A 144,179-nucleotide genomic window follows, 5' to 3' on the forward strand; every position below is an offset into this window, starting at 1 on the left:
CTATGGGGGGGAGCAAAGAGACCCAGGGACCCGCCATGGGAGGAAGAGGCCCATGGGCTGCGGGGTGGTTCCTTCTGTCCCCAGGCGGTGCTCTGGGCGCCATCTGCCTGGAGTCCGGGTTACTGCGTCTTTGTCTGATCAATATCTCGCTCGCCTCCCTGGAGCGCTGAGCCCACTGTCACCTGCATTGAGAGCAACTATTCCCCAGGCCTGGCTGGTGTGTCTCAGAGCGTCGGCCTGCGGACTAAAAGGTCCCAGGTTCGATTCTGGTGAAGGCCATGTACCTGGTGGCAGGTTCCCCGGCCCTAGTCCGGGTGTGTGCCGGAGGCAACCAATCAATACGATTCTCTAACATCCATGTTTCTCTCTGTTCCCTTCCACTCTCTCTAAAAATCAATGGAAAAATATACACGTTTGAGGATTAACTAAAGAGAGAGAGAGCGAGAGAGAGAGAGAGAGCAACTATCTCCAAGGAGGCATTAACAGCCCAACTCAGTCCCCCGGATAAGTCACCAGACTGGAGACCCAGCTCCCTCAGTGTGTCGCTGACAGTGTCATTTCGCACAGGGACCAGAAGTCTCGGAGTCCATGGCCCAGACCAGCCGCGGAGGGGCCTGGAGCAACCTGGTTGAGCCCGTGTCCAAGCCCAGTAGGTCAGCATCTTGGAGGCATCTGACCTCAAAAGGCCCTGAGGGCTCCCAAGACCTACCACCCACTCCACAAAGAAACACCTCCCCCTCCAGCATCCACCTCAAAGAACTCCTCTTTCTGGGCCCTCAGCATATCCATAGGGATGGCCAAGGGCCCCCCTGTTCCCTGGCGCCCACCCCTGGCGTCCTGTTTTCTCCAGGACAGAAGTCACCCAGCCTCTCCTTTGCCTTAGCTCCCAGCTCCTTTATCCCTAACTTCATCCAAGTGAGGATTGCGCTGGGAACCACCCCTCCCTGTGCCTCAGTGTCCCCACGTTTCCTTAGAGGGGTAGACAGGAGCATTCTTCCTCTGAGATGGGAGAAAATGGGTCAGTTTAGCTGAGGGGATGAAGGCAGCTACCCTGTGGGTAAATCAATATGGCTTGGCTGAGTGCTGTGGGCCTGACTGGGTGAGTAGCCACCCTCAAGGGCAGCTGGGTCAGGACTGGGGCACAGCTCCCCTTGTCCTGGGCAGGGCTGCTTGGAACCAGCCCATCTGTCTTTTTTCTCCGTGTCCAAGAGTTGTTTAAATAGCACAGGTTTGAAGAAACTTCCCCCTAAACCAATCCCACTCTCTACCCTTTGAGAAGGGGCAATTATTTATATATTTACTTCAGTGTAGAGACCCAGTTCAAACACTCGGGGGGGGGGGGGGGGGGGCGGGTCCGGGGTCTGTGAGCCCGATTTCGAGAGGGCAGAGGCCAGGCCAGGCCGAGGGACCCCACAAGTGCATGATCATGGCTGGGGAGGGATGCAGGAGGTTGGTCAGCTGGGAAGGGACTGCAGGAGGCTCCAGAGTGTGTCCGGCCTCTCCCGCTCAGTCCCAATTGGCCAAACCCCAGCAGCAAGCTAACCTACCAGTTGTTGCATCTGCCCAGTGGTGGTCAGTGCACGTCATAGTTAGCAGTTGAGAGGCCTTAGCATATTATTAGCATACTAGAGGCCTGTTGCACAAAGAGATTCGTGTAATAGGCCTTCCCTTCCCTTGGCTGCTGACACCAGTTTTTCTCTGGCACCCAGGACCAAGGCCTTCGCTCTGGCTGGGCTCCGGCCACAGCCCCCCTCCCAGCCATCAGGCTTCGCTGCTCTGCTGATCCCAGGGCTGGGAGGCCTCGCGGCTCTGCTGATCATGGGGCCATGAGGCCTTGCTGCTCGGCCAGCTTGGGGGCTGTTTGGTTTCGCTCCACCGCTTGGAGCCTACATATGCAAATTAATTCGCATATCACCCTGATTAGCCAATGGGAAGCATAATGAAGGTACGGTCAATTAACCTCTTTGTCTTTTATTAGATAGGATTACACTTTGGTTGAATGGCTGACTGGATAACCGGGCAAAATGAGCATATTAGGCTTTTATTATATAGGATTTTACTTTATTTTTGTAATTGTTTTATTGCTTAAAGCAGGGGTCCTCAAGCTACGGCCCGCAGGCCACATGCGGCACACCGAAAACATTTATCTGGCCCGCCGGGTATTTTTGCCGCCACTGCCTGTTGCTTAGCAGCCGACTCGTTTTTTAAAAAAACTATAGTCTGGCCCTCCAACGGTCTGAGGGTCAGTGAACTGGCCCCCTGTTTAAAAAGTTTAAGGACCCCTGGCTTAAAGTATTACAAAGAGTATTACATATGTCTCCTTTTTTTTCCCCACCCTTGACAAAACCTTGGCATCCCCTACCCCCCAGTATCTTATTTCCATTGCTTATGCTTATATGCATGCATACAAGTCCTTCCGTTGATCTCTAACCCGCCCTCCCCCAGCCCCCAAGCCCTCCCCCACCTTCCCAACATAGTTTGATAGTCTCTTTGAGGCTGCTCTGCCTCTGTATCTATTTTTGTTCATAAGTTTATAATGGTCTTTATTATCCAGAAATGAGTGAGATCATGTGGTATTTTTCCTTCATTGACTGGCTTATTTCACTCAGCATAATGCTCTCCAGTTCCATCCATGCTGTTGCAAATGGTAAGAATTCCTTCTTTTTTACAGCAGCATAGTATTCCATCATGTAGATGTACCACAGTTTTCTAATCCATTCATCTCCTGATGGGCACTTAGGCTGTTTCCAGATCTTAGCTATCGTGAATTGTACTGCTATGAACAATTAATCAGAAAACTTCTAATCAGAAAAAAACTTCTAAGCAGCAGCCCAGGTCCAAGGAGGAGCAGCCACACGAACAGGGACATTTAAAAAATAGACCACATATTGGGCCACAAACAAAGTCTCCCCAAATTCAAGATTGGTGTTTCTGTTTTCCTGGGATATATTCATAGAAGTGGGATCACAGGGTCAAATGGGAGTTCCATTTTCAGTTTTTTAAGGAAACTCCATACTGTCTTCCATAGTGGCTACACCAGTCTGCATTCCCACCAGCAGTGCACAAGTGTTCCTTTTTCTCCACATCCTCTCCAGCACTTGTCGTTTCTTGATTTCTTGATGATAGCCATTCTGACAGGTGTGAGATGGTACCTCATTGTTGTTTTGATTTGCATTTCACAGATGATTAATGACTTTGAGCATGTTTTCATATGTCTCTTGGCTTTCTGAATGTCCTCTTTTGAAAAGTGTCTATTTAGATCCTTTGCCCATTTTTTGATTGGATTGTTATCTTCCTTTTGTTAAGTTGTATGAGTTCCCTATAAATGTTGGAGATAAACCCTTATAGGTGATAACATTAGCAAATATGTTCTCCCATGCAGTGGGCTTTCTTGTTGTTTTGTTGATTGTTTCTTTTGCTGTGCAGAAGCTTTTTATTTTGATGTAGTCCCATTTGTTTCTCTTTAGTTTCAATGCCCTAGGAGCTGTATCGGTGAAGAAATTGCTTCGGTGTATGTCTGAGATTTTGTTGCCTTTGGATTCTTCTAGTATTTTTATGGATTCCTGTCGTACATTTAAGTCCTTTATCCATTTTGAGTTTATTTTTTTTTGTATGGTGTAAGTTGGTGATCTAGTTTCATTTTTTTTGAATGTATCTGTCCAATTTTCCCAACACCATTTATTGAAGAGACTACCTTGACTCTATTGTATGTTCTTGCCTCCTTTGTCAAATATTAATTGAGCATATTGGTTCGGGCTGATTTCTGGGCTCTCTATTCTATTCCATTGATCTATATGTCTGTTCTTGTGCCAGTACCCGGCAGTTTTGAGAACAGTGGCTTTGTAATACAGCTTGATATCTGATATTGAGATCCGATCTACTTTGTTCTTTCTCAGGATCGCTGCAGCTATTTGGGGTCTTTTTTTTATTCCAGATGAATTTTTGGAGAGTTCATTCTAGGTCTGTGAAATATGCCATTGGTATTTTAATGGGAAGTGCGTTGAATTTATAGATTGCTTTGGGTAGTATGGACATTTTAATGATGTTGATTTTACCAATCCGTGAACATGGTATGTTCTTCCATCTATTTATGTCTTCCTCTATCTCTTTTTTCTACATCCTGTAGTTTTCTGAGTAAAGGTCTTTTACCTCTTTAGTTAAGTTTATTCCTAGGTAGCTTAATTTTTTTGGTGTGATGGTGAATGGGATTGTTTTTTTTTAGTCTCTCTTTCTGTAAGTTTACTATTGTTGTATAGAAATGCCATAGATTTCTTGGCATTAATTTTGTACCATGCTACATTGCCAAATTCATTTATTAAGTCTAATACGTTTTTGATGGAGTCTTTAGGGTTTTTTATGTATAATATCATGTCATGGACAAATAAGAACAATTTTACTTCTTCTTTTCCAATTTGGATGCTTTTTATTTCTTCTTCTTGTCTAATTGCAATGGCTAATACTTCCTGTACTGTGTTGAACAGGAGTGGTGAGAGTGGGCATCCCTGTCTTGTTCGTGTTTTTAGGGGAAATGGTATTAGTTTTTGTCCATTGAGTATGATGTTGGCTGTGGGCCTGTCATATATGGCTTTTATTATGTTGAGGTATGATCCTTCTATTCCCACCTTGCTGAGAGTTTCTATCAAAAATGGGTGTTGGATTTTGTCAAATGCTTTTTCTGCATTAATTGATATGACTATGTGGTTTTTTCTTTCAATTTGTTTATGTCATGTATCACGTTTATTGATTTGCGGATATGGTACCAGCCTTGCATCCCTGGGATAAATACTACTTGGTCATGGTGTATGATCTTTCTGATGTACTTACTGCTAGATCCGATTTGCTAAGATTTTGTTGAGGATTTTGGCATTTATGTTCATGAGGGATATTGGCTTGTAATACTCTTTCATTGTATTGTCTTTACCTGGTTTTGGTATTAGGGTGATGCTGGCTTCATAGAATGAGCTTGGAAGTGTTCTTTCCTCTTGAATTTTCTGTAATAGTCTGAGGAGGATATGTGTTAGTTCTTCCTTGAATGTTTGGTAAAACTCCCCTGTGAAGCCGTCTAGACCTGGGCTTTTGTTTGCTGGAAGCTTTTTGATGACTGCTTCAATTTCTTCCATAGCTATTGGCCTATTGAGATTTTTAGATTCTTCCTGATTGAGTTTTGGAATGTTGTATTTTTCTAGGAATATGTCCATTTCCTCCAGGTTGTCTAGTTTATTGGAGTAGAGTTGTCCATAGTATTTTTTAACAATCATTTGTATTTCTGTGAGGTCTGTTGTTACTTTGCCTCTATCGTTTCTGATTTTGTTTATTTGGGTCCTGTCTCTTTGCTTCTTGGTGAGCCTGGCTAGATGTTCATCAATCATGTTTATCCTTTCAAAGAACCAGCTCTTGGTTTCATTGATTTTATGTATTTTTTTTTTTGTTATCTATGTCATTTATTTCTGCTCTGATCTTTATTATCACCTTCCTTCTGCTCACACTGGGCTTTTCTTGTTGCTCTCTTTCTAATTCTTTGAGTTGTAGTGTTAGATGATTTACTACTATTTTTTTCTTGTTTTTTTGAGGTAGACCTGTAGAGCTATAAAATTCCCTCTCAGGAAGAAATTGAAGCAGTCATCAAAAAGCTTCCAGCAAACAAAAGCCCAGGACCAGACGGCTTCACAGGGGAGTTTTACCAAACATTCAAGGAAGAAGGAAAACCTATACTTCTCACAATACTACAAAAAATTCAAGAGGAAAGAACATGTCCAAGCTCATTCTATGAAGCCAGCATCACCCTAATACCAAAACCAGGTAAAGACAATACAATGAAAGAGAATTACAGGCCAATATCCCTCATGAACATAGATGCCAAAATCCTCAACAAAATCTTAGCAAATCGGATCTAGCAGTAAGTACATTAGAAAGATCATACACCATGATCAAGTAGGATTTATCCCAGGGATGCAAGGATGGTATAATATCCGCAAATCAATAACCGTGATACATCACATAAACAAATTGAAAGAAAAAAAACACATAGTCATATCAATTGATGCAGAAAAAGCATTTGACAAAATCCAACACCCATTTTTGATAGAAACTCTCAGCAAGGTGGGAATAGAAGGATCATACCTCAACATAATAAAAGCCATATATGACAGGCCCACAGCCAACATCATACTCAATGGACAAAACTAACACCATTTCCCCTAAGAACAGGAACAAGACGGGGATGCCCACTCTCACCACTCATGTTCAACATAGTACTGGAAGTATTAGCCATTGCAATTAGGCAAGAAGAAGAAATAAAAGGCATCCAAATTGGAAAAGAGGAAGCAAAACTATCCTTATTGCAGACAACATGATATACATACAAAACCCTAGAGACTCCATCAAAAAGCTACTAGACTTAATACATGAATTTGGCAATGTAGCAGGATACGAAATTAACCCCAAGAAATATGAGGCATTTCTATACACGAATAGTGAACTTTCAGAAAGAGAGAATATAAAAACAATCCCATTTACCATCCCACCAAAAAAATTAAGCTACCTAGGAATAAACTTAACTAAAGAGGTAAAAGACCTCTACTCAGAAAAGTACAGGATGTAGAAAAAGAGATAGAGGAAGACATAAACAGATGGAAGAACATACCGTGTTCATGGATTGGTAGAATCAACATCATTAAAATGTCCATACTACCCAAAGCAATCTATAAATTCAATGCACTTCCCATTAAAATACCAATGGCATACTTCACAGATCTAGAACAAACTCTCCAAAAATTCATCTGGAATAAAAAAAGACCCCGAATACCTGCAGCATTCCTGAGAAAGAACAAAGTAGGTGGGATCTCAATACCAGATATCAAGATGTATTACAAAGCCACTGTTCTCAAAACTGCCGGGTACTGGCAGAAGAACAGGCATATAGATCAATGGAATAGAATAGAGAGCCCAGAAATCAGCCCGAACCAATATGCTCAATTAATATTTGACAAAGGAGGCAAGAACATAAATGGAGCCAAGATAGTCTCTTCAATAAATGGTGTTGGGAAAATTGGACAGATATATGCAAGAAAATGAAACTAGATCACCAACTTACACCATACAAAAAAATAAACTCAAAATGGATAAAGGAGTTAAATGTACGACAGGAAACCATAAAAATTCTGGAAGAATCCATAGGCAACAAAATCTCAGACATATGCCGAAGCAATTTCTTCACTGATACAGCTCCTAGGGCACTTGAAACTAAAGAGAAAATGAACAAATGGGACTACATCAAAATATAAAGCTTCTTCACAGCAAAAGAAACCATCAACAAAACAACGAGAAAACCCACTGCGTGGGAAAACATATTTGCCATGTCATATCTGATAAGGGCCTAATCTCCAAAATTTATAGGGAACTCATACAACTTAACAAAAGGAAGATAAACAATCCAATCAAAAAATGGGCAAAGGATCTAAATAGACACCTTTCAAAAGAAGACATTCAGAAAGCCAAGAGACATATGAAAACATGCTCAAAGTCACTAATCATCCGAGAGATGCAAATCAAAACAACAATGAGGTACCATCTCACACCTGTCAGACTGGCTATCATCAACAAATCAACAAACGACAAGTGCTGGAGAGGATGTGGAGAAAAAGGAACACTCGTGCACTGCTGGTGGGAATGCAGACTGGTGTAGCCACTATGGAAGACAGTGTGGAATTTCCTCAAGAAACTAAAAATGGAACTCCCATTTGACCCTGTGATCCCACTTCTAGGAATATATCCCAAGAAACCAGAAACACCAATCAGAAAAGATATATGTGCCCCTATGTTCATAGCAGCACAATTCACCATAGCTAAGATCTGGAAACAGCCTAAAAGCCCATCAGTAGATGAATGGATTAGAAAACTGTGGTACATCTACAGGATGGAATACTATGCTGCTGTAAAAAAGAAGGAACTCTTACCATTTGCAACGGCATGGATGGAGCTGGAGAGCATTATGCTAAGTGAAATAAGCCAGTCAATGAAGGAAAAATACCACATGATCTCACTCACTCATGGATAATAGAGACCATTATAAACTTTTGAACAATAGATACAGAGGCAGAGCCTCCTCAAACAGATTGTCAAATTGCTGCGGGAAGGCTGGGGACAGTTGCGGGGCAGGAGGGAGGTGGGTAAGAGATCAACCAAAGGAGTTGTATGCATGCATATAAGCATAACCAATGGGCACAAGACACTGGGTGGTAGGGGCAGCCAGGGGATTGTTAATGGTGGGGGGGAGGGGAGGGACACATATGTAATACCCTTTGTAATACTTTTAGCAATAATATATATATATGATTTTTCACAGAACCGAAGGGAGAGGGATAGAGAGTTAGAAACATCAGTGAGAGAGGAACATTGATCAGCTGTCTCCTGCACACCTCCTACTGGGGATGTGCCCACAATCAAGGTACATACCCTTGGCCCGAATTGAACCTGGGACTTTTCAGTCTGCAGGCGGATGCTCTACCCACTGAGCCAAACCAGTTAGGGCTCTCATTATTTCTTCAAACAGTTTTTTTTATTCCTTGCTCAGCTTCCTCTACTTCTGGATCCCCTATTATGTGCATTTTGTTTCATTTCATGTTATCCCAGAAGGGTCTTAGACTCTCCTCCTGCTTCTTAATTTTTCTCCTGTTGTTGCACTGCTTGGGTGGGTTTTTTTCTACCTTCTATCTTGCTGATTTGGTCCTTAGCTTCTTCTAGTCTCCCATTAAAAACTTCCATTGTGTTATTTGTTGAATCTATGTCATTCCTCATTTCCCCTCGATTCTTACACATGTTGGTGAATTTCTCATCAGGACGTTTCAGCATCCTCATTACCATTACTTTGAACTATTTCTCTGACAAACTGCTTGCATCCATTTCATTTAGTTCCTTTTCCAGTGATTCCTCCTTGACTTTCATTTGGGGGTTGTTTCTTTGACTCCATATTTTTTCTGTTCTCTTGTAATTAATTCTATGCATTAATCAAACTGCTATGCCACCCAGACTTTTTGATGTACTAGATGTTTTGTAGTACCCAGTGAGGCAGTCTTTCAGGTCATCAGGGCTGGGTATTCGAGAGAGGCATCCTACTTGAAACATTTGGGTTATTCTCATGCAATTAGGTCTTGAATGTTATTGTCCATTTCATAAATGGAGTCTCCTCTTAGGGTGTCTTATTATGTGGCTTGCTCATTACAACGTTGTGCTAATGGATGTGGAGGCACTGAGCCAAATGCACAAAACACAACAGGATAAGACACAACACAGAAGGAACAGAACACGAATGTACTCAAGACACCTATAACCCTGACAAAAGTGACAACCATAGAAAAGATAATAAGCAAAGAGAAAAGACAGCAAGAATGACAGGAAGGATGAAAGAAAGAAGAAAGAAAGAAAGAAAGAAAGAAAGAAAGAAAGAAAGAAAGAAAGAAGAAAGAAAGAAAGAAAGAAAAAAAGAAAGAAAGAAAGAAAAAATACCGGGGAAGAAAACACAACAAAACAAACAAACCAAAAGGCATAAACAAGAAACACCCAGAAAAAAATATGGGTGGCAGAATCTGTAGATGCTTAGCTTAAATAAAGAAAATAAGATTAAGGAGTTGGATAAATAGGTGAAGGACCACAGTTTGGAATAGAGGATGGAGAAAAGAAATGAGAAGGTAAAAAGAAAATTAAATTATTTTGCAAAGGAGATTAGAGGCGACATCAGGAAGCCCTAAATTTAAGAAGTGAAACAAGTTAAAAAAAAAATTAGGAGAAGAAACGAGCAAGACAAGAGAGAAAAAATAAAAAGCATTGTAAAGAAAAGAGCCGAAACCGGTTTGGCTCAGTGGATAGAGCATCAGCCTGTGGACTGAGAGGTCCCAGGTTCGATTCCGGCCAAGGGCATGTACCTGGGTTGCGGTCACATCTCCAGTGGGAGATGTACAGGAGGCAGCTGATCGATGTTTCTCTCTCATCGATGTTTCTAACTCTCTATCTCTCTCCCTTCCTCTCTGTAAAAAATCAATAAAATGTATTTTAAAAAAAAAGAAAAGAACTACAAATAAAAAGAAAAGAAAAAGAAAAGAGAAGGGGAAATGGAGTAGGATCAGGGAAGAGGAAATTAGATATGTGAATAAACTAACAGAGACTAAAATAATAACACATCAATAAAGCAGGTAAAGTAGATCCATTTTTAAAAAAAGAAAAAAGAAAGGAAATAGAAAAACTAAAATGGCTAAAAGACATGAAAGACAGGAATAAGAGAAGTGAGAAAGAAAAAGGTTCCAAAAATAAGATGAAAGTAAAAACAATAATAAACATTTTAAAATAATAAAAATAGAGGAGAACCAAGATGGCAGCATAGGTTAACGCCAGAGTTTGCTGCTTTGAACAACTACTTCAAAAGTGAAACCAAAAAACGGAAGGGACATCACCCAGAACCACAGGAACGCTGGCTGAGTGGAAGTCCTACAACTAGGAGGAAAGAGAAACGCATACGGACACTCAGAGGAGGAGCAGTGCTGAAGTCAAATTCTGAGGTGCGGAGTGCACGGAACAGGCTGGCGGCGGAGGGCGCGGTTGGCGTTTTCAATCGGGAGGGAGTTGCAGACTCTGAGCTCCAGATCTGGGCGAGTCTTTAGGGACCCAGACTCAAACGGGAGAAGCGCGACTGTCTGGTTTCAGTCAGAGCGAGTGCAGCTTTCTCTTCGAGGTTTGCAGCCATTGCTGGGACTCAGAGAGGCAGAGCCCCTGGGGACAGGACTGAGAGCCGCCATCACTGCTCTCTCGGGCCCACCCTGTTGATCCTGTGTGGAACCGCCCCGCCCAAGCCCTGCACAGAGGCATTTGCCGGATAGCCTCAGGCAAAGGCTAGATTAGCACCTCCCTAGAGGACAGAAGTTCTCTCACTGCAGACACAGCTGATTCTCATAGACACTTGGCCTGGAGGTCAAACCCTCCCTGGAATTAGCTACAACAATCAAGGTTTAACTATAAGACTGTGCACAAAGACCACTAGGGGGTGCACCAAGGAAGCATAACAAAATGCAGAGACAAAGAAACAGGACAAAATTGTCAATGGAAGATCTAGAGTTCAGAACCACACTTTTAAGGTCTCTCAAGAACTGTTTAGAAGCCGCCGATAAACTTAATGAGATCTACAAGAAAACTAATGAGACCCTCGATCGTATATTGGGGAACCACCTAGAAATTAAGCATACACGGACTGAAATAACGAATATTATACAGACTCCCGGCAGCAGACCAGAGGAGCGCAAGAATCAAGTCAATGATTTGAAATGCGAGGAAGCAAAAAACACCCAACCGGAAAAGCAAAATGAAAAAAGAATCCAAAAATGCGAGGATAGTGTAAGGAGCCTCTGGGACAGCTTCAAGCGTACCAACATCGGAATTATAGGGGTGCCAGAAGATGAGAGAGAGCAAGATATTGAAAACCTATTTGAAGAAATAATGACAGAAAACTTCCCCCACCTGGTGAAAGAAATGGACTTACAGGTCCAAGAAGCGCGGAGAACCCCAAACAAAAGGAATCCAAAGAGGACCACACCAAGACACATCATCATTAAAATGCCAAGAGCAAAAGATAAAGAGAGAATCTTAAAAACAGCAAGAGAAAGAAACTCAGTTACCTACAAGGGAATACCCATGCGACTGTCAGCTGATTTCTCAACAGAAACTTTGCAGGCCAGAAGCGAGTGGCAAGAAATATTCAAAGTGATGAATACCAAGAACCTACAACCAAGATTACTTTATCCAGCAAAGCTATCATTCAGAATTGAAGGTCAGATAAAGTGCTTCACAGATAAGGAAAAGCTAAAGGAGTTCATCACCACCAAACCAGGATTATATGAAATGCTGAAAGGTATCCTTTAAGAAGAGGAAGAGGAAGAAAAAGGTAAAGATACAAATTATGAACAACAAATATGCATCTATCAACAAGTGAATCTAAGAATCAAGTGAATAAATAATCTGATGAACAGAATGAACTGTTGATTATAATAGAATCAGGGACATAGAAAGGGAATGGACTGACTATTCTTGGGGGGGGAAGGGGTGTGGGAGATGCGGGAAGAGACTGGACAAAAATCGTGCACCTATGGATGAGGACAGTGGGTGGGGAGTGAGGGCAGGGGGGGCGGGAACTGGGAGGAGGGGAGTTATGGGGGGGGGGGGAAAGAGGAACAAATGTAATAATCTGAACAATAAAGATTTAATTAAAAGAAAAATAAAATAAAATAAAATAAAATAAAATAATAAAAATAAAAAAGCGCCGAAACCGGTTTGGCTCAGTGGATAGAGCGTCAGCCTGCGGACTGAAAGGTCCCAGGTTTGATTCCGGTCAAGGGCATGTACCTGGGTTGCGGGCACATCCCCAGTAGGAGATGTGCAGGAGGCAGCTGATCGATGTTTCTCTCTCATCGATGTTTCTAACTCTCTGTCTCTCTCCCTTCCTCTCTGTAAGAAATTCAATAAAATATATTTTAAAAAAATAAAATAAAAAAGCGAAGTGTCATTCACTTCAGCTGAGTAGTAATGCCTCATGGCTGGTGGTGTAGGACCCCACTCTTCTGTCAGCTAATTCTGGGCTTCCTGTTAGGTACTGAGGTGCTGGACACTGTCAGTCACTGCCTTTTGGCTTTGAACTCCCTGCTTGAAGCTCCAAGTGATCCACAGGTTCTCTGCTTGTGTCCGTCTCCAAAGGTTTTGGGTTGAAACAAGCAGGGTCAATCTGCCCTCTTTTCCTGTCTTCTGGCTGTCAGTCTTAAATCATTCAAGCATCCGTTTGTGGCAGGGCTTTAGGTGGGAAGGGGGCTGTTTCTGTTTCAGGCAATAAGATCAGTGTTTTTTCCCTGACCCAGAGTTGCTCCTCCATGTGTGTCCCAAAATATTACTCTGGTCTTGGTTGATCATAAGTCCTTATATGGAGACCAATCGGGTTAGCTGGCAACTTGGAGTTTTTATCAGTCTGATTCCCCGAATAGCAGGGTGGACCAGCCCCTCTCCCAATCCAGTCACTGAGGGCTCTTTGGGACTATTCAAACCCATAAGCTTGGTCTCTGCCTTTGTTTCCTCTATAAAGCTCAAAATGCAGTATGGCATGCAGTATCTCCTTCCCTGAACCTACTGGGAGGGGCTAGCTCTCCTGGGGATAAATGGCTGCTTAGGTTTGGAAGCTAAGAATGTCACACTTCTAGCAATATATCCCAAGAAATCAGAAACACCAAGATATATGCACCCCTATGTTCACAGCAGCACAATCGTAGTTATAATAGCTACAATTTGGAAACAGCCTAAATGCCCATCAGCACATGAATGGATTTTAAAAAAAAACACCTGTGGTACATCTACACAATGGAATACTACACTATGGTAAAAAAGAAGGAACTCTTACCATTTGCAACAGTAGGAATGGACCTACAGAGCATTACGCTAAGGGAAATAAGGCCATCAGAGAAAGATAAATATCATATGATCTCACTCATTTGTGGTTTATAATGTAAAACATAAACTGATGAATAAAAATAGAGCCAGCATCATAGAAGCATTGAACAGACCATCCAAACTAAGAGGGAAGGCAGGGAAGGGGAAAGGAGTAAAAGATCAACCGAAGGACTTGCATGCTTGCATATGAGCATAACCATTGGACATAGTAAGGGGGTGAGGGCATGTGCTGGGGGGTAGGGGCAGCCAGGGAGAGGTCAGTGGGGGAAAAGGGAGACTTATGTGATAATTTTAAAAAATAGAGAATTTTTTACAAAAGGATTTCCCAATGCAGGACTCTTGTCCACGTCTCTCCCCCCAGCTTTCCTCCTAGCCTCTCCTCACGCACCTCAAGTCTGTGCCTCTCTCTCTGCTCCAAAGCCCCGAGTGAGTGTTTGCAATAGAAAAGTCCTGTGTTCTGGGTTTAGAGAATAAAAATAAAGACAAAACCAAACCAGAACAAAAAGAAAGATGAAACTGCTCTTTCGTCTCTCCCCAGCACCGCGCTGCTTGGGCCTCCTTTACGGGGCAGCCTTTTGGGGCTTTTGTCTTTGGTCCAGTTTCCCTGGCAGCCAGCTGCCCTGTGGCTTTTCCTTACACAGTTGGGTGTTACCCACGTCGTGAAGGGACGCAGCTTTGGAGCAACACAGGTTTCTCCTCACCCTCTGGGCCCACTGGCTGGCAGTCCTTCTCAAGCCCACTTCCCAGTTCTTGCCGTTCTCTAGGCGTCCTCTGCCCTTCCTTGTTGTACACTGTCTGCTCAGCTGCATGTAATTTGTTAATACCAGGCGGATGTTCTTCAATTTAATTGTATTTCCAGTCTGGCTCAGGACGAGATGCACAAACCTGTGCCTATTCGACCACCTTTTATTTTATTTTAATTTTTTTTTTACCACTTTCTGATCTTTGCTGTTAAAAACAGCCAGAGTGACCTCCTTACAATTCTCAAATGCACAGGGCATGCTCCCTGCAGGCACCCACCTGGAGCCTGCCACCCCTTCCCAGACTTCCTCAGTGAAGACCCCACTGACAAATGCTGGTTTCACCTTTCCCCATACCTGCTGTCACCTGTCTCAGGTATCCTGGTCCACTTTTTTTTGTGGACTGTCCTCCACTAGATGCCAGTTCCCAAGGACAGGGGACTCTGTATTTGGGGCGTCTGAAACAACTGGGCTCAACAGTATCCACAGCCTCAGTCTTTATATGTGTCCACCATGCCCACCCATGGCTACTGACCCTCCATCCAGCCTGATTCAAATTCTTATCCCTACAGCCTTCCCTCAGCCCACACACTCAAGGAACCTGGCCCATGAGCTGGCAGAAACACGGGTCACAGGCACACAACCTCTCTGCCCCCTCAAACACACCCCAGCAACACACTATTCCCCAGAATCCAAGAACTATCCCCTCATTTCAGGTCTTCCATGCACAGGCAAAACTTAGGGAGGGGCACGCCAACCACAACTCATCCTCTGAATGTGGAATTATTATGGAGACCAAGCCTCTCCTGGAAATGCTGGTATTGCAGAATGTTCTCACCATTGAAAATATACACCATATCCTGGAGAGCCCATGCTACTTCCAGGACTGGCTGTGCAATGGGGTGGGAGAGTGGCATGCTTTCTTTTTAAAAAATTAAAGTGTAAAATAATCCCTAAAATGAAAAAAAGAGACTCAAACACTAGTGGGCCTCAGAGGTGTGAGTGGGTTGGCTGGAGGCAGGATTTTCTAAAGGTGAACTGATTTGGAGGCCCAAAGCATCAGGGGGATTCTCCCACAGTAGGTTCATTTGCAGCAGGCCAGGTGCCTGGGGGTGGGGAAGAGCAGGCTGGAGGGACCACTGGATGGAGACAGAAGAGCCCTGGCCAGCACATCTCCGGCAGACACAGAACCCAAATCCCTCCCAGGGCCTTGCCTGGGCCTCCTCTCTGCCACACCCTGGGAATGGCACAGTGAGCCCAGCTGCAGTGGGAACATCCCAGGAAAGGGCAGGAAAGAGTGAGCAAAGGAGGGCGGTGCAGGCAGAGGCGCCATCTCAGGGCACCAGAGTGAATGCTTGGGGTTTTTTTTGGTAATCCTCATCTGAGGATATTTTTCCATTGATTTTTAGACAGAGTGCAAGGGAAGGGGGACAGAAAGAGAGAGATTGAGAGAAAAAAAAATTAGACGTCTCCTACATAGCCCCATAGGGGCAAGGATCAAATCTGCAGATTAAAACCACAGAGTCACAGTCTTTATTTCAAGGCCTTGAGCAGCAATGCAATATGACCAATATTGGTCAAGGAATTATTTTCTTGCATTATGCTATCCCTCCTAAAGCACAGAAAGTTTTGGATCCACACAATATCTGTTAACTCTACATGATGATAGATCACAATTGTGCTTGAAAATCATCCCTGGAAATGAATATAACAAATTAAAGGTACAAAAGAAAAAAAACATCTTTACTAAAAGATCATAAACCAGAACAGAGGACAGCAAGTGGTTTGCAGGTTGGCGAATTAGAATCTGGAACAATTCATCACAGCATAATGTGAGAACCACATGTCCCTGACAGAGGCAGCACTTCTTAGCTGAGGATGGGTGCCCTTGATGACCCTGGGCCAGGTGTATTACCTCCACAGAGATAAAGGAATGAAGATCCTGTCAGGAGCTGGAGTTATCATAATGTTCTCAAGCACAAGTGAGAACACAGAATACATTTTCCCTGATGCCACAGAGGTTGGGACTGATACACAGTCTTCAGGTGAGCCAGGTGGTAGAGGTGAAATCTCTTCAGCCACAAATCAATCAGGTATTAGTTCTGGGCATCTTACCAAGTGCAATGCACCTCCTTCAAGCCTCACTTGTACCAGAAACTTAGGAGGAATCTAGCAGAGTGTATGTTCCATTAAAAAGGGGTTTAAATTCAGGAAAATAGGTCCCAAAGAGTCGCCATCAGTGTTGTTATTCTAAGTGAATAAAATAAAACGCTCCCCGCACATTTAAAACTTCTCTCCAGTGTGAACTCTCAGATGTTTAATAAGACTATTTTTGGGGGGTAAAAGACTTTCCACATTTAGTACATTCATACGGCTTCCCTCCATTGTGAATTCTGAGGTGATCAGTGAGATGAGCCCTTCGACGAAAGGACATCCCACATTCTCTACGCTCATATGGCTTCTCTCCAGTGTGAACAGTCTGGTGTTCAATGAGGTGATCCCTTTCACAAAAGGACATCCCACATTCTCTACACGCATACGGATTCTCTCCAGTGTGAACTCTGAGGTGTACAGTGAGGTGATACCTTCGAGGAAAGGATATCCCACATTCTCTACACTCATACAACTTTTCTCCAGTGTGAACTCTGAGGTGTCTAGCAAGGTTAGCCCTTAGACAAAAGGACTTTCCACATTCTGTACACTCATATGGCTTCCCTCCAGTGTGAACTCTAAGGTGTACATTAAGGTGAGGCCTTTGACTAAAGGATACCCCACATTCTCTACACTTATATGGCCTTTCTCCTATGTGAACTTTGTTGTGTTGTTTGAGGGTAGACTTATAACTGAAAAACTTCCCACAATGTCTGCACTCATATGGCTTCTCGCCAGTGTGAAATCTCTGGTGTTTAATGAGTGCACGTCTTTTTCTGAAGAACTTCCCACATTCATTACACTCATACTGCTTTTTTCCAGTGTGAACTCTCTTATGTCGAATGACGTTCAAGTTTCGTATAAACACTTTCCTACATTTGTTACACTCACAAATCAGTTCTGCAGAACATATACCCTGACACTGAACAACTTTCAGGTTGTGGATGGCAGCATTTTCACATTTACCTGACTGGTGATGACTTTTTCCACTGAGAAATTCCTGGGAAATCTCACTGCCACAGTGTAGCTCCTCAGTGTTGAGAGTGGCCTGGTGCTGGGGAAGCTCTGAGTTGTATTGCAAGTCTTCCCCAACCTCCCTGCTGGTTGAAGGCACCAAAGATAAGGAGAAGCTGCACCTGCTCACAAAGGAGGCCCTGTTCATAGCTTCTTTCCAGGGCTCCTCTCCACATTCATTCCTCTGTTGTTGGTGAGGGTTTGCACTGAAACAGAAGTCTCCAACACATGCGTCACTACAGAAGGCTTTCTGCTCAAAGTATGCTGCATGTGAACCAGTCAGATGTAAAATATCTTTTAACACAGAGAAACACTGCTTACACAGAGGAATCTTCTGGGTGGCTGGAGTTGTCTTAGAAGCCCTGACCTGTGACTCTTCTTGTATAGATACACTCTGAATAGAACAGGCCTCCTCATCTTCCATTTTATGCCAACAACCTGAAAAGTGAGAAATGGTGAGGAAATGAATGTTGAATGTGTGACAGGGGAAGTCCCATTGCAAAAGTGTGTTACACATCACACGCTGCTCCCATGAAAATGTCTGAAAATAAGAGATGTGCAGGAAGGATTAATAAGAGGCTCTCGTGACTTTCTGGGCTAATAAAGATCACAACACAGGGAGGCCTCACCAGAAATATGACACAAACATGGCAAGCACCACATGGAATAGAATATGGATCTCCAGCTAATACTTCAACTAACAGCATTCAGCATGGCTTATCTGCTGGGGACCAGGGCGAGCTGTGCAAGAGGTTGGTTCTCTCTTACTCCAAGTAAACTCAATAACGGAGTAGCTGGTTTTGAGCATGTATGTGCACTTCATAACACATGTGCAAGTCAATGTTGTAGAATACTGCAGAGGCACCGATGCAGAGGAACAGGTGATACAGAAATGAGCAGTCACCACTGGGCCAGAGCAATACAGCTTGCTATAGTATTCAGGGAAGAAAATATTACGAACATTCGAATGGGGCCTTACAAGAACAGCCAATGGTTCATGTAGGTAAAGACCATAACATGGCACAGGTTGCCACAAAGAACCTTTACCTAGAGAAAGAGTGCAGAAGTTGAATCCATGCATATGGACACTGTCAGCCTTCCATGAAGAGAAAATACAAGCTGGGACCCATTAAGCTCACTGCAAGACTCTGGACTCCCTAACACTTCCTGTACTTTTTGAGGTTACGGGTGTTAGGGATGTTTGTGGAGTCCTTTGCTCAGGGATCCCCTTCCAGCTCATCCCTGGCAGCCACTGCACATTTGACATGAAAGTGGAGGAAATTAGCAGAGGCCATGTTCTGGCTGTGGGAGAGAGAAAGCTATGGCTGAGGAATAAAGGAAGAGAGGTCATCATCTGAGGACACTGGGAGAACATCAAGGTCTTACCTACAGATGACACAAGTGCAAACACTTCCAGCATCGCATCGCAGTACAGAAGTCTCTGAGCCTCATCAAGGAGCCCCCACTCCTCCTGAGAGAAGGCAATGGCCACGTCCTCAAAGTTCATATCCTGGCATAATGAGGACAGTACAGCCCATGATCAGATTCACTCCTAAGATTATAAGTCTGTCATAATCCCCACCCTCCACACCCATCTGCTCTTCACATCAGATTAAATACCAGGCCTTCATCCCATGAAAGCCAGTCTTATTTTCCTGCTGATATTTTTCTTCCCACAACAATTAAGGCAGTTGAGCAGATAGACAATACCTGAGCTCTGGACCTCCCATGTATACCACACTGCCTCTTATCAATAGAGTGGGTGTCAAAAGCATAGGTTAGAGAGGGATGTTAGCAATAAAGAGAGTGTGAGTGATTTTATACTGATCTGCTCAGGAATTAGCCTTATAGTCCCTCTGATTTTTCCTCTAAGACACCAAAAACATGGCATCACACTTCACCCTCTTGACCCCAATCCCAAAGTGCTGAGGCCATCACTTTTCACAATCTGCTGCACATAGTTCTTTGAACAACACTTCTCTCACACAGCTTCTTTCCCAGAGGCACAACTTCAAACGTAATGCAAACATGCGGAGGCACGGATGAATTTTATCCCAATCACCTTCTTTTCCAATATTATAGTTCACCTCCAAAATCTCATTCTCTCTTACCCTTCTTCCTTACCCATGCCAGTGGAGATTTACAAACCTGGGTAACACTGATGAATGCTACCTCATTCCCATCAACTGTAACTCAATCTCAACAACAAAAGGCAGGTGGTTATTTAAATGGCACCTAAGCTCTTAACCTAGAATGTAGCACCCATACCCCTCTCTTTACAGGCAATTACCCTAAAATTCACCTTATTGTTACATCCAGGCATCACCAGAAATAGACTCTTCCTTCATTCACTCTTATGTCAATGTCAGGGTGCTGTGGCCATGAATTCACTTCCCTCTCCAAGTGCTCATCACTCTTTCTACCACACCTCTCTTAAGCCTGAACTTCCACAGCCACAGCCCCCATATTCATCTCCTGGCCTTTTACTTATTACTCAGCTTGTGTGGTCCAGAGGATGGTTGCCAGATTGAATCAGGATCAAATACTGCCCAGACTCTGATGGTGCATACTCATAGAGGCAGCCTTGAGTCCTGCTATGTAGGCCTCTCTCCATGACTGTTTTTCTGTTTGTTTGTTTTGGCTTCAACCACAACTATTAAAACAACAATCATATCTCAGATATTCATAGCCCATCTCCTGTTATGCTGCACTTGATGTCCCTTCACAAGCCACAACCCTTATCTCTCACTTAACCTTCACTCAAGTCCCAGCCCTGATGGTCCTCTGCACCATGCCCAGTGAGTCTCACAGATGACCACTCAAGCCTCTTAGCTAATCCACAAGACTGACTGCAAATACCCACAGCCAGGACACAACAAGGGTCACAACAAAATCCTAGTAAGAGTTTAGAAAAGTTATGTACCAGCCCTAGGCTCATGTTGTTTGAATTACTCTTTGGCCTCCAATTAACCTCAGGTCCACTCATCTTTTAAAGGCCTTGGCCACTGCAAAAACGATTCTCTCTCCCCCACACTCTACATGACAACTTCTGTCCCTACGCTGTGTTGTGACAGCCACCTCCCACAAACAGTGGCCCCATCAAGAAAGCCAGTCTTTATGCTCACACTGTCCCTTCTGAGCTACCAACCTGACCATGATTCCCTGTATTAAAGTGATATACAGTCCTGGCTGATGTGTCTCAGTTGATTGATCATAGACCCTTGCACTGGTAACTTCACATGCCTAAGTTGTGGGCTAGATCCACAGTAGAGATTGTGGAGGTGGCAACCAATCCTTGTTTTTTGCTCCTTCCTGTTTCCCTCTCTCCCTTTCCCTTCCTTTCTACATCTAATATCAATAAAAATAAATATGTATTTTAAAAAATCTATCTATGGGTTTCTGAATCAGCTCACTCTTCACTCCAAGTCTGCACATTCTGGAACCTATGTCTGGAGGACCTCGCACACATTACAATGGTAGCCAAAACAAGGTCCACGTCATGAAGCCCTACTCCTGGCCTTAGGAGTCTGGGCTTAGTGTCTGTTCAAAGTCCCCAGGTCTAAGGGCTACAAGAGCAGCTGACAGTCCCAGGACTGTACTATCTCAGAGGCCACAAGGGGGTGAGACCCTGAAATAAGCTCCACAAACCGGTACACCTAATTGATTCTGCATTTGCAGAATTTGTGTAAAGAAAATGGTCTGTTGAGAGCCTGGCAACCACCAGGCTCTAAGGCAGTGGTTCTCAACCTTGGCTGCATGTTAGAATCACCTGGGAATCTTTTTAAAATCCTGATTCCTGGGCCTCATCCTCCGGAAATTCTGTTTCTTTGTTATGGGGTGGGGCCACAACATTAGTAACAAAGAAACAGAATTTCTGGAGGATGAGGCCCAGGAATCAGGATTTTAAAAAGATTCCCAGGTGATTCTAATGTGCAGCCAAGGTTGAGAACCATGGCTCTAAGGGTCAGGCTGCTCAGTGCCCTTGCCCAGCCAGAGGCCAGGTGCCCTCCAGATGCCGGTGTTATCTCGGGGCTCAGTCCTCAGGGCTCACTCTGCCAGCTGCCTTATCATTTACGGGACTTCCCCTTCCTGTCCACAGCTGCTGTCCTCTGTCTTACAGTCTGTCCTTCCTCTGAGCAAAGTTAGGAAAAGTTAGAACCCAACCCCAGAAAATGTCCCTGTTTTTTTCACAACCATCTATGGCCCCAGCGTTCTGAGAGTGAAAGGAAAACTTCTCATGCAAATCCACACCGCATCTCTTTGTTGCCTTTCCAGTGGTTCTCAACCTGTGGGTCACTACCCCTTTGGGGGTCGAACGACACTTTCACAGGGGTCGCCTAAGACCATCGGAAAACACACATATAATTCCATATTGTTTTGTGATTAATCACGATGCTTTAATTATGTTCAATTTGTAAGAATGAAATTGGGGGTCACCACAACGTGAGGAACTGTATTAAAGGGTTGCGGCATTAGGAAGGTTGAGAACCACTGCTTTAGACCCAAAACAGGCCCGGGTTTCCGAATCCTCCCAGTTCAGTCGCACCGTCACGTCCTTACAAGGCGGCCCTGCAGCCTTTCACCCTCTCCCCCCGTCAGCCCTGTGTCACCCTCGAGGGACTCACCATTCTGCGCGCTGGGACCTGGGCGGCGGGGCCTGAGAGGCCGGTCCCCAAGGCTGGAGGGTGAAATGGGGTCCGGCTGCGGGGACGCTGTGAGCAGAGAGGAGTCCGGGAGGCACGGGGACCCCAATCTCGGGCTGTTGGGCTCAAGGAGCCTCAGACACACCCCTGCGCCCTGAAGCCTGGGAGTCTGTGAACAAAGACCTAAAAAGTAAAAATGACCACAGGGAGGAGAAAGGCGGAAATCCCCCCTAACTGGATTCGCAGACAGCAAAATGCCCTTTAGCTCTGCCCACACGTGTGCAGTTCCTTCTGGGTAATGTAGTTTTCTCAACCGCCCAGGGGAGTACTGGCATCCCAGCCAATGACTTCGCCTAATTTAAGTGAATAAAGGTGTTGTGGCCCAGCAGGTGACACCTGGGGAGGGAGTAGATGGGACCAGAGGCCTGGCTAACTGGAGCAGACTAACAGATCTCTGAGGGGAAGGAGGTGGGAGAAATGCAAGAGATCCACCAAAGAGTATACACCGAGGGGGGAAATGGGAGACATCAATAATACTATCACCAATAAAAAATATATGTATTGCCCTAGCCGGCTTGGCTCAGTGGATAGAGCATCAGCCTGCGGACTGAAGGGTCCCAGGTTCGATTCCGGCCCAGGGCACATGCCTGGGTTGCGGGCTCGTTCCCCAGTAGTGGGTGTGCAGGAGGCAGCCAATCAATGATTCTCTCTCATCATTGATGTTTCTATCTCTCTCTCCTTCTCCCTTCCTCCCTGAAATCAATAAAGAAATATATATTTAAAAATATATATATATATGTATTTTCGTAAATTTTAAAATAATGTAGCCCAGTTGGTGTAGCTCAGTGGTTGAGCCTCGACCTGTGAACCAGGAGGTTATGGTTCTTTGGTTGATCCTTTAACCCCTCCCTCCCCTGACTTCCCTCTGAAATTTGACAGTCTGTTTGACGCTTATGTTTCTGAATCTATTTTTTGTTCATCAATTTATGCTATTATATTCTACAAATGATGAGGTCATGTGATACTGTTTCTTTTTCTGTTCAGGGCGCATACATGGTTTGCAGGCTCAATTCCCAGTGTGGGGGTGGAGTCATGCATGAGGCAACTAATCAGCAATTCTCTCTCATCATTGATGTTTTTATCTCTCCCTCTCCCTTCCACTCTCTAAAATCAACAAAAATATTTTAAACAAAGTATATATATATATAGGCCATGGGCATAGACAATAATGTAGTGAGGGACTAGAAGCAGTGGGGGCAGGGTAGAGGGAGAAAAGCTGGGAGGAGTATGGCAGAAATTGGGAACATCTGTAATAGAGTCAGCAATCCTATATAATAAAGAGCTAATATGCAAATGGTCATCATGCCCTTGAGCCCTTGTGCCCTCACGCCGGGCCCAGGGTACCTGAGGCCGTGCCCATTGCCCCAGCACCAGGTCCGGGGGACCTGAGGACAGGCTGGGGGACCTTACACCGTGCCTCCTGCCTCTGGCGCCAGGGCTGGGAGATCTGAGGCCAGGGCCAAGGGACCTGAGGTTGCGCTGCCCCCCCTGGCGCGGGGGCCAGAGGACCTGAGGCTGGACTGGGGGACTAAGGGCGCACCCCCTCTGGCACTGGGTTTGGGGGACCTGAGGCCGGGTCAGGGTACCTGAGGCCAAGCCCCAGCCCTGGCACAGCTTGACAGGGGACCTGAGGCCGCACCCCCGACTCTGGCACCAGGGCTGGGGGACCTGAGGAAGGGGCAGGGGACCTGAGGCCATGCCCCCAGCCCCGGCGGGGGTTGACGGGGACCTGAGGCTGCGTCCCCTATCCCAGCACTGGTGCCTGGAGACCTGAGGCCATGCCCCATGCACTGATGCCAGGGCCGGGGGACCTAAGGCCAGGCTGGGGGACCTAAGGCCACAACCCCTGCCCTACTGGGCTTGACGGGAGTGGGGCAAGCTGGGTCTGGGTCTCATGTGATTTCGAGGTGTGCACGGGTGAGCGCAGACTTGACTCTGGGTCCCACAGCGCACCCCAGACTCTGACAGGAGGGAGATTTTCATAATCATTTTACTATTTTTCTTTCATCTCTGATACTTCTATGATAGAGAAAGGGCAAATAGCAATATTAAAATATTTCCTCCAATTAATTCCCTTTTAATGTGCATGAATTTTGTGCACCTGGGCCACTAGTCTATTCATATAAAAAGGCAGCTACCATAACAGCCATAACGATGTAACAACTGGTCACTATGATGCCCGCTGTGGCCAGCAAACCGGCCTGATCAGGGGGTGGGGCTGGTGGCCAAACTTGTGGCCCCTCCCCCTGCCAGCCTGACCCTTATCATGAGCAGGGCGTGCCAGCCAAATGACCCCGTCCTTCCCCCCCCAGCCAGCTGCACCCCTGATCAGCTTGCCCCACCATGATAGGCCCACAGCCCCTCCCCCCAGCTGGCCTGCCCCTGATAGCACCCCCTACCCCAATAGGGGATGGGGCTTGGCGGGCAACCTTCTGCAGCTCCTCCTCCTATCCAGCCCCACCCATGATTGCCCCTCCACCTCAATAGGGGGTGGGGCTGCCTGGCCAATGTCCTGTAACCCCTCCCCCCTGCCAGCAATGCCCCCGATGGGCCCCCACCACCCTCATTGGCCCCCACCTGGCCAGCCCCCCAGCCTGATTGCCACCCTACCTCAATAGGGGGTGGGGCTGTATGGCCAACCACCTAAAGCCCTACCCCAGTCCCAACCCTGATTGCCCTTCCCAATAGGGCATGGGGCTGGCCAGCCAATCTCCTGCAACCCCTCCTGCCACTCGGCCCCATCCCAAATCGGCCCCCTCCCCCCCAATCAGAGGCAGGGCCAGCCAGCCAACCACCTATGGCTCCTCCCCCGGCCACTGTCCGTGATTGGCACCCTCCACCCCTCCCCATGCCTTCCCAGCCTCCAATAGGCCCCCCAATGAGAATCAGGGGCAGGGCCCACTGGCCAATTGCCCAAGGCCCCTTCACCCAGTTGGCCCAGCCCTGATCGGGGGCCCTGATGGGGCCCTGAAGCAGGTGGGCCAGCCAGCAACCTCCTGCCATCTCCTCCTCCTGATAGGCCCAGCCCTGATCTGCCCTGATTGGGGCCAGGCCAGCTGGACCCCGCCTGTGCACTAATTCGTGCACTGGGCCTCTAGTAAAAAATAATAGTGTGCAGAGCTAGTGGGATTCAGTGGTTGGGCATGTACCCATCAACCAACATATTGCTGGTTCAATTCCAGGTCAAGGCACATACCCAGGTTGGGGGCTCCATCCCAGTAGGGGAAATGCTGGAGGCAGCTAGTCAATGATTCTCTCTCATCACTGATGTTTCTGCCTTCCCTTTCTCTCTAAAAAATCAATAAAAACATTTAAAAAATGAACAGTGTTGCCAAAACCGGTTTGGCTCGGTGGATAGAGCGTCGGCCTGCGGACTGAAGGGTCCCAAGTTCGATTCCGGTCAAGGGCATGTACCTGGGTTGCGGGCACATCCCCAGTGGGAGATGTGCAGGAGGCAGCTGATCGATGTTTCTCTCTCATCAATGTTTCTAACTCTCTATCTCTCTCCCTTCCTCTCTGTAAAAAATCAATAAAATATATTTAAAAAAAAAAAAAATAAAAAAAATAAAAAATAAAAAATGAACAGTGTTAAGATTGAATTGACTCAACAACAACAAAGTGATTGTGGGCTATCATGTTATCTTCCAAGTCTTGTAAGCACAATCATGCCTTGTTCTGTCTTTTATTTTTAAAATATATTTTTTATTGATTTCAGAGAGGAAGGGAGAGGGAGAGAGAGAGAAAGAGATAGAAACATCAATGATGAGAGAGAATCATTGATCAGCTGCCTCTTGCACGTCCCCTACTAGGGATTGAGCCCACAACCTGGGCATGTGCCCTTGAACAGAATTGAACCTGGGACCCTTCAGTCCACAGGCTGATGCTCTATCCACTGAGCCAAACTGGCTAGGGCTGCCATGTTCTGTCTTTATACAGGATGTCCCAGGCATAACTTTGAGGGAACAGGAACCTGCCTGGAGCTGGTCTGCCTCAGCTTGACCTGTAGTGTTTGAGTTCTTGACTTTATGCAGAAAAGATTTCACAACAGGAGTTCAGAGATTTTGAGGAACATTTATTAAAGATGGGGATAATGAAAAAAATCTAGGGCTTAGGATAGGACAAGGAACAGCAGAGAGACTAGGTGGGGCTCCTATGGCTCTCTAGAAACACCACTGTGAGCTCACTGGAGAATCAGAGAAAAGGAGGCCTTAAGCACAGGTTCAGGGGGTTAGCCAGGATGAGCTGTCCCAGCTGATTGCTGCCTCAGTTGCAGGTCGAGCGGGATCCCTTTGTTGGGGTCCAACCCCAGAAGGTCCAGGGGTCCCCAAAGGTGTGGACGGAGTCGGCGAAGACTATCCACCCTCTTCCTACGGTGGAGTCCTATCCATCCCGAGAGTGGGGCTTACCTAGGGGTCCCTGTTTGGGCGCCAGATGTTGGGGTCCAACCCCAGAAGGTCCAGGGGTCCCCAAAGGTGTGGACGGAGTCGGCGAAGAAGGAATGACACAGAGGCAGCGTTCAGTTGATCAGCATGGTTGGGTTCTCTTGTCAGGTTCTGTTGCCAGGTTTGTAGGTTCTCCAGCCAAGTTCTGTCACCAGGTTCTAGTCAGGTTCTCTTGCCAGAACCTATCCAGGTTCTGTAGCCAGGTTCTCTCTCTAGGTTCTTCAGCCAGGTTCAGTCACCCGGTTCTAGTCAGGTTCTCTTGCCATGTTCTATCCAGGTTCTGTAGCCAGGTTCTGTCTCTAGGTTCTCCAGCCAGGTTCTCTCGCTAGGTTCTGTCTCTAGGTTCTGTTGCTAGGTTCTGTCCATGATCTTTTGCCATGTTCAGTCTCTAGGTTCTGTGTAGGTTCTGTGTCTAGATTCTGTGTCTAGGTTCTGTGTCTAGGTTCTGTGTCTAGGTTCTGTGTCCTGTTGTCTTGTTACATCTGTATTTATACCAGTTAATTCCAATCCTATCAATCTCTATTCCAAAGGTTCGGGCATTTCTTATCTCCATTCCAGGGAGTAAAGATTATGTAGCTTAAGCATGATTGTTCGTAGTTAAAGTGATTAATTACCCGCCTGGCACTTGGTTAAGGGGTTTTATTCCCTCCCTAACTTCAGGGGAAAATCCCTACCTGGGGAAACAACCTTTCTTGAAGAGGTGACCTTGGTTAAAACACATAGTGCCAAGAAGGTGAGCAAACATATTAAGAACAGTGTGCCATATATGCCAGGTCCCTTGAAACAGCAAGGATGGACCGGCTCCCGGCATCCCTTAGTAGCTTCGGAGAGCCTGGTGTGTTTCAGTGGTTGAGCATTGACCTATGAACCTGGAGGTCACGGTTGCATTCCCAGTCAGGACACATGCTCAGGTGATGGGCTGGATCCCCATTGTGAGGCATGCAGGAGGCAGCCTATCAGTGATTCTCTCTCATTGATGTTTCTATCCCTCACTCCTCCCTTCCTCTCTGAAATCAATAAAAACATATTTTTGAATGTATGTTTTAAATCAATTATACTTACATCAAAGTTTAAAAAATGATTAAAACTTGCCACTTCCCAATTATTTTACTACTAGATGCCTGTTGCATGAAGAGATTCGTGCAATAGGCCTTCCCTTCCCTTGGCTGCTGGCACCGGTTTGCCTCTGGCACCCAGGACCCAGGCCTTTGCTCTGGCCAGGCTCTGGCTGGAAACAGCCCCGGAACCATCAGGCCTCGCTGCTCTGGCCCCGGGGCCGTCAAGCCATTGTACTTCAGTTGGTTGGGCACCATCCCTTGCCCTCAAAGGTCACTGGTTCCAGTCCAGGTCAGGGCACATGCCTACCTGGATGCCCTGTAGGTGGCAGACAGGAGGCAGCAGTTCAATGTTTCTTTTGACCTAACCTGTATATGGGTGACAGATACGTTTATTTCACATGTGATGTTTTTAGAGCTTTATCCATATGTCCAAGCTCACCAAATAGTACACATTAGAAAAACTGCATTTTGTTGCATTTCAGTTACAAATATACTTTTTTTTTTTTTTTAGAATGAAGAATTCCACCTCCCTTTTCTTTTCTTTTTTTTAAAATATATATTTTATTGAGTTTTTACAGAGAGGAAGGGAGATAGTTAGAAACATCGATGAGAGAGAAACATCGATCAGCTGCCTCCTGCACATCTCCTACTGGAGATGTGCCCGCAACCCAGGTACATGCCCTTGACCGGAATCGAACCTGGGACCTTTCAGTCCGCAGGCTGACTCTCTATCCACTGAGCCAAACCGGTTTCGGCTAAATATACTTAATAAAGCCTTAAGATGCACTTTCAAATAAAGGCCTGGATATCTGTCTTGTTGGGAAATTAAAATGGGAACTTTACATGGGTTCTACCATCTCTCTTCTAATCTCCTGGGAGGACCAGTCTTACCTCAGGGGCAGCAAATATTGGCAGTCAGTGTAGGCTTTTGCCATCGGAATCCCCAGGAATGATGACAGGTTACAAAAAATAAAACCTGGGACTGATTATAGGATTATCCTTTCTCTAGCTCTGAGGTCTTGCCAGTTGAGGAAACCTTGAGGTGAATACCCTAGAATGGGCCAGAGGACTCCAAAAAACTGTGTTTATTTTCTCTGCCAATGACACAGTAATGGAGGCCCTAAGAATGTTGTAAGCAAACATCACAGAAGCCACAGACCGTTCATCATTTGTGGAAAACGTTCAGAAGTGGCACTTTTCAACCAATTTACTGGTCTTTCCCGCTCACTATGAACACAGTGTTTCTGTTCTAATGTTAGTTCCATTTAAACCTCAGAGCCTTAACAAGAGACACCAGCCTATGAAATTTCATATATCATGGCACATTGCTCCTTTACAGTATGTGGGGAAGAATTCTCCTAAACATTGCTGAGAATTATGTAATACTTACTGTGAACAGAGAATATAATTCATATTATTCACACAGGCACAACAAAGTACTCCTATCCGGGGTGACCGTTGAATTCACCAATCACAGAAGCACCAGGCTGCAAATTAGAACTACAAAGTTATAAGTCATGCAGATTTTCTTTCAAGGCCTTGGTCAGCAATGCAAAATAACCCAATATTGGACAGAGTGATTTTCTGCAATTATTATGTGCCTTCTAAAGCACAGAAAGTTTGGGACCCCACAAATGTCATAATAATTTACTCTCTTTAATATATATACTTCAGAGAGAAAGAGAGTTGGGAGATAGAAACATCAATGAAGAGAGAATCATTGGTCCGCTGCCTCCTGCACGCCCCCTACTGGGGTTAGACTAGAGTCAAATCCTGGGCATGTGCCATTGACCAGAATCGAACCTGGGACCCTTCAAGTCTACAGGCTGACTCTCTTTCCACTGAGCTAAGTCAGCTAGGGCCTAATTTACTCTCTTAAAGGAAACATTAAGAATTAAGGTGCTGCCCTGCTCAGGTGGCTCAGTGGGTTGGAGCATCCTCCCATAAAGCACCCCCACTAAAGAATAGCATCTTTAATCCTGGTAAAGGCACATAACTGGGTTGCAAATTTGAACCTTGTTTGGAAAGCATAGAGAAGGCAATCGATCCATGTTTCCTTTCGTATCGATGCTTTTCTCTCTCCCCTCCCCCCCTCTCTCCCTCTCTCTTTCTCTCTCTCTCCCACCTTTCCTCTCTATCTCTAAAATTTATAATAAACAAATTCCTAAGAGATAATTAAACAAGGTGTTGATGTTTCAAGTACATGGGGTTAAATCTAAAGCTATCTCTCTAGAACAGTTATTAGAATCATACGAACTCAGTGGAAATGTGTCTCCTTTCATGTAAGAGGCTAAAAGAATATCATGGATTTCAGAGAACCCTTCATTATTAGTGTCATAGTCACAATCCCCACCTTGTTTTTATTTAAGCCCTTAAATCTGACGGTTTCTGATTAAAGTCATCTCTTTTTGCTTTTAACTTAGGTTAGTCTTTGAGTGATAAAAATTAATTTTCCCACAGAAGAAGCTGTTTCTGAGGGATTCCAACATAACTTTAGACACTGGAGTGCGCAGAGCCCATGGTGAACTAGAAACTGTGCTTTCCCCAGTGAAACCCATGTGTTTTTTTTCTTTAAATTAAATCTTTATTGTTCAGATTATTACAGTTGTTTCTCTTTTTTCCCCCCATAGATCCCCTCCACCCGGTTCCCACCCCATCCTCTGCCCTTACCCACCCCCACTGTCCTCATCCATAGGTGTACGATTTTTGTCCAGTCTCTTCCTGCACCCCCCACATTCCTTTCTCCCCCAAGAATAGTCAGTCTACTCCCTTTCTATGCCCCTGATTCTATTATATTCACCAGTTTATTCTGTTCATCAAATTATTTATTCACTTGATGTTTAGATTCACTTGTTGATAGATGTGTATTTGTTGTTCATAATTTCTACCTTTACCTTCTTCTTCTTCCTCTAAGGATACCTTTCAGCATTTCATATAATACTGGTTTGGTGGTGGTGAACTCCTTTAGCTTTCTCTTATCTGTGAAGCTCTTTATCTGACCTTCAATTCTGAATGATAGCTTTGCTGGATAAAGTAATCTTGGTTGTAGGTTCTTGGCATTCATCACTTTGAATATTTCTTGCCACTCCTTCTGGCCTGCAAAGTTTCTGTTGAGAAATCAGCTGACAGTTGTATGGGTACTCCCTCGTAGGAAACTGACTGTTTTTCTCTTGCTGCTTTTAAGATTCTCTCTTGGTCTTTTGCTCTTGGCATTTTAATGATGATGTGTCTTGGTGTGGTCCTCTTTGGATTCCTTTTGTTTGGGGTTCTCTGTGCTTCCTGGACTTGCAAGTCTATTTCTTTCACCAGGTAGGGGAAGTTTTCTGTCATTATTTCTTCAAATAGGTTTTCAATATCTTGCTCTCTCTCTTCTTCTGGCACCCCCATAATTCGGATGTTGGTATGTTTGAAGTCGTCTCAGAGGCTCCTTACACTATCTTCATATTTTTGGATTCTTTTTTCTTTTTGTTTTTTCAGTTGGGTGTGTTTTGCTTCTTCATATTTCAAATTTTTTATTTGATTCTTGTGATCTTCTAGTCTGCTGTTGGTATAACCTGGGATTGATTATGGGATTATCTTTCCTCTACCTTTGAGTTCTTGCCTGTTGAGCATCAACCTTAAGGTGAACACCCTAGAGGGGCTAGCATGATCCACAAAACCATTAGGGTATATTCTCTGCCAATGTACAGCAGAATGTTCTCGTAACTGCAAACACAGCACCATTTCCTGGAGAATCCATGCTACCTCTGGGACTGGCTTTGTGTGTGTGTGTGGGGGGGGGGGGGGTAGCTTTATTTTTATTTTTTATTTTTATTTTTTTGTTTCCTAGCTTTATTTTTAATAAAATCAAAATGGAAAATTACTCCCAAAATGAAAAAACAGAGACTCAAACATTACCAAAACTTCAGGTGTGTGAGTGTGATGGCCAGAGGCAGGACTTTCCAAAGGTGAACTGGGTTGTGGGCCCAAAGTATCATGTGGCTTCTCCCGAATACAGAAGTAGGTGCAGTTGCAGTGAGCCAGGTGCCTGGCCGGGGGGGCGGGGGGTGGGGGGAGAAGAGCAGGCTGGAGACACCTCTGGATGGAGACAGAAGAGCCCTGGCCAGCTCCTCTCAGGCAGACACAGAACCTATGTCCCTCCCAGGCCTTGCCTGGGGTTCCTTTCTACCAACTCCTGGGAAAAACAGAACTTGTCCAAGCTGCAGTGGGACCATCCCAGGAAAAGTCAAGAGAGCACAAGGAGGGGTGAGGTGTGCAGGCAGAGGCCCCTTGTCAGGGTGGATGGTTCTATTTTTGTTTTTCATAATCCTCAAAGGAGGATATTTTTCCATTGATTTTTATTCAGAGTGGAAGTGTGGAAATGGAGAAAGAGGGGGACTTGGAAGTAAGAGACACACATCAATTGGATTTTGTAAGGTGGTTCAGGAGGTGGCGCAAAAAACAGAGAATCAAGCCCGTCAGAGAGGAGAAAAGGAAAAAGTTTAATCCGTGTCCCAGGGCGAGACTCCCCAGTCCAAAGGTGGGGCCAGTGAATTCGCTCCAACAGGAAGGAGGGGCTCCTTTTTATACAGGTGTTTAATGAGGGGAGGGGGGCATGAGCTGAGGAAGTTCCCACCGCGGGGGTCATCTCGGTATTCAGGTATTCAGCTAAGAAGTTCCCACTGTGGGGTTCAGCACGGTATTCAGGAAGGAGTCAGTATTTGTGTGGGGGTCGTTGTGGATTCCAGGCATGAGCTGGTATCTGTGTGGCCATCTGGTCCAGGGAGGGTCCATTATCTCATCACACATCTGCATGCATCCCATCCTGGGCTCCCTCCGACCTAACAGATTTCATCTGCATGAGCCCCCAATAGTTTCCAGGGGTTAAACCTTGAACCCAGGTACTTGCCCTTGACCAAGAATTTAATTCACCATCCTTCATGTGTGTAGGCTGACACTCTTACCCTTAAACCACACTGGCAGGCCATGGTGGATGTTTACCCAATATGGAAAGAAGAGGCCCATTTTCCCTTAGATTGATAAATATCTACAACTTTTAGTGGCTAAACTTCAAGACACTTGCATCCCAGGAGAGGACCCTGAGTCTCAGCAGCCTGCTGCACATCATGCTGGGCAGATAGTTCATCAGCCTCTACAGAGACAGCTCCTCTCCCTCCCTGGGCCGGTCAATGCCTGGAGCCTTCATTACAGTGGACTAGGTTGGCCCTTCCTGGGTCACAAGTTTTCTTGAAGGACATGCTGACTCCTAGGTCATGACTACCTTGGTAACTTACGTTCCATTTCCCACTAACCATGGCCCCAAAAGACCAGAGCAGTCACCAGCCTGAACTGGGACTAGAGGGGTCCTCAGTGCCACACACATGGCCCAGCACCAACTCTCCCTGCAATTGCCCTGAGCTTTTTCCTGCCCACAGCCACATGCCCAGCTGCCACTGCTGCTCCCAGCCTTGACACCTGAGAGGAATATGAGCTCCTCAACCACTTGAATTCTGAAACAGCCCCGTCTCAACCCCTGTCTGGAAGGTGGAGAAATCACAAGGGGCATGTCAAGACCCAGATCTACTCCCAGCCTCTTAGTCTCAGGGAGCACAGATGTCATCATCCCCTGTGGGTGATTGTGCAGATCAGGTTGGGTTCCCCACCTTCCACACTGACAGCAGGGGCACCTCCCATACTGTTGTCTGGATTAGTGCATGCTTGACCCTCATGAGGACCTTGGCTGCTGGTCACTATGGGGTCCCTGAGCTGTGCTGGTGTTCACATGTGTGTGGACTGATTGGGTGAATAAAACATGTATATTGATTTTAGAGAGAAATAGGGAGAGACACACACATTAATTTTTTGTTCCTATAATTTTATAGTGGATTAGATTGGGCCTTCCTGGGTCAGAAATGTTCTTGCATGTGCTCTGACTTGAGATGGAACCTGCAATCTTGGCATTATTGAGATGATGCTCTGACCAACTGAGCCATCTGGGCATGGCCAGACATATCCGGGATTTTGGGTTAGGTAACCCACTAATGTACCTGCAGATAAATAGATACAAGAACAACCATCATGGTAGATAATAATAGAAGGCTGGAATAGGATTCATGGGGTTTCATAAGTATTTTATTCATATGGATATATTTCAAATAAGCTATTTTAAAGGCAGAATGTGTCCATGCATCAGTTATTTTATATGCCAAGAAACAAGCACTGAGGAGAGCAGGAGGAACTTGGTTTCAGGAATGCAGGCATGAATAGAAACATCAAAAGGGCATTTTAAAAAGTGTGCATTTTAGCCCTCCCTGGTTTGGCTCAGTGGATAGAGTGTTGGCCCCAGGACTGAAGGGTTGCGGGTTGACTCTGGTCAAGTGTATGTACCTCCATTACAGAGTTCCTCACAGGCACTGGTTAGGGTGCACACAGGAGGCAACCAAGTGATGTGTCCTGCTCACACTGATGTTTTACTCTCTCTGTTTCTACTCCTCCCTTGCACGCTTGTTAAATAAAATAAAATAAAGTAAATAAAAATAAATCAATGGAAAAATATCCTCCTGTGAGGATTATCATCAAAAGCTACATTTATAAACTCAATTATATTTAAACTTTTAAAAAATGCTTAAAACTTGCTACTTCCTATTATTTTACTGTTTTATTACGAATGTTCATGAGCAAATTTATCAGTATGTTAAAAATTAAATATAATGATGCGTTATTGAAATACCGCGCCCATGCTTAGTGCCATCATTTTGGTAGTTTGAACCTGGTAACGATGAGAGTATTTACACCAGGGGAACTTAAAAATACTACAAACCTATACTTCCCTTAATGTATTATTGAATTCTTAGACCTAAAAATAGTTGTGTAGAATGTAAACAATGCAGATTAAACATAACAGTATAAGGTATGAGTTGGCTTAAATTAAACATAGGATAAAAATTGAGAAAAACAATTTTGATTCCAGTATTCAAAACCTATGGTTCTATAGGGCAAAGAAGTCACTTGAGTCATTGAGGAGTGAATGAAATTCAAACCTATGTCTTACAAGCTGCACAGTCCTCCTTCTGGTTAAAATAATAAATTTATTTAAATAATTTGAAAAAGATTCTGAGCTGACATTTTAACAAAGGAGATAAAGACAAGTTAAATAAATGCATGAAAAAACACTCACTATAAAAATTTCTTAGGTAGATGGAATTAAAAGGAGTTAACCCTATATTCATTTCCAGGGCTGCTTTTTAAAAAGGGTAACCAGTGCATGTGCTGGAAGGGTTATAGAAAAACTGGAATTTTTATATGCTGTGGGTTAGTGGGAAGGCAAAATCAATTACCCATTTGGGTCAGATTTCCACTATTTTAAATGTAAAAAATTCATCCACCGTGCAACAGTTTGAGAAGTAAAACATGTCTATATAGAGAAATGAACACAAATATTCCCAGCAGATCTACACTAATAATAGACAAATATATACATTGACCGTACCTCCACAAAGCCCCACAGCCAATCAGGAGAGAATATGCAAGTTAGCAGGACAAAGATGGCAAAGGCTATGGAGCCAGCCAGAGTGGGAGGGAGGCTTCGGTTGCTGGGGGCAACCCAAGCTTCCCACCCACCCTGGCCAGCTGCTGAAGGAGGGTCCTGTGGGCGGTGGCCACAAGCCAGCCTGAGTGCACAGGAGGCTTGGATCGCCCAGGCAGGCTGCCGAGGGAGGGGCCTGCAAATGGCCCTCATCCCCTTACCCAGGCTGGCCATGCCACCATGGTGGTGAAGGTCCCCTCTGGTAAGGGGCTCTTAGCCCCTTACCAAGGCTGGCCACGCCCCCATGGTGTGAGGGTCCCTGCTGGGGGCATTGCCAGCCTGCAAACAGCCATCAGCCCTCACCGAGGCTGGCCAGACACCCCAGCAGGGACCCCCACCTGAAGGGGGTGTGGCCAGCCTGAAAACAGCCCTCAGCCCCTTTCACCTAGTTTAGCAATGCCCCGCAGTGGGGACTCTCACCCCGTGGAGGTGTGGCTGGCCTGCAAACTGCTCAGTCCCTTGCCGAGGCAAGCACCGTCCCCAGTGGGGACTCCCACCCCAATGGGGGCGTGGCTGGCCTGCAAATCACCACAGGCTCATCTCTTAGGCCACCCTGCCCTCCAAGGGAACCCCAACCCTGATACAGGACACCCTTCAGGGCAAACCAGCCAACCCCCACCCATGTACCAGGCCTCTATCTATACTAATAAAAGGATAATATGATAATTAGACTGGGAGACCTTCCAGGAGACCTTCCGGATGTTCTTCTGGACAAAGCGATGGTAGTGGGGCCGAGGTAGAGGCAGTTAGAGGCCAAGAGGGGAGGGCAGTTGTGGTGATCAGGCCACGATGGGATGGCAGTTGAGGGTGATCAGGCTGGTGGGGGGGGCTTTGGGGGTGATAAGGCCTGTGGAGAGGGGCAGTTGTGGGTGAGCAGGCTGACAGGGGGGCAGTTGGGGGCAAGCAGGCTGGCAGGGGTGGCAGTTGGGGGTGAGCAGGCCAGCAGGCAGAGTGGTTAGGGACAATCAGGCAGGCAGACAGGTGAGCGGGTTATGAGCCAGCAGTCCCGGATTGTGAGAGAGATGTCCCACTGCTGGTTTAGGCCTAAACCAGCAGTGGGACATACCCCGAGGGGTCCCAGATTGGAGAGGGTGCAGGCTAGGCTGAGGGACACCCCCTGTGCACTAATTTCATGCACTGGGCCACTAGTTATTTATAATACCCCAAACTTGAAAACAATCCAAATCATAGACAGATCAATAGATAAACTAGCTATAATATACACAGCAATAAAAATCATTAAGGATTCAAATAAGCTGAACTATTGAATCTCAAAATAACTGTAGCATGGAGAAAACCAGTACTTGTTAATGAGTAAACATCAAATAGTGCCTATAAAATTATGAACAACAGGGAGAAAACAAGATGGCGGCATAGGTAAACACTGAAAATTGCTGCCTCCCACAACAACTTCAAAAATACAACTAAAAGCCGAAACCGGTTTGGCTCAGTGAATAGAGCGTCGGCCTGCGGACTGAAAGGTCCCAGGTTCGATTCCGGTCAAGGGCATGTACCTGGATTGCGGGCACATCCCCAGTGGGAGATGTGCAGGAGGCAGCTGATCGATGTTTCTCTCTCATCGATGTTTCTAACTATCTCTCACCCTTCCTCTCTGTAAAAAATCAATAAAATATATTTTAAAAAAAATACAACTAAAAGACAAAGCAGACATCATCCAGAACTACAGGAAGGCTGGCTGAGTGGAAATTCTACAACTAGAAGGAAAGAGAAAAGCACACTGAGACTCAGAAAAGCTGAGGAAGTGCAGAGGTACGGAGGCTGGAGAGCGCACGAGGCAAGGGGCTGGCACTTGAGGACGTGGCTGTCTTTTTGAATCAGGAGGAAATCACAAACTCCCGACTGCTCTGAATTCCAGTTCTAGGAAGTCTCTGGGGACCCAGGACTCATACGGGGAGAAACTGGACTGTCTGGCAGTGGGCAGAATTTGGAACTTGCGGGCGGCTTTCTCTCAGAGGTGCTTGCAGCAATTACCGGAACACTGAGAAGCGGGGCCCCTTATGGCAGGGCTGAGGATCAGCCATAGCTGTTTGCTCCACCCTGTTGATCCCCTGAGACCCCGCCCCACCCAAGCTGTGGAAGAGGCTTTTGCATATGAATGCCCTGGCCCTTTGCAATCTGAGAAGTACCTAACAAACTGCAGCTGGGCCAGACAGACCCAGAACTTCCAAGAGAAGGCCTAAGGCCCCACAGCAGCTTGCATTGTTCACAGCTGGGCCTCATCTGGGCACCTCCAAACCCCACAAAAGGAAGGGGAATCTGCAGATCTCTTTGTAGCTCCTGCTAAGTAGCCTCAGGCATAGGCTAAATTAGCACCTCCTTAAATCCAAGAGCCAGTGTACCCAGTGGTCAGAGTGGGACCATCCAGATTACAACTCCTCAGATCCATAAGGGACACACTCAGGGGGCAGACTCAGTGAGCACCAAAGCCCCACTGAAGCAAGTCTTGTCCCATAAGTGTGTCTTCAGCACAGAAGTTCTCCCACTGCAGACACAGCTGATTCTCACAGCCAATTGGCCTGAAGGTCAATTCCCCCCAGTGATACCTACAACAATCAAGGCTTAACAAGACTGTGCACAAAGCCCACAAAGGGGTGCACCAAGAGTGTCCACCTCAGGTAATTGGGGAGGCTGAGCCACTGGGCCCTATAGGACACCTAGCACACGAAGCCACTCTACCAACACAGGGAAGTTCCAGAGACTATTTATTGTCTTCACTAGCTGAGCATAGAAGAGACCCCCAAAAGTTAGTAACCTTTGAAGCCCTAGAAAAGGTCAGTGCTGTGCACCACCCAGTTTATCTAGATACCACCCAGTTAATCTAGATGATGGTAGCTGAAGCATCAACCCCACCTTAGTTCACTTAATTCCTTAGATATTTATGTAAATCCTTGTTGATTATTGTTGATTAGATATTCTGCCTATTTCTGGAAATTGTCTGCTGATGAGCTAATCTGTGTGTCATTGAAATCTCCTTACCTAAGGGTTACTCCAGCTCAATAAAAGATTGGAGCGGCCTGAGCATCAGTGGAAGTCCTTCTGGACTTGCCCGCCTGGTCCCCCAGTATTTCAAAATTATCTCATGTCATTTCTCTCTCATTTGTGTGCGGCTCCTCTTTTCAGATCCCGAACCCTGATCCACGCAGGATGTGGCAGGAAACACACACGAAATCTGGTGCCCGAACGAGGTGGTAATCTGGAAGTGAAGGTTTTGCTAGAGCGAAAAAAGGAAGTTTTCTCCAAAAAGGTGTGGAAAACTCACCAAAAAAAAGGTGAGGGAAATTCACCACATGCAATGACCAGGATCAACTTCAGAAGCCCGGGTCTTTAAGTATGCTGGGAATGTTTTCTTAACCAGGCTAACGGGGCAGGATTTGGCTTTAAAAAAGTAGATTTGGTTTTTAAAAAGTAGATTTGGCTTTAAAAAAGTAAGAAACTTTATTATAGACTTTTGATTTGCATGTTTTAAGTGTTAAAATTTTAGAAGGTAATCTCTTATAGTCTTTGCATGTTATAACCCTTGTTTTTCTTGAAAAATGTACATTAGATCTTAAAAGTTTCCAAAAAAGTTAGTCAGAACTTGAAAAAAGATCTGTAGCAGGATAAAACTTGCTTCCAAATTGTTTCCCCTTGTGGAAAACAGTATTTCATTTGCTAGAGCCTTTAGGCGAGGTCAAGGAGGATAGATCTCCTCCCCTTGTATCCTCTGCTCCTAAAGAGGAGCAGAAAGAAAAGCAAAATTGGAGGAATGGCCTTCATGGCCCCCTCCACCTCCATGTCCTAATCCTGAAATGTTTAATTCTCTGTTAATGGAATCACCTTGCAAAAAGCCATTGCTTCGGAAAGCGAAATAGGAAAAAATTTAAAATGTCTTTTTCTATTAAGCATGACTTTGGGGAAAATACACCATCTGAGTCATTTGCTGAAACTTCCCCCAAAGCAGGATGTGGGGAAGGGAAGAAGGGAGCACATGGCAATCCAATATGGATGCCCCCTTCCCAAGTATTCTAATTTAAAATCTCCTTCTTGTAATTGAAAAGTTTTGCAAAATTTAAAAATGCATCTGGGATTTCTGTTCACGTGTAAAGAGAAAAACTGGCTTGGAACTAATGCACGTATGGTCCGATTTTGGACATTTAGAGTTTTGAGCTGGAGTCTCTTTACAAATGTACAAAATAAAACCCAAGACTGATTTTTTTCCTAAAAAAAAATGGCGAATTTGACCCAGGGTAGAAATGCAGGCTTGTTCTAGCAACAAGTCTCCAAAAGAAAATTCAGTAAAATTGTCTCTGTTACAAGAAATTGCTAAAGTAAATGCCTTAAAATAATAATTGGATTTGAATCTCAAGAATTATTGAAATATATTAATTATAAAAATCTAAGTAGCCCTGTAAAAAACTGGCCCTTAGTTAATTAAAAAGGCTAGCCAAACCTTTCTAATGGAGAAAGGGGCTAGTTGCTTCCTGCCTGTAGCAAATTCTTAAAGAATGTAGTCAATTTACATCTGATTGGCCCAGGGTAGGCCAAACTTGTTTTGCCAGGGAAAAACAGTCCCTACTCCACCCTCTCCCCCAGGTTGCGATCTCGTGGCCAATTTTGAAATTTCCCGCTGGCAAGAAACTGGCAGGAAACAATGTAGCTATAAGCTTGCTTCTTGACCTTCCCCAGAGGAAAAAATTATGGTCGTTTTAAAGTCAAGGGCTGGGCCAGGCCTGCTTTGCCAGCCTCAAGCGTGGTTTTCCAGAGCCGCTGGAAACTTGGGACCTTGGAGTTTACTGAATCAAATGATAAAAACTTATACCTAGGTATCTTGAAGTGACATAATACTGAATCAAATGAGGTCTGAGTGTGCCTTGTACAAAATCTACAAGACAGAATTGAATCTGTTGGTTGATTATGTCTTGCATTTTTGAACTTTATTCTTAAAAATGTTACTGATTGAGAAATGCTGAATATCTGACTCGCCAGTTAAAAGTTTAAGGTTCAGATTGAATTGGGAGAAATTGTGTAATTGTGGTAGCTAAATGTCTAAAGTGTAGAAATTTATTTTTGAGAAAATAATTTTTGTTTTGTTCTGAAATAATTAAAATTCAAAATATGTTGCTTATTGGTCTGATAAAAAAGAGGTTTTCTTCTGATGCCTAACTATAATTAAAAATCAATATATTGGGCCTCATAAACTAAAGTAAATAATTTGTGTTTTGCTTCCTTAAAGTTTATGTAAATTTACCCAAAGACTAATACCAGAAATTTTTTTTTTTAAATATATTTTTATTGATTTTTCACAGAGAGGAAGGGAGAGAGATAGAAAGTTAGAAACATCGATGAGAGAGAAACATCGATCAGCTGCCTCCTGCACACCTCCTACTGGGGATGTGACCGCAATCCAGGTACATGCCCTTGACCGGAATCGAACCTGGGACCTTTCAGTCCACAGGCCGACGCTCTATCCACTGAGCCAAAGCGGTTTCGGCATAATACCAGAAATTTAATTAATGTCATTTACTGTCCATAACTTAGGACAAGTAAAGTTAAAAGAATAAATGTTATTTCAAACTGACTTAAATTGCCAAATTGGACTAAGTGGATATTCAGGGGAACTTAGCTGTCACTTATTAAAAGATAAACTACTACAATTTTTATAGAAATCCTCCATCATAATACCAAAAAAAATACTAGGCAGGAACCAATTCCTGGATCTTTAACTGTTTTTACTGATGGGTCATCTAATGGGAAAGCTGCCTATCATACTATAAATTCTGATGGTGTCATACTGACCAGTCATACGTCTGTGCAAAGAATTGAGTTAGAAGCTATTAAGGCTGCAATGCAAGATTTCCAGCAGCCTATTAATATAATTTCTGATTCCTCTTATGCTTTGAGCCTAGTAAGTAGAATTGAAACTGCCCAATTGAAATGGCTTAGTGACCAAAATTTATTCTTACTGTTTAAAAAGGTTCAGCAGATTGTGCAGAAAAGACAATACCCTTTTTATATCACTCATATCAGAGCTCACAGCATATTACCTGGCCCATTAACTAAGGGAAATGCACATGCTGATCAATTGGTTGCTTTATTAAAAGAGGCCTCAGAATCTCATCAGCTTTTACAACAGCCTGCTAAAATGTTGTCCAAACAATTTTCATTCTCTCAACAGAAAGCAAAACAGATTATCAAGGAATGTCCCACTTGCATGTTACATCTAACTCAAGGGCCTAACACAGGAGTCAATGCTAGAGGTTTGTTAAGGCACTATATCTGGCAAATGGATGTAACACATTATACTCCTTTTGGACGTCTTGGGGCATTACATGTCTCTGAAGATATCTTTTCAAAAGTCCTATGGGCTACTGCATCTACAGGAGAAATGGCAAAACAGGTTATTAATCATTGCCTAGCTGCTTTTGCCATCAAGGGAATTCCAAAGATTATTAAAACCAATAATGGACCTGCTTATACAAGCTGTCAATTCCAGGAATTTTGTAAAAAGTGGAAAATTCAGCATATTACAGGAATACCATATAATTCCCAAGGACAGGCCATTATTGAGTGACAGCACCAATGGCTGAAATCCCAACTTGAAAAACAAAAAGGAGGGATGATGGAGAAATCACCTGCTGGTAGGCTGCACCAAGCCTTAATTACTTTAAATATTTTCACTTGTGATGCTGATGGAAAGACACCTATGGAGCTACATTGGTGTCAGAATAAAACAAAAGAAAATGGTCTAGTTAAATGGAAGGATCCCGAATCTGGTTTATGGAAGGGACCTGACCCATTATTAACCTTTGGCAGAGGGTACGCTTGTATATTCCCAGAGAATTTTTCCAAACCCGTATGGATTCCTGCTAGAAATATTAAACTGCATCAGGGATCTAGCCAGACTGAGGACCTTGTGCCTGGAGCCATACCATGCAGCTGCAAACAATTAACTACCTCAGCCACAGAGAGCAACGACTCCAAGCAGTCCACTGAAGATGAGGAGGAGGAGGAGGACAAGCAGGACAATCAACAGCCCAGAGACCACCTGGGGCACAGTAAAGTGAAGTATGGTAACCATTATTTCAGGTAAAAACTATAAGTTTCATATTGGTCTTAGAAGGCACATTTTTCCTTTACCTGGGAAGGACAGCACAGCTATCCCAAGGTCAGAGGGCTCCAGTTAACATGTCAACTCAGTGTTTTGGAGACCCAAAACTGTAATTTAGATAAAGTGCCTAAGTTTAACCCTGGTCACCCAAGGACTCTAGATAATGTGTTTACCCAAAACTGTAATTTGGATAGCATGCTGTCTCTGCTTCTGTAAATTGCTTTTCTTTTTTGCAAACTAGGTTTCTAATTCCAAACCTTGAGACAGCCAGTTTAAAAATTGAATTGTCATGACCTAGAGCAAAGAATATTCTTACATGGTATTATTCTACAAGTTTCATTAATAATTTTTGATGCTTTACAACAGTATATTGTGCATTTACCCCAAACAAACTTAAAAACTAATTCTTTGAATGTTTGGCAGCAATTTAATAAGGACATGAAAGGATTTATTCCCTTCCACTGTGTGGAAGGCCCCCTGGGAAGGCACTTAAGCATTTGGTATTGACCTCTCTTGACCTTTTTGCCAAGAGGATTCCCTCTTCTCACAATCCAATTGCCTACAGCTGTTGCCTGAGTTCTCTGTTCATACTGAGGTCATGGTGGCTGGTACCATGGATCTGTCTGTTGCCCAATGGCGTAAGCTGGGCTCTCTCTGGAGAAGAAACCTGGGTTCCCCATGATCAATGCCGGGGCCCCACCAGCAGGCGAGGGGATCCAAAGGCAGTTGCTGGGCGTGCCACAGGGGCATAGGCTAACAAGGAGACAGAACTGAACATCACATCACCCTGGTTGGCCCCAGAGGATGGCTGGTTAGTCAATGACGGGTAAGATTCCTCAGGAGGAACGACCTAAGACAGGCACAGTCGCAGAGAGGCCTCAGGGCAGAACTTGGGGGTCAAAGGAAGTGGGTCACAGATCCTCACCCCCCCCCCCCAATTGTGCAAAGGCTTGAACACTTGCCCCTTCTGAGGAGTGTCTCCTGTCCCCATGGCTGCTTCTCGCTTCCCATGCCCAGCTGAGATTTGGACCCGGATAATAAGAGACTTGGTCCAGCTGAGATCAGTATCCAGATAAACGGAGGCTTGGCTAACAGACCCTATATCTAAATCTAGCCTAACAAGAAGAATGCTCCAGGCCTTCTCAAGGATGCAAAATAATCCTTTCCATTAATATTTACAGTGTAAATTAAGATTATTGTTAGAGTATTAAATTTGACAGTAAAATAGTTGAGTTGTCAAGTTTTCAAATTAATTAAATTCGGCTAATTTGAAATAAGTAATTATTCAAGAAGTATTAACCAAAATTTTCATTTCGTGGTAAAATTGCTTAACATGCTATGAACCTAAAGCAGTCATACTTTTGTGCAAAAAATTAACATTTAAAGTTTTCTAGACTGCATTATAAATTTTCCAAAAATCATCCTAATAATTAAATCAAAAAAGGGGGGATAGTGGAAAAATAAGGTGGAAAAATGCCATGTAAGGAGCTAGATCCTGTAACTAAATTACATTTAGATAAAATTTTTCATTTATAATGCTAACAGCGAGACATGCAGAAAAACACACATGATGCCAGGGAAAGCCAGGGGAAGATCATTTTAAAGACCCAAAGTAAGGTTTCCTTTATTAACCTTTGGTCAAGAATATGTTGGTATACTTTCAGAGAACAGCTCCAAGACCATGTGGAATCCTGCAACAATGGATCCCAGAGAGAAACTGATCAAATTGCTCCAGCCACAACGACAGGAGAGACAGTTCAGAGGTGGAGATGGTGAAGACGCCTTGCCATGCAAGCAGTCAGGATGCCCAGGAACAAACCAGAGAGGACAGGACCTGCATTACCACCATTTAGCCACCATCCAGAACCAGCATTTCATTGCTGGCATGTACACATGAACTGTCAAACATTGAAACTTGGACTCAGAACTGTTGGACATTGAAATTTGGACATGTTCTTATATTTCTGGTCTACAGATACTTGATTTTTTAAGGAAAAAAATAGGGGAGATACCGGAGACTATTTATTGTCTTCACTAGCTGAGCATAGAAGAGACCCCCAAAAGTTAGTAACCTTTGAAGCCCTAGCAAAGGTCAGGGCTGTGCACCACCCAGTTTATCTAGATACCACCCAGTTAATCTAGATAATGGTAGCTGAAGCATCAACCCCACCTTAGTTCACTTAATTCCTTAGATACTTATGTAAATCCTTGTTGATTAGATATTCTGCCTATTTCTGGAAATTGTCTGCTGATGAGCTAATCTGTGTGTCATTGAAATCTCCTTACCTAAGGGTTACTCCAGCTCAATAAAAGATTGGAGTGGCCTGAGCATCAGTGGAAGTCCTTCTGGACTTGCCCGCCTGGTCCTCCAATATTTCAAAATTATCTCATGTCATTTCTCTCTCATTTGTGTGCGGCTCCTCTTTTCAGATCCCGAACCCTGATCCATGGAGGATGTGAAAGGAAACACACATGACAGGGAAGCATAAAAAATGCAGAGACAAAGAAACAGGTCACAAATGACAGAAATGGAGGAAAGCAAACAACTGGATATAGAGTTCAAAACCACGGCTATAAGATTTTTCAAGAATTTTCTAGAAACTGCCAATAAATTTAGTGAGACCCTGGAGGATATGAAAAAAGACCAACTACAAATTAAGCATACACTGACTGAAATAAAGAATAATATACAGAGATCCAACAGCAAACAAGAGGATACCAAGAATCAAGTCAAAGATTTGAAATACGAAGAAGCAAAAAATACCCAACCAGAAAAGAAAAAAGAATCCAAAAATATGAAGATAGTGTAAGGAGCCTCTGGGACAACTTCAAGTGTACCAACATCCGAATTTTTGGGGTGCCAGAAGAAGAGAGAGAGCAAGATATTGAAAACCTATTTGAAGAAATAATGACAGAAAACTTCCCTACCTGGTGAAAGAAATAGACTTACAAGTCCAGGATGCACAGAGAACCCCAAACAAAAGGAATCCAAAGAGGACCACACCAAGACACATCATCATTAAAATGCCAAGAGCAAAAGACAAAGAGAGAATCTTAAAAGCAGCAAGAAAAAGACAGTCAATTACCTACAAGGGAGTACCCAAACTACTGTCAGCTGATTTCTCAACAGAAATTATGCAGGCCAGAAGAGAGTGGCAAGAAATATTCAAAGTGATGAATAGCAAGAACCTACAACCAAGATTACTTTATCCAGCAAAGCTATCATTCAGAATTGAAGGTCAGATAAAGAGCTTCACAGATAAGAGAAAGCTAAAGGAGTTCATCACCACCAAACCAGCATTATATGAAATGGTGAAAGGTGTTCTTTAAGAAGAGGAAGAAGAAAAAGGTAAAGAAAAAAATTATGAACAGACAATACATATCTATCAACAAGTGAATCTAAAAATCAAGTGAATAAAAAATCTGATGAGCAAAGTAAACTGGTGAATATAATAGAACCAGGGGGATGGAAAGGGAGTGGACTGACAATTCTTGGGGGGGATGGGGTGTGGGGGTGCAGGAAGAGACTGGAAAAAATCGTACACCTATTAATGAGGACAGTGGGGGGTAAGGGCAGAGGGTGGGGTGGGAACTGGGTGGAGGAGAGCTATGGGGGGAAAAAAGAGTAACAACTGTAATAATCTTAACAATAAAGATTTTTAAAAAATTGTGAACAACATGAACTATTCCATTATAAAGGAAGGAAAATCAATGATAGCCCGGAGGCCCATGAAAGGCAGAAAGACAGATTATAAAATGGATGGAGGAAAATACAGGATGCGGCAAAAGTAGGTTTAAAGTCATTGGTATGGAAAATAATAAATGATAATACAAAGATAAAACTCTTCCTTAGGCAGTGTCCTCAGTTAGATAGGTGTCATCCCATTCACTGAAAGGTCTCTGGTTTGACTAGAGGTCAGTGCATATTACCAAATGGATCCCCAGTAGGGGGTGTGCAGGAGGCAACAGATCAATGTTTACCTCTACCTTCCCCTTCCTTCCACCTCCCATCTTAAAAAAATGAATAAAAGTCTTTTCTAAAATGTTTTTAAAAAAGAATAATCTGTATTTTCAGTACTTACAACTGTGTATGAGTTACAGGTGAGTTTCACATGTAACAGTTTCACAGCTTTTTCTCTAGGTCAAGGCTCACCAAATAATACACATTATAAATGTGTCCCTTTTTTTTTGCATATCAGTGCTTATTTCCTGGGAGAAACAGCCTATCCTCAATGGCAGCAAATATTGGCAAGCAGTGAAGACTGTTGCCATCGGAATCAACAGGAATGCTGAGATATCTTGGAACTGATTATAGGATTATCCTTTCTCTAACTTTTAGTTCTTGCCTGTTGAGCAACAGCCTTGACATGAACACCCTACAGGGGTCAGGGGAATCCATAACCCCATTATATTATTTTGTCTGCCAGTGACTTCAGCTGCAGGAAATAGGTATGGAGGTCCTCAGAATGTCCTAAATGATCATACAAGCTTAGGCCCTGGAATAATTTTGAATTTATGGCCAGAAGAGACACTTTTCATCTTAGTTAACTGCACTCTCTCCCATGACTATGAAAGCGGTATTTCTGTCCCAATACTAATTCCACCTCAGAGTTTCACAACAAATGACAACAACCTATGAAATTTCATACATCATGGTACATGGCCTCTTTGGAGCTCTAAACATTGCTGAAACTTACATAATACATACTGTGAACAGAGAATTATATATATATATTACAAGCACAACAAAGGCCTCCTCTTCAGGGTGAAAACTGACCTCACAAATAATAGAGGCACCAAACCTCAAATTAAAACCACCACAAAGTCGAAAAAATGTAAACAGTAGAGAGAAACCAAGATGGCGGTATAGGTAAACACCGGAAATTGCTGCCTCCCAGAACAACTTCAAAAATACAAGTAAAAGACAAAACGGACATCATCCAGAGCTACAGGAAGGCTGGCTGAGTGGAAATTCTACAACTAGAAGGAAAGAGAAAAGCACACTGAGACTCAGAGGAGGTGCAAAAGTAAAGTGCAGAGGTATGGAGGTGCTCGCGGCAAGGGCTGGCAACGGAGGATGTGGCAGTCTTTTTGAATCGGGAGTCACAAGCCCCCGACTGCTCTGAACTCCAGTTCCAGGAAGTCTCTGGGGACCAGACTCATACAGGACAAAACTGGACTATCTGGCAGCGGGCAGAACTTGGAACTCGAGGGCGGCTCTCTCTCAGAGGTGCTTGCAGCAATTAACGGGACACTGAGAAGCGGGGCCTCTTAGGGCAGGGCTGAGGATCAGCCATAGCTGTTTGCTTTGCCCTGTTGATTCTCTAAGACCCCGCCCCACCCAAGCTGTGGAAGAGGCTTTTGCATATGAATGCCCTGGCCCTTTGCAATCTGAGAAGTACCTAACAAACTGCAGCTGGGCCAGACAGACCCAGAACTTCCAAGAGAAGGCCCAAGGCCCCACAGCAGCTTGCATTGCTTCACAACTGGACCTCATCTGGGCACCTCCAAACCCCATACAAGGAAGGGGAATCTACAGATCTCTTTGTAGCTCCTGCTGGGTAGCCTCAGGCATAGGCTAAATTAGCACCTCCTTAGAGATTCAAGAGTCAGTATACCCAGTGGTCAGAGTGGGACCATCCAGATTACAACTCCTCAGATCCATAAGGGACACACTCAGGGGGCAGACTCAGTGAGCACCAAAGCCCCACTGAAGCAAGTCTTGTCCCATAAGTGTGTCTTCAGCACAGAAGTTCTCCCACTGCAGACACAGCTGATTCTCACAGCCAATTGGCCTGGAGGTCAATTCCTCCCAGTGATACCTATAACAATCAAGGCTTAATTACAACAAGACTGTGCACAAAGCCCACCAAGGGGTACACACCTCAGGTAACTGGGGAGGCTGAGCCACTAGGCCCTAGAGGACATCTAACACAGAAAGCCACTCTATCAACACAGGGAAGCATAAAAAATGCGGAGACAAAGAAACAGGTCACAAATGACAGAAATGGAGAAAAGCAAATGACTGGATATAGAGTTCAAAACCAAGGTTATAAGGTTTTTCAAGAATTTTCGAGAAACCGCCAATAAATTTAGTGAGACCCCCATCCGAATTTTTGGGGTGCCAGAAGAAGAGAGAGAGCAAGATATTGAAAACCTATTTGAAGAAATAATGACAGAAAACTTCCCTACCTGGTGAAAGAAATAGACTTACAAGTCCAGGATGCACAGAGAACCCCAAACAAAAGGAATCCAAAGAGGACCACACCAAGATACATCATCATTAAATGCCAAGGGCAAAAGACAAAGAGAGAATCTTAAAAGCAGCAAGAGAAAAACAGTCAGTTTCCTACGAGGGAGTACCCATACGACTGTCAGCTAATTTATCAAAAGAAACTATGCAGGGCAGAAGGGAGTGGCAAAAAATACTCAAAGTGATGAATAGCAAGAACCTACAACCAAGATTACTTTATCCAGCAAAGCTATCATTCAGAATTGAAGGTCAGATAAAGAGCTTCACAGATAAGAGAAAGCTAAAGGAGTTCATCATCACCAAACCAGCATTATAAGAAATGGTGAAAGGTATTCTTTAAGAAGAGGAAAAGGAAAAGGTAAAAATAAAAATTATGAACAGCCAATACATATCTATCAACAAGTGAATCTAAAAATCAAGTGATAAAAAATCTGATGAACAGAGTAAACTGGTGAATATAAAATAACCAGGGGCATGGAAAGGGAGTGGACTAACAATTCTTGGGGGAAAAGGGGTGTGGGGGTGCAGGAAGAGACTGTAAGAAAATCGTACATCTATGGATGAGGACAGTGGGAGGGGTAAGGGCAGAAGGTGGGGTGAGAACTGGGTGGAGGAGAGCTATGGGGGTAAAAAGAGGAACAACTGTAATAACCTGAACAATAAATATTTAATTAAAAAAAAACCACCACAAACTCAAGTATACTTACTTATAAGGCCTAGGTCAGCAATACAAAATAAGTCAATATTGAACAAACAGTGATTTTCTGCAATCATGCTGTTTATTTTCCAAAGAATAGAAAGGTACCCGACCATATCCATTTACCTCTCCATGCTGACAGTTCACAACTTTCCTTTCAAATCATCCCAGGCAGTGAATAGAACCAACAAATTACAGGTATAAAAGAAAAAATACCTTTACAAAAACATAAACTGGAGCAGAGGACAGCAAGCAGTATGCAGGTTGATGAATTAGAACCTGACACAATTAATGACAGCATATGTGAGAACCACATAGTCCCTGGCAGAGATAGGACTTCTTAACTGAGGACAGGTGTTCTGAAAAAACCCTGGGTCATGTGCATTCCCTAGTAGTGAGAGATAAAGGAATGAAGATACTGCTAAGAGCTCAGAGTAATTATTTCCTCAAGCCCACATAAGAACACCAAAGTTATTTCTCCTGAGCACACAGGTGATTGACTGTTGCACATCCTTCAGGTGGTAGAGGTGAAGTTGTTTTAGCCAAAAATACAGTGATATCAATGGGGTATGAGGTATGGGCAGGTTGGGAAATGCAGAATCTTAAAGTCTCGCTTTTACCTGAAACTTATGAGGAATCTAGAAGAGTGTACTAGTATTTTTTTTTCTAATAAAAGAGAAACATGCAAATTGACCATACCTCCGCTACACTCACAAGCCACACCCACCAGCTAATCAGGTGAGAGTATGCAAATAAACCCAACAAAGATGTCGGTGGCCACATAGCTGGAGCAAACAGGAGGCTTGAGTTGCCCCTGGCAATAGAGGAAGCCATGCTTCCCACCTGCCCTGGCCTGCTGTGGGCTCCACTCAAGGCTACAAAGTTTCAATTATAGAAGATAAATAAATCCCAGATACCTGCTTCCAGCCACTGTGGCCTCCACTCAAGGAGGGTCTTGGAGCCTGGGTTGCCTGGGGCCGTTGCCAGCCAGCAAACAGCCATCAGCCCCTCTCCCAGGCTGGCCAGGCACCCCAGTGGAGACTCCCACCCTGAAGGGGGTGTGGCCAGCCAGCAAAAAGCCATCAGCCACTCACTCAGGCTGGCCACACCCTCATGGGATGAGGGTCCCCACTGGGAGGCTTGGGCAGCCTGAAAACAGCCCTTAGCCCCTCACCCAGGCAGGTCAGGCATCCCAGCAAGGATCCCCACCCTGAAGGGGGTGTGACCAGCCAGCAAACAGCCCTCAGTCCCTTATCCAGGGTGGCCAGGCACCCCGGCAGGGACCACAACCCTGAAGGGTGTGTGGCCAGCCTGCAGCCAGCCATCAGCCCCTCACTCAGGCTGGCCACACCCTCATGGGGTGAGGGTCCCCACTGGGGGGCTTGGCAAGCCTGTAAACATCCATCAGACCCTCACCAAGGCTGGCCCAGAACCCCAGTGGGACCCCCCCATCCTGAAGAGGGTGTGGCCAGCTTGAAAATAGCCCTCAGCCCCTCACCCTGACTGGCCATGCCCTCCCAGTGAGGACCCTCACACCATGGGGGCGTGGCCAGCCTTCAAACCACCACAGGCCGCTCACCCAGACTGCCCCATGCCCCAAAGGAACCTCTACCCTGATCTGGGACACCCTTCAGGGCAAACCAGCCAGCCCGCACCCGTGCACCAGGCCTCTATCTATACTAATAAAATGGTAATATGCTAATTAAATTGGGAGACCTTCCAGGAGACCTTCTGGACGTTCTTCTGGACAAAGCCATGGTGGTGGGGCCAAGGTAGAGGTGGTTAGAGGCCAAGAGTAGAGGGCAGTTGTGGGTGATCAGGCTGGTGGGGGCAGGGCCATTGGGGGTAAGCAGACCAGCATGGGGGCCAGTTGGGGGCAAGGAGGCCACCAGTGGTGTTCTGTTGGAGGTAATCAGGGCAGCAGGGGGGGCAGTTGGGGGTGATCAGGCTGGCAGGGGGTGAGGGGCAAGCAGGTGGTTAGGAGCCAGCAGTCCCAGATTATGAGAGGGATGTGTGACTGCCGGTTTAGACCTGAACTCCGTAAACCGGGAGTAGGACATCCTTTGAGGGGTCCCAGATTGGAGAGGGTGCAGGCCAGGCTGAGGAATACCCCCACTCCCATGCATGAATTTTGTGCATCAGGCCACTAGTCTTTTTATAAAAGGAGATGATATTTAGGTAAGTAGGTCCCAAAGTATCTCCTTCAGGGTTGTCATTCTGAGTAAGAAAGATAAAATATTCTTTGGACATTTAAGGCTTTTCTGCATTGTAAATTCTCAGATGTCTAACCAGGGTATGTTTGTGGATAAAATATTTCCCACATACATTATACTCAAAATGTTTTTCTCCACTGTGAACTCTATGGTGTAGGTTGAGGTTGAACATATATCTAAAGGACTTCCCACAATTGCTACACTTATATGGCTTTTCTCTAATGTGAACTCTGTGGTGTTGAATAAGGTTAAAATTTTGATGGAAGTACTCCCCACAATCACTACACTGATATGGCTTTTCACCAGTGTGAACTCTCTTTTGGTTAACTAGTTGAGTATTGTAACTAAAAGATTTCCGACAATCACTACATTGATATAGCTTTTCAACAGTATAAAATCTTTTGTGGTTAAGGAGGTTACTATTGTACCTGAAAGATTTTCCACATTCACTACACTCATATGGTTTCTCTCAAGTGTGAACTCTATGGTGTTGGTTGAGGTTAGCCCCATATCTGAAGGACTTCCCACAATCAGTATATTGATACGACTTTTCTCCAGTGTTAACTTTCTGACGCTCAGTGAGAGTAGTGGTTTGCTTAAATCACTTCTCATAAATCACTGCAGTCATATGGCTTCTCTCCATTGTGAACTCTGTGATGTTTAATGAGGGTAGATCTCTGACTGAAGGGCTTCCCAAATCAATACACTCACATGGCTTTTCTCCAGTGTGAACTCTGTGGTGTTGAATGAGGTTACAATTTTGAGCAAAGCACTTCCCACAATCACTACATTGATACAGCTTTTTGCCAGTGTGAACTTTTTGATGTTGAATGAGATTACAGCTTATGCTTAATGACTTACTGCTATCAGTACAGTCATATAGCTTTTTTTCAGTGTGGACTTTCTTTTGGGTAAAGAGGAGATTCTTGTGCCTAAATGATTTCCCACATTCACTAACCTCAAAGGATTTTTCGCCAGTGTGAACTCTATAGTGTTCAGTGAGAGAAGAACTTTGATAAAAGGGCTTTTGACAATCATCACACTCCCAAGATGTTTTTCCAGTGTGAACTCTCCTGTGTCAATTGTGGTTAATGATACATATAAAACCTCTCCCACATTTGTTATACTCATATTTCACTTCGCCAGAGCAGACATCCTGGTGTTGAACAAATTTATGTCTGTGGCTTGCAGCATTTTTATGTTTGTCCCAGTGGCGATTAGTAATTTTCCACTGAGAATTTCTGTGAAAACTCACTACCACTGTGAGGCTTCCTGTGCTAAGAGATGCCTGGGGCTGCAACAGCCCTGAGATGGCTGAAAAGTCTTTCCCAGGCTCACTAGTGGTTGAAGGCACTCCTGAGATGTAGAAGGTGCACTTGCTCACAAACATGACCCTGTCCATAGCTTCTTTCCAGGACTTGTCTCCACATCCCTCTGTTGGGGGTGATGGTTTACATAGAAACAAAACCTCTAACACATATGTCACTAAAGAAGGCTTTCTGTTCAAAGTATGCTGCTTGTGACTCAGTCAGGTGCAGAATATCTTTTAAAACTGAGAAACACCGCTTACAGAGATGGGTTGTCTGGGCTGGTGGAACTGTCTTAAAAGCCATGAATTTTGCTTCCCTTGTACAGATACACTCTCATCAGAAGAGGCCTCTTCATCATACATTTTATGACAACATCCTGAAACAGAAATATGGTGAGGAAATAAATGTTGACCAGTGACACGGGGATGTCCCATTACAAAAGTGTGTTGTACATATTACCTTGGCTTCATGCAAATGGCTGAAAGTAAAAAATTTGCAGAAAGGATTTATAGGATGCTGCTATGAAGTTCTGGGCTACTGAAGATAAAGAACAAGACCTCAAATGAAATATGGCACAAGCATGGCAAGCACCACATGGAACAGAAAAGGGATCACGCTCATTTTTCTGCTATCAGCATTCAGCAGAGCTTGTCTGCTGGTGACATGGGCAAGCTGTGCAAAATGTTAGTTACACCTTATTCCAAGTAAAATTTAAAAAATGAATAGCTTGTGTGTGAGGTCTACTGAAGCAAATATGCACACCTCATAACACATGTGCAGGTCAATGTTGGAGAATACTGCAGAGAAAGCCTTGCAGGGGCCAGGTGATGCAAAAAAGCCAGAAGGTGAAGGTAGCCAAAAGCCAGGAAGTCACAGATGAAATGACAAGTCAGCAAAGTGTCATGTTTGGGAAAGAAAAGGTAAAAATGAGCTCTTACCAATGGCACTTGCACCAAAGCATTGTTGGAAATTAGCAGGTCCCTTGTATGATCTGAAGATAGCCCTTACGTCATACTTTTCCCAGTTGCCACTCAACAGGGCCAGATCTCCTCTGAAATCATCCTGCATATTCACCCTATAAAAAAACCAGGGTTCTCCCTGCCCATACTTTACCAGTATGTAAAACCTAAGTAATCCGAGTATTAATGAAATGCAACAGAGGTGAGTGGCCAGCTCTGGCCCAGGGCAGCTCAGCATGCAATAGTATTTAGGAAAGAGAATATTACAAACAATGGAAGGAGAATATCACAATAACCGCTCATGGTTCATGTAAGTAAATACAATAACCAGGTTCAGGCAATCACCAATGACCCTTAGTTGGAGGGAGGGTGCAGAAGTGTAAGCCATGGATCTGGACATAGTCCAGTGATGGCAAACCTATGACACGCATGTCAGAGGTGACACGCAAACTCATTTTTTTGGTTGATTTTTCTTTGTTAAATGGCAGTTAAATATATAAAATAAATATCAAAAATATAAATCTTTGTTTTACTATGGTTGCAAATATTAAAAAATTTCTGTATGTGACATAGCACCAGAGTTAAGTTAGGGTTTTTCAAAATGCTGACACGCCGAGCTCAAAAGGTTTGCCATCACTGACATAGTCACTCTCCCAGGAAGAGGAAGTTAAGGTGGGTCCCTTTAAACTGTCTGCAAGACTCATGACTTCCACACAACTTCCTGCACTCTCTGAGGCAATGGGTGTTAGGGGTATTTGATGAATCCATTCCTCAGGGCTCTCCATACAGCTCAGCATATGCATCAACAGCACATCTATATATATAAAAGCCAAAGCGACCATTATGACTGAATGACTGGAACTGGAATGACCGATCAACCAGTCACTATGATGCACACTGACCATCAGGGGGCAGATGCTCAATGCAGGAGCTGCCCCCTGGTGGTCAGTGCACTCCCAGAGCCAAACTCCCCCAGCCCCTCCCCTGGGCCAGCCAGCTAACTTTCTTGGGTCCCTTACCCTGGCCAGCTGGCACCCAATAGGCCTCGATCGCTGGCCAAGCTGAGGAGCACCACCCATGCACGAATTCGTACACTGGGCCTCTAGTATTACAATAATGTGGGGAAAACTAACAGATCCAATGGTTTGGCTGTGAAAGAAAGTTATGTCTGGAGAAAAAAGGAAGAGGGGCCATCACCTCAGGACACTAGAAAATGTGAAAGTCTTACCTAAAAATGATACAAGTGCAAACATTTGTAGCATCACATTGCAGCATAGATGTCTCTGATCCTCATCAAGGAGCCCCCATTCCTTCTGGGAGAAGGCAATGGCCACATTATCAAAATTCATATCCTGTTATAATGGGGACAGTTCAGCCCATGATCAGCATCTCTCCTATGATTTTCTGTTCATCATACTGCCCACCCTACACATCCATCCTTCCCCTCTACTACCTTTATCAGAGTAGTACCACGCCTTAGTCCAATCAAAGTAACTCTCTCCTTATATGCCAACTAATAACACATCTACCCACAACAATAAAGTTTGATGAACAAATAAAAGGTATCTGAATCCTGGGCCTCACATGTAGGTCACACAGCCTCTTCTCAATACAGCTGAGGGAGAAATGTTGGCCATAAAGAGAGTGTGATTGATTTGACACTGGTCTTATCAGGCATTCCCCATGTAGTGCCCCAGAATATCCCTCCAAGTCCCAGAAAAGTATGGGATCACACTTCACTCTTTGGAACTCAAGCCTAGGATGCTGAGTCCATCACCTTTCACTAATAGTCACATAATTCTTCAAAACACACTCCTCTCACAGCCTCTTTCCCAGAGTTACAATTTCAAAAATAACACCAATATGCCTTGTTGTGGTCAGGATTTTTCCTAATCACCTTCTTTTCCAAAATTCTAACTCACCACTTTATAATGTGTTCTCTCCTTCCCGCTGCCTTCCCTATACTAGTAAGGATTTTCAAGCCCAGGAGACACTGATGTATGCTATCGTGTTCCTAATGATCACTGTATCTGCCCTCAACAACTGACAGGAGTGCACATACGTAACACCTAAGCTCTGGACATAGCATGTAGCATGACAATACACCTCTTTTCAGACAATTACACTAAAATTCCACATATTAACATCCAGTCACCACCAAAAATGAATTCACCTTTCATTCAGTCTTAAGTCAATTTCAGGGCCCTGTGACCATGAATTAGCATACCCTCTCCAACTGCACATCAGTCTTTCTACCACACCTCTCTCGCACCTGCACTCCAACAGCCCCAACCACCATAACCATCTCCTTGACCTCCTACTCATTACTCAGCATGTGTGGCTCAAAGAATGAATGCCTGGCAAATTCAAACTGGATGAAGTACTACCCCAACTCTGACAGTCCACACTCATAGAGGCAGCCTTGCATCCTGCTCCAAAGCCCTCCCTCCCTGATTGGGTTTTACTTCAACCTCACCTAATGAAACCACATCAGCTCACAGATATCCAGAGCCCACCTTCATTGGTGCTGCACTTGATGTCCCTTCATGAGTCCCAGCCTGCATAACTCAAGTCTCATAGCTTGTGTCCCTCTAACACAGTGGTTCTCAACTTTGGCTGCACATTAGAATCACCTGGGAATCTTTTAAAAATCCTGATTTCTGGGCCTCATCCTCTGGAAATTCTGTTTCTATGTAACTAATGTTGTGGTCCCACCCCATAACAAAGAAACAGAATTTCCAGAGGATGGGGCCCAGAAATCAGGATTTTAAAAAGATTCCCAGGTGATTCTGATGTGCAGCTAAGGTTGAGAACCACTGCTCTAACCCATGCCCAGTGAGTCTTACAGATGACCAAGGCAACTGAGGTACCTGCCCTTGACTGGAATCGAACCTGGGACCCTTCAGTTTGCAGACTGATGTTCTATGCACTGAGCCAAACTGGCCAGGGCCCTGTTGCTGGTTTTTAAAAATTGACATTAAGTACCTGAACCTAGGAAGCAGGGTAAGGGGCATTCCCGGGGATGGTGGGAGGGGTGGGAAAGAAGGAAATTCAGGGTGTCAGTGCCTTCAATGGCAGAGGAGCATGGGCCACATGCAGTGGGCACAGGCTTCCAGCAGAACCTCCCGCAGGGCGCACCTGGCCCAAGCGCGGGCATCTCACCTCTGGACTTGGCTGAGGAGGTGGTGGTCAGGTCGAGTGCTTTGGGACACCTTTTCAAGGGCTGCGGCATGAAGTCATTTCTGCCCAGAGAGGAGGCAGCCGCGATTCTGTAACACACACGTAGGAAGATGTGTCGGCTGAAGCCAAATAGCCTCCCACACACCCTGGTTCTGCCTTGAGGAGCCTACACACTGAGGGGTGTGACTTTTACATCCTGACTCTGGAGTAGCCCAAAGTGCTAGAGGTGACACCCTGAGATGTTGCTGTTCAACCAGGTGTTGGAAGAGCATCTATTGCGAAGTTGGTCTTGGCAGTGGGCAGTGGTCACCCGGGAGTTAAGCTCCAGCAGGACCCTGCCAGTGGGAAGGGCTTACCTTCTTTGTGACTAACAGGATCCTGTCAGTGGAAGGGGCTTAGGTCATGTGGGAGGAGCTTAGCTCATAAGGGAGGGGCATAATGCCTGTGTGACCAGCAGGACACTGTCAGTGGGAGGGGCTTAACTCCTGAGTGACCAACAGGATCCTGTCAGTGGGTGGGGCTTAGCTCCTGTGTGACCAGCAGGATCCTGTCAGTGGGAGGGGCTTTCATTTTCTGTCTCTTTTTCTCCCGGAAACAGAGATAGAAAATGAAATGCTGCCCCCGTGAGTTCCCAGTGACCACCGACTACAGAGGGGACAACTTGCTGACCCGACACCACTTTTCCCTTTGTCAGAAGGGCGTTGATATAAGCCAAAACCCTTGAACATTTATTCATTATCCTAGTCCTTTATAAGACAATTTTCTGTTATCCAACCCTGGCCAACAGGGGTAGGTTTTTTTGTTCACCCCTCACTTTAATGCACAGGGTTACCGTGCATACTCCATTGGATATCACTCATTTTCAAAAAAGTCTAGAGCAGGCAGGCCGGCGTGGCTCAGCAGTTGAGCATCGACTATGAACCAGGCGGTCAGGGGTCGATTCCCCTCAGGGCAAATGCCTAGGTTACAGGCTCCATCCCCAGTGGGGGGCGTGCAGGAGGCAGCCAGTTCAAGATTCCACTCATCATTGATATTTCTCTCTCTCTCCCTCTCCCTTCCTTTCTGAAATCAATAACAATATATTTAAAAAAAAAAAGAATGGGACAATGGGATGGGGGAGTTGGAGAATCAGAGAGCCAGAGAGAGTGGTTCCCACTGGTTCTGATCCCACATCAGAACGGGTGGGGGCGGGAGGCTCTTACCGCATCCTCAGCTTCCTCTGCAGTGGCTGCAGGATGTTGGCCGACTGCTGGTGATACTCTAGAGCCGCCTGGATAAACAGCGCCAACTGGCCAACTTGCTCTACCTGCAGGGAAGGGGACGTTATCCCTGGCAGCCAGAGCCCATGGGAGCCGGAGGCAGGACATGAGCCCAGGGACCAGGCCTTGCAGGGAAGCCGCATCAGCCTCGGCTCATTTAATATCACAAGGAGCAGGTGATCATCACCCAGGTCCAGGTGCATAGAGCTAGTGATGCCGGCCGCACATGTGCACATTGAGTTCTGATTATAAATGTGCTTTAACTCAATCAAACGCCGATTAGCCCACGGAGAGGATATTCTCGGGAGATTTTCTTTTATGCTATAAAGTTCATCAATCGGAGAGCATCAGCCTGGGGACCAAAGGGTCCCGGGTTGGATTCTGGTCAAGGGCATGTGCCTTGGTTGCAGGCTCCTCCCCGGCCAGGCCCAGGTTGGTGCTCCTGCAAGTGGCAATTAATTGACGTTTCTCTCACATGGATGTTTCTCTCTGTCTCTTCCTCTCGCTTTCACTCTCTCTAACAATCAATGGGAAATATTCTTGGGCGAGGATTAACCAAAAATGAACAAATAAATAAAATAATGTTTCTTTAAAAAAATTAAGGTTCATCGTCCATCGGAAACAGAGATCAAGCTTTTTCTACGACAAGGGGAACCGACACTGAGCGAATGAACGGTTCCCTTACTAAAGTGTCTCTTTGTGTCCTTTCTACTTAAGTCCAGTCAGGAGACTAAGTACATCCTGCTCTTCTCAGACAAGAAGGACCTAGTGCAGCGCCTCCTGTAGGTTCTTGCCGCTATGACAGCCTTCCCTAGGACAAACAGCTGAAAGGAATAAATTCTAAAGATGGTGGCATCTCTCTTTCCCACCATCCAGACGTTTGTGGAAGCTGTGACCAAACATCAATGGACACACAAAAAGATCACATCAGCCCAGCCGGCATGGCTCAGTGGTTGAGCCTTGACCTAGGAACCAGGAGGTCAGGGTCCAATTCCCAGTCAATGCACATGCCTGGGGTGCGGGCTTGCTCCCCAGTATGGGGCGTGCAGGAGGCAGCCGATCCATGATTCTCTCTCATCATTGATGTTTCTCTCCTTCTCCCTTCCTCTCTGAAATCAATAAAAATATATTTTAAAAAAGCAAAAGGTTAAAAAAAAATCAAAAGGCCATGCCCCCCAAGGAAGCCCTGGAAATGCCTCATTTGGGGGAGAGGAGTCTCAAGCAGGCCCGCCAGCTGCCCAGGTTCCCCACCTGTCTGAGGTGCTGCCATGGAAAAGAGGGGCTCACTGAGCTCATTTCTGGGGGCCACAGAGGCAAGCTCACTGGCTGGAGGTGCTGGGGGCCCCCAGCACAATCCCACACACTCCAAATCCAAACAAAGACACAAAACAAGATAAAACCCCACCCCCTTCCCCAGCTCCCCAGAGCCTCTGCATCACTTCCTTAGTCCCCTTGCTCATTGGCTGTGGGCAAAGCCTGCCCTGTGACTCACCCCACAACACCCACTACAGACACGTCTGCCTCAGAGATCCAAAGTGGCTCCATTTGTGCCCTCGCCAATTTGGCTCAGTGGATAGAGCGTCAGCTTGTGTACTGAAGCGTCCCGGGCTTGATTCTGGTCAAGGGCACATGCCCGGGTTTCGGCCTCGATCCCCTATAGGGGGTGTGCAGGAGACAGCTAATCAATGATTTCCTCTCATCATTGATGTTTCTCTCTTTCTCTCTCTCTCTCCCTCTCCCTTCTTCTCTGAAATCAATGAAAAATACATTACAAAGTGGCTCCATTTGGAGTCACACACCACGCTTTCTCTGCTACATGTTCACTTTCCTTACCCACTTAGACCATTTCAACCATGGATTCCCAGGGCAACTCAGACACACCAGGACGGGCATCGGAACAAGGAAACTGCACCACATGCGTATGCCAAGTCCGTGGGGCAAAAGGACACGCTGGGCCTCAAGGTCAATACCCAATACACAAAACATAGATAGCCTGGACCCTGTGAAATCAATCCTATGGATTTCTTCAGTTTCTGTTGGAAGCCAGTCCCTCCTTGCTGCTTGACACAGTTGCTGCAGGGAACATCTGCACAGTATATGTTTCAAGGGACCTGGCATATATGGCATACTGTTCTTAATATGTTTGCTCCCCTTCTTGGCACTATGTGTTTTAACCAAGGTCACCTCTCCGAGAAAGGTTGTTTCCCCAGGTAGGGATTTTTCCCTGAAGTTAGGGAGGGAATAAAACCTCTCAACTAAGTGCCGGGGGGTAGTTAATCACTTTAACTATGAACAATCACTCTTAAGCTACATAATCTTTACTCTCTGGAATGGAGATAAGAAACGCCCTAACCTTTGGAATAGAAATTGATAGGATTAAAACCAAGTGGTATAAATACAGATGTAACAAGACCATAAAACACAGAACCTGGCTATGATGATCACCTGAACACTGCCTCCGTGTCATTCCTTCTTTGCCGACTCCGTCCACACCTTTGGGGACCCCTGGACCCCAACATCTGGCACCCGAACAGAGACCCTTAGGTAAGCCCCCCATTCCCCTAAGTAAGCCCCACTCTCGGGATGGATAGGATTCCACCGTAGGAAGAGGGTGGATAGTCTTCACCGACTCAGTCCACACCTTTGGGAACCCCTGGAACAGGACTCCCCTAGGTAAGCATCCCCTCGCATTGAGAACCCCCACACTCGAGACAGACAGGACTCCACCAGGGTGCTGCAGACCCCCCTATAGAGGATAAGTAGAGTAAGAAGGTGGAAAGTACAGAACTTAGATTGAGAAGATGTGCCATACTGAGTCCAAAGAAAGAAGACTCTGTATTGATCTTTAGATTAAGAAGATGTGCCTTACTGAGTCTAAAGAAAAAAGACCCCGTATTAATCTTTTAACCCATATGCTTGCTAGCAGAGGAGTTAAGGTTACTCCCAGTCAGATGGAATGTTTTATACAAGAAGTATGTCCATGCTTTTCTGAGGAAGGAAAGGTAAATGTAAAGGCATGGGAGAAGGTAGGCCCAAGGAGCCTCATCCTTAACCCCACTGCAGCCTTTCCGCCCAGGGAAAGTGCAGGATTGGCAAGCTCTCCCTGGGGTGATAGATCAGGACTCAGGTAATAGCGGAAAGCTATTCTTAAAATGGATACAAGAGAACATTTGGGGTTTTTCTTTTTAATGCCTGCTTTGGATTGAGTAAATGTATTTTACTTAGTTTTAACACATCAAAGTTAGCTCTTGACACAAAAAGAAGAACTGACAATTCCATCAATATAACCCTTTTCTATAAAAAACAAAAAAGGGGGAGAATAATGTTATGTTAGATTTTTTGGAAATACAATGCAGAGGGTTGTACAGCAGCCAAAAAGCATCGGGCCTCCTATACAATAGCCTCTGCCGACTCAGCCTGGTAGAAGGATACACAAACCAGACAGGAGTTTCATCGCCGACTCTGTCCACACCTTTGGGAACCCCTGGACCTGCTGGGGTTGGACCCCAACAAGTTTCACCTCTTTGGCTCTGACACATACTTTTTTTTTTAATGCACGGGTGGGGTTCCTCAGCTTGGTCAGCAATTGAGGCCACAGCCCAGATACGTGCCCTTGACCTGAATTGAACCCAGGACCCTTTAGTCTGCAGGTTGGTGCTCTATTCACTGGGCAACACTGGCCAGGGCTGACACATACTTTTCAACAAGTACAGTGCCTCAACCTCACATGATCACAGTAGACTGCCACCTCTGTCCTCAGGAAAGCGAATTTCTATTTTAACACCCACTTCGCAATATGCATGGCATTACAGAATGTGAAAAGGAATCATGGAAGACAACTAAATGAACATTCTTTTTGTTTTGTTGTTTTGAATCCTCATGTGAGGATATCTCTTCCACTGAATTTTAGAAAGTGGAAGGGGGGGGGGGAGAGAGAGAGAGCGAGAAACATTGATAAGAGAGAGACACATTGATTGGTTTCTCTTTGCACACGACCCAACCAGGGCTGGGGATCAAGCCTGCAACCAAGATACATGCTCTTGACCAGAATCAAACATGGGACCCTTCAGTCCACAGGCCTATGCTCTTTTCACTGAGCCAAACCCACTAGGGCTAAATGAACATTCTTTGAAACACTATGGGGCTGGAATGGGCAGAGGGGACATCAGCAGCTCTTCTCTCTCATGTGGCTAAAATACAAGATTATGTCACAAGATTATGTCACAGAGAGATGCATTTGTCTGTAGTGACTTCCTCCCTTCCTGGCTGACATCAGGAAAGACATGCATCCTGGGACACTGTGCACACACATAGTAGCTGTTCAATGCAACCAGGGGAGAGGTGATTACTAAGCTGAGTCTCTTGGCATGTGGAGGCCCCCAGCAGTGCCCAGGCCACGAGCAGCCAGCTGTGTGTGGTGGCCTCTGCTTCCCAAACCACACTTAGAATGAAATATCTGGACATGGCCTGCGTGGATCAGTGGTTGAGTGCTGACCAAGGAGCCAAGAGGTGATGGTTCGATTCTGGTCAGGGCACATGCCAGGATTGTGGGCTCAATCCCCAGTAATGGGAGTGCAGGAGGTAGCTGATCCATGATTCTCTCTCATCATTGATGTTTCTCTCTTTCCCTCTGAAATCAATTAAATAGATCTATATATATAAAAGGCTAAGTGACTGACTGTAGGTCTGTCTGACTGACTGGCCAGTACATATAACATGCACTGGCAATTTAAAAATAAACTTTGACTTGCACATGCGCAATACATATAAAACTCCTGCTGGCGCCAATCACACATGTGTTTTAATTTTATAATACTATATTATATATACTATTATGACATGTAATTTTTTGCAGTAATTGAATTACCACACGAAACTTTCTTCTAATTAATTTCCTCTCAATGTACATGAATCTGTGCACCAGGCCACAGTACATAAATAAAAGAAATTTCTGGAAACTTTCATAACAACAAATGCTCTCAGAGCTTCCCCTCAAATATACAGTTAATGTTTCCATTCCCAGGAGGGTCTCCTGGTTGGGGTCAATACTTACATCATTTTCTAAAAAATTAAACATGCACCTCTCCGCCAAGGCCTTGGACTCCTCAAACTTTTCCATTGCTTGTGTGATCTCATTGTCGGGGATCTTTCCGACGTGCCTCCTTTTATAATCATAGTCCAGGCGGCGGCCCTCCAGCCTCTTCAGGTGGTGCTGAGGGAAAGGAGACAGACCTGGAGCTGCTAACTTAGCAAGTGACACAGGGAGACCTGCCGCACCTCTACAAGAAAGGTCATTACTTTTTCTAGGCCTACATTTTAGGGGGCAAAGGACCCAAAAACTTTTCTTTTTGGTGGGCACCTTAGCATCTATTAGAGGCTTCTTTCACTATAAAATATCAAGGAATATTTATGAAATTAATGAATAGATGTATGTATGGATGGATGGGTGATAGCATAAATGGATGAAAGGATAGAGGGATGATAGCATAAATGGATGAATGGATGGATGGAGGGAGGGAGGATGATAGCATAAATGGATGGATGGACGGGTGGATGATAGCATAAATGGATGGATGGATGATAGCTTAAATAAATGGATGGATGGATAGATGGGTAGATGAAAGCATAAATAGATGGTTAGATGGGTGGATGGGTGGATGGATGGATGATGGCATAAATGTATGGATGAATAGATAGATGGATGGGTGGATGGATGGATGAATGGATGGATGCTAGCATAAATGGATGGATGAATGACAGATGATTGTCGATATGGAACATAAGGCCAAAGTATTGTCATACAGATTCCATTCTCAAAGTTCTTTACAGGATCCCTCACCAGCTCTGTTAATGTCCGTAATTTACAAACAAATTATCTATACCAAAAATAGGGATATGTCTTCTGGCACTACTGTTAAATCCTTATTAAGAAGTAGATGAGGAGAAACCAAGATGGCGGCATAGGTTAACGCCGGAGATTGCTGCCTCGAACAACCACTTCAAAAAACAACTAAAAGATGGAACGGACATCATCCAGAACCACAGGAAGGCTGGCTGAGTGGAAATTCTACAACTAGGAGGAAAGAGAATATCATACCCAGACTCAGAGAAGGCGCAGTGCTGAAGTGAAATACTAAGGTGCGGAGTGCGCGCGGAGCTGGCTGGAGGCGGAGGGCACGGTTGGTGTTTTCAATCGGGAGGGAGTTTCAGACTCTGAGCTCCAGATCCGGGCGAGTCTCTAGGGACCCAGACTCAAACGGGAGAAGCGGGACTGTCTGGCTTCGGTCGGAACTCGAAGCAGCTTTCTCTCTGAGGTTTGCAGCAGTTGCTGGGACTCTGTGAGGCAGAGCCCCTAGGGACGGAACTGAGAGCAGCCATAACTGCTCCCTCCGGCCGCCCTGTAGATCACCGGGGACCCGCCTCGCCCAAGCCCTGCGCAGAGCCATTTGCCGGAAAGCCTCAGGCAAACGCTAGATTAGCACTGCCCTAGAGATCCAGCACAGAAGCTCTCCCACTGCAGACACAGTGGACTCTCATAGCCAGTTAGCCTGGAGGTCAAATCACCCCCGGTATTGCTGACAACAATCAAGGCTTAACTACAACAAGACTGCGCACAAAGACCACTAGGGGGTGCACCAAGAAAGCATAAAAAATGCGGAGACAGCCAAAAACCTGTTTGGCTCAGTGGATAGAGCATTGGCCTGCGGACTGAGGGGTCCCGGGTTCGATTCCGGTCAAGGGCATGTGCCTGGGTTGCGGGCACTTCCCCAGTGGGGGATGTGCAGGAGGCAGCTGATCGATGTTTCTCTCTCATCGATGTTTCTAACTCTCTATCTCTCTTCCTCTCTGCAAAAAAACCAATAAAATATATTTTAAAAAAAAATGCGGAGACAAAGAAACAGGACAAAACTGTCAATGGAGGATATTGAGTTCAGAACCACACTTTTAAGGTCTCTTAAGAACTGTCTAGAAGCCGCCGATAAATTTAGTGAGATCCTCAAGAAATCTAATGAGACCCTCGATGTTATGATAAAGAACCAACTAGAAATTAAGCATACACGGACTGAAATAACGAATACTATACAGACTTCCAACAGCAGACGAGAGGAGCGCAAGAATCAAGGCAAAGGTTTGAAATGCAAAGAAGCAAAAAACACCCAACCAGAAAAGCAAAATGAAAAAAGAATCCGAAAATACGAAGATAGTGTAAGGAGCCTCTGGGACAGCTTCAAGCGTACCAACATCAGAATTATAGGGGTGCCAGAAGATGAGAGAAAGGAAGATATTGAAAACCTATTTGAAGAAATAATGACAGAAAACTTCCCCCACCTGGTGAAAGAAATAGACTTACAAGTCCAGGAAGCGCAGAGAACCCCAAACAAAAGTAATCCAAAGAGGACCACACCAAGACACATCATCATTAAAATGCCAAGAGCAAAAGACAAAGAGAGAATCTTAAAAGCAGCAAGAGAAAGAAACTCAGTTACCTACAAGGGAATACCCATACGACTGTCAGCTGATTTCTCAACAGAAACTTTGCAGGCCAGAAGGAAGTGGCAAGAAATATTCAAAGTGATGAATGCAAAGAACCTACAACCAAGATTACTTTATCCAGCAAAGCTATCATTCAGAATTGAAGGTCAGATAAAGAGCTTCACAGATAAGGAAAAGCTAAAGGAGTTCATCACCACCAAACTAGTATTATATGAAATGCTGAAAGGTATCCTTTAAGAAGAGGAAGAAGAAAAAGGTAAAGATACAAATTATGAACAACAAACATGCATCTATCAACAAGTGAATCTAAGAATCAAGTGAATAAATAATCTGGTGATCATAATAGAATCAGGGACATAGAAAGGGAATGGACTGACTATTCTTGCGAGGGAAAGGGGTGTGGGAGATGCGGGAAGAGATTGGACAAAAATCGTGCACCTATGGATGAGGACAGTGGGTGGGGAGTGAGGGCGGGGGGGGGGGGGCGGGAACTGGGAGGAGGGGAGTAATGAGGGGAAAAAAGAGGAACAAATGTAATAATCTGAACAATAAAGATTTAATTAAAAAAAGAAAAGAAGTAGATGAGCCAAAACCGGTTTGGATCAGTGGATAGAGCGTCGGCCTGCGGACTGAAAGATCCCAGGTTCGATTCCGGTCAAGGGCATGTACCTGGGTTGCGGGCACATCCCCAGTGGGAGATGTGCAGGAGGCAGCTGATCGATGTTTCTAACTCTCTATCTCTCTCCCTTCCTCTCTGTAAAAAATCAATAAAATATATTAAAAAAAATAAGTAGATGATAAAAACACATATCTTTAGTATCTTCTAGAGAAAACATGTCAAACTCCCAACCTGTGGGCGGCATGTGGCCCACAACAAATATTTTTGCGGACCAGCCAATATAAACGTATATAAGAAATGTTTTAATAAAAATTTTGCAACTTAGTTTTTACAATATCCTGTTATAGATTATTCCTTTTAAAAATGTCTTTATTGATTAAGGTATTACATGTGTCCTATCCCCCCATTACCCCTCAAAACCCCCACTCATGCCCTCACCCCCCATTGTCTGTGTCCATTGGTTAGGCATATATGCATGCATACAAGTCCTTTGGTTGATCTCTCACCCTTACCCCCACCCTCCCCTACCTTCCCTCTGAGGTTTGACAGTCTGATCAATGCTTCTGTCTCTGTATCTGTTTTTGTTCATCAGTTTATGTTGTTCATTATATTCCATAAATGAGTGAGATCATGTGATATTTATCTTTCTCTGACAGGCTTATTTCACTTAGCATAATACTCTCCAGTTCCATCCATGCTTTCGCAAATGATAAGAATTCCTTCTTTTTTTACAGCAGCGTAGTATTCCATTGTGTAGATGTACCACAGTTTTCTAATCCACTCATCTGCTTATGGGCACTTAGGCTGTTTCCAAATTTTAGCTGTGGTAAATTGTGCTGCTATGAATATAGGGGTGCATATATCTTTTCTGACTGGTGTTTCTAGCTTCTTGGGATATATTCCTAGAAGTGGGATCACAGGGTCAAATGGGAGTTCCATTTTTAGTTTTTTGAGGAAACTCCATACTGTTCTCCACAGTGGCTATACCAGTCTACATTCCCATCAGCAGTTCATGAGGGTTCCTTTTTTCCCCCCCGCATCCTCGCCAATACTTGTTGTTTGTTTATTTGTTGATGATAGCCATTCTGACAGGTGTGAGATGGTACCTCATTGTCGTTTTGATTTGCGTCTCTCATATAATTAGTGACTTTGAGCATGTTTTCATATGTCTATTGGCCTTCCTTCTGTCTTCTTTCAAAAAGTATATATTTAGGTCCGTTGCCATCTTTTGTTTGGGTTGTTTATCTTCCTTTTGTTAAGTTGCATGAGTTCCCTATAAATGTTGGAGATAAAACCCTTATCAGTGATAACATTGGCAAATATGTTCTCCCATTGAATGGGCTTTCTTGTTGTTTTGTTGATGGTTTCCTTTGCTATGCAAAAGCTTTTTATTTTGATGTAGTCCCATTTGTTTATTTCCTCTTTAGTTTCCATTGCCCTAGGAGCAGTGTCAGTGAAGAAATTCCTCCGGCATATGTCTGAGATTTTGCTGCCTGTGGATTCCTCTAGTATTTTTATGGTTTCCTGTGTTATGTTTAAGTCTTTTATCCATTTTGAGTTTATTCTTGTGTATGGTGTAAGTTGGTGGTCTAGTTTCATTTTTTTTGCATGTATCTGTCCAATTTTCTAAACACCATTTACTGAAGAGTGTGTCTTGACTCCAATTGTATGCTCTTTCCTCCTTCGTTGAATATTAATTGGGCATAGTGGTTTGGGTCAATTTCTGGGTTCTCTATTCTATTCCATTGGTCTATATGTCTGTTCCTGTGCCAGTACCAGGCAGTTTTGAGAACAGTGGCTTGGTAATACAGCTTGATATCTGATATTGAGATCCCACCTACTTTGTTCTTCTTTCTCAGGATTGATGCAGCTATTTGGGGTCTTTTTTTATTCCAGATGAATTTTTGGAAAGTTTGTTCTAGGTCTGTGAAATATGCCATTGGTATTTTAATGGGGATTGCATTGAATCTATAGATTGCTTTGGGTAGTATGGATATTTTGATGATGTTGATTCTACCCATCCATGAACACAGTATATTCTTACATCTGTTTATGTCTTCCTCTATCTCTTTTTTCAGTGTCCTGTAGTTTTTTGCATATAAGTCTTTTACCTCCTTAGTTAAGTTTATTCCTCGGTATCTTAATTTTTTGGTGCAATGGTAATTGGGATTTCCTTTTTGTACTCTCTTTCTGTAAGTTCACTATTGATGTATAGAAATGCCATAGATTTCTTGGCATTAATTTTGTATCCTGCTACATTGCCAAATTCATTTAAGTCTAATAATTTTTTGATGGAGTCTTTAGGGTTTTCTATGTACAGTATCATGTCATCTGCGAATAAGGACAGTTTTACTTCTTTTCCAATTTGGATGCCTTTTATTTCTTCTTCTTGTCTCATCTCAAAGGCTAGTACTTCTAATACTATGTAGAACAGGAATGGTGAGAGTGGGCTTCCCTGTCTTGTTCCTAGGGGAAATGGTTTTAGTTTTTATCCATTGAGTATGATGTTGGCTGTGGGTTTATTATGTTGAGGTATGATCCTTCTATTACCACCTTGCTGAAAGTTTTTATCAAGAAAGGGTATTGGATTTTGTCAAATGCTTTTTCTGCATAAATTGACATGACTATGTGATTTTCATCTCTCAGTTTGCTTATGTGATATATCACGTTTATTGATTTGCAAATATTGTACCATCCTTGCATCCCCAGGATAAATTCTACTTGGTCATGGTGAATGATCTTTCTGATGTATTGCTGGATCCGATTTGTTAGAATTTTATTGAGGATTTTGGCATCTATGTTCATGAGGGATATTGGCCTGTAATACTCTTTCATTGTGTTGTCTTTACCTGGTTTTGGTATTAGGGTAATGCTGGCTTCATAGAATGAGTTTGGAAGTGTTCCTTCCTCTTGAATTTTTTGGAATAGTCTGAGAAGGATAGGTTTTAGTTCTTCCTTGAATGTTTGGTATAACTCCCCTGTGAAGCCTTCTGGCCCCGGGCTTTTGTTTGCTGGGAACTTTTTGATGACTGCTTTAATTTCTTCCATAGTTATCAGCTTACTGAGATTTTTAGATTCTTCCTGATTGAGTTTTGGAAGGTTGTATCTTTCTAGGAATTTGTCCATTTCCTCCAGGTTGTCTAGTTTGTTGGAGCAGAGTTCTTCATAGTATGTTTTAACAAGACTTTGTATTTCAGTGGCGTCTGTTGTTATTTTGCGTCCATCATTTCTGATTTTGTTTATTTGGGTCCTCTCTCTTTGCTTCTTGGTGAGCTTGGCTAGAGGTTCATCAATCTTGTTTATCCTTTCAAAGAACCAGCTCTTGTTTTCATTGATCTTTTGTATTTCTGTTTTGGTCTCTATGTCATTTATTTCTACTCTGATCTTTATTATCTCCTTCCTTCTGCTTACTCTGGGCTTTTCTTATTGCTCTCTTTCTAATTCTTTGAGTTGTAGAGTTAGATGATTTACTACCATTTTTTTCTTGTTTTTTTGAGGTAGACCTGTAGAGCTATAAAATTCCCTCTCAGGACTGCTTTCATTGTGTCCCGTAGAGTTTGGATTGCTGTGTTTTTATTGTCATTAGTTTCCAGGATGTATGGAATTTCTGCTTTGATCTCATTAGTAACCCAATCATTATTTAATAGCATGCTATTTAGCTTCCAAGTGTTTGAGTTTTTTGGATAGTTTTTGTTATAGCTTATATCTAATATTATGCCTTTGTGCTCTGAGAAGATGCTTGGTATGATTTCAATCTTCTTGAATTTGGGGAGACTGTTTGTGACCCAATATGTGGTCTGTTTTTGAAAATGTCCCATGTGCACTTGAGAAGAACATATATTCTGCAGCTTTGGGGTGAAATGTTCTGAAGATGTCAATTAAGTCCATCTGATCTAGTGAGTCATTTAGGATTGCTGTTTCTTTGCTTAGTTTTTGTCTAGAGGATTTATCCAGTGATGTCAGTGGTGTATTAAAGTCCCCTACTATGATTGTATTGTTGTCGATCTCTCCCTTGACATGTTCCAGTTTTTTTTTTAATGTATTTGGGTGCTCTTGCATTGGGTGCATATATGTTTATCAGGGTTATATCCTCTTGTTGTATCAATCCCTTTAGTATTATAAAGTGGCCTTCCTTATCTCTTGTTATGGCCTTCACTTTGAGGTCTATTTTGTCAGATATAAGTATTGCTACCCTAGCTTTTTTTTTCATTTCCATTTGACTGAAAGATATTTTTCCTTCCCTTCACTTTCACTGTGTGAGTCCCTTGTTCTGAGGTGGGACTCTTGTAGACAGCATATATATGGTTCATGTTCTTTTATCCATTCAGCCACTCAATGTCTTTTGATTGGAGCATTTGTCCCTTTATGTTTAAAGTTATTATTGAAGAGTATTTGTTTGTAGTCATTTCTATTTTTGTGCCTGTGTTCTTTCTTACCTTTTTATTTCTTCTTTTTACAGATTCCCTTTATCATTTCTTGCATTGCTGGCTTGATAGTGATAAACTCCCTTAGCCTTTTTTGCCTGCGAAACTCCTGATTTCCCCTTCAATTTTGATTGACAGTCTTCCTTGATAGAGTATTCTTGGATTCAGTCCTTTGCTTTGCAACACCTGGTATACTTCCTTCATTCCCTTCTAGCTTGATGTGTTTAGAAATCTGTGGCTGGGATGTCTGGATTCTTGGTGTCTGCGGGTCTGCAGCTGTGGTAGCAGGTCTCTGTCCCCAGTGGCTGCAGGGTCCTAGTTTGCGTCTGAGACCAGAATTGGTGGTGCTGAGGCCAGGATCCTAGTCTCAAGCAGCTCTGTTTCTCAAGATGGCATGGTCTCTGTGCCCGCACTGGCCACCTTGGAGTGTCTGGGTTGGAAGCGGGGCTCCGCCATCTAAGACTGCCTGGTTTGGCAGCCCCTTGGAAGACCTGCAGAATCTAACTGTCCTTAGCTCATACACACACACCACACAGGTCCACACACACCTCTATAGCTACCTCACACTCTTTCCCTCCCTACATTGCTGCCGGTCGCCATCTTCTCTGTCTTTTTACTATAGATCATTCTTAATAATGAACTACAACGTTCAGTAATGACTGATGACTATCATCATGTTGCATTCATTTCCCTTATGTAGCTTACGCACAGGCGCACCATTTCCCTCCACTAATACTAGCAGTGAATATTTTAGCAGCCAATGGCCACATCCTTAGTCTTGGACTGACTTGTTTGGTGTGCACAACAGAAAATATCTTGCTTTTAGAGAACAAGAAAAATGGATTTATTTGCATTGTGCTTATTCAGTGTCTGATAAGTCAATGTTCAAGAAAAAATATTAATTTTTATTAAAATGTTCTATTATTTTATGTGAGTGATGACTCATTTATTTCAGCCCTTTGTATTCATCATGTCACTATTGAAATAAACCTAGATTTCTATGAAAATTGAAGTTGTTTTTTTTTGTTTTTTGTTTTTTTTTGCATCCCACATACACTTAAATCTTTTTTATTTGGCCTGTGTTAGCTTTGAGTTTGACATGCTTGTTCTGGAGTACTCATACGTCTTTCATAAGGTTCCCCAACAATTTCAGAATGAATTGAACAAACACCACAATGAATGAAACATACACACCCTTTTGTGTGTGTGAGCTCCATGTGGCCATTTTAGAAAGCTTTCCAAATATAAAATGAAGTCCTGGAAATTAATGAGGAAAGGAGGCCCACCCGGTGTGGCTCAGTGGTTGAGCATCAACCTAGGAAACAAGTCACAGTTTGATTCCCGGTCAGCGCACGTGCCTGGGTTGTGGGCTCAATCCTAGTAGGGGGGTGCAGGAGGCAGCTAATGATTCTCTCTCATCACTGATCTTTCTATCTCTCCCTCTCCCTTTCTCTCTCTGAAATCAATAAAATATTTAAAAAAATAAAAAATCAATGGAACAAATATCCTTGCATGAGGATTAAAATAAATAAATACATTTACCATTAAACACACACACACATGCACACACAGTTACAGGATAAAGGGCTCATGGCTCCTGGGGCTCCTGCCCAGGGGTCAGGTGAACATCACTGAGTGATTATCTGTTTCACCGCCCACACTAAGATGATGCTTTCGCTGGGTCCCTACAGAGACACGTCCCCATGGTTTTAACTACAACATCATTTTAAGTAGCAACGCAGGGGTTTACAGCCGAGAAAACTTACCGAAATCTGTTTTAACTCTTCGTCATGTACTAACTGGAGTGGATCAATAAAGGTTTCCTTGACGTTAATATCAAAGGATTCTTTCACCTCCGCCATCAGCTTCATAGCTTCGCCCATATCGGTCAGTGCGCTGCCTGGCACAGAAAAACAAATAAAAAGCGTTCGTTCACAGAGCACCCGGAGGTTGGCGGCGCTATTCACTTCTTGCCCAAGGTATGTGGGTGATGGTTTATTTAACAAGGTCTTCACTTGGAAAAGAATACAAACAAAAACTTTTTTTAAAACATATTTTTATGGATTTCAGAGAGTAAAGGAGAGGCACAGAGAAACATCAATGATGAGAATTATGAATTGGCTGCCCCCTGCACAGCCTCCACACAACCCAGGCATGTTCCCTTACTGGTAATCAAACCATGACCTCCTGGTTCATAGGTCAAATCTTAACCTCTGAGTATAATAATTATAATTAAAATTCTTTTTTTCTTGAAATATTGTTTATTGTATGTAATATTATTATATTTAATATCGTTTTTCTTGAATAACGGTGTTTATTGCATGTAACATTATGTTTAAAATCATTTTTTCAAGATATTAATATTAAAGGTAACATTATATTTAAGATTGTTTTTCTTGAGATAGTAATGTTTATTGCATGTAACATTATTATATTTAAAAGAGTTTTTCTGGGAAAAAATGGAAAAAAAGAAGAAACTCAACAACTGAGCCAGCCAGCCGGGCTAAAAATAAAAACTTTCTACATTTCTTCTGTACTTCCTCCTTTTCGTCAAACTCACCTGGCAACTGACAGGCCGAGGCACTTTACATTCTGGCCACTAGATGGAGATAAAGATCAATTTTTGTAAAGAAAAAACAAACCACAATGTGTTTTTGTCAACTGGCCTGTGGGTCTCAACCTATGGGTCGCGACCCCTTTGGGGTCGCCTTTCACAGGGGTCGCCTAAGACCATCGGAAAACACACATATAATTACATATTGTTTTTGTGATTAATCACTATGCTTTAATTATGTTCAATTTGTAAGAATGAAATTGGGGGTCACCACAACATGAGGAAGTGTATTAAAGGGTCTTGGCATTAGGAAGGTTGAGAACCACTGCCCTAAGGGTTTTTAGAAGCTGCAGAACAAAGTCCCTCTTTGTAAACAATAAAAGGATTGAGTCCTCCTCGGGGCTAAGCACCAACAATGAAGATGACAATAGGAATGAATGAACATCTCATCTCAGCTTTTGCTGCCAGGTCCTCCTGGGGCCTGCACCCTGGATCCTTCCAAGGGCAAGGCGACCTGATCCTCCCTGGTGTGGAAGAAGCCTGGCAGTGTCACATGGGTAGCTCCCAGCAGGGCGGGCAGCCATGCTGAGTGTGGACAGCGAAGGGCAGCTCTTCCTGAATAACCCCCAGTGCCTGGGCAGCACCTAATCTGCATAAATTTGCAAAAGCTGTGTACAAGGAGGTTGCAGGTTCTCTTAAAAACATCTCCCGTGTAGCTCAGTGGGTAGAGCATCGAACTTCGGACCAGAGTCCCAGGTTCGATTTTGGTCAAGGGCACATACCTAGGTTGCAGGCTTCTCGGGTGGGCCTGGCCCTGGTCAGGGCTCATGAAGGAGTCAACCAAGCAATGTGTTTCTCTCACATTGATGTGTCTCTGTCTCTCCCTCTCTCTTCCACTCTCCCTAAAAATCAATAGGAAAAATATCCTCAGGTAAGAATTAACAAAAACAAACAAACAAAAAAAAAACAACCCATCTCCCAGCCAGCCTGCATTGCTCAGTGGTTGAGCATCAACCTAGGAACCAGGAGGTCACGGTTAGATGCCTGGTCAGGGCACATGCCTGGGATCTCCAGTAGGGGGCATGCAAGAGGCAGCTGATCTGTGATTCTCTCTCATCATTGATGTTTCTTTCTCTCTCCCTCTCCTTTCCTCTCTGAAATCAATCCAAAAAGAAAAGAAAAGAAGTGAAGAGAAAATAAAGGCTTTGTGTATAACCTACAGGTGACATGGGCCGACCACCCTCCAGGACTTCCACACTCACCAAAGGTGGAGTCCTCGCCCAGCTCCTGGCCGTACTTGAGCATGCAGTTGCCCAGCAGGCCCTCTGGCTGCAGGTACTCCGAGGCCTTCCCCCAACTGTGGCTCTTCAACATCGGGCTCAGCAGCCCCAGCTTCGCTCTGTATGCTTCAAGACAGGATCATTTGTAATTCCTTCAATGGACAGGGTGGAGGGGCAGAGAGCCTGCAACAAATGCAACTGGCAAGATCGAGGGCACCCTCGGCAACATGTCAGAGACCCGAGGTGCCAAAGGGCCACAGTGACCTATTCAGTCTTTCCCATGATTGGCACATGTTTCACCCAGGTGGGTGCATAGCGATTGGTTGCAGAGTCACGTGGGAAATGGAAACTGTGCACACATTGCAACCAGCCTATATCAGGACCTCTCTCTCTTGCTCTTTCTGTCTCTCTTTCTCCCTTCCTTTCTGAAATCAATAAAAATATATTTTTAAAAGTAAATAAGTCCTAACCGGTCTGGCTCAGTGTTGGACTGCAGACTAGAGGGTTCGATTCTTGTCAAGGGCAGGTACTTTGGTTGCATGTCCCCTGGCCCTGGTTGGGGCACCTGCAGGAGCCAACCGATTAATGAGTCTCTCTCACATAGATCTCTCTCTCTCTCTCTCTCTCTCTCTCTCTCTCCCTCTCCCTTCCTCTCTGAAATAAATAAAAATATATTTTAAAAACAAACCCAAAACCACATTTCATGATTGGGACCCCAAGGGCGTTGTTGCTAGATCACTTCAAGGAAGGGCCCAGCCGACATCGGTGGTCAGCATGGGTCACCGTGAATGGGCAATAGGACAGTTCCAGACATTGTCCCACATTACCTGGATTGGGCTGAATGTATTCTGTGGTTTTCAAAAGAATTTCTGTAACAGCTTTATTGGTGATATCTATTTTCTAAAAAATAAAAAAAATATATATATATTAAAAAAATTACATAAAATGTTGGTGAGTGACAAACTGCAAATTCACAGAAAAACACACTGAGACGTGATTTTCACCCGTAATAAAGGGAAGGAAACAGAGGACCTTGGCAATTCCTGGATACTCCACACAGGTGACAAGGGACAACGTCACAATCATTTCTGTTAAGAGTCCTAACGGGTTTGGCTCAGTGGATAGAGCATCAGCCTGCTGACTGAAGGGTCGCAGGTTTAATTCCGGTCAAGGGCATGTACCTTGGTTGTGGGCACATCCCCAGTGGGGGGTGTGCAGGAGGCAGCTGATCAATGTTTCTAACTCTATCCCTCTCCCTTCCTCTCTGTAAAAAAGTCAATAAAATATGTTTGTTTGTTTTTTAAAAAGAGTCCCGACATGCCCTGGCCAGGTGGCTCAGTTGGTTGGCGCATCATCCTGTACACTGAAAGGTCACAGGTTCAATCCCTGGTTAGGGTGCCAATAGGAGCCAATTAGATGTTTCTCTCTCACATTGATGTTTCTTACTCTCTCTCTTCTTTTCTCTCTAAAATCAATAAAACATATCCTGGGGTCAGGATTAAAAGAAACACATTTTAACACACACACACACACACACACACACACACATACTAGAGGCCTGGTGTAGGACATTCGTAGGTTGGGGGGCCCTTTCACAGTCTGGGAGCTTTGGGGTATATCTGACTGGCAGCTTCGGCCCACTCGGGGGAACAGGCCTAAGCTGGCAGTCAGACATCCTTAGCCCTACTGAGGAGGTGGGAGAGGCTCCCTTCACTGCACTCGCCAGCCATGAGTCAGGCTTCTGGCTGAGCGGCACTTCCCTGTGGGAGCGCACTGACCACCGGTGGCAGCTCCTGTATTGAGCGTCTGCCCCTGATGGTCAGTGCATGTCATAGCGACTGGTCCTTTTGTCATTTGGTCAAACTGAATATTACCCTTTTATCATACAAGATATTTTATTGATTTTAGAGAGGAAGGAGAAGGAGAGAGAGATAGAAACATTAGCTGAAACCGGTTTGGCTCAGTGGATAGAGCGTCAGCCTGTGGACTGGAAGGTCCCAGGTTCGATTCTGGTCAAGGGCATGTACCTGGGTTACGGGCACATCCCCAGTGGGAGATGTGCAGGAGGCGGCTGATTGATGTTTCTCTCCCATCGATGTTTCTGACTCTCTATCTCTCTCCCTTCCTCTCTGTAAAAAATCAATAAAATATATTTTTAAAAAAAAGAAAAAGAAAAAGAAACATCACCGGTGAGAGAGAATCATGGAGCGGCTGCCTCCTGCATGCTCTACACTAGGGATCAAGCCCATAACCCAGGCATGTGCCCTGACTGGGAATCAAACCATGAGCTAGTTCATAGGTTGATGCTCAACCACTGAACCACACCAGTTGGGCGAAACACATTTAAAAAAAAGAAGAGTCCCATCATACTTCCCCAATGCTTTCATATGCATGAATGTTCCACATAACTGTCACAACAGAAATGTGAGGTGAGCAGGGAATGGGGTGTCACCCTGTGTCATAGTCAGAAAAGACGAACCTGCCCACCAGGCCCTCCGGCCAGTTGGATGGCAGTGCCAGGACCTGGTAATGCACCACACAGCTATTGTGCCCAGAGGATGCAGCCAGGACTTCCATGTGGGGCATCAATATGTATGCATATGAGGATCTCTGCCCAGAAACACACTCTTGACTCTCCAAGGTGCATAACCACAATGCTCGGGCTATTTAACTGCTTGCCAAGACTGCCCATCTTGTCCAGCCAATGTGCCTCAGTGTTTGACATCGACCGACCCATGAACCAGGAGGTCACAGTTTGATTCTCAGTCAGGGCACATGCCAGGGTTGTGGGCTTGATCCCCAGTGAGGGGCATGCAGGAGGCAGCCAATCCATGATTCTATTTTATCATTCATGTTTCTATCTCCTTCTCCCTTCCTCTCTGAAGTCAATAAAAATATATATCCTATATAATAAAAGCCTAATATGCAAATTGACCAAATGGCAGAACGACTGGTCGCTATGATACGCACTGACCACCAGGGGGCAGATGCTCAACGCAGTAGCTGTCTCCAGCCCACAGGCCGCAGGCCAGCCAAGGCGGTGCCAGCAAGGGGCCCCTGATCACCCTGCTGGTAGCCCCATACATTGGTCCTGATCACTGGCCAGGCTTAGGGACCCTACCCGTGGACAAATTTTGTGCACTGGGTCTCTAGTGTATATATATATAATCTAATAAAAGAGAAACATGCAAATTGTAACTTCGTTATGCCCCAAGCCACGGACTATAAGCAAATTAATCCAACCAAGATGGCGGCCAGCAGACACGGAGCTGAAGCAAGCAGGAGGCTTGGTTGCCCCGGCAATGAAGGGAGCCAAGCTTCCTGCCTGCTCTGGCCAGCTCTAGCCTCCACTGAAGGCAACAAAGTTTCAATTATAGAAGATAAATAAACCCCAGATACCTGTTTCCAGCCAGCCTCCACTGGGAGCTTGGGTGGCTGTGGGCCGTGGCCAGCCTGCAAACAGCCATCAGCCCCTCACCCAGGCTGGCCAGGCACCCCAAGGGGGACCACCATCCTGAAGGAGCTGTGACCAGCCTGCAAACAGCCATCAGCCCCTCACCAAGACTGGCCAGGTACCCCAGTAGGACCCCCCATCCTGAAGGGGCTGTGGCCAGCCTGAAAACGGCTCTCAGCTCCTCACCCAGGCTGGCCAGGAACGCCAGTGAGGACCCCCACACTGAAGGGGCTGTGGCCAGCCTGCGAACAGCCATCAGCCCCTCACCCAGGCTGGCCAGGCACCCCGGGGGAACCCCTAACCTGAAGGGGTTGTGGCCAGCCTGCAAACAGCCATCAGCCCCTCACCCGGGCTGGCCAGGCACCCCAGTGGGAACCCCCACCCTGAAGGGGCTGTGGCCAGCCTGCAAACATCCATCAGCCCCTCACTCAGGCTGGCCACACCCTCATGGGGAGAGGGTCCCCACTGGGGGGCTTGGCCATCCTGCAAACAGCCATCAGCCACTCACCCACGCTGGCCAGGCACCCCAGCAGGACCCCCCTCCCTGAAGGGGGTGTGGCCAGCCTGAAAATGGCCCTCAGCCCCTCACCCAAGCTGGACAGGCACTCCAGTGGGGACCCCCACCCTGAAGGGGGTGTGGCCAGTCTGAAAATGGCCCTCAGCCCCTCACCCAGGCTGGCCAGGCACCCCAGCGGGACCCCCACCCTGATCCGGGACACCCTTCAGGGCAAACCAGCTGGCCCCCACCCATGTACCAGGCCTCTATCCTATATAATAAAGGTAATATGCAAATTGACCCTAAAAGCAGAATGACTGGGAATGACTGGTCACTATGACACACACTGACCACCAGGGGGCAGACGTTCAATGCAGAAGCTGCCCCCTGGTGGTCAGTGCGCTCTCCCAGGGGGAGCTCTGCTCAGTCATAAGCTAGGCCAGCCATGGGCAAACTATGGCCCGTGGGCCAGATCCAGCCCGTTTGAAATGAATAAAACTATTGAAATAAAAGACCATACCCTTTTATGTAATGATGGTTACTTTGAATTTATATTAGTTCACACAAACACTCCATCCATGCTTTTGTTCCGGCCCTCTGGTCCAGTTTAAGAACCCATTGTGGCCCTCGAGTCAAAAAGTTTGCCTACCCCTGAGCTAGGCTGATGGCTGCCAGTACAGCAGTGGTGGTGGGAGCCTTTTCTGACTCCTCAGCAGTGCTAAGGATGTCCAACTGAAGCTTAGGCCTGCTCCCTGTTGGCAAGTGGGCATCCCCCGAGGGCAGCCGGGCTGCCAGAGGGATGTCTGACTGCCAGCTTAGGCCCAATCCCCCAGGGAGCAGGCCTAAGCCAGCAGGTAGTTATCCCCTGAGGGGTCCCAGACTGCAAGAGGGCACAGGCTGGGCTGAGGGACCCCCATGCGAGTGCACAAATTTTTGTGTACCGGGCCTCTAGTATATATATATCTATATATATGTGTGTGTGTATGTGTGTGTGTATATGTGTATATATATATATATATATATATAGTAAAAAATATATATATATTTTACAATATAATACATATATATGTAATCTAATAAAAGAGAAGCTCTGGCTTCAGATCTTTAGTATATATATATATATATATATATATATATATATATATATATATATTCTGCCCATCTTTCGAGCATTCTGAGTTTTGTCCACTAGAGGAAACCAGCAAGCCATATCCAGGCTCCTTCATAACCAAGAGTCGTCATCCACTCCTGTGCGTGAGCATCCTAGACTCCACTCTCTTCACAGTATCGGTGTGTCTATCTCACAACTACAGTCAAATTTGTTTCCTTTTTAAAAATGTTTCCCCTAGATTTCTCTCTCTTTTTTAAAAGAATTCGTTATTGTTGAAATTATTACATATGTCACTTTTTCCCTCATTGCCCTCCTCCAACCCGCCCCTGCCCCACTGACCCAAGCCCTCGCCACCCCATTGTGTGCGTCCCTGGGCCATGCACAGACACATACAAGGTCCTTGGTTGATTACCTCCCACCACCCACCCTCCCCTGCCTTGCCTCCGAGGTTCCACACTCTGTTCCATGCTTCCCTGTCTCTGCATCCACTCTGATCATCAGTTTATTTTGTTACTTAGACTCCACATAGGAGTGAGATAATGTGATGAGACACATTCTTTACACAATTGACATTAAAATGCTCTTACCTTTGCCAGGTCAAGAAAGTGGTCATCTAGTTTCGTGCCTTCAATGCCATTTATTTTTTCCCTAATTAGCTGCAGAAATAAAGACAAATAATCCTATATAATAAAAGGCTAATATGCAAATCAACCAAAGTGCAGAACGACCAGTCGCTATGATGCTCACTGACCATCAGGGGGCAGATGCTTAACGCAGGAACTGCCCCCTGGTGGTCAGTACACTCCCATAGGGGGAGTGCTGCTCAGCCAGAAGCCAGGTTCACAGCTGGCAAACACAGTGGTGGTGGCGGGAGCCTCTCCCACCTCCACTGCAGGCGGGCGGTAACGAGTGAGGGGTCCCGGGCTGTGAGAGGACGCAGGCCAGGCTCAAGGCCCCCTACTCCCCCAGTGCACGAATGTTGTGCACCAGACCTCTAGTTATAATATACAATGACTTGTGATCAAAGAATTTGATGCAAATTCTCTCTTTCTCTCTCTCTCATACTCACACAAACACACACACACACTACTCTCAGATTCAGCCTGTTTTGTTTGTTTCTTGTTTTTTAAATGCATTTTTATTGGCTTCAGAGAGGAAGGGAGAGGGAGAGAGAAACATCAATGGTGAGAGAGAACCATGAATCAGCTTCCTCCTGCAGGCCCCATATAGGGGATGGAGCCCCCAACTTGGGCATGTGCCCTGACCAGGAATTGAACCCAGACCTCCTGGTTCAACAGTCCACATTCAACCACTGAGCCACTTTAGCCAGGCCTGTTGGATTTCTTTTGGACTCAGTCCTTTAAGAAAATTACTGGAAGGAGTAACCATATCTAAGGACATATTAAGGTACACAATATCAACAGATGTTTATTATGGTCCTACTGTAGGTGAAAACACATGGAAGGGGCTCCAATAGAAACAAAAACAAATAGATTTCCCATCTGGTGTGGCTCAGTGGTTGAGGGCCGACCTAAGAACCAGGAGGTCACAGTTCCATTCCCGGTCAGGACACATGCCCAGGTTGGGGGATCCATCCCCCGTGTAGGGCGTGGAGGAGGAAGCTGATGCATGGTTCTCTGTCATCATTGATGTTTCTCTCTATCTCCCTCTCCCTTCCTCTCTGAAATCAATAAAAGTACATTAAAAAAACACACACCAACAAAATCGAACAAAATCAAACCAAAAATAAAACAAATTAAGAGGGGCCCTTGTCATCCCTGAAGCCAGAGTTCCATCAGAGTTGCTATAAAGACATTCAAGTAAAGTACAAGGAGGGACAATGAAAACAATGGAAGAGACTAGTCTTGGATTCATACTATTGCAAACATCCCCTGCGATGGGCATCTTGGGGACTCCCAGGGGGGATTCTGAGAGCCTGCGAGGTGGGGGTGGGGATCACCCGGGGCCTGGCTCCCAGGCCGCGAGGCATCTGAGCTGGCTTATTAAGTGTAGCCGGTCAAGTGGAATGAAGTTAACTAGAAGAGGACGTTCTGCCAAGAAAAGGCAGGGGCCTGCAAGCGGGCCACGTCAGAACAAAGTCTTGCACGCAAGATTTATTGTTCAGAGGCAGAATTTCCTTGAGGTGATAAATAGCCCATGAGGGCATGGAAAGCCAGGGAGGGTATACTGCTGCAGGTTGAAAGGGTCTTTGTATAACATAGGAAATTAATAGTTTAATGTATAACTTAGCTCAGATGATCTCATAGGCATGCCTGTTTACTATTGTCACTTGCTGTGCTCCATTGTTATTTGCTGTACTCCCCAAATAAAAGCCATGAGAGCCTTGGAGGTTTTGCTACACGCCTAAGCTGTAGCCCTCTGCTTCTCTTAGCTCAATCCTGCTTGCCGAACTCATCTCAGCATCACCGTTCACCTGCAGACCACCTGCATTAGGAAGAAGGGCATTTAAAGGGCAGCCTGGAGGGAAAGGCCTTCCAGCAGGAGGCAGGAGGAAAAACAAGGCTGTGAGGTAGAGTTTCTGGATCTTGACACTTGGATACTTAGACCTAACATTCTTTTTTTTAAAAAAATATTTTTATTGATTTCAGAGAGGAAGGGAGAGGGAGAGAGAGAAATATCAGTGATGAGAGAGAATCATGGATCAGATGCCGGCTCCACACTGGGGATCCAGCACCCAGGCGTGTGTCCTGGACAGGAATGGAACCCAGGACCCTTCAGTCTGCAGGCTGCCGCTCTATCCACTGAGCCAAACCAGCGAGGGCTGCACTTATATTTTTAAATCTCCATTTAGGCTGGAAAGGCCAAAAGGTCTGTAGCCCCTGCCTTGGCCTCACAGACTGTGTCCTACTGCCGGGAGCCGGTCCATCCTTGCTGTTTCAAGGGACCTGGCATATATGGCATACTGTTCTTAATATGTTTGCTCCCCTTCTTGGCACTATGTGTTTTAACCAAGGTCACCTCTTCAAGAAAGGTTGTTTCCCCAGGTAGGGATTTTTCCCTGAAGTTAGGGAGGGAATAAAACCTCTTAACTAAGTGCCAGGTGGGTAATTAATCACTTTAACTATGAACAATCATGCTTAAGCTACATAATCTTTACTCCCTGAAATGGAGATAAGAAACGCCCTAACCTTTGGAATAGAGATTGATAGGATTGGAATCAACTGGTATAAATACAGATGTAACAAGACAACAGGACACAGAACCTACACAGAACCTAGATACAGAACCTAGACACAGAACCTAGACACAGAACCTACACAGAACTTAGAGACAGAAGAACTTTGCTGGAGAGAACATGGCAAAAGATCCTGGACAGAAACTGGAGACAGAACTTAGCGAGAGAACATGGCAAAAGATCCTGGACAGAAACTGGCCTCAGAACCTAGAGACAGAACCTATCGAGAGAACATGGCAAAAGATCCTGGACTGAACCTGACTACAGAAATTGGCAAGAGAACCTGACTAGAACCTGGTGACTGAACCTGGCTGGAGAACCTAGCAAGAGAACATGGACACAGAACCTGGCTGGAGATCCTAAGCAGAACTTCACTGGAGATCCTGGCTAGAGATCCTGGCTAGGCTGCTGATCAACTGAAAACTGTCTTCATGTCATTCCTTCTTCGCCGACGCCGTCCACACCTCTGGGGACCCCTGGACCTGCTGGGGTTGGACCCCAGCATCCCACGGGGGTCAGGAGATGCGCCTGCCCTCAGAGACCCCTCAGAGCACCCAGGATCAGCAGGGAGTCCATCTCCCCTCCCCATCTGATCCTCCTGTAGGACTATCTCCCAGAAGGGCACTCCTGTCCGTCCGTTCCCCCCCCCCCCCCCCCGGGGGCTCCCAGAAGGATTCCCGACATAGCCCAGGCAGCATCCAGGGAAGGGGAGAGATGGAGGGCAGAGAGAGCCTAGGCCTGGGACTGAGGCAACAAGAAGAGAATCCACTCATCCCAGCAGCTTTTCAGGAGCCAATTTGTGGAGGCGCAGGGTGAGACCTCAGGAATGTGTATTCCAAAGGATGTCCCTCACCTGCTTCTAGCAACATTGGGGGGCGGTGGGGAGAGGGAGCCAGAGTGCAGGTCCAGGGGTGCAGGATACAACAGGTTTTACAGGGAGAGCCCTGCCGTGGCCGGAAGAGACTGCAGGATTGGAATACAAACTGGCTTCTCCACACACACCAACGTACACACACACACACACACACACACACACACACACACACACCTCACGCCTCCAGGCCAGTTTTCCTGCTTCCTCAGCACAGAACGCCCTTCCTCCTTTCCTCCCAGCCCCCAACCCCCAATTGCTCCTCCTACTTCATTCTCCCACGACCAAGACATCGCCTCCTCCTCCGGGAAGTTTCCAGGACGCCCCCGCGGTGTTGTCTGTTATCCTCTGCGCGTGCGTGGGGGTGTGTCTAACACTATTGACTCACCCGTCCAGGTGTCCCCCGCCCCCGCTTGGGGGCCAGGCCGGGGCGACCTGGAGAGACTAAGGGGGAGGAGAATCTTGGTCCGAGGAGGCGCAGTCTAGCCGGTCCATCACTAGGCTCACGCGCGGGGATCCCCGGGCCCGAGGCAGGGTCCCCGCACTCCCTGCGTCCTCCTCCCAGCGCGTGGGAAGGGGGGAGAGGCACGAGCGGGGTCCCCGGTCGCCCCCGTCTCCGCGCTGAGACCCTGCGACCCGCCACGTTCTCAACCCCGAGACCCTGACTCCACCCCCGCGCACTCGTAGGCGGTAAGATCTGGAGCCCCAGGGGTCCCGGAGCTTCGGGGTCTCAGTCCCCCGCTTTTCTGCGCCCCGCTCCGCGCCCCCACCTGGCTGGCTTTGAGTAGCTGCTTCATCAGCCTCCCCACCGACAACACTGACGGAGGCGCCGGGAACGGCGTCGGCGTTAAGCTGGGCCGGGACTCGCGGACGCGCAGCGCCGGGGGAAGGGGCGCCAGGGCCGATCCCCCCGCGCTGGGCTCCGCAGCGCCCGCCTCCAGGGCCGCGGTCACTCTGGCACCTGCGCCGGCGGGCGGTTGGTTAACAGCGCGTTCCCAAGCTCCCGCCCTGCTCATTGGCCGAGCCTCCTCGTATGGAAATGAGGCCGCTGGCACCGCCTCAGCTCATTGTTACGTGGCGGCCAGGAGGACGCCCAGTGGCGGGAAGACCTGCCTAAGAAGTTGGGCCCTGGGACAAGGTCCGAGGTGGGGGATGCGGGGCCACACTGCGGTTCAGGTTGCGCGCAGGCTGAGATGAGCCCGGCTGTGTGATGGCTGTGGGTGGGGAGACCGGCACCACTTATCCGCGCTTCGGGGACTTAACCTGGTTTCACTCACAGGCAACAGTGCCACCCTCTGGCTCAGTTGGGTAGGGGACGCTCCAAGAGGCTCCTATAAGGGGAGCAAAGAGACCCAGGGACCCGCCTTGGGAGGAAGAGGCCCATGGGCTGTGGGGTGGTTCCTTCTGTCCCCAGGCGGTTCTCTGGGCGCCATCTGCCTGGAGTCCGGGTTACTGCGTCTTTGTCTGATCAATATCTCGCTCGCCTCCCTGGAGCGCTGAGCCCACTGTCACCTGCATTGAGAGCAACCATCTCCTCGCTGGTGTGTCTCAGTGGATAGAGCATCGGTCTGCGGACTGAAATGTCCCGGGTTCGATTCTGGTGACGGCCATGTAACTGGTTGCAGGTTCCCCGGCCCCACTCCGGGTGTGTGCCGGAGGCAACCAATCAATGTGATTCTCTGACATCCATGTTTCTCTCTGTTTCCTCTCCATCCCTTCCACTCTCTCTAAAAATCAATGGAAAAAGATCCACGGTTGAGGATTAACAAAAAGAAAAAAAGAAAAGCAACTATTTCCAAGGAGCCATCAAGAGCCCACTCAGTCCCCTGGACAAGTCACCAGACTGGAGACCCAGCTCCCTCAGTGTGTCGCTGACAGTGTCATTTCGCACAGGGACCAGAAGTCTCGGAGTCCATGGCCCAGACCAGCCGCGGAGGGGCCTGGAGCAACCTGGTTGAGCCCGTGTCCAAGCCCAGTAGGTCAGCATCTTGGAGGCATCTGACCTCAAAAGGCCCTGAGGGCTCCCAAGACCTACCACCCACTCCACAAAGAAACACCTCCCCCTCCAGCCTAGACCTCAAACAAAGAACTCCTCTTTCTGGGCCCTCAGCATATCCATAGCGATGGCCAAGGGCCCCCCATTCCCTGGCGCCCACCCCTGGTGTTCTGTTTTCTCCAGGACAGTAGTCACCCAGCCTCTCCTTTGCCTTAGCTCCCACCTCCTTTATCCCTAACTTCATCCAAGTGAGGATTGCACTGGGAACCACCCCTCCCTGTGCCTCAGTGTCCCCACGTTCCCTTAGAGGGGTAGACAGGAGCATTCTTCCTCTGAGATGGGAGAAAATGGGTCAGTTTAACTGAGGGGATGAAGGCAGCTACCCCGAGGGTGAATCAATATGGCTTGGCTGAGTGCTGTGGGCCTGACTGGGTGAGTAGCCACCCTCTCCCCTCAATGGCAGCTGGGTCAGGACTGGGGCACAGCCCCCCTTGTCCTGGGCAGGGCTGCTTGAAACCAGCCCATCTGTCTTTTTTCTCCATGTCCGAGAGTTGTTTAAATAGCACAGGTTTGAAGAAACATCCCTCTAAACCAGCAGTTCTCAACCTATGGGTCTCGACCCCTTTGGCGGTCAAACGACCCTTTCACAGGGGTCACCTAAGACCATCAGAAAACACATATATAATCACATATTGTTTTTGTGATGAATCACGATGCTTTAATTATGTTCAATTTGTAACTATGAAATTGGAGAACACCACAACATGAGGAACTGTATTAAAGGCTCGCGGCATTAGGAAGGTTGAGAACCACGGCCCTAAACCAATCCTACTCTCTACCCTTTGGGAAGGGGGTGGTTAGTATATATTTACATATTTGAGACTAGAGGTCCAGTGCATGAAATTCATGCACTCTGGCGGGGAGGGGGGGAGGCCTCAGCCTGAATTGGGAGAGAGCACAGGCTAGGTCGAGGGACCCCACAGGTGCATGGTTGTGGCGGGGGAGGGATGCAGGAGAGCTCCAGGGCGTGTCCGGCCTATCTCACTCAGTCCCAATTGGCTGGACCCCAGCAGCAAGCTAACCTACCAGTCAGAGCATCTTCCCCCTGGTGGTCAGTGCACATCATAGTGAGCGGTTGAGCGGCCTTAGCATATAATTAGCATATTACACTTTGATTGTTTGAATTGCCAACTGGATGATCCAACAAAATTAGTATATTAGTATTTTATTATATAGTATTTTATTTTTATCCTATATAATAAAACCCTAATATGCAAATAGACCGCACAGGGAAACGGCTGGTTGCTATGATGTGCACTGACCACCAGAGGGAAGACACTCAACACTGGAGCTGCCTCCTGGTGGTCAGTGCTCTCCCACAGGGGGAGTGCCACTCAGCCAGAAGCCGAGCTCACAGCTGGCGAGAACAGTGGCAGTGGAGAGAGCCTCTCCTGCCTCCACAGCAGCACTAAGGACCCTTTGAGGGTTGTCTGACTGCCGGCTTACATCGGTTCCCTGTGGAGAGCGGGCCAAAGCCAGCAGGCGGGCATCCCCAGAGGAGTCCTAGACTGTGATGAAGACACAGGTCAGGCCATAACTGGTTTGGCTCAGTGGATAGAGCGTCGGCCTGCATACTGAGGGGTTCCGGGTTAGGTTCCGGTCAAGGGCATGTACCTTGATTGCGGGCACATCCCCAGCGGGGGGGTGTGCGAGAGGTGGCTGGTTGATGTTACTCTCTCATCGATGTTTCTAACTCTCTATCCCTCTCCCTTCCTCTCTGTAAAAAAATCAATAAAATATATATTTTTTAAAAAGACACAGGTCAGGCTGAGGGATGCTCTCCCCCACCCCCCGCCCCCTCTCCCCCCACCTCCAGTGCATGAGTGTCATGCACAGGGCCTCTAGTTTAAATATATTTTTATTGATTTTGATTTCAGAAAGGAAGGGAGAGGGAGAGATAGAAATATTATGAGAGATAATCATGGATGGGCAGCCTCTTGCATGGCCCCCACTGGGGATTGAGCCTGTAACCCTGCTATATGTCCTTGACCAGAATGGAACCTTCGGTCTGCAGGCCAATGCTCTATCCACTGAGCCAAACAAGCCAGGGCGAGAAGGTGATTTTGTAACTTTTTGGCCTTTCTTCATGGCTGATAGTATATTCATTCATGTTTCCCTCTTCAGCTAATTTTGATGATTTATCTCTTCATTTAATCAAGTGTAAATTCTACATCACATTCTCATCATTTTCAAAGTTTAGGAAATTTCAGTCTTTTTTTTCCTTTGTCAAAGTAGCAGTGATTTAAAATAAATAAATAAATAAACAAATAAATAAATATTTTATTATTGATTTCAGAGAGGAAGGGAGAGGTAGAAACAATGAGGAGGGGGAATCATTGATCAGCTGCCTCCTGCATGTCCCCTACTGGGCACTGAGCCCACAACACGGGCATTAGTGGTGATTTTTAAAAAGTATCTAAGCCCTATCCGAACTGGCTTAGTGGTCAGAGCATCGGCCTGCAGACTGAAGGGTCCCAAGTTCAATTCTGGTCAAGGGCATGTACCTCAGTTGCAGGGTCCTCCCCCGCCTGGGCCTCACATCGATATTTCTGTCTTTCCCTCTCTCACTCTCTGTAAAAATCAATGGAAAAATATACTTGGGTGAGGATTAAAAAAATACATATTATCTAAAACCAGCAGCAACAAAATGCTCAGTAATGTATTGTTTTTTAAAAATATATTTTATTGATTTTTTTCTTACTGAGGAAGAGAGAGGGATAGAAAGTTAGAAACATCGATAAGAGAGAAACATTGATCAGCTGCTTCTTGCATACCCCTTACTGGGGATGTGCCCGCAACCAAGGTACATGCCATTGACCGGAATTGAACCTGGGACCCTTCAACCCCAAGCCAACTCTCTATCCACTGAACCAATCAATTAGGCACTCAGTAATGTTTATATGGGGACTCCTTAACCTCTTCATTTCAATGTGTGATTTACTTTTTTTCTTCCATGTTTTATAATAGTCGCATCTAAAACTATACATTTATCCCTAGTACAGTTTTGATTTCATACCTTGTTTCCATTATATAATGTACTTCTCCTGATTATTTTGTAATTAAATTGTCATTGTAGTTTCCATTTCCTCTTTGATCCAAATTTTATGTGGCACAACTATTTTTATTTATTTATTTATTTATTTATTTATTTATTTATTTTGGCACTATTTTTTAAAAATATATGTTTATTGATTTCAGAGAGGAAGGGAGAGATAGAAACATCAATGATGAGAGAGAATCATGGATCAGCTACCTCCTGATACCCCACACTGGGGGATCCAGCCCGCAACTTGGGCATGTGGCCTCACCAGGAATTGAACCGTGACCTCCTGGTTCATAGGTCAATGCTCAACTACTGGAACAATTCTTTAAAAATCTTTTCTTGGTGGTTTGATTTCTTCGTTTCATTGTATATTAAATTCTAGACTTGTACTATCATCAAATAACCTGTTGAAATTTCTTTTTCTTAAATAGGAAGATCACCTTTACTACCTTGGAGAAAAGTCAGCATATTCACACCCTCTAACCCCTCAAATTCAAATGCATCCCCCTCAGACCCTGCTCCCCTTCCCATCCCCACAACACACACCACACCCAGAGGGCCCTAAAAGTTTTTACAGTAGACAGTTCTTAATTTTTAAAATAACATGCTTAATACTAAATCTCTTTATTTCTTATTTATTATTTTTAAAATCTTTATTGTTGAAAGTATTGCATAGGTACACCTTTTCCCCCATTAACCTCTTCCAGGCTGCTCTCCCTTCTCCCAACCAGGCCCTCACCAACGTGTTTTCTGTGTCCAAGGGTTATGAATATACTATACACCTATGAGTTCATTGATTAATCTCTTCCCCGCCCCCTCTCCCCTGCCTTCCCTCTGAGGGAAGGCAATGCTTGAAAGTCTGTTCAGTGCTTTTATGTCTCTGGGTCTATTTTTGTTCATCAGTTTATGTTGTTCATTAGAGTCCACATATGAGTGAGATCATGTGATACCTTTTTCCAACTGGCTTATTTGACTTAGCATAATGTTCTCCAGAGCCATCCACGCTGTTGCCAATGGTAAGAGTTCTTTTTTTTCACAGTAGAGTAGTATTCTGTTGTGTAGATGTACCATCGTTTTCTAATCTACTCATCTGCTGATGGGCATTTGGGCTGTTTCCAAATCTTTGCTATTGTAAATTGTGCTGCTATGAACATAGGGGTGCATATAATCTTTCTGATTGGTGTTGTTGATTTCTTAGGATATTTTGATGTAAGTTCCATTTTTAGTTTTTTGAGGAAACTCCATACTTGTTTCCACAGTGGCTGCAGCAGTCTGGATTCCCACCAGCAGTGTACGAGGGTTCCCTTTTCTCCACTTCCTCACCAGCACTTGTTGTTTGTTGATGGTAGCTGTTCTGACAGGTGTGACATGATACCTCATTGTCACTGTGATTTCCATGACTCAGATTAGTGACTTTGAGCATTTTTTCATATGTCTCTCGGCTTTCTGTATGTTCACTTTGGACAAGTGTCTACTTAGGTCATTTGTCCATTTGTTATTTGGACTGTTTGTGTTCCTTTTCTTAACTTGTATGAGTTACCTGTATATTTTGGGGATTAATCCCTTATCAGATGTATCGTTGATGTAACGGGCTCTCTTGTTTCACTGATGATTTCTTTTGCATGGAGAAGCTTTTTATTTTCATGTAATCCCACTTGTTTATTTTTCCTTAGTTTCCATTGTCATAGGAGATGTATTGATAAACATACTGCTATGAGAGATGTCTGAGATTTTAGGGCCTATGGTTTATTCTAGGACTTTTTTTGGTTCCATGTCTTACATTTAAGACTTTTATTCACTTTGAGTTTTTTTCTTGTGTATGTTATAAGTTGGTAGTCCAGTTTAATCTTTTTGTATGTACCTGTCCAATTTTCCCAACACCATTTATTTAACAGACTATCTTTTCTAAATTGTATGCTCTTGCCTCCCTTGTCAAAAATTAATTGAGCACAGTGGCTTGGGTCAATTTCTGGGTTCTCTATTCTGTTCCATTGAAATACATGCCTGTTCTTGTGGCAGTACCAGGCTGTTTTGATTACAGTGGCTTTGTAGTATAACTTGATAACTGCTATTGTGATTCTTCCAATTTTTTCTTCTTTCTCAAGATTGCTGCAGCCATTTGTGGTCTTTCTTGGTTCCATGTAAATTTTTTGGAATGTTTGTTCTAGGTCTGTGAAATATGCCGTTGGTACTTTAATAGGAAAGGCATTGAATCTGTAGATTGCTTGGGGTAATAGCAACATTTTAATGATGTTGATTCTACAAATCCTTGAACACTTGTTTATAACTTCCTCTATCTTTGTTTTCCATGACCTCTGGTTTTTGGAGCACAGGTCTTTTAACTCCTTGGTTAACTTTATTCCTAACTATCTTAATTTTTTGGTTGTTGCCATGGTAAATGGGGTTTTTTTTAGGTTTCTATTCCTGAGAGTTCACTATTGTTGTATAAAAATTCCATAGATTCCTGGTTGCTAATTTTGTATCCTACTACATTTCTGAATTCATTTATTAAGTCTAGTTTTTAAATTGGGTCTTTAGGGTTTTTTATGTACAATATTATGTCATCTGTGAATGAGAGTTTTACTTCCTCCTTTCTAATTTGGATGCCTTTATTTCTTCTTCTTGTTTGATCACTATGGCCAGTAATTCCAGTACTATTTTGCACAAGTGTGCGAAGGCAGATATTCTGTCTTACTCCTATTCTTAGGGGAAATGGTTTTAGTTTTTGCCTATTGAGTATGATGTTAGCTGTAGGTTTGTTTTGTATGGCCTTGGTTATGTTGAGGTATGTTACCTCTATTCCCACTTTGCTGAGAGTTTTTATCAAAAAAGGGTGTCGGATTTTGTCTAATGCTTTGTCTGCATCAATTGATATGATCCAGATCGTCCCCACCCACCCTAATCAGGGGCAGGGCCAACAACCCATGGCCCCTCCCCCAGGCGACTGGCCCAGATAGGCAACCCCCAGCAACCCCATTTGAGGGCAGGGCCAGCAGCCCCACTGCCCACAGCCCCTCCCCATGGCTTCCCCATTCCCAATAGGCCCCCAACACGAATTGGGGGCAGGGCCCATTGGCCAATCACCCGTGGCCCCTTCCCCTGGCCAGCACAGCCCTGATCAGGGGGGGCCCTGATCAGGCCCTAAACCAGGTGGGCCAGCCCATAAACCTCCCGCTTCTCCTCCTCCCAACAGGCCCAGCCCCGATCCGCCCTGATTGGGGCCAGGCTGGCCAGACCCCACCCATGCACTAATTTGTGCACTGGGCCTCTAGAAAAAATAATAGTGTGTACAGCTGGTTGGGCTCAGTGTTTGGGCATGTACCCATCAACCATCATATCAATGTTTCAATTCCAGGTCAAGGCACATACCCAGGTTGGGGGCTCCATCCCAGTAGGGGGAATGCTGGAGGCAGCTAGTCAATGATTCTCTCTCATCACTGATGTTTCTTCCTTCCCTTTCTCTCTAAAAAATCAATAAAGACATTTGAAAAATGAATAGTGTTAAGATTGATTTGACTCAACAACAACAAAGTGATTGTGGGCCATCACGTTTTCTTCCAAGTATAGAACGCAAAATCAGGCCTTGTTCTGTCTTTTTTTAAAAAAAATATATTTTATTGATTTTTTACAGAGAGGAAGGGAGAGAGATAGTTAGAAACATCGATGAGAGAGAAACATCGATCAGCTGCCTCCTGCACATCTCCTACTGGGGATGTGCCCGCAACCCAGGTACATGCCCTTGACCGGAATCGAACCTGGGACCTTTCAGTCCGCAGGCCGACGCTCTATCCACTGAGCCAAACCGGTTTCGGCGCCTTGTTCTGTCTTTATACAGGATGTCCCAGGCATATCTTTTTGGGAACAGGAACCAGCCTGGAGCTGGTCTGCCTCAGCTTGGCCTATAATGTTTGAGTTCTTGACTTCATGCAGAAAAGATTTCACAACAGGGGAGGGCAGTTGGGGGTGATCGGGCCAGCAGGGGAGGGCAGTTGGAGGCAATTGGGCTGGCAGGGGAGTGGTTAGGGGGTGATCAGGCTGGCAGGGGAGTGGTTAGGGGGTGATCAGGCTGGCAGGCAGGTGAGCAGCTGGGAGCCAGAAGTCCCGGATTGTGAGAGGGATGTCCAACTACTGGTTAAGGCCTGATCCCACAGGCAGTGGGCCCCACTTCCGCTGAGGGGTCTCAGATTGGTGAGGGTGCAGGCTGGGCTGAGGAACACCTCCCCCCTACCCATGTGCACAGATTTCATGCACCTGGCTTCTAGTCTTTAATAAAATCAAAATGGAAAAATTACCCCCAAACTGCAAAAACAGAGACTCAAACAATACCAAAATTTCATGGGTGTGACTGTGTTGTCCACAGGCAGGACTTTGCAAAGGAGAATGGGGTTGTGGGCTTCTCCCAAACACAGAAGTAGCTGCAGTTGCAGTGAGCCAGGTGCCTGGGGGATGGGGAGGAGCAGGCTGGAGAGACCTCTGGATAAAGACAGAAGAGCCCTGGCCAGCCCCTCTCAGGAAGACACAGAACCCAAGTCCCTCCCAGGACCTTGCCTGGGGTTTCTCTCTATCAACTCCTGGGAAAAACCAAGCTTGTCCAAGCTGCAGTGGGAACATCCCAGGAAAAGGCAAGACAGCACAAGGAGGGGTGGGCTGTGCAGGCAGAAGCCCCTTGTCAGGGTAGCGGTGGTGGATGGTTCTATTTTTGTTTTTCATAATCCTCAAAGGAGGATATTTTTCCATTGATTTTTATTCAGAGTGGAAGAGTGGGGATGGAGAGGAGAGGAGAGGAGAGGAGAGGGGAGGGGAGGGGAGGGGAGGGGAGGGGAGGGGAGGGGAGGGGAGGGGAGGGGAGGGGAGGGGAGGGGAGGGGAGGGGAGGGGAGGAGAGGAGAGGAGAGGAGAGGAGAGGAGAGGAGAGGAGAGGAGAGGGAAAGAAACATGGAAGTAAGAGACACACCTCAACTGGATTTCACATACATGAGTCCACAATAGTTTCCAGGGATTAAACCTTGAACCCAGGTACTTGCCTTTGACCAGGACTTCAATTCTCCACCCTTCATTTGTGTAGGCTGACACTCTTACCTTTAAGCTACACTGGCCAGGCCATGGTGGATGTTTACCCAAGAAGGAAAGAAGAAGACCATTTTTTTTTCTTAGATTGATAAATATCTACAACTTTTAGTGGCTAAACTTCAAGATACTTGCATCCCAGATAGGACCATGAGTTTCAACAGCCTGCAGCACATTGTGCTGGGCAGATAGGGAATCAGCCTCTTAAGAGACAGCTCCTCTCCCTCCCTGGGCCGGTCAATGCCTGGAGCCTTCATTACAGTGGACTAGGTTGGCCCTTCCTGGGTCACAAGTTTTCTTGAAGGACATGCTGACTCTCAGGTCATGACTACCCTGGTAATGTGTTCCACTTCCCACTAACCATGGCTCCAACGAACAGAGAGGACAGAGGTCTGAACTGGGACTAGAGGGGGCCTCAGTGCCACTCACATGGCCCAGCACCAACTCTCCTTGGCAACTTCCCTGAACTTTTTCCTGCCCACACCCATGTGCCCAGCTGCCACTGTTGCTCCCAGCCTTGACACCTGTGAGGTATATGAGCTCCTCAACCACTTGAATTCTGAAACAGCTCAACCTCAAACCCTGGCTGGGGCATGGACCCAGGTCTACTCCCAGCCTCTTAGTCTCAGGGAGCACAGATGTCATCATCCCATGGGGGTGATTGTGAAGCTCAGGTTAGAGTCCCCACCCTTCACACTGACAGCAGGGGCACCTCCCATGCTGTTCTTTGGATCATTGCATGCTTGACCTTCATGAGGACCCTGGCTGCAGGACACCATGGGGTCCCTGAGCTGTGCTGCTGTTCACATGTGTGAGGACTGACTGGGTGAATAAAACATGTATATTGATTTTAGAGAGAGGATGCATTAATTTGTTGTCCTGTAATTTTCTACAGTGGATTAGATTGGGCTTTTCCTGGGTCGGTCAGAAATGTTCTTGCATGGGCCCTGACTGGAGATGGAACCTGCAATCTTGGCCTTATTGAGATGATGCTCTGTCCAACTGGGCTATCTGGGCACGGCCTGACATATAGGGTATTTTATGTTAAGTAACCCACTAATGTACCTATGGATAAATACATACAAGAACAACTATCATGGTAGATAATGAGGGTAGGCTGGAATAGAATTCATGGGGTTTCATGAGTATTTTCCTCATATGGATAGATTTCTTTTTTGTTTTCTTTTTTTAAATTAAATCTTTATTGTTCAGATTATTACATTTGTTCCTCTTTTTTCCCCCCATAACTCCCCTCCTCCCAGTTTCCGCCCCACCCTCTGCCCTCACTCCCCACCCACCGTCCTCATCCATAGGTGCACGATTTTTGTCCAGTCTCTTCCCGCATCTCCCACACCCCTTTCCCCCCCAAGAATAGTCAGTCCATTCCCTTTCTATGTCCCTGATTCTTTTATGATCACCAGATTATTTGTTCACTTGATTCTTAGATTCACTTGTTGATAGATGCATGTTTGTTGTTCATAATTTGTATCTTTACCTTTTTCTTCTTCTTCCTCTTCTTAAAGGATACCTTTCAGCATTTCATATAATACTGGTTTGGTGGTGGTGAACTCCTTTAGCTTTTCCTTATCTGTGAAGCTCTTTGTCTGACCTTCAGTTCTGAATGATAGCTTTGCTGGATAAAGTAATCTTGGTTGTAGGTTCTTGCTATTCATCACTTTGAATATTTCTTGCCACTCCCTTCTGGCCTGCAAAGTTTCTGTTGAGAAATCAGCTGACAGTCGTATGGGTATTCCCTTGAGGGAACTGAGTTTCTTTCTCTTACTGCTTTTAAGATTCTCTCTTTGTCTTTTGCTCTTGGCATTTTAATTATGATGTGTCTTGGTGTGGTCCTCTTTGGATTCCTTTTGTTTGGGGTTCTCTGTGCTTCCTGGACCTGTAAGTCTATTTCTTTCACCAGGTGGGGGAAGTTTTCTGTCATTATTTCTTCAAATAGGTTTTCAATATCTTGGTCTCTCTCATCTTCTGGCACCCCTATAATTCTGATGTTGGTACGCTTGAAGCTGTCCCAGAAGCTCCTTACACTATCTTCGTATTTTCGGGTTCTTTTTTCATTTTGCTTTTCCCGTTGGGTGTTTTTTGCTTCTTCGCATTTCAAATCTTTGCCTTGATTCTTGCGCTCCTCTGGTCTGCTGTTGGGAGTCTGTATAGTATTCTTTATTTCAGTCAGTGTATGCTTAATTTCTAGTTGGTTCTTTATCATAACATCGAGGGTCTCATTAGATTACTTGTAGATCTCATTAAGTTTATCGGCAGCTTCTAGACAGTTCTTGAGAGACCTTAAAAGTGTGGTTCTGAACTCTGTATCTTTCATTGACAATTTTGTCCTGTTTCTTTGTCTCCGCGTTTTTTTTATGCTTTCTTGGTACACCCCCTAGTGGTCTTTGTGCACAGTCTTGTAGTTAAGCCTTGATTGTTGTAGTTAATACTGGGGGGATTTGACCTCCAGGCCAATTGGCTGTGATAGTCAGCTGTGTCTGCAGTGGGAAAACTTCTGTCCTCTAGGGAGGTGCTAATCTAGCCTTTGCCTGAGGCTATCTGGCAAATGGCTCTGTGCAGGGCTTGGGCGGGGCGGGTCGCACGGGATCAACAGGGCAGGCGGAGCGAGCAGTTATGGCTGCTCTCAGTTCCGTCCCTAGGGGCTCTGCCTCAGAGAGTCCCAGCAACCGCTGCAAACCTCGGAGAGAAAGCTGCCTTCGAGTTTCAACTGAAGCCAGACAGTCCCGCTTCTCCCGTCTGAGTCTGGGTCCCTAGAGACTCGCCCGGATCTGGAGCTCAGAGTCTGAACCTCCCTCCCGATTGAGAACAACAACCGCGCCCTCCACCGCCAGCCTGCTCTGCGCGCACTCCGCACCTGAGTATTTCACTTCAGCACTGCGCCTCCTCTGAGTCTGGGTATGATATTCTCTTTCCTCCTAGTTGTAGAATTTCCACTCAGCCAGCCTTCCTGTGGTTCTGGATGATGTCCGTTTCGTCTTTTAGGTGTACCCTTGAATTGGTTGTTTGAGGCAGCAATCTCCGGCGTTAACTTATGCCGCCATCTTGGTTCTCCCATATGGATAGATTTCAAATAAGCTATTTCAAAGGTATAATGTGTCCTTGCATAAGTTATTTTATATGCCAAGAAAGAAGCGCTCAGAAGGGCAGGAGGAACTTGGTTTCAGGAATGCAGGCATGAATGGAAACATCAAAAGGGCATGTTTAAAAAGTGTACATTTTAGCCCTCCCTGGTTTGGCTCAGTGGATAGAGAGTCAGCCCTAGGACTGAAGGGTTGCGGGTTGACTCCGGTAAAGTGTATGTACCTCCATTACAGAGTTCCTCACAGGCACTGGTTAGAGTGCATACAAGAGGCAACCAGGTGACGTGTCACCTGAGATGGTTTAAACCTCTATCTCATAGAGAGGAAATCCAGGCTCAGAGACTCAATGTAGATTGCCTGATTGTAGAGTAAATAAAAGGCAGGACTGGAAGTCAAACCCATGTGTCTCTAACAGAGTTCTGGCTTCTACTGTTAGGCTCTGCTGCCTCCTAGAGAGTAGAGTTGGTACTTCATAACCATAAGGATTGGCTAGATATTACAGCCCCAAAGCTTTAGTGCAGCGGTTCTCAACCTGTGGATCACGACCCCTTTGGGGGTCGAACAACCCATTCACAGGGGTCGCCTAAGACCATTGGAAAACACATATAATTACATATTGCTTTTGTGATTAATCACTATGCTTTAATTATGTTCAACTTGTAACAATGAAAATACATCCTGCATATCAGATATTTACATTATGATTCATAACAGTAGCAAAATTACAGTTATGAAGTAGCAATGAAACTAATTTTATGGTTGGGGGTCACCACAACATGAGGAACTGTATTAAAGGGTTACGGCATTAGGAAGGTTGAGAACCACTGCTTTAGTGACTTAGCGTAAAGGGATCTGTCTTGTTCATACCACATGTCCACCCTGGTTCTCCTGAGACCGGGATAAAGGAGGAGCCACCATGTAGGTACCTGTTGACATTATCAGAAATGGGCAGAGAGGATGTTCTATCTCAATGGTTCCAGAGTCTTATTAGTGGTGACAGGCTTCACTCCCACCACATTTCATAGGTCAAAGCACATCACAGAGCTGCAGCCAACCTCATGGGGTTAGCAGCAGAACCTGGAATACTTGATGGGCTTCATTAAGGTGACCATATGGTGCCCACCTCTTGTGGGCTGTGCAAGGGCAAAGAAGAGGAGTGGGCACTGGTAGGAAATGACAATGGTAGTCAGCCAGGAAGGTTTGCTTTCTCCTTGAGATGGATTTTGTGCCCAAGCTGCCCAAAACCATCACTTTTAAGATTCAAAGGAGTGAACATCCAAAAAAGGAGTTTGGGAAGATGTCATGGGCAGCAAACTCAACACCAATTATGAGTGTGACTATGGGTATATTCCTGGCTGCCTGGATTCCCCTACTATGGTCAAGGTGAAAACCCACAAGGTAAGAATGTTTACTGGGACGGGTACAGGACTGTGAGTATTCCAGCTCCCTGTTCATTTAAATTAACATCAGTACCTGCTTCCAAGTTTCCTCATCTTTTGCATTGCCCTGGTAAGTGCTCCCAGTGAGGATGATGGTGAAAAAGCTGAAGTTGAGGAGAAACCAAGATGGCGGCATAGGTAAACACCTGAAATTGCTGCCTTGCACAACCACTTAAAAAATACAACTAAAAGACAAAATGGACATCATCCAGAACCACAGGAAGGCTGGCTGAGTGGAAATTCTACAACTAGAAGGAAAGAGAAAAGCACACTGAGACTCAGAGGAGGTGCGGAAGTAAAGTGCAGTGGTACAGAGGCGCATGCGGAAAGGGCTGGCAGCTGAGGACACTACACATATGGAAAGGGCTGGCAGCTGAGGATGCGGCGCACGTGGACAGGGCTGGAAACTGAGGACACGGTTGTCTTTTTCAATCGGGAGGGAGTCTCAAGCCCCCAACTGCTCTGAACTCCAGTTCTGGGCATCTCTGGGGACCCAGACTCATACGGGGAGAAACTGGACTGTCTGGCATCAGTCAGAACTCAAGGGCAGCTTTCTCTCAGAGGTACTTGCAGCGATTACTGGGACACTGAGACTCGGGGCCTCTTAGGACAGGACTGAGGAGCAGCCATAGCTGTTTGCTCCGCCCTGTTGATCCCCTGAGACCCCGTCCCACCACGCTGTGCGCAGAGGCTTTTGCATATGAATGCCATGACCCTTTGCAATCTGAAAATTACCTAACAAACTGCAGCTGGGCCAGACAGACCCAGAACTTCCAAGAGAAGGCCCAAGGCCCCACAGCAGCTTGCGTTGCTTCACAACTGCGCCTCATCTGGGCACCTGCAAACCCCAAACAAGGAAGGGGAATCTGCAGATCTCTTCATAGCTCCTGCTCGGTAGCCTCAGGCAGAGGCTAAATTAGCACCTCCTTAGAGATCCAAGGGCCAGTGTACCCAGTGGTCAGAGTGGGACCATCCAGATGACAACTCCTCAGATCCATAAGGGACATACTCAGGGGGCAGACTCAGTGAGCACCAAAGCCCCACTGAAGCAAGTCTTGCCCCAGAAGGGTGTCTTCAGCACAGAAGTTCTCCCACTGCAGATACAACTGATTCTCACAGCCAATTGGCCTGAAGGTCAATTCCTCCCAGTGATACCTACAACAATCAAGGCTTAACTACAACAAGACTGTGCAAAAAGCCCACAAAGGGGTGCACCAAGAGTATCCACCTCCGGTAATTGGGGAGGCTGAGCCACTGGGCCCTATAGGACATCTAGCACACAAAGCCACTCTATCAACACAGGGAAGCATAAAAAAATGTGGAGACAAAGAAACAGGACACAAATGACAGAAATGGAAGAAAGCAAACTACTGTATATAGAGTTCAAAACCACATTTTTAAGGTTTTTCAAGAATTTTCTAGAAACCGCCTATAAATTTAGTAAGACCCTCAAGAAATCTAGTGAGACCCTCAAGAAATCAAGTGAGACCCTCAAGGCTATGAAAAAGGACCAACTACAAATTAAGCATACACTGACTGACATAAAGAATATTATACAGAGTTCCAATAGCAGAGTAGAGGATCGCAAGAATCAAGTCAAAAATTTGAAATATGAAGAAGCAAAAAACACCCAACCAGAAAAGCAAAAAGAAAAAAGAATAAAAAAAATGAAGACAGTGTAAGGAGCCTCTGGGACAACTTCAAGCGTACCAACAAATTATGGGCGTGGCAGAAGAAGAGAGAAAGATATTGAAAACCTATTTGAAGAAATAATGACAGAAAACTTCCCCCACCTGGTGAAAGAAATAGACTTACAAGTTCAGGAAGTACCCCAAACAAAAGGAATCCAAAGAGGACCACACCAAGACACATCATCATTAAAATACCAAGAGCAAAAGACAAAGAGAGAATCCTAAAAGCAGCAAGAGAAAAACAGTCAGTTACCTACAAGGGAGTACCCATACGACTGTCAGCTGATTTCTCAACAGAAACTTTGCAGGCCAGAAGGGAGTGGCAAGAAATATTCAAAGTGATGAATAGCAAGAACCTACAACCAAGATTACTTTACCCAGCAAAGCTATCATTCAGAATTGAAGGTCAGAGAAAGAGCTTCACAGATAAGAAAAAGCTAAAGGAGTTCATCACCACCAAGCCAGTATTATATGAAATGCTGAAAGGTATCCTTTAAGAAGAGGAAGAAGAAGAAAAAGGTAAAGATACAAATTATGAACAACAAATACACATCTATCAACAAGTGCATATAAAAATCAAGTGAATAAATAATCTGATGAACAGAATAAAGTGGTGACTATAATAGAATCAGAGTCATAGAAAGGGAGTGGACTGACTATTCTCAGGGAGGGGGGGTGGGGAAAGGGCAAGGGGGGGTGCGGGAAGAGACTGGTCAAAAATCGTACACATATGGATGAGGACAGTGGTGGAGGGGGTAAGGGCAGAGGGTGGGGTGGGAACCGAGTGGAGGGGAGCTATGGGGGGAAAAAAGAGGATCAACTGTAATAATTTGAACAATAAAGTTTTAATAAAAACAAACAAACAAAAAACCCCCATAATTTCTAAATACCATTGTCTAGGAATCAATAAAAATGTTGACAAAGGAAAAAAAAAAAGAGAAAAGCTGAAGTTAACATCAATGGCGATCCTGTGCTTTCTGTTTGTTCTGTGCATAAACCAGTGCTAAAGGGTTGCTGGATGGTTCTCCACACTGGTCCTAATTCTCCCTCCTGGCCCCACTGTCGGGTTGGCCATGCACACCCAGTAGATAAGCCCAGAAGTCCAGGAGTAATGCTCCATGGGGCCCCAGACACCTTCCTGTATTAGTTGTCAGCTAGTTGTCAGCCATGTTGCTTTGACATGGCAAGGGACACCACTCTCCTGGGATGTCCAGTTTCTCATTACCAGTGGGGACTTAGGAGACTACAAGTCTTGCCCCTCAGCTTACCCCCAACATGCATCCATCCTCATCCTTCATAAGGATCCTGGATCTTCCAACTCCTTCACAAAGACCAGTGTCATTCACAAACGTTCCCAATCCACAATCTATATCTCCTGTCATTGGAGCCTTCCCCAGTTCCCCACCTTCCCACAGTCTGGGATTCTCTGAATTGACCCTACGCTTAATCCATCCTTGAGAGTTGAGATGGGACCTCCATAGGGATACCAGATGCCTGGAAGAGAAGAAGGGGCTCACCTGGGGATGGGGAAGAACATATTGATGTAGAGGAAGGTGCCTCTACAACGCCTCATGGGAGATTGCCTATGCACTTGTTCATTGTGGGGTTGCACAGACTTAGAAAGAAATATACAGATAACCCAAGCACAGAAACACACAGGTACAGAACACTCCCAGCCTGTGCTGGGCACTCAGGTGGTGGGCTTATGTCCAGGTTCACATAGACCCACACTGTAGACATGGGCAATACCCTGAGGAAAACACACACACACACACACACACAAACACACACACAAATTGGTGCCACCCAGACAGTACCACAGGACACATACACAATGGGCACTCCCCATATGCTGGCAGGAAACACCATCACCAATCGTGTTCCAACACCCCACCTCTCTGGCCCCTCAACCTCGCATCCCACAGTATATTGTCCCTCAGAGTCCAGGCTCCATCACCTCACTCCAGGTGCAAGGGTCTGCTCGGCACAGGCCAAACTTATGGAGGGTGAGACCACCTGTAACGCATGCCCTCAATGTGGTATCATGTTGAGACCAAGCCTCTCCTTCTGGAAATGCTTGTATTGCAGAATGGTCTCACCATTGAAAACCCACAGCACCATTTCCTGGAGAATCCATGCTACCTCCATGACTGGTTGGGCGGTGTTATTTTTAATGAAATGAAAATGGGAAATTACCCAGAAATGCAAAAGTAGAGAGATTCCAACAATGCCCATGGGGCTCAAGGGAGTGTGTGGGCTGCTCAGAGGTAGGTGAACTGATTTGAGGGCCTCAAGTATCAGGAGCTGCTTCAGAACACCTGGGAGGGATCTGCGCTCAACTACCTGAATCCAAAACAGTTGTCTCAACCTCTGGCTGGAAGGTGCTGAGACCACAAGGCCCATGTCCAGGCCCAGAGCTTTTCCCAGCCCTTTAGGGTTTAATCTCAGGAACACAAATGTCATAATTACCTGTGGGTGACTGTGCAGCTCAGGCCTGATTCCCCACCCTCCACACTGACAGCAGGGCCCCTCCCCTCCTGTCCTCTCCCTGACTGTGTGCTCTGCCCTCATGAGAACCCTTATGGCTGTTCACCACAAGGTCCCTTGGTCTGTGATGGTGTTCACATGTGTTGACTCATTTGGTAAAAAAAACCCCAAACAAATATATTGATTAGACTCGCAGTGGTTTCTCAATCTTCCTAATGCCGCGACCCTTTAATACAGTTCCTCATGTTGTGGTGACCCCCAAACATAAAATTATTTTCATTGCTACTTCATAACTGTAATTTTGCTACTGGTATGAGTCGTAATGTAAATATCTGATATGCAGGAAGTATTTCCATTGTTCGCGACCCACAGGTTGAGAACCACTGGATTAGAGAGCGATAGTATGGGGGGGGGGGGAGAAACTCTCATTTGTTGTCCCACTAATTTTATACATTCATTGTTTGATACTTGCATGGGCCCTGAATGGGGATGGAACCTGCAACCTTGGCATTATTGAGATGATGCTTTAATCAACTGAGCTCTCTGGCCAGGGCCAAATTTATCAGGAGTTTTAAGTAAAATAAGTCACTAATGTATCTGAGAATAGATAGATACCAGAACCACCATGATGACAGATAGTGATAGAAGGCTAGAATTCATGAAGTTTTATAAGTGTTTTCTGGATATATTTGAAATAAGCTAACTCAAAGGCAGATTATGTCCTTGCAGCAGGAATTTCATATGCCAATTAGGAAGCATTGAAAGGGGGAGGAGTATTTTGTTTCAGGGAGATGGGCATGTATGGAAAGATAAAAGCACATGTTAAAAAGTGTGTTTTAGCTTGGCCAATATTACTCAGTGGTTGAGTACAAACTATGAACCAAGAAGTCAAGGTTAGATTCCGGTCAGGGCACAAGCAAGGATTGTAGGCTTTATATGGAGTGTGCGGCATACAGGGGGCAGTTGATCAATGATTCTAACTCATCACTGATGTTTCTAGCTCTCTCTCCCTTCTCTGAAAATTAAGATGGCAAGTCTATATAGATATGACCATCTCTCTCATTTCCTGAGAGAATCATTGTTGCCTCTGTGGCAGCAAATAATGTCCAGAAGTGAAGACTACTGCCATCAGAATGATCAGGAATGCTGAATTGTCACAAGACACACAACCTGGGACTAATTATATGATTATCCTCCCTCTAGCTTTGAGTTCCTGCCTGTTGTGATAACCTTGAGGTGAACAATATAGAGGGGCCCAGGGAAACCCAAAACCATGAGATTGTTTTCACAACAAATCACTTCAGCTACAAAAAGAACACACAAGCTTCAGGACTGGGTCATTTGTGGATAATGTTCAGAAGAGGCAATTTTCATCCAATATACTGCCATCTCTTCCACTCACTATGAAAGTTCCAATATTAGTTGCACTTCACAGTGTTAGAACAAATGAAACCAGCCTGTGAAATTTCACACATCATGGCATAGGGCTCCTTTGCAGTATGTAAGACATACTATGAAGAGAGAACATAATTCATATTGTTCACAGAAGCACAACAAAAGACTCTTCTGGGTGATCATTGACCTCACCAATAATACAGGCACCAGGCTAAAAAATTAGAACCAAAAAGTCATGCAGATTTTTGTTAAAGGGCTTGGTCAGCAATACAAAATATACCAATATTGGCCAAAGAGTAATTTTTTGCCATTATGATGTGCCTTCCAAAGCACAGAAAGTTTAAGACTCCACCTTATCTGTTTACCTCTGGATGTGATAGATCACAACTATCCTTTCAAATCATCCCAGGCAGTGAATATTACCCAAAAATTAAAGGTCAAAAAGCAAAAAACACCATTACTAAAAGATCATAAACCAGAACAGAGGACAGCAAGCAGTTTGTAGGTTAGTAAGTAAGAACATAAAACAACTCATCAGAGGATAATGTTAGAACAATGATAGAAGTACAAAAAAGGGCTCCTCTTCTGGGGGACCACTGACCTCATAACATCAGAGGCACAACGTTATGCAAACTTTTATTTCATTGCATTGGTCAGTGGTATAAAATAAGCCATTATTGGACAAAGAGTGATTTTTCTGACATTATTATAGGCTTTCCAAAGAACAGAAAGTTTCGGACCCCACCATATCTTTTCATCTCACCATGATGATAAGATTATAATTTTCATATCAAACCATCCAGAGAGTGAAATTAAAAAAAATAAAATAAAGCTACGAAAGAAAAAACCATCTTTACTAACCAGATCATAAACCAGAACAGAGGACAGTAAGCAATTTGCAGGTTGGTAAATTAGAAAGTAAAACAATTCATAAAAGCATAATGTGAGAACCACAATGTCCCTGAAAGTGGTAGCACTGCTTAGCTTAGGATGGGTGCTCTGGAAAAACCCTAGGTCAGATGCATTCTCTAGTCAGACAGAAGGAAAATCCTGTCAAGAGCTTTAAATAATCTTAATTTTCCCAAGCACAAGTGAGAACACAGAATACATTTCCCCTGAGCACACACGGGTTGGGACTGATGCACTCTTCAGGTGAGCCAGGTGGTAGAGGTGAAATCTCTTTAGCCACAAATCAATGGGGTAGTAAATCCGGGCATGTTACCAAGTGCAATGCACCTCCTTCAAGACTCCATTATACTGGAAATGTATGAGAAATTTAGCAGAGTGTATGTTCCATTAAAAGGGGTTAAATTCAGGAAAACAGGTCCCAAAGAGTCTCCTTCAGTGTTGTTATTGTAAGTAAATAAAATAAAACATATCCTGCACATTTAACACTTCTCTCCACTGTGAACTCTCAGATGTTTCATAAGAGTAGATTTCTGGCTAAAAGCCTTCCCACATTCAGTACACTGATACGGCTTCTCTCCAGTGTGAACTCTGAGGTGTACAATGAGGTGATCCCTTCGTCGAAAGGACATCCCACATTCTCTACACTCGTATGGCTTCTCTCCAGTGTGAACTCTCAGATGTTGCATAACGTAAGATTTTTGGCTAAAAGACTTCCCACATTGTCTGCATGCATATGGCTTTTCTCCTGTATGAACTCTGTTTTGTTCAAGGGCAGACTTATTACTCAAGGACTTCCCACAATGTCTAACCTCATATGGCTTCTCTCTAGTGTGAACTCTCTGGTGTTTAATGAGTACAGGTCTTTGTGTGAAGCACTTCCCACATTCACAACACTCATATGGCTTTTCTCCAGTGTGAACTCTCAGATGTTTAATAAGGTTAGCTTTTTGGCTACAAGACTTCCCACATTCAGTACACTCATATGGCTTCTCTCCAGTGTGAACTTTCAGATGTATAGTAAGGCTAGATTTTTGGCTAAAAGACTTCCCACATTCAGCACACTCATATGGCTTCTCTCCACTGTGAACTCTCAGATGGTTAATAAGGTTAGATTTTCGGCTAAAAGACTTTGCACATTCAGTACACTCATATGGCCTCTCTCCAGAGTGAACTCTCTGGTGGTTAATGAGTGTACTACTTTTACTGAAGGACTTCCCACATTCATTACACTCATATGGCCTCTCTCCAGTGTGAACTCTCTGGTGGTTAATGAATGTACTTCTTTCCCTGAAGAACTTCCCACATTCATTACACTCATATGGCCTCTCTCCAGTGTGAACTCTCTGGTGGTTTATGAGTGTACTTCTTTCCCTGAAGAACTTCCCACATTCTCTACACTCATACAGCTGTTCTCCAGGGTGAACTCTCTTATGTTGAATGAGGTTAAAGATTCGTCTAAACACTTTCCTACATTTGTTGCATTCATAAATCACTTCTCCAGAAAATGCACCCTGACATTGAACAACTTTCAGGTTGTGGATGGCAGTGTCTTCACATTCACCCCACTGGTGATGACTTTTTCCATCCAGAAATTCCTGTGAAATCTCACTGCCACAGTGTAGCTCCTCAGTGTTGAGAGTGGCCTGGTGCTGGGGAAGCTCTGAGTTGTATTGCAAGTCTTCCCCAACCTCCCTGCTGGTTGAAGGCACCAAAGATAAGGAGAAGCTGCACCTGCTCACAAAGGAGGCCCCATTCATAGCTTCTTTCCAGGGCTCCTCTCCACATTCATTCCTCTGTTGCTGGTGAGGATTTGTACTGAAACAGACATCTCCAACACATACGTCACTACAGAAGGCTGTCTGCTCAAAGTGTGCTGCATGTGATCCAGTCAGGTGCAAAATATGTTGTAACACAGAGAAACACTGCTTACACAGAAGGGTCTTCTGGGTGGCTGTAGCTGTCTTAGAAGCCCCGACCTGTGACTCTCCTTGTATAGATACACTCTGATCAGAACAGGCCTCCTCATCATCCATTTTATGCCAACAACCTGAAAAGTAAGAAATGGTGAGGAAATGATTGTTGATTGTGTGACATGGGGAAGTCCCATTGCAAACGTGTGTTACACATCACATGTTGGTTCCATGCAATTGTCTGAAAATAAGAGATGTGCAGAAAGGGTTAATAAGAGGCTCTTGTGACTTTCTGGGATAATGAAGATCACAACACAGGGAGGCCTCACCAGATATATGACACAAACATGGCAAGCACCACATGGATTAGAACCATTATGGCAAACCTTTTGAGCTTGGCGTGTCAGCACTTTGAAAAACCCTAACTTAACTCTGGTGCAGTGTCACATACAGAAATTTTCTGATATCTGCAACCATAGTAAAACAAAGATTTATATTTTTGATATTTATTTTATATATTTAAATACCATTTAACAAAGAAAATCAACCAAAAAATGAGTTCGCGTGTCACCTCTGACACACGTGTCATAGGTTCGCCATCACTAGATTAGAATATGGTTCTCCAGCTCATCCTTCAACTAACAGCATTCTGCAGGGCTTATCTGCTGGGGAGCGGGGTGAGCTGTGTAAGAGGTTGGTTCCATCTTACTCCAAGTAAAATTTAATAAAGGAATAGCTGGTTTCAAGGACTACTTAGCACATACGTGCACCTCATAACACATGTGCAAGTCAATGTTGTAGAATACTTCAGAGGCACCAGTGCAGAGGAACAGGTGATACAGAGGTGAGCAGTCTGCACTGGGCCAGAGCAACACAGCTTGCTATAGTATTCAGGGAAGAAAATATAACAAACAGTTGAATAAAGGTCTTACACAAGAGCCCATGGTTCATGTAGGTAAAGACCATAACACGGCACAGGCTGCCACGAAGAGCCCTTACCTAGAGAAAGAGGGAAGAAGTTGAAGCCACGCATGTGGACACTGTCAGCCTTGTATGAAGAGTAAGTGCAAGCTGGGACACATTAAGCTCATGAAAGACTCCTGACTCCCTAACACTTTTTGAGGTAACGGGTGTTAGGGATGTTCGTGGAGTACTTTGCTCAGGGCTCCCCATCTATTTTATCCATGGAAGCCACAGCACATTTGACAGGACAGTGGGGGAAATTAGCAGAGGCAACGGTCTGGCTGTGGGAGAGAGAAAGCTAAGGCTGAGAGGAATAAAGGAAGAGAGGTCATCACCTGAGGACACTGGGAGAATGTGAAAGTCTTACCTACAGATGATATAAATGCAAACACTTCCAGCATCACATTGTAGTATAGAAGTTTCTGAGCCTCATCAAGGAGCCCCCACTCCTCCTGAGAGAAGGCAATGACTACGTCCTCAAAGTTCACATCCTGTCATAATGGGGACAGTACAGTCATGATCAGATTCAATCCTAAGATTATAAATCTGTCATATTCCTCACCCTCCTCACCCATCTGCTCTTTCCACTCTTCACATGTGAGAAAATAGGCCTTCATCCCATGAAAGGCACTGTCTACTTATATTACTGCTGATATTTTTCTTCCCACAACAATTAAGGCAGTTGAGCAGATAGAAGATACCTGAGCTCTGGACCTCCCATGTATACCACACTGCCTGTTATCAATAGATTGGGTGCCATACACATAGGTTAGAGAGGGATGTTGGCCATAAAGAGAGTGTGTGTGATTTGATACTGATCTTCTCAGGAATAAACCTTGTAGTCCCTCCAACTGTTCCTCTAAGACACCAAAAACATGGCATCACACTTCATCAGCTTGACCCCAATCCCAAGGTGCTGAGGCCATCACTTTTCAAAATATGCTGCACATAGTTCTCTGAACAACACTTCTCGCACACAGGTTCATTCCCAGAGCACAACTTCAAAGATTATTCAGGTTTGCCATAGTGTGGATAAATTTTTTCCTAATCAACTTCTTTTCCAAAAATATAGGTCACCACCTGCATAATCTAGTTCTCTCTTACCCTTCTTCCTTATCCATGCCAGGGGAGATTTACAAGCCTGGGTAACACTGATGAATGCTATCTCATTCCCATCAATCAATGTGTCACTCCCAACAAAAGGCGGGTGGTTAGTTAAATGGCACCTAAGCTTTTAACCTAGAATGTAGCATCCAAACACCTATCTTTACAGGCAATTCACCTTATTGTTACATCCAGGCACCACCAGAAATAGACTTCCTTCATTCACTCTTATGTCAATGTCAGGGTTCTGTGGCCATGAATTCACTTCCCTCTCCAAGTGCACATCAGTCTTTCTACCACACCTCACTCACACCTGCACTTCCACAGCCCCAGCCCCCATGTTCATCTCCTGGCCTTTTACTTATTACTCAGCATGTGTTGTCCAGAGGACGGTTGCCAAATTGAATCATGATCAAGTACTACCCAGACTCTGATAGTCCAAACTCATAGAGGCAGCCTTGAGTCCTGCTACATAGGCCTCTATCCATGACTGTTTTTTTTTTCTCCTTCAACCACAACTATTAAGAAAAACAATCAGGAGAAAACCAAGATGGCGGCATAGGTAAACACCGGAGTTAGCTACCTCGAACAACCACTTCACAAATACAACTAAAAGATGGGATGGACATCGCCCAGAATCACAGGAAGACTGGCTGAGGGGAAATTCTTCAACTAGGAGGAAAGAGAACAGCATATGAGACGCAAAGGAGGCGCAGTGCAGAAACTACAAAGGTGGGGAGGTACGTGTGGTGCGGGCTGGTGGCTGAGGGCGCGGTTGTCGTTTTCAATCAGGAGGGAGTCTCAGATTCTGAGCTCCAGTTCTGGGCGAGTCTCTAGGGACCTAGACTCAAACGGGAGAAGTGGGACTGTCTGGCATCGGTCGGAACGCGAGGGCAGCTTTCTCTCCGAAGTTTGCAGCGGTTGCTGGGACTCTGAGAGGCAGAGCCTCTGGGGACGGGACTGAGAGCAGCCATAACTGCTCCCTCCACCTGCTCTGTTGATCCCGTGCGATCCGCCCCGCCCAAGCCCTGCACAGAGCCATTTGCCAGATAGCCTCAAGCATAGGCTAGATTAGCACCTCCCTAGAGGACAGAAGTTTTCCCACTGCAGACACAGCTGATTCTCACAGCCAGTTGGCCTGGAGGTCAAATCCCCCTAGTATTAACTACAACAATCAAGGCTTAACTACAACAAGACTGCGCACAAAGACCACTAGGGGGTGCACCAAGAAAGCATAAAAAATGCGGAGACAAAGAAACAGGACAAAACCGTCAATGGAGGATATTGAGTTCACAACCACACTTTTAAAGTCTCTCAAGAACTGTCTAGAAGCCGCCGATAAAGTTATTGAGATCCTCAAGAAATCTAATGAGACCCTCAATGTTGTGATAAAGAACCAACTAGAAATTAAGCATACACGGACTGAAATAACAAATATTATACAGACTCCCAACAGCGGACCAGAGGAGCGCAAGAATCAAGGCAAAGATTTGAAATGTGAAGAAGCAAAAAACACCCAACCAGAAAAGCAAAATGAAAAAAGAACCCGAAAATACGAAGATAGTGTAAGGAGCTTCTGGGACAGCTTCAAGCGTACCAACATCAGAATTATAGGGGTGCCAGAAGATGAGAGAGACCAAGATATTGAAAACCTATTTGAAGAAATAATGACAGAAAACTTCCCCTACCTGGTGAAAGAAATAGACTTACAAGCCCAGGAAGCACAGAGAACCCCAAACAAAAGGAATCCAAAGAGGACCACACCAAGACACATCATAATTAAAATGCCAAGAGCAAAAGACAAAGAGAGAATCTTAAAAGCAGTAAGAGAAAGAAACTCAGTTACCTACAAGGGAATACCCATACAACTGTCAGCTGATTTCTCAACAAAAACTTTGCAAGCCAGAATGGAGTGGCAAGAAATATTCAAAGTGATGAATGCCAAGAACCTACAACCAAGATTACTTTATCCAGCAAAGCTATCATTCAGAATTGAAGGTCAGATGAAGAGCTTCACAGATAAGGAAAAGCTAAAGGAGTTCACCACCACCAAACCAGTATTATATGAAATGCTGAAAGGTAGCCTTTAAAAAGAGGAAGAAGAAAAAGGTAAAGATACTAATTATGAACAACAAATATGCATCTATCAACAAGTGAATCTAAGAATCAAGTGAATAAATATTCTGATAAACAGAATGAACTGGTGTTTATAATAGAATCAGGGACATAGAAAGGGAATGGACTCACTATTCTTGGTGGGGAAAGGGGTGTGGGAGATGTGGGAAGAGACCCTAGGGATGAGGACAGTGGGGGGGTGGGGGGGTAAGGGCAGAGGGTGGGGTGGGAACTGGGTGGAGGGGAGCTATGGGGGGAAAAAAAGAGGAACAAATGTAATAATCTGAACAATAAAGATTTACTAAAAAAATAAAATAAAGGATTAGTATATATTTAAATAATCATGGGGGGGGGGGGGAGAAAAACAATCAGATCTCAGATATCCATAGCCCACCTCCTGTTATGCTGCACTTGATGTCCTTTCACTAGTAGCAGTCAAAATCTCTCTTAACCTTCACTCAATTCCCAGCCCCGATGGTCCTCTGTACCATGCCCAGTGAGTTTCACAGAGGATCACTCAAGCCCTTAGCTAATCCACAAGACTGACTGCAACTCCCCACAGTCAGGTCCCAAGGGTCACAACAAAATCCTGGTGAGAGTTTAGAAAAGTTGATATGTACCAGCCCTAGTCTCCTGTTGTTTGAATTACTCTTTGGTCTCCAATTAACCTCAGGTCCACTCATCTTTTGAAGGTATTAGCCACTGTGCCGGGAGCCGGTCCATGCTTGCTGTTTCAAGGGACCTGGCATATATGGCATACTGTTCTTAATATGTTTGCTCACCTTCTTGGCACTATGTGTTTTAACCAAGGTCGCCTCTCTGAGAAAGGTTGTTTCCCCAAGTAGGGATTTTCCCCTGAAGTTAGGGAGGGAATAAAATCCCTTAACTAAGTGCCAGGCGGGTAATTAATCACTTTAACTACGAATAATCATGCTTAAGCTACATAATCTTTACTCCCTGGAATGGAGATAAGAAACGCCCTAACCTTTGTAATAGAGATTGATAGGATTGGAATCAACTGGTATAAATACAGTTGAAACAAGACAACAGCAGACAGAAATTAGGAGACAGAGAGAGAGACAGAACCTAGGCACAGAACCTACACAGAACGTTCTCTAGGGACAGAAGAACTTCGCTGGAGAGAACATGGCAAAAAGATCCTGGACAGAAACTGGCCTCAGAACCTAGAGAGAGAACCTAGCAAGAGAACATGGCAAAAGATCCTGGACTGAACCCGACTACAGAAATTGGCAAGAGAACCTGACTAGAACCTGGTGACTGAACTTGGCTGGAGAACCTGGACAGAACCTGGCTGGAGAACCTAGCGAGGGAACATGGCTATAGAACCTGGCTGAAGAACCCGGCTACAGAACCTGGCTGGAGAACCTAAGCAGAACCTCTCTGGAGATCGAGACCAGAACTTGGCTGGAGATCCTGGCTAGGCTGCTGATCAACTGAATGCTGTCTCCGTGTCATTCCTTCTACGCCGACTCCGTCCACACCTTTGGGGACCCCTGGACCCGCTGGGGTTGGACCCCGGCACCACTGCAAAACGATTATCTCTCCTCCACACTCTACATGACAACTTCTGTCCCTATGCTGTGTTGTGACACCCACCTCCCACAAACAGTGGCCCCATCAAGAAAGCCAGTCCTCAGGCTCACACTGTCCCTTCTGAGCTACTACCACCATTACCAACCTGACCATGATTCCCTGTATTAAAGTGATCTACAGTCCTGGCTGATGTGTCTTAGTTAGTTGTGCATAGTCTCATGCACTGGTGAGGTCACATGCCTGGGCTGTTGGCTGGATCCATAGTAGTGATTGTGGATCCTTGTTTCTTGCTCATCCCTATTTCTCTCTCTATCCCTCTCTCTTCCTTTCTACATCTAATATCAATAAAAATATATATGTATTTTAAAAAACATACCTGCAGGTTCCTGATTCAGCTCGCTTTTTACTCCAAGCCTTTGCACATTCTGGAACCTATGTCTGGAGGACCTTGCACTCATTACACTGGTTGCCATAAACAAGGTCCACGTCATGAAGCCCTACTCCTGGCCTTAGGAGTCTGGGCTGAGTGTCTGTTCAAACTCCCCAGGTCCACAGGATACAAGACCAGCTGACAGTCCCAGGACTCTACTATCTCAGAGGTCACAAGGGGGTGAGGCCCTGAAATACGCTCCACAAGCCCGTACACCTAATTCATTCTGCATTTGCAAAAATTTGTGGAAAGAAAATGGTCTGTTGACAGCCTGGCACCCACCAGGCTCTATGGGCTCAGGCTGCTCAGTGCCCTTGCCCAGCCCAGAGGCCAGGTGCCCTCCAGATGCCGGTGTTATCTCGGGGCTCAGTCCTCAGGGCTCACGCTGCCAGCTCCCTTATCATTTACGGGACTTCCCCTTCTGCCCACAGCTGCTCTCCTCTGTCTTCCAGTCTGTCCTTCCTCTGAGCAAAGTTAGGAAAAGTTAGAATCCGGCCTCAGAAAATGTCCCTCTTTTTTTCACAACCATCTATGGCCTCAGCGTTCTGAGAGTGAAAGGAAAACTCCTCCTGCAAAACCTCACCTCATCTCTCTGCTGCCTTTTCACCCTCAACAGGCCCGGTTTCCGAATCCTCCCTGCGCAGTCGCACCATCACGTCCTTACAAGGTGACACTGCAGCCTTTAACCCTCTTCCCCCATCAGCCCTGTGTCACCCACGAGGGACTCACCATTCTGAGCGCTGGGACCTGGGCGGCGGGGCCTGAGAGGCCGGTCGCCAAGGCTGGAGGGTGAAATGGGGTCCGGCTGCGGGGACGCTGTGAGCAGAGAGGAGTCCGGGAGGCACGGGGACCCCAATCTCGGGCTGTTGGGCTCAAGGAGCCTCAGACACACCCCGCACGGCAGGCGCGCTGCCTCCCAGGCCTCCTCCTCCTCACGACCAGCGGCCTGAAGCCTGGGAGTCTGTGAACAAAGACCTAAAAAGTTAAAATGTCCACCACCAGGAGGAAGGCGGAAGTCCCGCCTTAACCGGATGCGCAGACGCCAAAACGTCTTTTATCGCCGCCCACATGCGTGTAGTGCCTTCTGGGTAATGTAGTTTTCTCAACCGCTCAGTGTAGTACTAGCATCCCAGCCAATGACTTAGGTGAATAAAGGTGTTGTGGCAGAGAGAGTGATGCCTGGGGAGGAAGTAGATGGGACCAGAGACCTGGCTAATTGGAGCTGACTAACAAATCTCTGAGGGGAAGGAGGTGGGAGGAATGCAAGAGATCCACCAAAGAATATATACAGAGGGGGGAAATGGGAGACATGGATAATACTATCAACAATAAAAACTATATGTATTTTCGTAAATTTTAAAATAATGTAGCCAAGCTGGTGTTGCTCAGCGGTTCAGCCTAGACATATGAATCAGGAGGTCATGGTTCTTTTTATTTTATTTTTATTTTTAAAATTATTTGTTTAAAGTATTACATATAGTATGACATATAACTCCTTTTTTGCCTCATTGAGCTCTGCCCAGCTCCTCTCAGGCCTCAGCACATGCCCTTACCTCCCACATAGTGTCTATGTCCATTGGTTATGCTTATATGAATATATATAAGTCCTTTGGTTGATCCCTTAACCCCCTTCCTCCCTTGAATTCCCTCTAAAGTTTGACAGTCTGTTCGACGATTCTATGTCTCTGAATCTATTTTTCTTCATCAATTTATGCTGTTCATTATGCTCCACAAATGATGAGGTCATGTGATACTGTTTCTTTTTCTGTTCAGGGCGCATACCTGGTTTGCAGGCTCAATTCCCAGTGTGGGGGTGGAGTCATGCATGAGGCAACTAATCAGCAATTCTCTCTCATCATTGATGTTATTATCTCTCCCTCTCCCTTCCACTCTCTAATCTCAACAAAAATATTTTAAACAAAGTATATACATATATGCATAGGCCCTGTATATAGACTATACTGTGGCAAGGGACTAGAAGCATTGGGGGCAGGGTAGAGGGAGAAAAGTGGGGAGGAGTATGGGGAAATTGGGAACATCTGTAATATAGTCAGCAATCCTATGTAATAAAGAGCTAACATGCAAATGGTCATGGCGCCCTCGCACCCTTGTGACCTTGCACCCTTGCGCCCTCACGCTGGGGTTGATGGACCTGCGGCTGGGCAGGGGAATATGAGGCTGTGTCCCCAGCCCCCGCAAGGCTTGACAGGGAACCTGAGGATGGGCCGAGAGACCTGAAGCCATGTAGCCCTGAGGCCAGGCCTGGGGACCTGAGTCTGTGCACACCCCCCCTCACTGGGGGACCTGTGGCAGGGCTGGGCTACCTGAGGCTTCCCCCTTTGATCCAGCAATTATTCTTCTAGAATATATTACAAAGATCAAGTGATGAAAAGAAGTAATGCATATGCACAGGGCCTTTCTGCCCCCCCCCCCCCCCCATTTTTCACAGCCAAGGACTGACTGACTGGAATAACCCCAGTGGCTTTGTGGATGGGAGTCTCCTGAGAGAACGTGGGGAGATCTGAATATACAGCAGTTAAAATCCATTACAGTTTGTAAATAGGGTTGCATGAAACTCCTCTTCCCCTATACAGCTGTCTTCAAGTATTTCTATGTGGAGAAGCGGTGGAGACATAAAGATATAAATTAGACATATAAGTGAGGCAATTTCATAGTTCAGTCATTTAGTTAATGAGAAACTATTAAGCATCTACTCTTCTAAAAGCAATGCAGATAAATGGTGAAGAAAATGATTAGCTTTCTCATGGATGGCACATTCTAGTTGGGAGAAAGTAGACAATAAACAAAGACTTAACAGGTCAAGTGTGAACAAAAATGTGACCACATACTAAATCTGACAAGCTCAGGGGAGGTGCCTGGCAGCCCTTACACTCAGAGACCTAAAGTCCCCACACAGTGCTATCAGTGGAAGTGGGCATCCCCTTCCCCACTGGGTGCTTGGAGTCGGGTCCTTACAATATCTGGAGAAAAAGAAATGTCTGAGACTCACACTGGAGGAGGAGTGGTTGACATCCCTGCGTTTGCCAAGTCCCATATCCCTTAATCCAGGCCTGGAAAATGTGCAGCTGGGGACTCAGCAGAGCTTGAAGCAGAGCTAGTGCCAGAGTTTCCTTCCCTTGGAGGAGCTGGGTCCTGCATAACATCAGGCTAGTTGCAGTCCATTAGTCTATTGTGTGTGGGGTCCACACGGCCTTGGGCTCTGTGGGCAAAAGGAGAGTCCCGCAGGCCTGGAGTGTGGGCCTAGCAAGAGACAGAACTCCTTTGTTTAGGAGGTAAGTGTCTCACATCTTCTCACACTTGCAGTGGCCACACCTATTGCAACCAATGACCTATTCCCAGGTGTCACTGACAGTCCAGTGCCTCCCCTATTTCACGGAGAATTGCCTGGGCATGCATCTACTCTTCCCCTGTCCAGTCCCTTCCCCCTGCCATCTGCGGGGAATAGCCCTGGGGAGTGTTAAATTGCAGTTTTCTGGCAAAGCTGCACTAAAGACATGCCTATGAAATTTGGCCTTCCCTTTGCTCCTCTCCCCTTGTTCGTAACTGGGTTTATTACAGTGGTATCACAGATGAAAAAGAAGCAGACCATTTGGTGGATGAGAACAGAAAACCCCAAAACTAGAAACATAACTTGAGAATTGAATGCATAGTAAAATGACATTTTAAACTAGGCGAGAAAAGGAGAAACCAAGATGGCGGCATAGGAAAACACCTGAAATTGCTGCCTTGCACAACCACTTAAAAAATACAACTAAAAGACAAAACGGACACCATCCAGAACCACAGGAAGGCTGGTGGAGTGGAAATTCTACAACTAGAAGGAAAGAGAAAAGCACACTGAGACTCAGAGGTGGTGCAGAAGTAAAGTGCAGAGGCACGAGGCGCACGCGTAAAGGGCTGGAAACTGAGGACATAGTTGTCTTTTCCAAACGGGCGGGAGTCTCAAGCTCCCGACTGCTCTGAACTCCAGTTCTTGTTGAGTCTCTTGGGACCCAGTCTCATACGGGGATAAACTGCATGGTCTGGCATTGGGCAGAACTTGAGGGCGGCTTTCTCTCAGAGGTACTTGCAGCGTTTACCTGGACACTGATAAGCAGAGCCTCTAAGGGTAGGACTGGGGAGCAGCCATAGCTGCTTTCTCCGCCCTGTTGATCACCTGAGATCCCGCCCCACCCAAGCTGTGTGCAGAGGCTTTTGTATATGAAAGGCCTGGCCCTGAAAATTACATCCTGAAAATTACCATCCTGAAAATTTGCATCCTGAAAATTACCTAACAAACTGCATCTGAATCAGAGAGACCCAGAACTTCCAAAAGAGGATCCAAGGCCCCACAGCAGCTTGCATTGCTTCACAGCTGGGCCTCATCTGGGCATCTCCAAACGCCAACAAAGAAGAGGAATCTCTTCATAGCTCCTGATGGGAAGCCTCAGGAAGAGGCTAAATTAGCACCTCCTTAGAGATCCAAGAGCCAGTGTACTCAGTGGTTAGAGTGGGACCATCCAGATTACAACTCCTCAGATCCATAGGGACACACTCAGAGCACAGACTCAGTGAGCACCAAAGCCCACTGAAGCAAGTCTTGCCCCAGAAGGGTGTCTCCAGCTCAAAAGTTCTCCCACTGCAGACACAGCTGATTCTCACAGCCAATTGGCCTGGAGGTCAATTCTTCCCAGTGATACCTACAACAATCAAGGCTTAACTACAACAAGACTGTTCACAAAGCCCACAAAGGGGTGCACCAAGAGTGTCAACATCAGGTAATTGGGGAGGCTGATCCACTGGACTCTATAGGACACCTAACACAGAAAGCCACTCTAGCAACACAGGGAAGAATAAAAAATGTGGAGACAAAGAAACAGGTCACAAATGACAGAAATGGAGGAAAGCAAACGACTGGATATAGAGTTCAAAACCACACTTTTAAGGTTTTTCAAGAATTTTCTAGAAACCGCCTATAAATTTAGTAAGACCCTCAAGAAATCTAGTGAGACCACCGATAAATTTAGTGAGACCCTCAAGAAATTTAGTGAGACCCTCGATGTTATAAAAAAGGACCAACTACAAATTAAGCATGCACTGATTGAAATAAAGGATATTATGCAGAGTTCCAACAGCAGATTAGAGGATCACAGAATCAAGTCAAAGAGTTGAAATCTGAAGAAGCAAAAAACACCCAACCAGAAAAGCAAAAAGCAAAAAGAATCCAAAAATATGAAGACAGTGTAAGGAGCCTCTGGGACAACTCCAAGCGTACCAACATCCAAATTATGGGCATGCCAGAATTAGAGAGAGAGCAAAATATTGAAAACTTCTTTGAAGAAATAACGACAGAAAACTTCCCCTACCTGGTGAAAGCAATAGACTTACAAGTCCAGGAAGCACAGAGTACCCCAAACAAAAGGAATCTAAAGAGGACCACACCAAGACACATCATAATTAAAATGCCAAGAGCAAAAGACAAAGAGAGAATCTTAAAAGCAGCAAGAGAAAGAAACTCAGTTACCTACAAGGGAGTACCCATATGACTGTCAGCTGATTTCTCAACAGAAACTTTGCAGGCCAGAATGGAGTGGCAAGAAATATTCAAAGTGATGAATAGCAAGAACCTACAACTAAGATTACTCTACCCAGCAAAGCTATCATTCAGAATTGAAGGTCAGATAAAGAGCTTCATAGATAAGAAAAAGCTAAAGGAGTTCATCATCACCAAGCCAGTATTATATGAAATGCTGAAAGATATCCTTTAAGAAGAGGAAGAAGAAGAAGAAGAAAAAGTTAAAGATACAAATTATGAACAACAAATATCTATCAACAAGTGAATCTAAAAATCAAGTGAATAAATAATCTGATGAACAGAATAAACAGGTGAATATAATAGAATCAGGGGCATAGAAAGGGAGTGGACTGACTATTCTCCAGGGGGAAAGGGGTGTGGGCGTGTGGGAAGAGACTGGACACAAATTGTACACCTAAGGATGAGAACAGTGAGTGGCAGGGGTAAGGATAGAGGGTGGGGTGGGAACCAGGCGGAGGGGAGCTCTTGGGGGAAAAACAGGAACAACTGTAATAATCTGAACAATAAAGATTTAATTTTAAAAAGATACCTAGATAGGAAGCATACTAAAAAAAAAAAGAAGAAGAAAGATCCCATACCAATAAAAGCTTGGAAAAAAAAAAAAGAAAAAAAAAAGAAGAAGAAGAAGAAAAGAAAATGTCACTCAATTAGAGAAACAAAAAGAAAAAACAATTAAAAAATAGGAGGACAGTTTAAGAGAGCTGTGAGACATTGTGAAACCTAACAGTATTAGAATAGCAGGTGAGCTGGAAGAGGCAGAAAGGGAGAAAGGAATAGAGGTGTTTGAAGAAATAATGGTAGAAAACTTCCCTAACCTGGTAAAGCAAAAAGTCACACAAATTCACGAGGCACAGAGAAGCCCAAACAGGAGAACCCAAACAGATCCACACCAGACACATCATAATTAAAATGCCCAAAATTAAAGACAAAGAGAGAATCTTAAAGGAAGCAAGAGAAAAACTGTTACCCTCAAAGGAGTTCTCATAAGGCTGACACCTGATTTCTCATTAGAAACTTTATAGGCCAGAAGGGAATGGCATGAAAGACTCAAGGTAATGAAAAGCAAGGATCTGAGACCAAGATTACTATATCCAGCAAGGTTATCATTTAAAATAGACAGTCAAATAAAGAGCTTCCAGGCAAAACAAAACAAAACAAAACAAAAACAAAACAAAACAAAACAAAACACGCTAAAAGAGTTCATCACCACCAAGTCAGCATTACAAGAAAGGCTAAATGAATTGCTGTAAGCGATTGCTGAGAAGAAGAAACAGAGAGAAAAATCTAGCCATACATAATTAAAATGGCTGTAATAAGTACCTCTCAATAATAACCCTAAATATAAATGCATTAAATGTTCCAATCAAAAGGTGTAGGGTAGCTGAATGGATACAAAAACATGGCCCAACTATATGCTGTCTACAAGAGACCCACCTCAAAACAAAAGACTCACACAGGATGAAAGTGAAGGGATGGAAAGAAATTTTCCATGCAAATGGAAAAGAAAAAAAAGCTGGAGTAGCAATATTATATCCAACAAAATAGACTTCAAAATGAAGGCTATCACAAGAGATAACAAAGGTCACTACATAATACTTAAGTGATTGATCTAACAAGAGGATATAACCCTGATAATCATATATGCACCCAATATAGGTGCATCTAAAAATACATTAAAAAAAACTTCTAGAGGACTTTAACGGAGAGGTTGACAACAATACAGTCATGGTAGGGGATTTTAACACCCCTCTGACTTCCCAGCTTCAATTAACGTACCCTCAAAATCTTCTGAACTCGGGGTGTGAAATCTTTTCTAACATGAAGTAATGAACTCAAACTCTACAGACCAAGCTGAGGCAGACCCGCTCTAGGCTCCTTCCTGTTGCTGAACACAGCTATGCCTGGGACATCCTCTATAGAGAGAGACCAAGGCATGATTCTTCTTTGAGAACTTGAAAGAAATGTGATAGCCCTCATTCACCTCAGTGTTGTCGACTCAGATCAATCCTAACACTATTCCTTTTTTTAACTGATTTTTTAGAGAGAGAGGGAGATGGAGAAACATCAATGATGAGAGAGAATCATTGATCAGCTGTCTCCTGCATGCCCCCTACAGGGATGGAGCTCCCAAACCTAGGCATGGGTCCTGACCTGGAATCCATCCAGAGACAACTTGATTCATGGGTCCACGCCCCAAAACTGAGCCATGCCATGTGTGCAAACTATCTTTTTTATTAAGTCTATTAAAAGTAGTCCCAGTTTCCTCCATCCTCAATCCCCTTTACTTCCCTCTCTCCTGACCACACCATTTCTAGGCCCTCACCCCATTATTGTCTATGTCCATGGACTATGCATATATGTATATACTTTTAAAAATATTTTTTATTGATTTTGGACAGAGGAAGAGAGGGGGAGAGATAAATACATCAATGATGAGAAAGAATTACTGATTTGCTGCCTCCTGCACGTCCTCACCCCCACCCAATTGAGAATTGAACCTACAACCCATGTATGTTCCCTGACCAGGAATAGTTGAAAGGGCGAGGACTATGCCCTCCACCTTGCCCCGTAAGGGCTACGCCCTCCATCTTGCCCCAGGGTAAGGGCTATGCCCTCCATCTTACTTTGGACATGTGCTCGGCAAGGCTTCTTCCCGGAAGCCAAGCCTCTGCTAGCCACACCCAGGACTTCTTTAAACTAACCAATGACAATCAAGGGAAGTTTCCATAGATATGACCACATCCTGTGTAACAAGACACCTACTTGCACCTGGCCAATCGGCAGGGCCCACAGTCCTTTCTCCTCCCCTTACCCCAACCCCCTATAAAACCTCTCTTCACACAGAGTTTTCTCTCTCGGCCACTGGGCTCACCGTTGCATCGGTGAGTGTGGTCGGGGAGCTGAACTAGTTCGAAATGAAGGACTGTTTGCTTTTGCATCGGACTGGCTGGCTCCCTGGTGGGCCCTTGGGAATCTTGAAATCTGGGCACAACATAGTACCATGACCTCATGGATCATAGGTCAATGCTCAACCATTGAGCCACACCAGCTGGGCTATATTATTTAAAATTAAAAAAAAGTATTTTTTGTTTTTATGGTTGACAGTATTACAGATGTCTCCCATTTTCCCCTGTGCATATATTCCTTGGTGGATCTCTCCCAGTCCTCCCCACACCCCTCTCCTGGGAGATCTGCCAGTTTGTTCGAGTTAACCAGGCCTCTGGGCCCATCTTATCTTTCCCCAGTTCATCTTGCTGAACACATCACCTTTATTCTCCAGTGTCATTGGCTGGGAACCTAGCCATCCTGTGGGCATCTGAGAAAACTACATTACCCAGAAAGGATCGCCTGACGTGGGCGGAGGTAAAGAGCACTTCTGTTGTCAGGGCATCCGGTTAGGGCGGGACTTCCGCCTTCCTCCTCCTGGCGGGCATTTTGACCCTTTCACTTTCTTCAAAGCTTCACAGGCCTCAGCCCACTGGTCGTGAGTAGGAGGAGGCTGGGAGGCACCGTCCTTGCTGTGCGGGTGTGTGTGAGGCTGGTTGGGCACCAACAGGCCGGGAGGGGGGCCTCCGTGCCTCCGGGACTCCTCTCGGCCCACAGCGTTCCCGCAGCCTGACCCCGTTGAACCCCCCAGCCTTGGGGACCGGCCTCTCGGGTCCCGCCGCCCAGGAAGCCGCATCCAGAACAGTGAGTGTCTCCTGGGTGACACAGGGTGTGATGGGGGAAGAGGGCCGCAGGCTGCAGTGCCACCTTCTAAGGACACGGTGGTGGGGCCGAGGCAGGAGGATTCGGAAACCCGGGTCTGTTGTGGGTCTAAAGGCAACAGAGATGTGGTGAGGTTCTGCACGAGCGGTTTTACTTTCACTCTCAGAACCTGGGGCCATAGATGGTTGTGAAAAAAAGAGGGAATTTTCTGAGGCCGGATTCTAACTTTTCCTCACTTTGCTCAGAGGAAGGACAGACTGTAAGACAGAGGGCAGTATCTGTGGACAGAAGGGGAAGTCCCGTAAATGATAAGGCAGCTGGCAGAGTGAGCCCTGAGGACTGAGCCCCGAGATAACACCGGCATCTGGAGGGACCTCCCCTCTGGGCTGGGCAAGGGCACTGAGCAGGTGAGCCCGTAGAACAGTGGTTCTCAACCTTCCTAATGCTGCGACCCTTTAATACAGTTCCTCACGTTGTGGTGACCCCCAATTTCATTCTTACAGATTGAACATAATTAAAGCATAGTGCTAATCACAAAAACAATATGTAATTATATGTGTTTTCCCATGGTCTTAGGCGATCCCTATGAAAGAGTCGTTCGACCCCCAAAGGGGTCATGACCCCCAGTTTTACAACCTCTGCCATAGAGCCTGCTGGTAGCCAGGCTGTAAACAGACCATTTTCTTTCCCTCAATTCCTGCAAATGCAGAATTGAATGGTGTACGGGTTTGAGGAGCTTATTTCAGGGCCTCACACACTTATGGCCTCTAACATACTGGTGTCCTGGGACTGTCAGGTGCTCTTGTAGCCCTTGGACCTGGGGACTTTGACCAGACACTAAGCCCAGACTCCTAAGGGTAGGAGTAGGGCTTCATGATGTGGACCTTGTTGTCAAAAGGGAGGTCCTATAGGGTATAGGTTCCAGAATATGCAAAAGCTTAGAGTGAAGAGTGAGCTGAATCAGGAACTGGCAGATAGGATTAAAAAAAACCAACATTACGCACGCGCGCGCGCGCGCGCACACACACACACACAGACACACATAATAGAGGCCCAGTGCACAAAAATTTGTGCACTGAGGGGAGGTCCCTCAGCCTAGCCTGTGCCCATTCACAGTCCAGGACCCCTTGGGGGATGTCCACCTATCCACTTAGCCCCACTCCCCGGGAGATCAGGCCTAAGCTTGCAGTCAGACATCCTTCTGGCAGCCATGGAGCCCTTGGGGGATGTCTGACTAAAGGCTTAGGTCCCCAAGGGATCGGGTCTAAACCATTAGTTGGACATTCTTAGTGCTGCCACTGAGGTGGGAGAGGCTCCTGCCACCACCACTGCGCTGGCCAGCCATGAGCCAGCTTCTGGCTGAGTGGCACTCCCCATATGGAAGTGCACTGACCACCAAGGGGCAGCTCCTGCATTGAGCGTCTGCCCCCTGGTGGCCAGTGCGCATCATAGCAACCGGTCATTCTGCTGTTCAGTCAATGTGCATATTAGCCTTTTATTATTATTATATAGGATGTCCCTATTTCCCCCCTTTGACCCCCTCTACCCAGCTCTTGCCCCCCACTTCTCTCTGGCTATCACCATACTGTTGTCTGTGTCCATGGGTAGTGCATATATTTTCTTTGGCTAATCCCTTCTTCAAATTCACTTCTTTAAATTTTTATTTTCAGCTAAGTGCTTATAACTGCACTATTATATATTTTCTATCATATCATTTAGAATTAAGATATTTTTTAATTGAACCCTTGTAAATTTTAGCAAAAATTAATAAATTATGCTAGAACCAATTAGGAGATTTTTCATGTAATGCAGATAGTTTTCAATTAATATTTTACTAATTTTTATTTTTTTTAATATTTTAATTTGAAATAATCTCATACATGTAAAAAAAACCTGTAAAATACTACAGCATATTATATGTACCCTTCACCCAATTTCTTAGGTGTTAATAATTTAAACATAACCATTATCAACTAACAAAATTTGGAATATATTTTTCTTATAATCTCTTTAATATTACTTAAATCCTTTTACTTTGTTTTTGTTAATCTTCACCCAAGGATATTTTTACATTGAATTTTAGAGAGAGTAAAGGGAAAGGGAGAGACACATTGATTGGTTGCCTCCTGCACATGCTCTGATAGGGACTGGGGATCAAGCCAGCAACTGAGGTACATGCCTTTGACTGGAATCGAACCTGGATCCTTCAGTCCACGGTCTAATGCTCTATCCACTGAGCAAACAGGCTGGAGCTTAATTCATTTGCTTTTAATCTATATGTGTCTTTATATTTAAAGTGGGTTTTGTTTTTTATACCCTCATAATCTGTCTTTTAATTGGTGCATTTATGCCACTAACTTTCAGAGTGTTTACTGATAGAGTTACTACCATATCAGGTGGCTTCTGGTGCTTCAGGGGCCGGCCTGGGGCTTCTGGTCCGGCCTGCTGCCCGGGATTGGATCCAATCACGGCCGGCAAGCAGGCAGCTACTGGGGTCGCAAAGGGGACCTGGATGGTGTCTCTCGCTGTCCCGCCCTGCCTGCTGTATGCAAATTAGCTGCTATATTTGTTGGTGGTTAATTTGCATATCACACTGATTAGCCAATGGGAAGCATAGCGAAGGTACCATCAATTACCATATTTGTCTATTATTAGATAGGATGGAGAGAGAGAGAGAGAGAGAGAGAGAGAGATTGATTGATTGATTGATTTTAGAGGTAGAAATGGAGGAAGAGAGACAGAAACAGTGATGAGCAAGAAACAAGGATTGGTTGCTGCCTGCACAACCCCTGTTTTAGATCCAGCCCACAAACAGGCATGAGATCTCACAAATGCATGGGTCTGTGCTCAACCACCTGAACCACATCATCCAGGACTGCAGATCACTTTAATACAGGGAATCATGGTCACTGTGGAAATGGTATTAATAGCTCAGAGGGGACACTGTGAGCCTGGCTTTCTGCTGGTCCACTGTTTGTGGCAGGTGGGTACCAGAACAGAGCATAGCAATAGAAGTTGAAATGTAGAGTGTGGGGGAGAGAGATGGTTTTGCAGTGGCCAGGGCCTTTAGAAGATGAGTGGACGTGAGAGGAATTGGAGGCTGGAGAGTAATTCAAACAATAGGAGATTGGGTTGGTACATATTTATTTCTGTAAACACTCACCAGGATATTGTTGTGACCCACAGTGTGCTCTGGCTAGGGGAGTAACAGTCTTGTGCATTAGCTTAGCGACTTGAATCTGTGAGACTCACTGGGCATGGTACAGAGGGCCTCCACAGTTGGGACTTGAGTAACGGTTAAGTAGAGAGATGTTGGCTGTGCCTGGTGAAAGGACACCAAGTGCAACACCAGGGGAGGTGGGTTCAGGGTATCTGAGATCTGATTGTGGTTCTTCATAGGTTAGATTGAAGGAAAAACAGTCATGGAGAGAGGCTTTCATAGCAGGACTGAAGGCTGCCTCTATGAGTGTGGACTATCAGAGTCAGGGCAGTACGTGATCCTGTTTGAACTTGGCAAGCATTCTCTGGACAACACATGCTGAGTATCAGGACAACAGCTGTATCAGGCTGTTTCCAGATCTTCACTAAGTAAGAGCACAAGGAGATGACTGTGGGGTCCGGGACTGTAGGAGTGGAGGTGTGAGAGAGGTGTGGAAGATAGAGTGATGTGCACTTGGAGAGGGAGTGTGACTTCATGGCCAGAGCACCCTGACATTGATATAAGAGTGAATGAAGGGAGAGTCCATTTCTGGTGGAGTCTGGATGATAAAATAAGGGTTATTTCGGGGTAATTGCCTGAAAAGAGGTGTTTTGGTGCTACCTGCCAGGTTCAGGACTTAGGTGACATTTATGTACCCACCTGCCTTTTGTTGTTGGGGGAGACACACTGATTCTTAGGAATGAGATAGCATACATCAGTGTTACCCAGGCTTGGAAATCTCCACGGGCATGGGTAAGGGAGAAGGATAAGAGAGAAATGGGTTATGGAGGTGGCAATCTATAATTTTGGAAAGTAAGGTAATTAGGAAACAACCCGTCCTCGCCACAGCAAATTTGCATTACCTTTGAGGTTGTGCCTCTGGGAATGAAGCTGTGTGAGAGAAGTGTTCAAAGAACTATGTGCAGCAGGTAGTAAAAGCGATGAGCTCAGCACCCTGGGATTGTGGTTTGAGGGTGAAGTGTGATGCCAAGTTTTTGGTGTCTTTGAGGAACAATCTGAGGGGCTACAAAGGTAATGCCTGACAAGACCAATATCAAATCACTCACACTCTCTTTATGGCCAACATCTCTCCCTACCCTCTGTTCTTGACACCCACTCTACTGTCTAGAGGAAGTATGGCGAAAATGTGAATCCCATGGCTCAGTTATGTTCTATCTGCTCAACTGCCTTTATTGTGGGAAGATAAAATATCACTAGAAATATAAGATGATGGTGATTTTCATGTTATGAAGGCCTGGCATCCTCTCTGGTGTGTAGAGTGGAGAGAGCAGATTGATGTGTAGGATGGAATATGACAGAGTTGGAACCTTAGGAGTGAATCTGGTTCCGGGCTGTACTGTCCCCATTATGACAGTATATGAACTTTGAGGACATGGACATTGCCTTCTCTCAGGAGGTATGGGTGCTCCTTGATGAGCCTCAGAGACTTCTCTATTGGGATGTGATGCTGGAAGTTTTTGCACTTTTATCATCTGTAGGTAAGACCTTCACATTCTCCGAATGTCCTGAGATGATCTCCTCTCTTCCTTTATTCCTCTGATGTAGCTTTCACTCTTCTACAGCCCGACCATGGGCTCTGCTGATTTCCCCAATGTCTTGTCAAATGTGCTATGGTTCCCATGGGTGAGGTCTGTGGAGAGCCCTGAGCCACAGACTCCACAAACATCCCTAACACTTATTGCCTCAGACAGTGCAGGATGTGTCTAGGAGTCAGGAGTCTTAAAGAAAGCTTAATGGGTCCCACCTGCTGTTTCTCTCCCTGGGAGGATGACTTTGTCCAGATCCATGGCTTCCATTTCTACCTACTTCCTCTAGCCAAAGGTCCTTGGTGACTGCCTGTGCCAGGTTAGGGTCTTTACTTACATGAACCTTAAATTGTACTTACAAGCTCACACTTCAGTTGTTTGTAATATTATCTTCTGTAAATACAATTGCAAGCCAAATTGCTCTAGGCCAGTGCTTGCTGGCCATCTCTGTCATCTTTCATTAATATTTGGAATATTTCTGTTGTACGTATTTGTAGAGAAGAATGTGCATGATGATCCCTGATATTTTTTTACAGGGTGAACATGTAGGATGGTCTCAGAAGAGTCCTGCTCTGTTGAGTTGCATCTGTGGGCTAGATATGATGTAAGTAAGGTTAGTGTTTAGATGATACCAAGCACCTGCTCATTTCCAACAGTGTTTAGGTGCAAGTACCATGGGCAGTAGCACATTTCTACCTTTTCTTTTTATTTATTTGTGTTTTTTTTTAAATTTTATTTTATTGCTTAAAGTATTACAAAGAGTATCACATATGTCTCTCCCGCCCCACTTGACATTCCCTGCACCTCCCCTAACCCCCAGGGTCTTATGTCCATTGGTTATGCTTATATGCACACATACAAGTCCTTTGGTTGATCTCTTACCCCCCAATCCTGTTCCCCAACCCTCCCCAGCCTTCCTGCTGTAGTTTGACAGTCTGTTTGATGCTGCTTTGCCTCTGTATCTATTTTTGTTCATCAGTTTTTAATGGTCTTTATTATCCATAAATGAGTGCGATCATGTGGCAGTTTTCTTTCATTGACTGGCTTATTTCACTTAGCATAATGCTCTCCAGTTCAATCCATGCTGCTGCAAATGGTAAGAATTCCTTCTTTTTTACAAAAGCATAGTATTCCATAGTGTAGATGTACCACAGTTTTCTATTCCATTCATCTGCTGATGGGCACTTATCCAGATCTTCACTATGGTAACTTTTGCTGCTATGAACATATGGGTACATATATCCTTTCTGATTGGTGTTTCTGGTTTCTTGGGATATATTCCTAGAAGTGGGATTACTGAGTCAAATTTAACTTTTTAACTTTTTGAGGAAACTTCATACTGTCTTCCATAGTGGCTGCACCAGTCTGCATTCCCACCAGCAGTGCAAGAGTGTTCCCTTTTCTCCACATCCTCTCCAGCACTTGTCTTTTGTTGATTTGTTGATGATAGCCATTCTGACAGATGTGAGATGATACCTCATGTTGTTTTGATTTGCATCTCTCGGATGATTAGTGACTTAGAGCATGTTTTCATATGTCTCTTGGCTTTCTGAATGTCCTCTTTTGAAAAGTGTCTATTTAGGTCCTTTGCCCATTTTTTGATTGGATTGTTTATCTTCCTTTTCTTAAGTTGTATGAGTTCCCTATAAATGTTGGAGATTAAACCCTTATTGGTGATAACATTGGCGAGTATGTACTCCCACGCAGTGGGTTTTCTCGTTGTTTTGTTGATGGTTTCTTTTGCTGTGCAGAAGCTTTTTATTTTGATGTAGTCCCATTTGTTTATTTTCTCTTTAGTTTCCAATGCCCTAGGTCTAGGAGCTGTGTCAGTGAAGAAATTGCTTCGGCATATGTCTGAGATTTTGTTGCCTTGGGATTCCTCTAGTATTTTTATGATTTCCCATCTTACACTTAAGTCCTTTATCCATTTTGAGTTTATTTTTGTGTATGGTGTAAGTTGGTGGTCTAGTTTCATTTTCTTGCATGTATCTGTTCAATTTTCCCAACACCATTTATTGAAGAGACTATCTTGACTCCATTGTATGTTCTTGCCTCCTTTGTCAAATATTAATTGAGCATATTGGTTCGGGTGGATTTCTGGATTCTCTATTCTATTCCATTGATCTGTATGTCTATTCTTGTGCCAGTAGCAGGCAGTATTGAGAACAGTGGCTTTGTAATACAGCTTGATATCAGGTATTGAGGTCCCACCTACTTTGTTCTTATTTCTCAGGATCGCTGCAGCTATTCGGGGTCTTTTTTATTCCAGATGAGTTTTTGGAGAGTTCCTTCTAGGTCTGTGAAATATGCTGTTGGTATTTTAATAGGATGTGTGTTGAATTTATAGGTTGCTTTGGGTAGTATGGACATTTTAATGATGTTGATTCTACCAATCCATGAACATCGTATGTTCTTCCATATGTTTATGTCTTCCTCTATCTCTTTTTTCAACGTCCTGTAGTTTTCTGAGTAGAGGTCTTTTACCTCTTTAGTTAGGTTTATTCCTATGTATCTTAATTTTTTTGGTGTGACGGTAAATGTGATTGCTTTTTTAGTCTCTCTTTCTGTAACTTCATTATTGGTGTATAGAAATGCCATAGATTTCTTGGTGTTGATTTTGTATCCTGCTACATTACCGAATTCATGTATTAAGTTTAATAGTTTTTTGATGGAGTCTTTAGGGTTTTTTATGTACAATATCATGTCATCTGCGAATAAGGACAGTTTTACTTCTTCTTTTCCAATTTGGATCCCTTTTATTTCTTCTTCTTGTGTAGTCGCAATGGCTAATACTACATTTCTACTTTTTTTTTTTTTGCCACACTTAACACTGTGCTAACTTGTCATTTCACCTGTGACTTCCTGGCCTTTGACTACCTTCAACTGTGTGGCCTTTTTGCATTACCTGTTCCTCTGCATTGCTCCATCTTCAGTATTCTCTAACATTGACCTGTACATGTGTTATGACATGCACCTACAAGCTTAAATAGTTTTTGGACATCAGCTACTAATTTATTGAATAGTAGAGGCCCGGTGCTTGAAATTTGTCCATGGGTAGGGTCCCTAGGCCAGGCCGGCGATTATGGCCGATCAGATTTTCTGACTCCCTACCTCCTCCAACCCTTGCTACACATGTGCCACCACCGCATGGTTTCCGCCTCTCGCTGCTGCCGCATGGTTCCCCCGCCTCCTCCTTCCCTCCTTCCCTCGTTGCCCACGCCCTGCTGCTGCCATTGGTCACCCACCATGTTCCGCACTGCCTCCTGGTGGTCAGCACGTGGCATAGCGAGCAATCGTTCTCCAGGTTGCACTCCGGAGGGGTCACTTTGCATATTACCCTTTTATATATATAGATTACTTGGAATGAGACATAACCATATTTCAGCACAGCTTTCCATGTCACCAGCAGACAAACCATGCTCAACACTGTTAGCAGAAGAATGAGCTGAAGATCCTGCTTCTCTTCCATGTGGTGCTTACTGCGTGTGTCATATTTTGTTTGAGATCTTCCTTGTTTTGTGATCTTCAGTAGCCCAGACCTTCATGGGAGTAACTTATAATCCTTCCTATTGATCATTTGTTTTGAGTCAATTGCACAGAACCTTGTTATGTGCAACACACTTATGTAAAGGGACTTCCACCTGTCACCACAGTCAGCATTCAGTTCCTCACCATTTTTCTATTTTCACGTTGTTGGCATCAAACGGATGATGAGGAGACCAGTTCTGAGCAGAGTGTATATGTACCAGGAGAGTCATGTCAGGGCTTTTAAGACAGCCCCAGCAACCCAGAAGACCCATCTTTTTCTCAGTCTTAAAAGATATTTTGGACCTGACTGAGTTACAAGCAGTATATTTTGAGCAGAAAGCCTTCATCCATAACATATATGTGCGAGAGACTTCTGTTTCATTGCAAACCCTCACCAGCAACAGAGAGATGCCAGTGGACAGAAGCCCTGGAAAGAAGATATGGACAGGGCCTCACTTGTGTCCCAGTGCAGCTTTTACTTAATATGGGTGCCTTCAACCATTAGGGTGGTTGGGGAAGACTTGCCAGCCATCTCAGACATTCTCCAGCACCAGGCCACTTTTAACACTGGGTAGTGAGATTTCACAAGAATTTCTCAGTGGAAGAAGTCATGACGAGTGGGCTGAATGTGAAAAAGCTGCCAGCCACAACCAGAAAGTTGTTCAACATCAGGTTGTCTGCTCCAGAGTAGTGATTTATAAGTGTAAAAAATGTGGAAAAGCTTTTAGAAAAATCTTTATCCTCATTCATCATAGAAGAGTTTACACTGTAGAAAAGCAATATGAGTGTAGTGATCGTGAGAAGTCCGTCATCCTGAGGTCCAAACTCATTCAACAACACAAAGTCCACACTCGAGAAAAGCTGAATGAGTGTCGTGATTGCAGGAAGTCGTTCAATCAAGGCAGTACCATCAGTCAACACCAGAGAGGTCACACTGGTGAAAAACCTTATGAATATAGTGAATGTGGGAAATCCTTTGCCTGCAATAATCACCTTCTTATCCACATGAGAATTCACACTGGAGAAAAGCCATATGAGTGTAGTAACTGTGGGAAGTCATTTACACACAGGTCTACCCTCATTCAACATCACAGCGCTCACAGTAGAGAAAAGCTATATGAGTGTAGTGATTGTGGGAAGTCCTTTAGGCAACACAGTAACTTCACTCAATACTAGAGAGTTCACAGTGCTGCAAAACCTTATTAGTGTAGTGAATATGGGAAATCTTTTACCTGCAACAATCACCTCCTTATCCACAGGAGAGTTCACACTAGAGAAAAGCTATATGTGTGTACTGATTGTGGGAAGTCCTGTGTGCTCAGAAAAAAATGAGTTCTGTATTCTTACTTATGTTTGAGGAAATGATGAGTACTCCGAGCTCTTAGGATCTTCACTCCTTTGTCTCTGACTAAGGACTGGACCTAACCATTGTTTCCCACAGACCAGAATCCTAAAATATGCTACACCTTTCAGGGACATTGTGCTTCTCACGTTGTGCTGTGATGAATTTTTTCACCAACATGCAAACCACTTGCTGTATATGGCTCTGGTTCATGATCTTTTTCTAAAGGTGCTTTTTGCATTTGTACCTTCAATTTATTGGTTCTATTCTCTGCCTGGGATGAATTGAAAACACAATTGTGATCTGTCAGCAGGTAGAGGTGAAGATATATTGTGGGGATCCCAAATTTTCAGTGCTTCTGAAGGGACAACATAATGGCAGAAAATCACTCTTTGGCCATTATTTGCTTATTTTGCATTTCTTCTGAAGGCCTTGAAAGCAAGTTTGCACGACTTTATGGTTCTAATTTGCAGCCTGGTAACTCTATCATTGGTGAAGTCAAAGGTCACCCTGAAGAGGAGGTCTTTGTTGTGCTTCTGTGAAGCACTTTGTTCACAGTGTGTATGACATACGTCTCAGCAAATGATCCATATGTCATGATGTACTAAATTTCACAGGCTGGTGTCATTTGTGGTAAGAATCTGGGGATTGCGCGCAACCACAGTTAGGGCAGAAGCACTGTTTCAATCGTGAGTGGGAGAGACTGCAGTAAATTAGTTGAAAAATGCCTCTTCTGAATGTTTTCCACAAATGTTGCAGGGCCTGTGGCTTGCTTGATGTTTGTGTACAGATATTCTCAGGACCTCCATACCAGTTTACTATGACTGAAGTCATTTGAAGAGAGAATAATCTTGTAATTTTGCTATTCTGCTGGCCCTCTAGGGTGTTCACCTCTAGGTTGATGCTCAACATACAAGAATTCAAAGGTAGAGGAAAAATAATCCTATAATCAATGCCAGGACGTTTCTTGCAACCAGTCAACATTCCTATGGATTCTGATGATAATAGTCTAAATTGCTTACCAATAGTTGCTGGGACTATGGCAAGGCTGTTCCTTCCAGGATATGAGAAATGACATGCAACAAGCTGCACTTTTTTAATATGTACTATTTGGTGAGGTTTGATGTACATATAAAGCTGTGAAGTTGTCACACATGAAATAAAATCTGTCACCAATGTACAGGGTGGAGCAAAAATAGGTTTACAATAGTGAGCACCCAAAACACATAGTTTATTGTTTTTAAAAAAGGATTTTGAACTTGACGTTTATTGATTCTTTTAGGGAGAATGGGAAGGATGGGGGAAGAGAGAAACATTGCTTTTATTGATTCTTTTAGGGAGAATGGGAAGGAAGGGGGGAGAGAGAAACATCTATATGAGAGACATTTGTTAATCTGATGCCTCTTGCATGCCCCCTACTGGGGTTTGAGGAAGACATGTTCTTGTGCCCTGACCTGTTGTAGTGACCTTTAAGTGTAGGGGATGATGCCTAACTGAGTGAGTAACACTAACCAAGGCAGAGTAAATTCTTGTATTATTATTTGTTAATTAATGTGTTACTTCCCATACCAACAACTCTAACCCTCCTTTTGGCATACCCTATGTTTACCTTCTGCCCTTTTACAAACTCTCTCTCTACCTTCCCCAGTCCTACAAGTACGCAATGATTTTCCTTCCATTACAACACAGTAGTGCATATCTTTCCTAATCTTATAGGCACTAGAAGGTGTATGCTCTTTAACAAATATTGGTTTCCTTCACCCTACATAGTTATTTTGAGATTCAACACAAATTGTGTACTGTGAATTACTACTTTAATTATGTGTCTATGATTTTGGTTATTTCCAGGTTTGGGGTATTATAGATAAATCTGCTGGGCATATTGTGTTCAGTTCATTATCTAGTTGTGTGTTTTACTGATCAAACTGTTGTTGTGTAGGTGAATGTTTTACATTGTAAGATATGTGGAACTGTGATCTAAAATGCTTATTTCCTTCCCACCCACCCACAGTAATGAAAATTCCCATTTTTCTGAAACTCTGCCAGCACATATGATGGTAAATTTTTTTAAATACTAGCCCAATCAATGAGTATATGATTACCTCACCTTTGTTTTACTTTCATTTACCTAACAATTTTTGATGGTGAGTATTTGTTTCATACATATATTCACATTGTCTTTATCATATTTGTTAAAATGTCTGCTCAGAATCTTTTAACAATTTTTAAAATGAATTTATTACCTGGAGAGCATTATGCTAAGCAAAATAAGCCAGTCAGAGAAATATCAGTATCACATGATATCATCATTTGTGGAATATAATGAACAGCATAAACCAGCGGTTCTCAACCTGTGGGTCACTGCCCCTTTGGGGGTTAAACGACCCTTTCACAGGGGTCGCCTGAGACCATTGGAAAACACATATATAATTACATATTGTTTTTGTGATTAATTACTATGCTTTAATTATGTTCAATTTGTAACAATGAAATTGGGGGTCACCACAACATGAGGAACTTTATTAAAGGGTCGTGGCATTAGGAAGGTTGAGGACCACTGGCATAAAGTGATGAACAAAAATAGATTCAGTGACAAAAGCATCAAAGAGACTGTCAAACCTCAGAAAAAAGGCATGAGAGGGTTAGCGGGGTGTGGAGGATAAGAGATCAACCAAAGAACTTGTATGGGTATAAGCATAATCAATGGGCATAGACAATGCGGGAGTCAAGCCAGGGTGGGGGAGGAGGGGTTTGGCTGGAGAGGTCAAAGGGTTGAAAATGGGACATAAGTAATTCTTTCAACAATAAGAAATTAAAAATATAAAATGAGCCCTAGCTTGTTTACCTCAATGGATAGAACATCAGCCTGTGGACTGAAGGGTCCCAGGTTCAATTCAAGGGCACATGCCCAGTTGTGGGCTCCATTCCTAGTGGGGTGTGCACAGGAGGCAGGCGATCAATTATTCTCTCTCATCATCAATGTTTCTCTCACTCTCTCTCTCTCTCTCTCTCTTTCTCTGAAATGCATAAAAGTATATATATATATATATATATATATATATATATATATATATATATATATATATAAAGGCTAATATGCAAAGAGACCGAACAGCAGAACAGCTGGTCACTATGATGCGCACTGACAACTTGGGTACAGACGCTCAGTGCAGGAGCTGCACCCTGGTTGTCAGTGCGCTGCCACAAGGGAGCGCCGCTCAGCCAGAAGCTGGGCTCACAGCTGGCAAGTGCAGTGGAGGTGGCGGAAGCCTCTCCCACCTCCGTGGCTCCCCTTGGGGAGCCGGCCTAAGCTGTCAGTCGGACATCTCCCAAGGGCTCCCAGACTGTGAGAGGGCTCGCCAAGCTGAGGGACCACCCTCTCCCTAGTGGTAGACTTTTGTGCACCAGGCCTCTAATATGTGTTGTGCGAATTTATTATTTAACCAATAGGAGGACAGTGCACAATTTAAGAAATATTCGAAGTTCACTCATACCTCAGTGACTCAATTAACTTTTTTTGCTATGTATATGGAACCATAGGTTTTGAATATTGGAATGGAAAATTTTCCCCCATATTTTTCCTAGGTATAGTTTAAACCCACTTATATCATACTCTCACAGGTTTAATATGTATTGGTAACATTCTCCACCATTCTTATTTAAGTCTAAGCATTCAAAATTCCAGTGAAGTCTAGGATTGTAATCTTTATTAATATCCCTTGTTTAAATACTCTCATCACTTTGAGGTTCAAACGGCCAAAATGATGGCTCTGAACATGGACATGATAAGATATTTCAGTAGTACATCATTATATTTTTTATTTCCAATATGCTGATACAGTAGCACCGATTATGTTCAAAAATTTTCATAATAAAACAGTAAAATTATTGGGAAACATCAAGTTTAAACTTTTTTTAAAAACTGATTTAAGTAGAATTGATTTAAAATGGACATTAAAAAAATATATATCCTTTTGGTTTTCCCTGCATGCCTGCATCGTTGATACCAAGTTCCTCCTGCCCTTATCAGTGCTTCATTCTCAGCCTATGAAATAGTTGATGCAGTAATACAGTCTGACATTGAAATAGGTTACTTTAAATATTTTCTTGTAAAAAAGACACTTATGAAATCCCATGAGTCCTATTCTAGCTTTCCACCACTATCTGTCATCATGATGGGTTTTGTATCTATCTATTCTCAGGTACATTATTGGGTTGTTTTACTTAAAATGTCACATATGTCTGACCGAGGTCAAACAGCTAAGTGGATCAGAGAACAATTTCAATAATGGAATGTTGCAAATTCCACCCCTGGTGAGATAAATTACAAGACTTAATCAAATAATATCTAAAATTAATGAAAAAAATTCTCTCTCTCTCTCTCTCTCTCTCTCTCTCTCTCTCTATATATATATATATATATATATATATATATATACTGAGTGGCCAGATTATTATGACCACCCCATCAGTACTTCATTGAAACTTCCAAAAACACTGAATATTGAAAACTTTCTAAGAAAATACTCTCAAGGCATTATTATTATTATTATTTGCATAACTAATTCACTTTATTGTACTGATGGGGTGGTCATAATAATCTGAATATATATATATATATATATATATTCCCATTTCTCTCTCTCAGATCAATATATGTGTTTTAATCAACTAGTCAGTCCACACACATGTGAACACCAGCACACCAGCACAGCCCAGGGCCCTGTGGTGACTAGCAGCCATGGTTCTCGTGAGGGCAGAGCATGCAATGAATGATCCAAAGAACAGTATGGGAGGTGCCCTTTATGTCAGTGTAGCAGGTGGGGGAACCGGGCTGAGCTGCACAGTCACCCACAGGGCATGATGACATCAGTGTGGTCCCTGGGACTAAAACCAGAGCAGCCGGGCACTAACATTGACAGACGAGTGAATGAAAAGGGAGTCCATTTCTGATGGTGTCTTCATGATATGATATGGGAAATTTTAGGATAATTCCTAACAAGATGGGTTGTTGTGGTGCTACATGTGAGGTCCAGAACTTAGGTGACATATATGTGCCCACCTGTCATTTCTAGTTGAGGGCTGACCCAGTGAACAATAGGAATGAGATAGCATACATCAGTGTTACCTGCACTTGAAAATCTCCACCAGCATGGGGAAGGGAGAACAGAGAAGGTTGAGAGAGAAATATATTACAGAGGTGGTGAACTAGAATTTTAGAAAATCAGCTAGTTAGAAAACAACCAGTCCTTGTGATGGCTTATTGATGTCATTAGTGAAGATGGGCCTCTGGGAATGAAGCTGTGAGACAGGTGTGGATCAAAGAACTATGGGCAGCAGGTAATGCAAAGTGATGGCCTCAGCAAACTGGGATTGGAGTCGGAAGTGTCATGTGCATTACCATTTTGGTGTCTCTGAGGGACAATTTGGAGGACAACATGGGTATTGCCTGACAAGACTAGTGTCAAGTCACTCACACTCCCTTTATGTGCAACATCTCGTCCTACCCTATGTTACTTATATCCACTGTTATTGAAAAGGGGCAGTCTGACTCTCATTTGAGGCCCAGAGCACAGGTATGTTATAACTGCTCATCTGCCTCTATTGTTGTGAGACACAGCATCAATCTACACTAATAAAAGACAAACATGCAAATTGCCTGTACTTTCGCTACGCCTTAAGCCACGCCCACCAGCCAGTCAGAGCGACTATATTCAAAGTAACCACCCAAGATGGCGGCCAGCAGCCACGGAACTGGGGCAAGCAGGAAGCTTGGTTGCCACAATGATAGAGGAAGCCAAGCTTCCTGCTTGCCACGGTGGGCTCTGAGCTCCACTCAAAGCAACAAAGTTTCAATTATAGAAGGTAAATAAACCTCAGATACCTGCTTTCAGCTGGCCGTGGCCACGGAGCTGGAGTGACCAGGAGGCTTCCCTCCTGCCCACCCTGGCCAGCTCTGAGCTCCTCTCAAAGCTACAGTTTCAATTATAGAAGGTCAATAAATCCGAGAATTAAAAAAAGAAAAGAAAAGAAGGAGAGGCTGGGAGCTACTGTCACCGTGGGGCTTGGCCAGCCTGAAAACAGCCCTCATCCCCTCACCCAGACTGGTCAGGCACCCCAGTGGGACTCCCCACCCTAAATGGGGTGTGGCCAGCCTGAAAACAGCCATCAGCCCCTCACCTAGGCTAGCCAAACCTCCATGGGGTGAGGGTCCCCACTGAGGAGGGGGGGGGCTTGACCAGTCTGCAAACAGCCATCAGCCCCTCACCCAGGCTGGCCAGGCACCCTAGTGGGGACCCTCACCCTGAAGGGGGTGTGACCAGCCTGCAAACAGCCATCAGTCCTCACCCAGTCTGGCCAGGCACCCCAGTGGGACTCCCACCCTGATCCGGGTCACCCTTCAGGGCAAACCAGCCAGCCCCTACACATGCACCAGGCCTCTATCCTATATAATAAAAGGGTAATATGCAAACTGACCCTAACAGCAGAACGACTGGGAATGACTGGTCACTATGACACACATTGACCATCAGGTGGCAGTCGCTCAATGCAGGAGCTGCCCCCTGGAGGTCAGTGCGCTCCCACAGGGGGAGCTCTCCTCAGCCACAAGCCAGGCTGATGGCAGCCAGTACAGCGGTGGTGGCCTCTCCCACTTCCTCAGCAGCACTAAGGATGTCCGAGTGAAGCTTAGGCCTGCTCCCTGCTGGCAAATGGACATCCCCGAGGGCTGCCAGGCTGCCAGAGGGATGTGTGACTACCAGCTTGGGCCCGATCCCCCAGGGAGTGGGCCTAAGCCAGCAGGTAGACATCCTCCAAGGGGTCCCAGACTGCAAGAGGGCATAGGCTGGGCTGAGGGACCCCCCCCCCCCCCCGGGCCAAGTGCACAAATTTTTGTGCACCGGGCCTCTAGTAGGAATATAAGGAGAGATTGACTTTGATGGGACTAAGGCCTGCTGTCTTCCCTGATGTGGGGAGTAGAGGAAGCAGATGGATGTGCAGGGGGGGGAGTGTGACAAACTTGGCATCTCAAGAGAGAATCTTATCATGGGATGTACTGTCCTCATTATGACAGGACATGAACTTTGAGGACGTGGCCATTGCCTTCTCTCAGGAGGAGTGGAAGATCCTTGATGAGGCTCAGAGATGTCTGTACTGTGATGTGATGCTGGAAGTGTTTTCACTTGTATCATTCATAGGTAAGACCTTCATCTCTCCTAGTGTCCTGAAGTAATGCCCACTTTTTATTTATTCTCCAAACATAGCACTCTGTCTCTCAAAGCCAGACCATGGACTCTGCTAATTTCCCCCACTGTCTTGTGAAATGGGCTGTGGCTGCCAGTGTTGAGCTCTCACAGAGCCCTGAGCAATAGATTCCACAAACTTCCCTAACACCAGTTGCCTCAGAAACTGCAGGAAGTGTCTGGGTGTCAGCAGTCTTACAGACAGCTTAATTGGTCCCACCTGCTCTTCCTCTCCCAGGAGGGTGACTATATCCAGATCCATGGCCTCCACTTCTGCACCTTTCCTGTAGATAAGGACCTTGGTGAATGCCTGTGCCAGGTATCTTCTTTATATACAAGAACCAGGGGCTGTTATTGTAAGACCCTCCTCCCATTGTTGTTTGTAATATTACCTTATGTGAATACTATTGCAAACCGGATGCTATGGGCAAGTGATGGTTGCTCACCTCTGTTGTCTTTCATTGATACTTGGAATATTTAGTTTTTAGATATTTCTAGAGAAGGAGGTGCAGGGAGAACCCTGGGTTTCTGCAGGGTGAACGTACAGGATGTTCCTAGGGGAAGCCTGGCCTGGCTGAGTTGCAGCTCGCGGGAGGTATGACATAAGGATGGTGTTCAGATTGGACCAGAAACCTGGTCCTGTCTAATGATGTTTGGTGCAAGTTCCAATGGCCACCCCTCATTTATACATTTCCTTTTCCATATTTGACACTTTGCTGGCTTCTCATTTCATCAGTGACTTTCTAGCTTTGGCTATCTTTGCCTTTGTGTCCTTTTTATATCACTATTCCGTTCCACATCTCTTTCTGCAGTATTCTACAAGATGGACCTATGCAAGTGTTATAAGGAGCACATACCTGAGTGGCCAGATTATTATGACCACCCCATCAGTACTTCATTGACACTTCCAAAATACCGAACATTGAAAACTTCCTATGCAAATACTCTCAAGGTTGTATTATTATTATTATTATTATTTGCATAACTAATTCATTTCATTGTACTGATGGGGTGGTCATAATAATATGGCCACTCAGTGTACATGCTTAAATACCCCTAAAATACCAGCTACTTGTTTATTGGATTTAACTTGGAATGACATGTAACCAACCTTCTGCACAGCTTGCTTGTGTCACCAACATAGAAGATCTGCTGCAGTGATGGCAAACCTTTTGAGCTCGGCGTGTCAGCATTTTGAAAAACCCTAACTTAACTCTGGCGCCGTGTCACAAATAGAAATCTTTTGATATTTGCAACCATAGTAAAACAAAGATTTATATTTTTGATATTTATTTTATATATTTAAATGCCATTTAACAAAGAAAAATCAACGAAAAAAATGAGTTCGCATGTCAGCTCTGACATGCGTGTCATAGGTTCGCCATCACTGATCTACTGAATGCTGTTAGCAGCAGAATGAGCTGGACAGTCCACTTCTCTTCCATGTGGTGCTTGTCATGTTTTGCTCTATTTCTATTGAAGTCTCCCTTGTTTTGTGATCTTCAGTGCTCAAGAACTTCACAGTGACCTCTTACTAATCCATCTTTCAGGTCTTTTATTTTCAGCCAATTGCATGAAACCAATGTAGTATGTGCAACCTACTTTTATAATGGGACTTCCCCCCGTCACCAGAGTCAACACTCATTTCTTCATCATTCCTCTGTTTTCAGGTCCTTGGCATAAGATGGATGATGCGGAGGCCTATTCTGAGCACAGTGTATCTGTAGGAGAGTCTCACGTCAGGGCTTCCAAGACAGCCGCACCCACCCAGAGGACCCATCTGTGTAAGCCGTGCTTCTCAGTGTTAAAAGATATTTTGCACCTGAGTGAGTTCCAAGTGGTTTACTTTGAGAAGAATGTGTTCTTAAGTGATGCGTGTTTGAGAGACTTGTGTTTCAGTGCAAACCCTCACCAGCAACAGAAGGATGCCAGTGGAGAGCAGCCCTGGAAAGAAGATGTGGAGAGTACCTTGCTTGTGAACAGTTGCTGCTTCTACTTATCTGGGATGCCTGCAGCTAGGACGGAGGTTGGGGAAGACTCCCCAGCCATCTTAGGGCTTCTCCAGCACCAGGCCACTCTTAACACTATGGAGCCACACAGTAACAATGAGATTTCACAGGAATGTCTCAGTGGAAAAAGACATCACCAGTGGGTTGAATGTGAAAGAGCTGACAGCCAGAAACAGAAAGTTGCTTATCAGAAAGGTCTCTGCTCTGGAGATATGATTTATGAGTATAATAAATGTGGGGAAGAGTGTAGACAAATGTTTAACCACCCTCCACATGGGAGAGTTCACACTGGAGTAAAGCCCTATGAGTGTACTAATTGTGGGAAGGTCTTCAGTGAAAGAACTGCTCTTATTAAACACAACCAAGTTCACATTAGAGAAAAGTGTTATGAGTGTAGTGACTGTGGGAAGTCCTTCAGTCACAGGTCTAACTTCACTAGACACCACAAAGTTCACACTGGAGAAAAGCCATATGAGTGTATTGAATGTGGGAAGCATTTCAGTGAAAGGGCTGCCCTTTCTAAACACCACAGAGTTCACACTGGAGAAAAGCCATATGAGTGTAGTGAATGTGGGATATCCTTTCGTCAAATATCTCACCTCACTATACACCAAAGAGTTCACACTGGAGAAAAGCCATATGAGTGTAGCGAATGTGGGAAGCATTTCAGAGAAAAGGCTGCCCTCACTAAACACCACAGAGTTCACACTGGAGAAAAGCCATATGAGTGTCGTGACTGTGGGAAGCATTTCAGTGAAAGGGCTGCCCTCACTATACACCACAGAGTTCACACTGGAGAAAAGCCTTATGAGTGTAGTGAATGTGGGAAGCATTTCAGAGAAAGGACTGCCCTCACTAAACACCACAGAGTTCACACTGGAGAAAAGCCATATGAGTGTAGTGAATGTGGGAAGCATTTCACTGAAAGGGCTGAACTCACTATACACTAGAGTTCATACTGGAGAAAAGCCATATGAGTGTAGTGAATGTGGGATATCCTTTCGCCAAAGGTCTCACCTCACTAAACACCACAGAGTTCACACTGGATAAAAGCTATATGAGTGTAGTGATTGTGGAAAATCCTTTAGTGAAAGCTCTATCCCCAGTGAACACAAGAGAGTTCACACTGGTGAGTGTAGTGAGTGTGGGATTTCTTTTAGCTACAACCATAACCTGGTTAGATATCTGAAATTTCACCCTGGAGAAAAGATGTAAATGTACAGGGAATGTTTTATTTTTCTCACTAAGAATAAGAACACTTAAGGGTCTCTATGGGACCCATTTACATGAGTGTAAACGTCTTTAATGACAACATACACTCTGCTAGATTCATCATAAATTTGAGGTACAAGTGAGACTTGAAGGAGCTGTATTGTACTTGCTAACATGCCGAGACCTACAACCCAAATGATGTCACTGTGAGTGTTTATCGTTGAAGAGATTTCACCTCTAACACCTGGCTCACCTGAGGAGTGTGCATTGGTCACATTCCCTGGGTGCTCAGGGGAATGTATTCTGTGTTCTCGCTTCTGCTTGAGGTAATTATGATTCCTCCAAGCTCTTGGAAGTATCTTCATTCATTTCTCTATGACTATAAAATGGACCTGACCCAGGATTCATCCAGAGCACCTGTTCTCAGCTAAGAAGTGCTACCTCTTTCAGGGACATAGTGGTACTCACATTATGCTTTGATAAATTTTGAGGGTTTCTTATTCTCCAACCTGCAAACTCTGAGCTCTCCTCTGCTCTGGTTTATGATCTTTTTTCTAAAGGTGTTTTTATATTTGTGTTGTTATTTATTAGTGCATTATTTTCAACACCAACTACTCTAAACCTAAATTTGCCACACTCTGTATTTACCTCCAGTCATTTTGTAATATTTCTGCTTCCCCAACCCTCCATGCAGACATTGATTTACCTTCCTTTACAATAGAGTAGTTCATATTTTTCATAATTTTATTGGCACTATAAGGTGAATTCTCTTTAACAAACACTGGCTTCCTTCATGCTACACAGATAGTTTGAGATGTAACACTAACGTTTATATAAAAAGTTAATTTTTTATTTCTAGAAAACATTGTATTCTATGGATAACCACTTTTACTATTGAGCTGCCTATGATTTCAGTTATTTCTACGTTTGGGGTTTTATAAATAAAACAGCTCAGAATATTGTATTCCATTCTTTCTATAGATGTATGTCTTATCAAACTGTTCCGTGTCAGTGAATGTGGTACATTTCAACATATATGGAAGTGTGACCTCAAATGGTCAATCAGTTTGCCTTCCCACCCATCCAGAAAATTCTATGCAACTCTGCCTGCACATGCAAAGGTTAATTTTTTTATGTACTAGCCCCATCAATGAGTGTACTGTTAACTCGCTTTTGTTTTAACTTCATTTCCATAAAAATGTTTGATGGTGATCATTTCTTTGTGTAATTTTTTCACTGTCTTTATCTTCTTTGTTAAAATGCTCAGGATTTTTTGTTTACTTTTTTAAAGTTATTATTCTATTCTAACCAATAGGAGGGTGGTGCTGCCTCTATGACATATGTTTGAATTTCACTCAATCCTCAGTGACTTGACTGATTTTTTGGCCATATGGAATTCTTGGTTTTTGAATTCTATAAACAGAATGGTTTTTCTCAATTTTTACCCTATGTACGATTTACAGTCCACTTGTACCATACACTTATACATTTAATCTGCATTGTTAATTCTCCACCAGTGTTCTTTAAGTTTAAGCATTTAATGATACATTGAAGTCTAGGTTAGTAGTAGTTGAAAACTTCCCTGGTGTAAATATCACCACCACATTCAAACTGCCAAAATGATGGCATTGAACATGAACATAAGATATTTCAGTAGTACATCATTATATTTTACCAGTGACTGGGTGTATGGACTTGTGCACATTGAAAGGAAATTAATAAGGAAATGACAAGTGGGGTGGGACTGGCTGAGAAGGGTCCCTCACACCCTAGTGCCAGCCTTCCCCAGTCCCTCCCCTTTAGGCCACACCTGGGGCAGCGCCTTGGCTTCAAGAGTGCCTGTGGAGTGAGTGGGATTCCTCTGGCAGGTGAGGTCCTGCGGCCTGGACTGCAGTGAATCAGGTCGAAACCAGC

General features: G+C 44.8%; 2 protein-coding genes across 3 annotated transcripts; both read right to left on the bottom strand.

Annotated features, from left to right (window-relative positions):
- Positions 1–35,924: 35,924 nt before the first annotated feature.
- On the bottom strand, positions 35,925–98,461 carry LOC308535797 (endophilin-A3-like; the record flags this gene model as incomplete). The annotated part of the gene is made up of 9 exons (XM_081114792.1): positions 35,925–35,992; positions 56,848–56,954; positions 58,068–58,171; positions 63,178–63,336; positions 72,428–72,557; positions 74,474–74,621; positions 75,323–75,395; positions 80,144–80,212; positions 98,360–98,461. 9 exons carry the CDS (start codon positions 98,459–98,461, stop codon positions 35,925–35,927), a joined length of 960 nt encoding a protein of 319 aa, XP_080970918.1.
- A 6,057-nt stretch (positions 98,462–104,518) lies between these two features.
- On the bottom strand, positions 104,519–113,891 carry LOC308535773 (uncharacterized protein). 2 transcript variants are annotated; one of them, XM_081114780.1, is made up of 2 exons: positions 112,830–113,891; positions 104,519–106,854 (listed from the first exon to the last, which is right to left on the bottom strand). In XM_081114780.1, the coding sequence occupies exons 1-2, from the start codon at positions 112,942–112,944 to the stop codon at positions 105,287–105,289; spliced, it is 1,683 nt and encodes a 560-aa protein (XP_080970906.1). In that variant the 5' UTR covers positions 112,945–113,891; the 3' UTR covers positions 104,519–105,286. The 2 variants fall into 2 exon arrangements, with proteins under 2 accessions (XP_080970906.1, XP_080970907.1); XM_081114781.1 differs by having other exon boundaries at positions 113,613–113,882.
- Between the last annotated feature and the right edge of the window lie 30,288 nt (positions 113,892–144,179).

The sequence above is a fragment of the Myotis nattereri genome (genome assembly GCF_964212035.1).
Source record: "Myotis nattereri genome assembly, chromosome: 21".
NCBI lineage: Eukaryota > Metazoa > Chordata > Mammalia > Chiroptera > Vespertilionidae > Myotis > Myotis nattereri.

Bases quoted from the DNA above. Each gene is read 5' to 3' on its own strand.
- LOC308535773 (XM_081114780.1), bottom strand. From the start codon at position 112,944: ATGACGTGGACCTTGTTTATGGCAACCAGTGTAATGAGTGCAAGGTCC. The intron at 106,855-112,829 runs GTATGTTTTTTA...CTTACTTTTCAG, and splicing joins GCTGAATCAGGAACCTGCAG to GTTGTTGGCATAAAATGGAT.